At 44.1% G+C, this 140,293-nt stretch overlaps 2 protein-coding genes across 2 annotated transcripts; one reads left to right on the top strand and one right to left on the bottom strand.

Annotated features, from left to right (window-relative positions):
* Positions 1–46,864: 46,864 nt before the first annotated feature.
* Positions 46,865–86,771, top strand: NPHS1 (NPHS1 adhesion molecule, nephrin; the record flags this gene model as incomplete). The annotated part of the gene is made up of 31 exons (XM_081334368.1): positions 46,865–46,925; positions 47,969–48,172; positions 51,372–51,494; positions 53,382–53,513; positions 56,099–56,180; positions 56,768–56,871; positions 57,465–57,583; positions 60,131–60,302; positions 61,083–61,240; positions 61,465–61,606; positions 61,714–61,838; positions 64,257–64,343; positions 64,948–65,119; positions 69,126–69,255; positions 70,165–70,337; positions 70,803–70,943; positions 72,558–72,698; positions 73,359–73,474; positions 75,518–75,689; positions 75,898–76,054; positions 78,680–78,831; positions 78,912–79,023; positions 80,332–80,562; positions 80,938–80,945; positions 82,101–82,157; positions 82,978–83,100; positions 83,285–83,309; positions 83,543–83,633; positions 85,776–85,836; positions 85,925–86,067; positions 86,643–86,771. The coding sequence occupies 31 exons, from the start codon at positions 46,865–46,867 to the stop codon at positions 86,769–86,771; spliced, it is 3,843 nt and encodes a 1,280-aa protein (XP_081190494.1).
* A 3,451-nt stretch (positions 86,772–90,222) lies between these two features.
* On the bottom strand, positions 90,223–124,053 carry NFKBID (NFKB inhibitor delta; the record flags this gene model as incomplete). The annotated part of the gene is made up of 12 exons (XM_081334581.1): positions 124,006–124,053; positions 104,394–104,485; positions 103,732–103,765; positions 100,379–100,677; positions 97,506–97,711; positions 96,107–96,212; positions 94,908–95,054; positions 93,453–93,504; positions 92,194–92,339; positions 91,799–91,915; positions 90,388–90,552; positions 90,223–90,288 (listed from the first exon to the last, which is right to left on the bottom strand). The coding sequence occupies exons 1-12, from the start codon at positions 124,025–124,027 to the stop codon at positions 90,223–90,225; spliced, it is 1,452 nt and encodes a 483-aa protein (XP_081190707.1). The 5' UTR covers positions 124,028–124,053.
* Positions 124,054–140,293: the final 16,240 nt, after the last annotated feature.

Below are 140,293 nucleotides of genomic sequence, written 5' to 3'. Positions count from 1 at the left end.
TTATGTATGAAGTGAATTTATCCAGTAACTGCAATCTATTCCTGATCTCGGGGGATTTGAGAAAGGAGCATTCTGGGAGGAGAGACGTGATATCTAAGCCAGATATATTTAGGGCTTACCTAGAGCTTTAAAGTGGTTCAGAGCAGTTCATACACCTTATTCTAATCATCCTTGGGGAATACTACAAGTTTATACCCATATTACAGGCAAGGATGAGGAAAAATTGAGGCCGGGAACTCCATTCATATGTAGAACTACAGATGTGCTCTGGCGATGAAAGGATTCTATTATTATTCCTGGACTTGATCTGAGGTTGGACATTGGGGGTTGACCGCTCATTCCTGGTAAGCTGTATGAAATATTTTCTATAATGAAAATGCAGCGAAGCGAACAGTGGCTAGGAAAGGGTAGGAAGTCATACTTGTCTTTTTTAAAATGACGGTTACTCTTTTTTTGGCATTTCCTGTGCCTGGAATTTAAACAGAAAGCCTATCTAATGATCATATTTCTTCGTTCTTAAAATAGCCCTCTTCTGCTTTTTGCCTGCGCTAGAAGTATTCGCACATGCACGGATGCAAACCATGTGGGACGTTTTTCAGACCTTGCTTGGGTTGCAGTCTGAGAATGAATGGACCTACATCTGTTGAGGGTTTGCACTGGTTTGTGGGAACTTTTGCTTGGACAGGGGTCCTGTGTACGCGAAAGGGAGCAGGCGGTTCATTTGAGCCCCGGGGAGATGCTTTGCAAGGCCAGTCCTATTGCCTTCGTCCAAACTGACAACTTCCTTCAACAATTTCCTTCTTTGGGAAGGAAGGTTATTCCTTGCTGTCTGCTCCCCATTCCTATTTCATTACTCCCATAGTTGCTTTCCTGCTTAGGCAGAGCATAGTGTTTGGCATGCAAGAATGTGGCAAGTACAACTGGCATCCTGCATACATCGCTGATTACGAATTAGGTTCACACTGTGTCTGGGAGTGGATCTACCAGATTACCCCACCGATTACTTGCATTGCCGGAAATATAAAGGGGGGCTGTTTTAATGGCTAGGAAAATGGCAGAGTGTGCCAGCCGGGCTGTTGAGTGAATTTTCTTTTTCTTATCGGAAAGCCTTAAAGGATGTAGATAAACAGCAGAAAGTGGTTTGGGCGTTCGCTGGAGTGTTTTAGGCCCGGGCTGCCCCCACTTGTCCTCCCCTTTCTATTTTCAATACTTTTCTGTTTAACAGGACCAAATTGAGGCTGTCCCTCAGCTGACCTCTTTCCTGATTCCCGGGTGACATAGCTTTCTGAAACACTGAGCTGAAATGCCGTTGGGCTCCAGAGCCGCCCCCCCAACTTTTCTTACCATACGCCTTTCCCACTAGCATCTGTTCCCAATTATCTCTTGGAAGTGTGTGCAATAAGCAACTGGGTGTGTGTGTGAGTATGAGGCTGGTGTAGGAAGACTCTTCCCCCTCCAGCTTGTTAAAATAATTGCATTAAGTCCTGTGCACCTCAACTTTTTTGGGTCTCTTCAGCTTGGCCCCGGCAGACTTCCGTAGACTTTCAGATCCAGAGATGTCACCGTCTTGCATAAATGGGTCCCAGCTCTTTTATCTAGTCCATAATCATAATGACTGAGTCTTTAGTCCTCTGTTTCTCAACCTTGGCTACTTGAAGGTTTGTGTGTGTGTGGTCTTCAACTCCCAGAATTCCCCAGCCAGCACGGCCTTCCAAGTCCACATGTCTTCAAAGGGCCAAGCCAACTAGCCTCTCGGAATGCAGAGGAGTTTTTAGGTCCTCTTTGTTGGCAAATGCAGATGTGCTAGAAAGAGCCAGTTTGGTATAAAGGTTAAGGTGCTGGCCTAGAAACCAAGTGACTGTGAGTTCTAGTCTGTGAGTTCTAGTTCCCTTAGGCATGAAAGCCGGTTGGGTGACTTGAGTTAATCACCATAACATTGTGAGTTCTGCTCGCAGCTTAGGAATGAAAGCTGGCCAAGTGACTTTGGCCCAGTTGCTTTTTTCTCAGCTCAACCCACTTCTCAGAGTTGTTGTGGGGAAAAAGAGGAGGATAAAGGAGTACTATGTATGTTCACCACCTTGAGTTTCAATCGATCAGAAGAGACTTGGAAGGGACCTTGGAGGTCTTCTAGTCCAACCAACTGCTCAAGCCAGAGACCCTATACCACTCCGGACAAGTGGCCGTCTAGTCTCTTCTTAAAAACCTCCAATGACGGAGCTCCCACAACTTCTGAAGATAGGTGTTCCATTGGTTAATTGTCCTCACTGTTAGGAAGTTTCTCCTTAATTCCAGGTTGCTTCTCTCCTTGATTAGTTTCCATCCAGTGCTTCTTGTCCTGACTTCAGGAGCTTTGGAGGATAGATCGACCCCCTCCTCTTTGGGGCAGCCCCTGAAATACTGGAAGACTGCTATCATGTCTCCCCTAACCCTTCTTTTCTCTGGACTAAAGGTAAAGGTTCCCCCGCACATGCGTGCTAGTCATTTCCAACTCTAGGGGCCGGTGCTCATCTCCGTTTCAAAGCCGAAGAGCCAGCGCTTGTCCGAGGACGACTCCGTGGTCATGTGGCCGGCATGACTAGATACCAGAGGTGCACGGAACACTGTTACTTTCCCACCGTAGTGGTCCCTATTTTTCTACTTGCATTTGTACATGCTTTCGAACTGCTAGGTTGGCAGAAGCTGGGACGAGTAACAGGCACTCACTCTGTTACACTGCACTCGGGATTCGACCCGCCAAACTGCCAACCTTTCGATCGACAAACTCAGCGTCCTAACCCACTGAGCCACCACGTCCCACGTTCTCTGGACTAGCCAAACCCAATTCCTGCAACCGTTCTTCACTCAGTTTCCAGGACTTTTAGTTGCTCTTCTCTGCACTTCCCCCCCCCCAAAAAAAAGTCTCAACATCTTTTCTGCAATGTGGTGACCAAAACTGGATGCAGGTGTTCCAGGGGTGGCCTTACTAAGGTTTTATAAAGCAGTACTAATACTTCCCCAGTTGCAATGTATGGCTGTTAAAGTTGGACCATAAGAAAGGCTGAGCGCCAAAGAATTGAGGCCTTTGAACTATGGTGCTGGAGAAGACTCCTGCGAGTCCCTTGGACTGCAAGGGGATCAAACCGGTGAGCCCTAGAGGAGATCAAGCCTGATTGCTCTTTAGAAGGCCAGATCCTGAAGTTGAAACTCAAATACTTTGGCCACCTAATGAGAAGGAAGGACTCACTGGAGAAGAGCCTAATGCTGGGAAAGGTTGAGGGCAAGAGAAGAAGGGGACGACAGAGAATGAGGTGGCTGGATGGAGTCACTGAAGCAGTAGGCGTGAGCTTAAAGGGACTCCAGAAGATGGTAGAGGACAGGAACGTCGTCAATGGGGTTGCGATGGGTCGGACACGACTTAGCAACTAACAACAACAACAACTAATACTTCATGTGATTTTGATTCTTACAAAGTAATAAAGACAGGATAAAAAATAAATAAAATTTCTTCTTGCCCAGGGCCACTGGGAACCTGATGGCTGTGGAAATTAGTCCATGCCACAAGTCCTCTAAATAGATTGCAGATTGTTGATGGGAGGAAGAAATTTAAGGAGATTGCTACTTTGTTTTCCTATTGTGCGGTGGAGATTAAACTGATCAGGAATATTGGCTGAAAGCTTCAGCATCTTTACCTCTTAAATCACCCACATGTGTTAGTAAGCCTGCCTCTGACTGAGCAGTATTTACATACAAGCCATTGGCAGATGGCAGGTAAAGAAGGCCACACACCCCTGTAGGTCCTATATTTATAAATGTGTGTGTGTGTGTGTGTGTGTGTGTTTGTAAATGCAGGAATTTCTTTTTGTTACGTATGTAAGTAAAGAATCCAAAGTGAGCATTGCAGCTGGCTGGGGAGTGGCAGTAGTGAGGAAGCTTCAAGACATGAAACAAAACAGACACTAAAGATCCAGCCCAAGAGGATTTGAAAAGAATATTCTGAAGATTTACAGATTAAAGCATGTGTGCAGGAGAGAACCGGCATGTGTATTGAGCAGGCAGGGTTATACTCTGGCAGACCTAGCGGATAAATGACAGGCAAGGAATGAAATCCTGAATTCAAGCCTTTATTGAAGATGTTACCATATTTCTCAACTGGCAACTTCCAGATGTGAGGACTTCAATTCCCAGAATTCTTAGCAACAGCCAGACTGGTTGGTAAATTCCTTGAGTTGATACAAATGCATCTGGAAGTTATCAAGGTTGGGAAACATAGGGTTATAGTTTATATAAGTCGTCCTTGATTTACAACGGTTATGTCTTTATCAACTATTGGAAATTACAATGGCTCTGAAAAATGTGACTTATGACCAGTTCTCATATTTACAACCATCACAGTCATGTAAATAAACCCTGCAGTCATGTGACCAAAATTCAAGTGCTTTGCAACTAGCATGTTGCAGCATCTTAGGATCACATGATCGTCATTTGCAATCTTCCAACCAGCCAGCTTCCTACAAGCAATGGCGGAAGCCAGATTCACTTAATGATAATAGTTAAAGGTTGTAAAATCAGGCACAAATCACTTAATGACCACCTCAGCTAGTAAAAGAAGTTCTGGTCCCAATTTTGATAGTAAGTTAAGTTGACTCCCTGTACAAAAACAAACACCTGAAGGTTTACTTAGGAATATCTGTTTTATGTTGGCGTGGTTAGCTCAGAAAGCAGTGCTTCTGTTCTCTCAAACCTTTTGCTTCTTAGAAGTTCTGAAGTAGTTCTAGTAACATGTTGAGCAATATGCAGGCATACTAGCAACATGGTTTTCCTAGTTTCTAATATTGCTTCGACAGACAAGTGAAAATAAATGGTATATGAAAATAAACAAAAGATGTGATTTATAACAACAGCGCTTAAGTTTATATACCACTTCATACTGCTTTACAGTCTTCTCTAAGCGGTTTGCAGAGTCAGCATATTGCTCCCAACCATCTGGGTCCTCAGAAGGATGGATGGCTGAGTCAACCTTGAGCTGGTCAGGATCGAACTCCTGGCAGTGGGCAGAGTCATCCTGCAATACTGCATTCTAACCACTGCACCTCCACAGCTCCTATATTTGTAGACTTCTAGCAAAGAGGTAGGTAATATTTTGGTGGGAGGGCTGGTCTGGTCATTCTGATAGCATGTGGGAGGATGTGTTCACCAAATAGTGAACATCAGAAAATACCTATTCTCAGAAGGTAAAAAGATGGAGTTTCTCCCTATCACTTCTGCTACCCATTCAGGATGCTCCTGCAAACATTCATATATCCAATCTCCTAAGGCAAGGGAGGATATGCTAGGTGCTAAGATGTTGTCCATAAACACACCAATCCATCATGCTGTTTATTTCTGACTAGTATTTGAAGAAGTGACGTTAGGCATTTTTGTGCCCTAACTTTGTGATGGATGGCGGTTGAAAAATATAAACATCCAATTATGAAATACTCTTTCAGTACCTATTTTGCCACTCAGTCACTCCTTTCCAGGAATACAGGTAATCCTCGACGTATGACATTAAGCCTGGAATTATAGTTGTAAGTCATTATAGCTATAAGTCAAGGCATCACTTGATCGGACCCAGTTTTTTTGACATTTTTTGCAGCGTGGTCATTAAATAAATCAATTTCCCCAATGGGTAGGGTTTTTTGCCAGAAACAGAGAAAATGTAGGAAATGGGCAAATGTATGTATGTATGTATGTACGTGTATGGATGTATATACACACACACACACACAGGTTGCAGTTATATGGCAGAGTTGTTGTGCATGGCCAAAAAAGTGAGCCAGTTGTCAAGTGTCCAAAATGCAATCACATGACTGGATGGATGTGTGTGCAGCTATCCTAACTTTGAAAATAAGTCATGAGTAGCTTTTGGGGATCCGTTAGAGTTGGAAACGACTAGCATGCATGTGCGGGGGAACCTTTACCTTTACCTATAACTTGAGGGATTGGTCGTAAGTCAAGGATTACTTGTAATATAAACAAGAACACTTGGCTTCTGAATCTGCTTTGATAAAGAATAGAGTCTTCTATGGGTTCATACCCACCTAATTTTCCTGGCCACAGTATGGAAACAGATGTCCAGTATTTCACGGTTGGAAAAAAAATAAAATAAAAATTATATTTGCCTTTGTCTATTGAGCTTATTTTCAAGCCAAGCATCAGACTGACCTGTCATCTTTCCGTCTCTTTGTATTGTCTGCATGTTGCATTTATTTAAATCGGTGTTTCTCAAACTTGGACATTTTTTAAGATGTGTGGACTTCAGCGTCCAGGGATTCCCCAGCCAGCATGATGGCTGGGGAATTCTGGGAGTTGAAGTCCACACGTCTTAAAAGTTGCCAAGTTTGAGAAACGCTGATTTTAAGTGCCGCAGTACTCTGTAAGCCTGTCCTGCATTGCCTTTGGAGGCAGTGTGTGTTAATAAATGTATCTGTTTCCCCTGAAAAGAAAACCAGCCACAGACTCTCTAAACGAGTGATTCTATTCACACAATGCACTTCAGCAGGTCAGTTACTAATCTGGCAGCTGCATTTATGCACAATGTCAAGTTTAGTCTCGTAATAGATGTAGCTATATTCATAGTGACAGCCTGAGCTACGCATGCATCAATGTTCAGCTTCTGGAGAGGTAGCTGTGTGCATACTGTAGCTGTGTGCATCCAAGCAAGGTGTATTTGCAGGTGCCCATCCACCAAAGGGCATCAACTAAAGCCAGAAATGTAATCTCTATAAAGTCCCCAAAGGCAGGACCGAATCCAAATGAATGGCAATGCACCTGGGTACATATTGATATTTTAGCAAAGCGTGGCCCATTTTGCTTTCCCAAGGCTCTTTTGCTTTCAAGGGGAAGTCATTTGATTCCCTTCGCTTTTGATCTCTTGACTTGTGGCGAAGGTGCTGAGAAGCACAGCAGCTGTGCAAATCTCTGCTGTGGTTCCCCTTTAGCAGGGACAAAACTCTTGGCTTCTGCCTTGACTCACATCTAAAGAAACTCTTGAGTGTTACCCACCCCCTGCCTTTTTTTTTTAAAAAAAAACCCAACTAGGACCATAAAGGAAGATCTTGCACCTGGTCAATGGAGACAATTGGGACCTCCCTTCCCCAGATGCTGGGATTCTCAAACCTCCCCCAGAACTTTCTGCCTGTGGGACCAGCTCCCACCTCCCCATGTCTTTGATGTCCCAATTCCAGCACCCAGTCTGATGGCTGTAGCGGCTGTTGGATGGCAGCTGGGCTGCGGAGCATCAGCCTGAGTTCTGGTGGGAGAGCAGCCACATGTTGCCAAGGCTGGCTGGCAGCAGGATGCGGCTCACAGCCTCCTTTCCTCCTCCTCCTCTGACGGGTTGCAAAAGAGATGCTTTCAAACAAAGTTGGCAGGGAGGGTGGAGTCTGGGCCTTTTCATGCATCCCTTTCTGGTTTTGTCTCCTTTCCCTCCTTCCCCCCACACACTTCCCCCCTCCTGCATTCTCTCAATAGAGGCCCAGCAGGAAAGAGCAGGCTTGGGCCCAACCCCTGCCACGGGCTGGCCTGGGAATTCCAACAGCTTTTTCAGATGGCCTTTTTATTGCTGGGCTCCCTTCTTACCAAATGGTGTGACGAGAGCAGAACGGGGGTGCAGCAAGGGTGGGTGGTTTTGGGGATAGATTTATTATTATTATTTTTTGTCAGGATCAAGGTTGATGGGGACAGGGGTGGAAGAGAAATCCAAGTATAGTTCCACTAGGAACACTTGGACTTAACTCAGGCTGGTGCTGTGGCCTTTGCACCGACAGCCTGCCCTTGACAACCCCCCCCCCCAAATTTGGCTTCTCCAAATAACCATAGCGAGAAAGAGCGGAGGGAGGAACGGTCTGGGAAAAGGGAACAGCCTTTTTGCCTGTTCCCCTGGGGACCGAGATGAGTGTGTGTGGTCTGCAGAGGAGCGGCTCAGAATATTATTATGAATATGATTAATTATTTATTTCCCAGGGACTCGTCCTCCCCGCAAAGCCCGGAGGGGTTTACAAGCGAACAAGCAAAACTTCCAGAAATCAAGAGATTTACGATCCGGAGACAATTGTTCTCAACCACTCCCGTATTAACGAGTTGCTGTGTTTTTTCCCCAAAGGATGCATCAAACCCTGTCCAGCCAGCCGAGTGTGTTTTTTTTTAACATAGCTGCTTGATGGTTTTTTCAGATGGGAAAGTGAAAGGCTAGGCTGGACACAGCATGTGGTCATGTCTTTCTCTCTTGCCAATTCCATCTAGCCCAGAAACATACCTGAGGGGACTCATCTTAAGCTTAGATGCCATGGGATCTCTTTGCCGTTGAACCTAAGCTGGCTGTGGTTACCCAGGATAGGAATAGACACCCGTGCACGTGTGTTATATCAGGAATACGTATCCTGATGTCCTGGACATTAGTCCATCCCATGTGCATAATTGCGAGGGACTGTAGGGATTGTAGTCCCAAACATCTGGAGATGATCATGTTAATTAGCTTTCTATATACAATGAACTATATTTTTCAAAGCCATACGCTCAATAAATAAATTGGATTGGATCCTGCAATAAATGTTTTCAAAGTATCTCAATAATGGCGGACCTTTGGGGCTTGGCAGGTTAAACATTTGGAAAACGTCCAACTTGATTCTATTGGCGTGTTTTCCCCCTCCACCGCCCCCCCAAAAGAGAATTCTCTGTTTTCCCAACATCTGGGCCACCCAAACAGCTGCATTTGGTGGCAGTGCCAAGGGTGTCTGAAATAGAGGCCCAGGCCTTGCCTTTGGCCCTAGTGCCACCGCTGCTACTCAAAAGGACCACCTCATGCCATTGCCCCAAGCTGCATGAACCTTGGGGAATGGCACGATTGTCTCCAAGGCTTAGCGCTCCCCAGGATGTGCCCAGGGTGGGATTCAAATATGTGAACAACCAGTTCTCTGTGTGGATGCTGCTTCCAGAAGTCCATTCTGGGCTTGGGCAACAAAAAATTAGCTACTGGTTCTGCCGAAGTGGTGCGAACCGACTGAATCCCACCACTGGATGTCTCTTATAAGGTAGTTTCTCTTTTTGTGGACAGGCCCCTGTGTCCACCCCAGGGGCTTCTGGTTGCAACAAGGCCTTCGTTCTTGAAGCAGCTTCAGATAATGGTTTCCCATGACCTGCAGCCTCTGATTATTGCACATCACATAACCAGAAGTGATTTCTCGACATTTTTTTTGTAGTGGTCCTTAAGCAAACACCAAAGATTTGCTTAAGCAAATCAATTTTCTCCAATAGCCGCATTTTTGGCTAGAAACCAGAAGTAAACAGTGGAAGCTGGCAAAGAAACCATTGTAAATCATGGTCACGTGACCGCAGGGCACTGCAAATGACTGTAAAGCTGAGATGATTGCTAAGCAACCAAAATGGGATCACATGACCATGGGGTGGGATTTGTAGCCATCGTAACTTCAAAAACAGGTCATAAGTAGCTTTTATGGGTTCACTGTAACTTCAGATGGTCGCTAAGGAACCTGTTGTAAATTGAGGACTACCTGCATGTGATTGCATTTACTAATTTGGGAGATTCACACAACACGTTGAACCATCGCCTAACCAAATGGGATGATTTTTTTCCTATCTACTAAGCTAGAAACCAAAGCAAAGCACCTTAATGGAGATTAAAATAAATGAAGCTAAGCATGGTTAGGCTGTTGTGTGGACGCGGTGACAGTCTCTTCTTCATATCACGATAACTTGCTGGGTTAAGTTAAGTTAGACTGTTAGTGGTTGCCCTAACCTAGACCAGAGAGGTTTTGGGCTGTGGGGAGATACAAACTGAAATCTTGGCTATGTTCAGTCTGATGCTCAACTGCCATAGCATAAAAATGATGTTGCGGTCTGGGCTGAGCCTTCGTAAAAGTTATTCTGAGGTTTGAAGCCATGCTGAGCCCTGGCACATGTACAAATGATCTTCCTAAATTGGATTTGAAGCCTCTCTAGCCATCATTAACACACACAATCACTTAGTTTCTTTTTTAAAAAAACACGGTGCATTTTTTAAATTTTGTTTTTTTAATACATGCACAACTCTTTCAGAGCTCTTGAGGGACTGTGATGGATTCCCGCTTTAAGAGTCCAAAATGGAGAGACGGGCAGAAAGATGTGACCCAGAGAAAGGATGCCATCTTTTATGCCAATAGCCAAAAACTACATTTATTACTTAATAGAAAAATAGTTGTATCCGATTTGCTTAGCTTGCTGTGCATTCTCCTTGACTTACAACAGTGACTGCTCAAAGTTACAACCGCACTGAAAAAAGGCACTTATGACCATTTTTCACACTTGTGCCCATTGCAGCATCCCCATGATCATGTGATCAAAATTCAGACGCTGGGCAACTGACTCATATTTATGACGGTTGCAGTGTCCCGGGGTCATGTGATCCCCTTTGGTGACCTTCTAACCAGAAAATGGGAAGGCCAGATTCACTTAATAACTGTGTTACTAATTTAACTGCAGTCCTTCCCTTACAACTGTGGCAAGAAAAGTCGCAAAATGGGTCAGAATTTACTTAACAACAGTCTTGCTGAGCAACAGAAATTTGGGGCTCAGCTGTGGTCCTAAATCAAGGACTATCTGTATTGATGTCCCTGGTGATATTGTATGGGTGCCTCCCATCAGTACTGCAGCCAACAGACCAAGCAGTTCCCAGGTTCTCCTTAATAGACCCTAAGAGTTCCTGACCTATGTCTTACCTCCTGGGCAATGTTCACAATCTCATCAAAGCTGACACTACAGTTGTGTTTAACTGTTATAAGAAAACAGGAGCCCAGCTGGTTTTGCAAGGAAAGCTATCCAACGTTTTCAGAAAACAGCCCCATTTCTGCGTTAAGCTAATCTTGTTTGCTTTGCTTTGAGCCTGGAAATTCCAGCCCACCTTCTCTGACCTTTATCACTCGCCTCTCACTTCTCACAAGCCCCTGCAACCGCCTCCTTCCAGTAAATCAATTGTTTGAAGTTTGATAATCCCCCCCTCTTGATCTTCAGAATGTGTCGAAACATTTACAGTGGTGGAATTCTTCCTCTGCTTTCCTTCTGTTTTGATCAGAGGGAGCTGAAATCTGCTGCAGAGAAGATTCCCCCTAGTTGTCTTGTTGACCTTGAGAAAACTCAAGATAATAATTCCAAAAGGGCAATATTTTATATTGTTTTTTTTAAAAAAAGGCTGAATGTTTTTGGGCTTTATAAAAAGTCTCTGCGTCAGGCTCCATAGTTGAAAACGGAAAAGGAGGCGGGGTGTGTGTTTGTGTGTTTGATTTTGCAGCTTTTCTGCTGATTGCACTGTTGCGTGTAGTGAGAGAGATCCTAAGGCATCTTTTCTCCTTTGCCAAATCTTTGAAGCTGAAACTCTCTATACACTTATTAAAAAGATGCCCCCTTGAACAGAGTGTGAGAACCATTGCACTTCCACGGAAGCAAAGCTTGTCCCATCCGCTGCCCCCCCAGCAACCGCCTCCCATTTTTTTTAGACCAATTCAAAAGTAGGTGAATGTCAGCTATGAAGTGGAAGCAACGCAACGTAAAACCAGTGTAAGAGGTAATTATACACCGTGCATATATTTAGCAGGGAAGGCATGCAAAGTGACAGCATGAATAGGGGAATTCACACATTGCCAAATTAATATGCACAGCTTTCGCTTTTTAAGTGGTGTTGGAAGAGGCACAAGCAAATAATGACAGCGTCAATCATGGATTTGTAAGCTGACTGGTCTACATGTTCTTCATTTTGAAGAAGTAGGTCTTTGGCCTGGTAACTCATGAAATGTACGTGTCAGCAAGCAAGAACACAGCATGTGTGCCAGATAAAACTGTAGAGAACATCCAATTATATTCTGGAATGTTATCTAGTGATTGTCCAAATTTACTGGGTGGAATTACCATCATCATCATTTGTTATTGTTAATTGGTTGTAGTTGCACCATCTGTTTTCATGCTTTTATTCTGGATTTTTACTCTGCAATGTTAAATTGTTGATGGCGTATTTTTGATTATTGAAGATTATTGCAAAGTGGTTCTGAGATTGCATTTTGGCTAAGTACTAAAGATGAAGGAATGGAGAGGGAAAGGGGAGGGGAGGGAAGCAAGCAAGGAAGGGAGGGAGGGGCGAAGGGAAGGGAAGAGAGGGAGGGAGGAAGGAAGGAAGGAAGGAAGAGAAAGGGAGGGCAGAATGGAACATCAATTCTATCCTAAATTCCTGGTAATTTCAGCAGATTCTCCATATTTTGGTGTGAAAGTCAACATTTATTTTTCACAAGACAAAAAAAGCAATGTGGTATAGGTGTTCATCTGGAGTGCAATGAGCCGGTGATAATTTTGCCTTGCATGAGAACAAACCATTGGACAGTAACATTGTCCAAAGTTTGAACACTGGGCAGGGTGCAGGGAGATCACTGGATCAGATGATGTAGGGAACAAGTAAATGAGCTGATTAACAAATGGGTTCTCTGTGAATGGAGTGCAGGTGTTAAGTTGCCACTGCCCACCTTCACCTGCCTGTATTTGTGCCAGCTTTGTACAAAGCTCAGTGGAATTGTAGGGTGAGCTCATGGAAGGAAGCAGGTAGAGCTAAAGCAATAATTATCTCCGGTGGGATATAATCTTAGTGCCATGAATGAAGTTGAAGTTCTGGGCCGGACGGCAGCTGTAGAAGGAAGAGAAAAGCATGGGCAATGGAAAAATAAACAGCATGTTAACGAATTGCTAATTAAAGCTCAATTTTCCAGACAATAATAACTTGCGCATCTCATGGGATAGAAGATTTTCCATTGCAAAGGAGGGCACCATGCTTCTTGCTGGCATGTTGAACAGACTGGCTGCTCAAACACACACAACTACAGGATTGCTGGATGGGACTACAGGTGGTAGTCCTCAACGTATGACTGCAATTGAGCCCAAGATTTCTGCTGCTAAGCGGAACGTTTGTTAGATGAATTTTGCCCCATTTTGTAACCTTTCTTGTCACAATTGTTAAGTTAGTAAGATGGTTGTTAAGCGAATCTGGCTTCCCCATTGCCTTTGTTTGTCAAAAGGTCGCAAAAGGTGATCAAATGACCCTGGGACGCTGCGGCCGTCATAAGTATGAACTAGTTGCCAAGCGTCTGAATTTCGATCAGGTGACCATGGGGGTGCTACAGCGGTTGTAAGTGTGAAAAACGGTCATAAGTCACCTTTCTCCCCAGTGTTATTGTAACTTCAAAGAGTCACTAAACGAACAGTTTTAAGTTGAAGACTACTTCTAGTTTGGCCGTCAATACTTTCTAAATAGCCAAGCCCCTAGCTATGTAAAAATTTCAAGTGTCATTTGTTCATTCCTTTCTTTAATCTTTTAATTAGCAGGAATGTTGATTGAGTATTTGAAAAGGTATCAGGGAAGAGACGGGGAAGCTGGTCTAATTAAATGGGGATAAAGAACATACGAATGATAAGCTGTTTCAGTGACAGATGTATGTGTGTGTTAAATGGCTAAAAAGTGGTGAGGAACATTCATCAAAGAGGCTCCTGTGATTGAATGATCATAAATGATTTATGTTGTCAAATGTTTGACGTCTCCCATAGTTTCTGGTGTGGGTAAAGATCATTCCGCTCGTGTTGAGGGTTTAAACCACGGCGAGCAAATCTGCAGCAATGGCAAATAGCAAATGGTAAACTTCTGCCGCAACATGGCGATTTTTCTTTCTCAGCAGCAGGATTTTTGGTTAGTTTTGCCAAAATAAGTTTGGAATGGAAACGAGAGACAAATGGTTGTCAGCCTTCAGATTTCACAGAATCCCTCTCAGAAGTGTGAAAAAAAAAACAACCTCAGGGGAACGTGCCCACTTTACCTCAGGATTTTGGTGTGGTGCGATTTTTAACCATCTGGGGGTTGGTGAAAAATCTTCCTACGTCCATTCTCAGCCTTAAAACAAACAAACAAACCATATGTATATATGTACTTTATTTGTATAAAATAAAACCACACAGAAATGGTCTAAAAAGCATCTGGCCTTTTTCTGGGGCTTCTTTCTCCTGGGTTAGTTCCAGTGGTGGGATTCAAATATGTGAACAACCAGTTCTCTGTGTGGATGCCGCTTCCGGAAGTCCATTCAGGGCCTGGGCAACAAAAAATTAGCTATCGGTTCTGCTGAAGTGGTGCGAACTGGCTGAATCCTGCCAGTGGTTAGTTCCAGTCAGTCTTGGTAGGGGAAAGAGGTCAAGCCAGACCCTGTTGATGGTATGGTATGGGTTGTTGTTTTTACAAGGGCATCTTGGGTGGTGTGTGGTTCACATGCTGCCCAGAGACATCAGTGTGAGATGGATGGTTCTGTAAATCATTGGAAACCAATTAATCAATGAAACAAATAATCAATCCATGGCTTTCGCTGTTGAAGGAATGAGTGGTAACACTATAGACAGGGACTAGAGACTATTTATATCTTTCCAGTTGTTTTTCTGGCGGGGTGTTTGCATCAACTTGTAGCCCTCAACTTACAACAGCTTGTTTAGTGACCGTATGAAGTTACAAGGGCAATGAAAAGTGACCTTGTAACTTATGACCTTTTTTCACACTGATGACCGTTGTAGCATCCCCACGGTCACGTGATCAAAATTCAGATGCTTGGCAACTGACTCATATTTATGACGGTTGCGTTGTCCCTGGGTCATGTGATCCCCTTCTGAGACCTTCTAGCAAGCAAAGCCAATGGGGGAAAGCCAGATTCACTTAATGACTATGTTACTAACTTAACAATGGCAGTGATTCACTTGACAGCTGTGGCAGGAAAGCTCGTAAAATGGGGCAAAACAAATTTCTCACTCAGCAACAGAAATTTGGGGCTCAGTTGTGGTCGTAAGTCAAGGACTACCGGTAATACCATACGCAAGGCTGGCCAAGGCATTTGGTTGCCTGATAAAGTCTTGTGTGTTCCTCAACTGACCATCTGAGAAGATCAGTAGATCAAGACCAGGGCTGTGTCATCTCCCTCAGCCTGGCCTTTGCCTGAAGATTTGGCTTTGCAGTCTACGAAAGGTCCTCCGAACAAGGCATTGTGAGCAAAGTGGCACCACAATTTAAAATAGGAATTGGATAGCAATGACTGCTCCATCTTGGGTAGCTATCTCTTTTGGGCGACCCAGCTAGCTCGATAATGATCTTATCCAAGATGCAGTAAATCCCAAATTGGGCAAGGTATTGTGGAATATCGCACGCACACACACACACACACACACACACACACATCTCTATCAGGACTTTTCTAATGCTTCCCAACCTGCAATAAGAACAAGAAATAACCAATATAGCTGACCTACTGGGAGGACATTTTTAAAAGTGAGGAAAGGGCACAGATTGATGAGGTTAATTCAGTGTAGGGCACTCTGTTGCCAGATCCATTTCTGAAAGGATTGTTCAGGGGTAGAAAAAGTGACACTGATTTGGACATGCCATATATTTTATATGTCCCAGCATGCTTTCTGTTCATGCTTGGTGGAACCATTCTCTTGCATTTCCCCCACCCCCACCCCCGAATGTTTTCATGTGAAGAAGGCAAATTGCTTTCCAAAATTTCTTTTGAAGGTGGGGGATGGAATATGGTGCTTACATACTAAGCAGGTGGCTCAAGAGTGTGTGAGAATGTCCTGCTTTTTTTCCCCACAGCGGCCACATTTTCTTCCTAGGCTTCTGTTAGATCACAGAGGAAGAATCCTAAGGGATCTTTTTTCCTTTGGAGACTTTTTCTGATCACTAACCGTGAGCAACTCAGGAGGTTTAGAACAGCATCTCTCAACTTTGGCAACTTGAAGAGGTATGGATTTCCACTCCCAGAATTCCTCAGTCAGCAGTACTAGCTGTGGAATTGTGGGAGTTGAAGTCCATACCTCTTAAAGTTGCTGAAGTTGAGAAACACTGTTCTAGATTGTGGAAGATAGGGATCTTGAGGATGTGTTCTAATTCCTTAATGATGACTTTGCTCTGGGTCACATGACCGGAACATGGGAAGGATATGTAGGATGGAGTTGTGAGCATCATTCTGGGCGGTTGTCCAAGTGGATCCTCGGTAGGGATGCATTGAGAACATTTGGGCTGTGAAAAACCCTTAGTTTGTTCTGGCTCATTTTCCAATTCTGCTTTCTCCCTGCACACCACATTCTGTTTTATTCAGTCTGAAGAATTGTAGCCTTCTAATGGATAGGTGAGCCAACAGAGAAATGGACTGGCCTTGGGTCCTTCAATATCATTTCATTTCAAGTTTCAATTGAGTTAAGAAAAAAAAAGGAGAAGGAGGAGAAGAAGAATTATAGAAAGAGAAGCAGGAGGAAAAAAGGAGACGGAGAAGACAAGAAAGGAATACCCTAGGAGGAGAAGCAGAAGGAGGAGGAGGAGGAGGAGGAGGAGATATAAATGTTACGATAATGCAGAATATGAATTTTACCTCCCTTGCTTTAACCTTATTAATTATGTACAACCGAGGCATAATTACTGTCTCCTAACCAGTTCCAGGTTCTTAGATAATTCAATTAAATAAGATTACATGTTAAGAAAAAAAAGAAAATAAAAAAAGGAACCTGCTCGGTTTCAGATAAAGTAGGATCAAAAACACCGCTCAGAGAAAGAGGATAGAAATTCTCCATCCTTCTGAGAAGAATAGACAAAAGAATGCTTTTCTCAAAGAGAAAGAAACCCTTTGAGAAACCGTAGGGCACACACCAGGCTCCCCTTTTCTTCTCTCCTTTGCCCTGCTCCGGCATCCAGGTGGCTTATTCCTTCCTCGTCCACTTTGCTGGTGGCCTGCTCCCTCTGTCGAATGCCTCCATAGAAGGATGACAGACGGCGTGATGGACGGTGTGCCTGCCTGGTCCCTCCATCTGCTTCCCAGAACTGTCCTCGCTGTGGGGATGACAGGGAACAGGACTGCTCCAGATGGGATGTCCCCTCCATAGGCCTTGCAGCCATCGCTGCTGGTGACACATAGGGAGGGGTGGGTGGGGGAGAAGCAGGGAAAATTAAAAAGAAAAAGGAAATCCTGATTTTTGTCTGTGAATGGAGCTATCTTATCGGGGTTGGGTGGGAGGTGCCTTTCTGAAGAATAGAATAGAATAGAATAGAATAGAATAGAATAGAATAGAATAGAATAGAATAGAATAACAGAGTTGGAAGGGACCTCATAGGTCATCTAGTCCAACCCCGCCCCACCCAAGCAGGAGCCCCTACACCATTCCTGACAGATGACAGTCCAGTCTGTTCTTGAAAGCCTCCACTGATGAAGCTCCCACAACTTCTGAAGGCAATCTCTTCCATTGCTCGATTGTTCTCACTGTCAGAAAATTCCTCCTTATTTCTAGGTTGAATCTCTCTTTGATGAGTTTCCATCCGTTATTCCTTGTCTGGCCTTCGGGTGCTTTGGAAAATAGGTTGAAACCCCCACCCCACCCCACCTTGTCTCCGTGACAGCCCCTCAAATATTGTAGAGGGTTGAAGTCAAGAATCGGAATAGGGGACTGATTGGTGTTTGGGCAAGAATTTTCAGGATGATTCTCCTTCTGTGGTGGAAGGACGACAAAAGAAAAGTAGAGAAAGTTTCTGACATGCCCGTGAAAGGCCGCTCCACCCTGTGACGGATGACTCTCCAGCCGAATCAGCCCTAGCTGTGGGGCTCTAAGAGTGAGCCGGGATGATTTTTTATCTCTTTCCCCAACTTTCCTTTTCTTTTCAATTTACAACCCAACCTTTTGGTTCAAGTGGGCCCCGAGGGCAGCTTTGCAATCATCTTTACGGTTATTGTTATAGCTGCACATAATGCGGCGCAGGACGCTGTGGGATACAAAAGTGACAGGCGCTTGCTTATGGTTTACCATCCGGAGAGAAGGCAAGACCTCCCCCCCTCCGACACTCACACCCAATCAAGACCAGCAGAGGGGAAGGACTGTCTATCATAAAATGATGTAAAAATGATGGTAATATATTGCCAGCTGTTAAAAACGAGGAGGGCTAGGAGAAAAATAGATATTGCACAATGGACCGAGCAAGAATCACAGCAAAGGTGGCCTGGCAGAGTTCTAGTCCTCATGACACTTTTGCTGTGCCCCAGCCAGCAGGCTCCTTCTCTGCAGGAAACTTCATCATTTCTTCTTTGCCTGGTGTTTTCAAGGGTTCAGAATTTGCATGCCTCGGTTGAGAAACACTGGCCTGATGATTAACGAACTGGACTAGAAACCAGGAAGTGGTGAGCTCCAATCCTTTCTTAGGCATGGAAACTGGCCGGGTGAGTCTGGCCAGTCAGTCCAGACCACCTCGCAGGGTTGTTTTTGGGAAAATACAAAGCGGGAGCTACCTAAGGTTGTACAAAGTAAAGTTGGGATAATAATAAAATAAATACACTAAGTTACTTCAGACGTCTGTCATGAGACTGATAGTTTGTTGTCCATAACATGTTTAACCAGCACTCTTACAAACCTAGTGGTTGTGTTCACACAATGTGCTACACTTGGTTAATTTTAACCGTAGGGTTTTTTTAAAAATTGTATGTATGTTGGCCATGCAATTAGCTTAAAGTATCATGTCTGGTTCAACCGAGAAAATGGAGCACCGCAGGTTAAAGGTATTAAGGCAGAAATATTTCAATAACTGAGTTTCATACAAAAAATGACATTCAATATGCTCTGAAGAATCTGTGGACTCTTCTTGTTTAAACTAAAATCAGGTGATGGCATAAAACATGAAATTAAATCTTATCTCTTGCACCCTTTTTTCCATTAAAAAACCTCCTCCTTAACCAAAATTTCTGTTTCCCCCTGAAATTACAATTTATTTCACTAAGGAATCTTGGAATACACTTAGAATTTGAGGACAAAATTTAACCATGTACTTGCTACCTTGCTTTCATTCTGTGGTTTTGATATGGTAACTTGACAATTCCACTATGTTTTTCAATTTTAAGAATATGCCAAATCCAATTTGTCAAACCTGAGTATTTTTTTAAGATTTATATTAAAATGTGTAGGTATTTTGCTGCCCAATGCAAAATTTGCTTGTAGCTTTGTGGAACATTTATTTTTTGCAAACAGTTCTTTCTAGTATAACAAACGTTACATTATTTTCATGAATATATGCATTTCTGTACCGATCTTTTCCTATTAAACTTTTCAAGTAATTCTTGGCAATCTGCATTGCAATGTTTGGAAAAGTATGAATTTCAAATGATAGCTAAGTTTTGATTCATGTATTTGTTAAAAAAATGGGAAATTAACTTTGCATTCAAATGCAAACTCCTCTGGCCTTTGTATAAATTGACTACTAATCCTGATGCTGAGTGGTGCTGATCCAAAGAGGAGTGTTTGATAGGATAAGTGCAGGAGAAACAAGGTCCAATTCACTTTTCTTTCTTTCTTTCTTTCTCTCTCTCTCTCTCTCTCTCTCTCTTTCCCTCCCTCCCTCCCTCCCTCCCTTTCTTTCTCTTTCTTTCTTTCTTTCTTTCTTTCTTTCTTTCTTTCTTTCTTTCTTTCTTTCTTTCTTTCTTTCTTTCTTTCTTTCTTTCTCTCTCTCTCCCTCCCTCCCTCCCTCTCTCCCTTTCTTTCTTTCTTTCTTTCTTTCTTTCTTTCTTTCTTTCTTTCTTTCTTTCTTTCTTTCTTTCTTTCTCTCTCTCTCTCTCTCTCTCTTTCTTTCTTTCTTTCTTTCTTTCTTTCTTTCTTTCTTTCTTTCTTTCTTTCTTTCTTTCTTTCTTTCTTTCTTTCTTTCTTTCCTCTCTCCCCCCTCTCTCCTTCTCTCCCTTTCTCTCTCTCTCTTTTTCTTCCCTTCTCTTCCTTCCCTCCAGTTTTGGACTGCAGCCCTACATCAGCCAGGGAGGGTGCTGCATTAACTGGGACAGCTTGAGAGAAGGTGAGCTTTGAAGATACTTTACGTTCTAGAAGATGCACAGCTGGAAAATAAAAGCAGAGGAAAGTGGGCAAGCAAAAAAGAGGGGAAGCTTGGTTGGCAGTTTTGCAATATTTTAAAGGAATGTCTGAAAGAAAGGAAAGAAATAGCTTTTCTTTATTTAGGACAGTTCGCCATTTATGGCTAGGGATGTACGTTACTAAGCACATACAGCATTTTTGAACGGTTGCTGTGTGTAGGGGGGGCGCTCCCCAAAATGGGTAGGTGCAGGATGAAGAAGTTGTCAGGATCAACGCAAAAGCAGAACTGGGTTTTAGTTGAGTTTTAATTAAATTCAACCATATGGACGAAGAAAGTGAACGTGACGAACCCTCGTAGATTTAATCTCCACTCCTCCTTTTTAAAAGCTGCAATTTGATGGTACGTTTTGAGTGTTATAAGAAAGCTTTTGTAGTCCCCATGGCCTCAGATTGAGAAAGCCTGATTGAAACTACAGAAAGGTTTAGAAATCATAAGTATGGATCTGCTTTGTTTTTGATTGATGTCAGCTTTAGTCAAGGACAGGGAGGCAGCCCATGGTTGATCTTTGGTGGGTTTGCAATAGATAGTCAAGGATATCTAATTCTCAAGTACATAGCAACAGCAGAAAAACCACGAGTGGTGCCTCCCTTTACTGCAACAATGGAAACTCGTGATCATCAGAAATGGACTTTTAGTTGCTCTCATCAGCATGAGCTCCTGGTATATATAAAAAAAACTCAACATGTGATTTGAGAATTCTCTAATCATATGTTCTTTTGCACCAGAGCTCTTTGAAAGATTGAGAGGAGGGGGATGAAGAGGAAGACAACAAGGGATGCATTTTGGAGGCACAGTCAGAGATTAATGGAATGTCCTTGGAACTGCTCCAAGTTATTAGCAGGGATAGCATGAGATGAATCTTTTTCCAAGCAGTTACAAGGAGTTGAGCCTGACTTGATGTCACTTAACTAAATAACCATCTCCCAAAAGTTGCTATTTTACTAATGACTGACTGGATCAAAAAATAAAAAGTAAATCACTGAAATCTGAAGAATGATCCTTTCTGGGACAAGGGAGTTATCTTGAGGGACAGGCTTTTCCAGCATGGGTGCTTTTCAGATGTGGAATTCAACGGACAAAATTCCCTAGTTGGCAACTGCTGAGGATTCGGGGAACTGAAATTCACATATCTAGAGGACACCAAATTGGGGAAGATGTAGTAGAATATGCCCAAGGGTGATGGAAGAGTAGAAGGGACTGGGATTGTAAACTAGGTTGCTGAGACCCAAGAGAGAAAATATTACTGAACTACTACGAAATATTTGTGCAAAATAAGTTATGAAAATTCTTGATGCTCGTGAGGGAAGGGAAAAAAATCAGTTGGCGTCAAATAGAGAAGAATTAAAGATGCATTATAGGGTGTGTTGATTATGGATAGAATACGTTTCAGGAAAGGAAGGAAAGAAAGAAAAAAAGAAAGAAAGAAAGAAAGAAAGAAAGAAAGAAAGAAAGAAAGAAAGACACAGTATTATTGTATTATTGACTCTTATTTATCTCTCTCTTTCATTGTCATCTATAGAACTGTTCTGAAGATAAAATGGATTGTAAGACACTCCTGCCACCATAAGGAGGCATGCATATTTAATAACGTTTAATAGCTAATGAGCAAAGGGAGGTTATGGAAATTCAAACAAAGAATAATATATAGTGGTGGAAGGAAAAATATTTGTTTACTTTCCCCTCCATTACATCCTTCATGTTTCAAATGATTCTCCCCTTGACTTTTGTAATATTTTTTAAAAATTAGACCTCTAGTCAATATTTCCTCCAGGATTTAAGACAGTGTCCTAAAGTTTCCCCTTTTTAACCCTTTGGTGAAAAACAAAGCACTCTTCTCCCTAAAGGACTGAGTCCAGGGATTGAGATCAGAGCGAAACTCACATGTTGCCATCAGGGCATTTCCATTGGTTTAGAATGGTTTATAAAGTAATATTCAACATATGCTTTTTAAAGAATTGTGTAGAATGAGGGTTATAAGCTAGAGCAGGCTTTCCTTTATGCATTGTGATAAGACTGCAACCGAAAGCCCATCTTTTTCACATCAGTTGAAGATTGAGGAATCTTGCTCTGGCCTCCATTGCCTCTCATTCTTCACATCTGCACACATAACCTTGACCTGATTGAATCTTTGTTTCTTTCAGGTGCTTATGCTCTACTTGTTCAGAATAGCCTATACCTTAGGGATGTTCTTTTCCTTGCTCAGGAGACTGTGAAGCAAAAGAAGACTGGGGCTTCCTTAAGGAGAAGAATTGTGTTTTCAATTTTTCCCCAGCCTCTTTTGGAATGCATCTGTTAAAAAAAAAAACCCTTTGCGTTTCTGCAGATATGCACACTGTTTGCATTTTACGCCTGAAACTTTATTTGCTTCCTGCGCCCAAATGTTAGAGGAGAGCTGGACTCCTCTGGAATATTGATTTTGGTCAGGCTCAAATCCTCATCACCCAAGTGGCAGCATTCACACAACACATGGAACCCGATTTTCAAATAAACTCATGTTTGGGTTTGCATAATACACTGAGCAACAAACAAGTCAACTATGCTCAATGTGCTGGGCAAACATGCTAACTTGGACAAGGGTGGAGAAGGAAACCACTGGCTCTGAATGTTAAATAGCAGCTTTATAATTAGAAATGCAGGTTATCTGAGACCTGGTAAAATATAGCTTTGGGTGTTGCTAGCCTGGGAACCTGTAATGCTGACTGGGAGAAGCTGTAAATTGCCCGAAGGAGGTTCCAGATTCCATTCACTGGCATATATGAACTTGAGATTAGGGAGGAGAGAGGAGTAAAATGCAAATGTAAAATCAAGCTGGTCCCTGGTGACTTCACAGGCCCATCATCCCGTTTTGTTGCCAATATAGGTAGTCCTCAGCTTACAACCATTCATTTAGCGACTATCTGAAGTTGCAACGATGCTGAAAAAGTGGCTTATGACCAGTACTTGCACGTAAAACATATTGCAGCATCTCCACGGCCACATGATCAAAACTTGGGCACGTACATAGGCAGGTATTTACGACATGGAGTTATGTGGTCACCATTTACGATCTTCCCAGCTGATTTCCGATAAGCAAAGTCAATGGGATAAGCCAGATTGGCTTAATTACGGTGTGTGATTCACTTAACAACTCCAGTGGTTTGCTTAACAGCTGTGGCAAAAAAATATTGAAAAATCAGACGTAATTCATTTAACAACCACCTTGCTTCAAATTCTGTTCCCAACTGTGATTGCAAATCAAGGACTACCTGTAGTATGGATGTGGTTTTCCCTTTGTTTTCTTTCAGGTTTTTTTTTACCCCCCCCCCCCCCCTTTTCAATTTCTCAATCCAGCCTGCTGTCCTGACATTTTTTCCATGGTTTCCCATTCAAGCAGTAACCTGGTCCAACCTTGTTTAGCTCTTTTCCAGATCAGTCAAGGTTCCGAGTGTTACTAGCCACTGGCAACTAAAATCCCCTTTGAGGTGAGCTGGCCTCTTAATGGTCAAGTCAACACATCAATATAGTTTTCTGTATGGTTCAATGATTCATTACTGTCTTGTCACAGAATGTGGTTTTGAGTTCCCAGTCTTGCTTACAGCACTGCCAGAGTGGATCCCGCTTCGCTTTTTGAGGCAGCATAATCTATTAATAGGAGATTCAAACTGTGGTGAGCCCAAAGCAGAATCGTAGCCATCATTTTGTGCAAAACGAGTTGATGTTTTTAAACACAAATGCTAGGCCTGGCTGCATCATGACATCTCTAGGGAAGTAAAGTTGCCGTCTCACATCTGCGAGCAGATGCATATTTTCTCACATGTAAATTTAAGTATGTTCAAAGAAGCTTATTCCCAGGTAAAGTGTGAATGTCGAATGAGTTAATCAATGCAGAATAACTGACGCTATCTCCTAATTCCACATGTACAGCTCCGGATGCAAATGAGCGTCCCAAGTGATTTTTGCTTGTACATTTGCCTCCACTGGGCAGGACAGAAATATTACTGGATGGTTCAGCCAGATCCTCTTTCCAAATCCTAGGGATAAAGGGGTGAATTCACAGCAGGTAGGTTTAAATCCATGACCTTTCCTCTTGAAACACAGCTCTCCCTAAGTGAAGGCAGAATGCACCAGCTGTTGAGTTGTACTGTACAGCGCTTTTGATTAGGTCATTAAAACAAAACGAAACGAAACGAAACAAAACAAAACTGAGGCATAGTTTTGATAGCTTTAAAAATTGACTATGGATCATTCCTTTTATCTGATGGGACTCTGCAGAGATTCATCCTGGTCCAATAGGTATTTCTGAAATCAGTTTGGATTATGCACTGATTTGACTATTCTCGAAGACTTTATAGCATGGATCAGTCTTTCTTTCTTTCTTTCTTTCTTTCTTTCTTTCTTTCTTTCTTTCTTTCTTTCTTTCTTTCTTTCTTTCTTTTCTTTCTTTCTTTTTCTTTCTTTCCTTCCTTCCTTCCTTCCTTCCTTCCTTCCTTCCTTCCTTCCTTCCTTCCTTCCTTCCTTCCTTCCTTTCTTCCTTCTTTCTTTCTTTCCTTCCTTCCTTTCTCTCTCTCTCTCTCTCTCTCTCCTTCCTTCCTTCCTTCCTTCCTTCCTTCCTTCCTTCCTTCCTTCCTTCCTTCCTTCCTTCCTCTCTCTCTCCCTCCCCCCTTTCTTTCTTTCTTTCTTTCTTTCTTTCTTTCTTTCTTTCTTTCTTTCTTTCTTTCTTTCTTTCTTTCTTTCTTTCTCTCTCTCTCTCTCTCTCTCTCTCTCTCTCTCTCTCTCTCTCTCTCTCTCTCTCTCTCTCTCTCCAAAAAGGAGGAAAAATAAGGGCAGTTTTTCGCTATTTCTATTTCTCTAACAGTATTTGAGAGCCATTTTCTTCCACACGCAAGCCCTCCTCCGTTTTCTCTCCAAATCTCTGGCAGTTGGTTTAATCTATAACCAAGTATGGGGCCTTCCCTTCGGGCTTTGTGTATCTCTACTCAGGCGGGAGGGTGCACCTTTCTCCATGGAGACCCACTTCCCCCCCCTGGAGGTCAGGGACCCATATTGTCGCCCTGTGTTTTGCTTCATTAAATCTTTATCGGAGTTCATTAAAAGTGTGGTTTGGACATTCCTGCGTAGTCTATTAATCCTGCCTGATGCTCTTCCCCTCCCCCGCTCTCCCAGTGGCCCCCACTGTGGGCACAAAAGAACCATCTGTTTCTGCCGTGTTTATTCCCTCCTGACATGCCGGCAGGGCAGGGGGAAGCAATGGCAGCCTGCCCCCCCACCCCCACCCCTTCCCCTTGGTCTCCATCAGACTCTACCTCTTTGGGAAAGCCGGCTTTCGTTCACTGGGATCATCCCTGCATGGGAAAAATAATAATAATAATCAGAAACGGTATGCAGGAATGTGCCCACCTGCCTGGCCTTTTCCATTTTGCTTCTCCGGTTCCAACCCCTTGTTTCTCCATCCAGTCAGAAGCTTAGGGTTATAGCTACAGCGACCGACCAAATATATATATATTTTTAATCCCATTTATATCCCGCCCTTCTCCGAAGACTCAGGGCAGCTTACAATCTAAGCACAATCAAATCTAAGCACAAATTTTCCTGGAAAAAAAGAAAGGACTTATCTGAAAAAAGGGATAAATATGAAAGAAGTTCGTAAGGATTTTTTTTTTAAAAAAATAACTTCATAGTCCTTGACGGAAACTTATTTATTAAGCGCCTGATCAAAGTTACAATGGTACTGAAAAAAGTGGTTAATAACCAGGTCCTCACACTTACAACCACCGCAGGATCCCCAAGGTCACGTGATCAAAGTTCGGGCATTTGGCATTTAACTAGGACGTGTATTTATGGTGGATGCAGCATCCCCAAGTCATGTGCCACCTTCCCAGCTGGCGTCCCCACAAGCAAAATCCATGGGGGAAGCTGGGTTTGTTTAACAACTATGTGATTCGCTTAACAACGGTGGCAAAAAAGGTCATAAAATTGGGTACAAGTCACTTAACGACTGCCTTGCTTAGCAATAGGAATTCTGGTCCCCACTGAGGCTGTTAGTCAAGGGCTACCTATATAACATGTACATTTATTTGCAAAGCAAAATTCAAGAGCAAAACCCGCCCAATAAATAATTCAATTAAATAAATCCAAAGTAATGGATTACTTTGAAAGAAAGGGCTGACCTTTGTTATAAGGGGATGGGGGTGGTCACTATAACCATAGCCATCCTCTTCATTCCCACACTTTTAGATGTGTTTGTGCTTTGCCGGTTTGAGGGAGTGCACCACTTTGGAGATGAATTCTCTTGACCTGCTAAACTTGGTTCATGTTAAAACACAGTTTTTGTGGCTCAGCAGTCAGCTTCCAAATGCTCACTTGGTGAACTTGTGGCTTATTACTATCATTATTATATTTTCACCCCACCTTTTTACATATAGCTGCCTTTTTAGGCCTCTTCTTTTCATTTCTTTTTTAATACCTTCCTCTTCTGCCTCCTCTTTTCCCCTCAACAACCACCCTACGAGGTGGACTGGACTGAGAGAGAGGGAGTGGGCCTAAGTCCTCCAGTCAGATTTGATGCCCAAGGAAGTTGCAGAAATCACAATCTCCTGGTTTCTAGCCAGCACCTTCAGCACTACGCAAAATGATCTCAGTTTAATGGGCTATTGAAAACCAGAAAATCAGCTAATTTGATAATGTGGAAATGCATGTTGTGTGAATGCACCTGTTGTCCTGTTATTGGTACAGGTGACCTCTGTCAAAGGCACAGTGGTCTGGGTAGCTTGATAAAGCAATTTGTTAGGTCTTCTATAGAAAATATTTTATTTTAATGCCCTCTTTTGAAGCTAGCTTTTTAAATTTTGTTTTGTTTTACTCCCTTATTCTGCCTAGAAAAAGCATTAAATGTCGCCATCCTGTTATAATATTGTGATTTAAAACTGGCTTCTATTTTACACATGCTGTCAAGAAATCACAGTTACATAAATATTGCTTTGATTCTATTCCAGTAAATTACTTCCCACTGAAATCAATGAGGCTTAAATTAAGTCATGATTGCCTTAGTTTCAGCGAGATCTTAGTTCAGCTGACATAGTTTGGATCTGACTTGAGGTAAATAAAAACAAAAATGCAATTTGTATTAGTATCATTATTAGATTCTTTCCCCCTGTTCTGGTTTGTTTCAACTGCATCATTTCTACTCTTTTGTATGCATTGACAAGATGGTGGGATTACCTTCTTGAGGATGTACATAAAAATAAGAGAGTGACTTTTTGGGGGGCATGAGGAAAAACACTTAAATCACATGGGGGGGTTGAAAAATGGGCAAGGAACATGGGTGAAGATTCTTTTCTCTTTACGTGGTGCCTGCAAACTGGATCTGGAATTCGGGAAACCCAGAACAATGCAGTGATTACGGTGTCAGATAAAGAATAGGGAAACATGGGTTCAAATCTTGCCCCCAGCCATGGAAGCTCAGTAAATAACTTTGGGCCAGCCTTCTCTCTCAGCTCATCCTACATCACAAGGTTCTGAGGAAAAAATGGAAGAGAAAGTGCTGTGTATACAGGTAGTCCTCAACTTATGACTGCAATGAAGTGTGCCCATTGCTGTTGTAAGTTGTGATGGTCATAAAGTGGGTCACCCACATGGCCAACATGATTTTCTGATGTTTTGTCAACGATCATCAAGTAGACATAGCAGTTGTTCAGTGAACTAATTGCTCGCTATCAGCTGCTTTTGCCAAAAACCAGAAGGTTTTTGTCAAAATGCCGTAAAACATGTCACTGTGACTGTGGGATGCTGGAGACAGCTGTAAATACAGCTAGTCCTCAAACTTACAACCACAGGTGAGCCCAAAATTTATGTTGTTAAGTGAGGAATGTGTTAAGTGAGTTTTGCCCCATTTTGTGACTTTTCATGCCACATTTCTTAAGCGAATCACTGTAGTTGTTAAATTAGTAACACGGATGTTAAGTGAATCTGGTTTCTCCATTGTCAGAAGGTCACAAAAGAGGATCAGATGACCCTGGGACACTGCGACCGTTATAAATATGACTCAGTTGTCAGGCATCCAAATATAAATCACCTGACCATGGGGCAGCTGCAATGGTCATAAGTCTGAAAAATGGCCATAAGTCACTATTTTCAGTGCCATTCTAATTTTGAATGGTCACTAAATGATCTGTTGTAAGTCAAGGACTTACATATACATCAAAACTGAACAGAATCAACATGATCAGGCCCACCGTGAATGATTTTAGAGGGCAGCTATAGTTGGTTAGTAGAACATTCGTTCTAAGAGCCATAATACAAGTTTTGCCCTTGCTGTCTCCCCTCAAAACAGCGGGATACCTCTTACGAGTCTCAGGGATCCCCTATTTCTCTCCCCTCTCCCCAAAGCTTTAGGAGAGATGCAAAAATCCTTCCTGAAACGGTTGTAGTTTTAATGTGACAGAAGGAGAAACGATTAAATATATCCATATGCAGTTAATTTAATTCTAATTAAATTTAAATGAAAAGAAATCAAATTAGATCCTTACCCAGGCCCTTCAGCGCCAATCAAAAGTGGGTCTTTGCACTGAGCCATATGCAGCAAATTGTGCAAGCTCAGCTCTTGTGCTTTCAAACCGTAGTTTAGGGCTTAGCATAAACTGCACACTCAGAAGGCAGTGGATTGTTCAACAAACCGTGCTTTAACATGTTGTGGGAATCCAATGGTAATCTTGAGCCTGACATCCTTGCTTGTGTCTCTTCAATGTAAAATCAGAGCTGGCTGGTTTTTAATAATCTGACTTTGTCCCATTTCTTATTTTCACATCCTTATATTCATTTCAGCCTGCTTTAAGATAGCATTTTTTTTTAACCCAAACTGTGCCTAACGTAATGCAGATTGGGTATGCCCCCATATACAGATAGTCCTTGACTTTGGACCACAACAAAGCAACAGAGCAACAAAGATGATTAGGGGGCTGGAGGTGAAAACATATGAAGAACGGTTGCAGGAATTGGATATGTCTAGCTTAATGAAAAGAAGGACCTGGGTGACATGATAAAAGTGTTCCAATATTTGAGGGGCTTCCACAAAGAAGAGGGGGGGTCAACTTATTTTCCAAAGCACCAGAAGGCAGGGAAATTAATCAAGGAGACAAACAAACTTAAGGAGAAATTAAGGAGAAATTTCCTGACAGTGAGAACAATTAACCAGTGGAACAACCTGCCTCCAGAATGCTCCATCACTGGAGGTTTTTAAGAAGAGATTGGACAGTCATTTGTCTGAGATGGGGCAGGGTCTATTGCTTGAGCCAGGGGTTGGACTAGAAGACCTCCAAGCTGCATTCCAACTTTTTTATTCTGGTTACAGTTGTGTCCAATGGCTTCTGTTGCTAAGCAAGACCTTTGTTAAGTGAGTTTTGCCCCGTTTTATGACTTTTCTTGCCAACTTGTTAACTAAATCACTGCAGCGGTTAAGTTAGTATGACGGTTGTTAAGTGAATCTGGCTTCCCCATTGACTTTGCTTGTCAGAAGGCTGCAAAAGGATACTGAAGCCATCATAAATAGGAGTCAGTTGCCAAGTGTCTGAATTTTGGTCACGTAGCCATGGGGATGCTGCAACGGGCATAAGTGTGAAAAACCATCACAAGTCTCTTTTTACAGTGCTGTTGTAACTTCGAACAGTCACTAAACACACTAACGGTAGAAAGAGGAACCAATTCTTTGGTTTTGTTTCGTTTTGCCATGAACCATGCAAAATGGCATGGGGAATCTTAACCAACATTGTGGCTTGTGTTTTGCCATGAACCATGCAAAATGGCATGGGGAATCTTAACCAACATTGTGGCTTGTGTTTTGCCATGAACCATGCAAAATGGCATGGGGAATCTTAACCAACATTGTGGCTTGTGGTTTCCTCCTTGTCCCATAGCCCCGAGAGGTAGAAGGCTTTGCAAAACATGGCCAGTGGCTTTCTTGAGCTACAAGTCCTTTTGCAGAGCCAACATTTTTGGCACGGTGTCTCTCGCCTCTTTGGCTGCAGACAGGAGGGAAACGCCGCAGGGCTCCTTCAGTCATTCATTGACTGTGTCCTGAATCCAGGAAGTCTTTAATGCTGATCTTAGGGAATAGCTAATCTCCTAGAACTGACTGAAAGTAAAAGACAACACATTTTATTGCTCCTTACATAAGCCTGGCTCTTTGGAAAGATTTTTTTCCCCCTGGCTCAAATAACACCACCATTCCTCCTCGGGAGAGAAGGGGGAGAAAAACGGGCTCAGCCTTGAATTGTGGGACTTCTAAGCTCATCTAGGGATTATCTAGGGTTAGGGTTTCTCAAAGTCAGCAACTTTAAGATGGGTGGACTCTTTAACTTCCAGAATTCTCCAGCATGCTGACTACGGAATTCTGGGAGTTGGAATCCAGTCGGTCTTATAATTGCTGGCTTTGAGAAATTCTGATCTAGACCTTCAGGCACTGTTGATTCATATAGTGTTGGCTGTCACCATGTTTCTCAGCGGTGGCAATTTTAAGATGTATAGACTTCAACTCCCAGAATTCCCCAGCCAGCATGCTGGCTAGGAGATTGTGGGAGTCAGAGTCCACAAATCTTAAACTTGCCAAGATTAAGAAACACTGGGCCAGATGAAAACATTGTTATCTATATTCATCCATCAGCTGTAGCATAAAGGAAAAACATTCTGAAATGTGGCCTTTAGTCAAAACATTTGTCTGTTCCTCAATAGAGAAATCAAGCCCAGATGCAGCTGATCACTCAATGTGAGAAATTGTAATGCAAGCTTTGCTGAGATGGGTAATGAGTTCAAAAGTACAGCAGCTTTCCATCCACTAAAAGGTAAGGAAAGAATCTGGAAAAAAGGAAGGAATGAAATCTGACTCTACCTCAGATTCATATCTATGCATTATTTCTCCTCCTCCTTTGCCACTATTGCTGCATTTTCTTTTGGCCTAAGCACTCAGGACAATCTGTATGGAGTTTCTTGCTCCCAGCTCCCACATTCCTAGCAGTAGTTTCAAAACAGTCATTGAGGTTGATTATTGCTTTCAAAAGAAACATGTGATCCATTTTATAGCTCAGAATAGAGTTAGTCCTTTATACGTGAAAACAAGTACAGTCTTTGCATGGACGCCAAAAAACTAAAAATAACATTCAAAGAACGTAGTTGAAAAGACGGATACGAGAATAGTACCACCACCAACAAACTAAATTAATTCAGAAGAAATCTAATTTTCCTCAGTGTTCTAGATTAGGTATGTCCACCAGATGTTCTAGATTATGGATCCCATCGACCCTAGCCAGAGCAGAGAGTGAGAGCTATAGACCAACGTATCTGAAAATGGTTGAAGTTTTCTTTATTGGTGATCCACTTTGGCAGGTTTAGTTCACAGATCTCTTTTTGTTTTAACCATGGTTCACTGAGCAAGTCACAATGGGCTGGTTCATCTATGCTTCTCATTCATTTTCATGTGATCCATTTTATAGCTCAGAATAGAGTTAGTCCTTTATACTTGAAAACAAGTGCAGTCTTTGGATGGACGCCAAAAAAACTAAAAATAACATTCAAAGAACGTAGTTGAAAAGACGGATACGAGAATAGTACCACCACCAACTTACTAAATTAATTCAGAAGAAATCTAATTTTCCTCAGTTGTTCTAGATTAGGTATGTCCACCAGATGTTCTAGATTATGGATCCCATCGACCCTAGTTTTCTTTATTGGTGATCCACTTTGGCAGGTTTAGTTCACAGATCTCTTTTTGTTTTAACCATGGTTCACTGAGCAAGTCACAATGGGCTGGTTCATCTATGCTTCTCATTCATTTTCATGGTGTAATTGTAGATAACCATGGTGTACTTAATAACTTCTCCCTAAAGCTTTTCTTAACAGGAGGACAGAAACTTCTACCTGCCCCAATGTTTTTCAAGTACTTAGTGCAGTTATTTCAATTGACTTCAATTCCCACAATTCTTAGCCAGCTCAGAATCTGTTAGGTTCATTGCTTGTTAGCAAGCCTACATACCACTGGGAATAATCCTGCTGCTTTGAGAATGTACAATTAGCAACTTTCCATAACACTCCAGATTAACCTCAGGAGTATTGTGAGAAATTAAGAGGGCAGTGAGACTCAGCCTTCTATTGCATGTCAGGTAAGGCTGGGAAAGTGGGCAATTAAAGGGAATCTCTATGTAGATCAGGAGTGTCCAACCTGCGGTCCATGGGTTGCATGCAGCCCTGGACAATTAGTAATGCAGCCCCACAAAATCATATACTTTTAACATTACATATACATATACATTATGCATTATACATTATACATATACAGACACAAAGTACAGTACATTATATATATTTATATGCTGCTCAAGACAATTCCTCTTCACTCAATGCAGCCCAGACAAGTCCAAGGATTGGACGTGCCTCATATAGGTAGTAGAAGGAAACTCAGATGCTTTTGGGAGCTCGAGAATCCTGCAAGCCATTTTGAGACTCAGTACTCAGGGAGAGCTGAAACAAATTGATTCAGATCACCATTTGGGATACTACACAGGTTGTCCTTGGTTCGAAGTTATGACAGATGGCCCCCAAAGGTAATTAGAACCTGGTTCCAAACAGCTGCCCCCTACCTCCTGCGGCCATACAGTTGCATGTCAGGCCCTTGGCAACCAGCCTGCACTTACGGTCATTTGCAGCTTTCTGTGGTCACATAACTTGCATTTTATGACATTTTTTTGCCAAAACCCAGCATTTACTTCTGGGTTTTGGCAAAAGCAGCCCATAGCGAATAATAGGTTTGCTTTGTGAACCATGGGTTGATTTTATGACTACTGCAAAAAAGAAAGAAAGAAAGATAATTAAACTGAGTCTGGGCACATGATGACCCACTTTATGTCCCTCATGACTTATCATAAATCATAGTCATAAATCAAGGACATAAATCAAGTGTATTTTTTTCCCTTTGGAAGTAGTCTGTGCGATAGAATTCCACCCTTCCTGAAAGCTTATCTGCTTTGTCTGGATTGAAGGGGACCCTGAGTGGAAAGACCTCATCTTCAAAGATACTGTATGTCCCTGTATTATTGCTGAAAAGATATGCCTGGCTGGAATCTTAAAGGGTCCTTATTAAAAGCAGGTCCAGGAATGCGAGGATGAAATCTTGAGGAGTTCTGGCCTTAATTAACTGTGGGATGAGAAATTTGAGGGTCATATGAAACCCCTTAGAGCCTTTGTTTGGTCTCCCAGAGCATCTCCTAACTTGCTGCCCACTATTTTTTTTTGGTTTGGTGTGTGTGGGTTATTGTTTCGCACAAGCTGCTCTGTTCATATTGTCGCTGCAGATTTCTCGTAAGCTTCACACTTACTTATTCCCCAATGGGAAAAAAAACTTGTTCCCAGTCCAACAGGAAGAGCACAATGGAGATCATGTGTGCGTGGGAAGGCCGATCATTTGCTCCTGTAGTCCCATCTTGGCCAAGATCCCAGCAAATTTGAGACTGGAACCCTTTTGCTGTTTTTGCCCCAATCTTGGCAGATGCAAACTGTTGGCCCAGTTTTTGCCAAGGGTTGCTGAGTAGTGGGTATGTTCTTCCCCGGCTAATCCTGTTATCTCATTAAGAGCCCTTTAATGGACAAACTCCCCTTCCATTAATTTGAAAAGGAGAAGAAGAACAGGAGCAGTGTGTGCAAAGAAGAAAGGACAATGTTAAATCAACATAGACTGAAGCATTGTTTGAAGGGCCTGTTGGTGAGGGAGGGAGCGTGGGTAGCGAGTGGTGATGGTGGAAAGGATCAGCGGAACAAATGCAAAACTCAGCAACTGAACTTTCAGCATTTGGGGAACCCTGATAGGAAAGTTGCATATGTTTTTTGTGTGTATTTGAAACACCCTCAAACAATTAGCACCCTGTTCCTGAGATAAGGATTTATGGGTATGTGACCGCAGTTCAGCTATTGATCTGGTTTCCCTTTAAGGCAAAACAGATGTTTTATTGCTGCTTTCTAGATGTGGCTTTGACTATTGAAGGGAGAGAAATGGACCTCAGTCCTCTGGCTGCAACCTTAGCAGAATGTGATCTCCTGGTGCAAGGATGTGCTGCTGGCTGCCTTCACTGTGATGCCCATCTGTGACTGAGTGGGATTTTCACACAGTCAGAAGCTTTAAACTGGCAAGGCTTTAAACCTTTCTCTCTTTGCGGATTAGACCCTCAGCGGCTTGCAAGGGCATATGCCACTCCATTATGCTCAGCGGTGCACACACACACACAGCTGCCAGCAGGTTGGGCAGCCTGTTGCTTGCTACCCTCTGCCGGGTGGTGCCTGGCACAGTGCAACATCAACTGTGCAAGCAAAAGACTGGGAGGATAGTGGGTGCTGGACTCTAAATACACAACGCTTGGAAGTCCTGATCCTCTTCAAATCCACATAGCACCCGTGATCCAAAGGATGGAGTTGACTGGCTATTGCCCTTCAAGTGAGAAAGGTGTCTATTAAAGAAGGGACCTTGGAGGTCATCTAGTCTAACTCCCTGCACAAGCAGGAGAGTCTGTATCATTTCAGAGAAATTGTTCTCCAGAAGGAGAATAAAATATTTTTGTGGCCGGAGACAGGAGGCGCCTCTGTATTTTAAAATTCAGCTTCTACCAGTTTGCAGAGATTGCACTGATATGGTGATGCATGTGGAAGAATAGATTTGCAAATGTAGGTCCTTTGCTGAGTTGGGGGTTGGAGGTGGAGACTGGGGGAGATTTAAGTAAAAGGATCACCTAAATCGGATTGGAGAGTTAAGACTCCCAGACTGTATTTACAACCCATATTTGAGTCAGTTAGGTCATTCAGATATATAACAACTGATTTTGTATTGCATATAGTTCATTTTAAAATCACACTTGGAATACTGCATCCACTTCTGGTCACCATGACAGAAAAAAGATATTGAGATTCTAGAATGAATGCAGAGAAGAGCAACAAAGATGATTAGGTGACTAATCATATGAATATTGCTTACAGGAACTGTCTAGTCCAGGGGTGTCAAACTGCTGGCCCATGGTTGGATGCATCATAGTGAAACTGCACCCACCCCATTGCTCGCAATGGCAAAAAAGTCGGGATATGTCGTGACATGTCCCATGACATTGCGAGTTTGACACCGCTGGTCTAGTCTAATGAAGAGAAAGACTGGGTGACATAATAGCAGTCCTCCAATATTTGAGGGACAAACACGAGGAAGTCAACAATTTTCCAAAGCACCTGAAGGCAGGACAAGAAGCAATGGATGGAAACTAATCAAAGAGAGATCCAATCTAGAACTAAGAAAAAATTTCCTGACAGTCAGAACAATTAATCGGAAGAATGGCCTGTCTTCAGAAATTGTGGGTGCTCCATCATTGGAGGTTTTTAAGAAGAGATTGGACAGCTGTTTGTCAAACATGGTTAGGGTTAGGGTACCATGAACTCAGAGAGCAAAATGGACATCACCAACCAACTCAGAATACTTGGGTATGGTTAGGAGGGCACTAACCTTTCTAAGCTGCCCTATCTATGCTTCCTGGTAAAATACATGGGAAAATCCCATTGGAGGAAAATTCTACTTAGGGTTAGGGTTACATCACCATGAATTCAGAGAGCAGAATGGACATTGCCAACAAACTCGGAATACTGGGGTATGGTTAGGAAGGCACTGACCTTTCTAGCCTGCCATTGTTCTTATTACATCTCCTTCCCTCAAATTTATTACTGTATGTGGAGCCCCCCCCTTCTGCGACCCCATAGAAATACAAATCCTTCAAGTTGCACAGTGCTCTGTTGTTTCACTGTGAACATCTCACTGAAAAAATAGATTAAGCTCAGGATGTGCAATTTTCTGGCTGGTTTGGGTGAATGTATAAGGGCTTGGTTCCCAAATTCACCATAATATTTTTCAGGAAGAAGCTGGAAAAGAGGAGAATTTACCATGGCTCTAGCTCATGAGCAGAGTGGGTTCAAATCAAAGGCTAGCCCAGAGATGGGCATATGTTCTAGGGCAGTATTTCTCAACTGTAGCAACTTTAAGATGTGTGGAGTTCAACTCCTCAAATTCCCCAGCCAGCCTTTCACAAGGGTGTTAGTCCACACATTTTAAAGTTGCCAAAATTGAGAATCACTGTTCTAAGGGATTGGGGAAAGTGTGTTTTCCCTCTGGTTGAATCCATATGGCATGCTTAACCTGGTTACTGAATTAACCTATTTTCTGAGTTCATATACTAAATCAAGTTATGAGCTAACCAACTGGGTTTGATTTGCAAGGCATACTAAGCCATCCCAAATAATAATAATAATAATAATAATAATAATAATAATAATAATAATAATAATAATAATAATAATAATAATAATAATAATAATAATAATAATAATAATAAAAAATATCCAAGCAGGATTAGGACTAGCCAAAATTGGTAAGACTAAGGGACTCAATTAAATGTGTTGTATAAATACAACTTCTCTCTTTTTTCTCTCCCAGACTCCCTGGGTGGTTCTCAGAACAAAGATGAGAGGCAAACTGTTTAGAAATAGAAGTAGAAGAAATATAGGAGTGCAGAAATAATCACCCATTAATTCTGTGAAGAAACACCTGCTGTGGTATAAGTTTTGTTTCATTGCATCCACTCAAGAAAATGAACAAATAATCTGGATTTTTCCATCAAACGTTTTCTTCTTGAATGACAGGAAGGAGCAATTTCTGGTCTACAATCACATCTCTGTAAATCTCTATGTGTGGTGTCTATGTGTGTGTGTGTTTTGTGTTAAGCAGAACGCAGCTTACCAACCATGACAATGGCTCCCTTGAGGTTAATAAACTGCTGAGTTTTGGTGCTTGGTGGGACTGCAAGAACTGTAACAGGGGATGAGGAGTAATTTTCAAGCATCTGGCAGACCACAAAACACAATTAAAAACATGGGTGTGCCTTGCTGGGTCAGAAATCTTTCAGGTCTGCTCCACTCTGACCAAAAAGAAACAAAACAAAAAACAAGCCAGCATAGCGGAATGTTGGGATCACCAAGATGATATTCATGGGTCCATCTGTGGACCTCATTTACCACCACTGACTAAGAAATTGAAAAACACTCATCCCTCTCTTAGGATGGGAATACTGCTTCAGTTTCTCTGTTGAGCTACTTTCCTTTCGGCCTCTTAGAAACGGGAGCCTTCTAGGCCTTGTCATGTCCATCAGATGGCTTTTGATCTGTCCACAACATACACTCAGGAATCCAAATGTGCTTAGCAGCCATAGTGTGTCAGCCCTTCAAGATAGACCAGATTAGGAAACCGATGCCCTGCAGCTCAAGATTATTTTTATTGCACTTCAATTTATATACCACTCCACTGTGTTTTACAGCCCTCTCTAAGCAGTTTACAAAGTCAACATATTGCCCCCAACAATCTGGGTCCTCATTTTACCGACCTTGGAAGGATGGAATGCTGAGTCAACCTTGAGCTGGTCAGGATCGAACTGCTGAACTGCAGTCAGTCAGTAGAAGTAGCCTACAGTATTGCATTCTAACCACTGTGCCACCATGGCTCTTAGTAAAGTTAAAGTAAAGCTTTAGTAACAGAATCTTGCAAGTCTGAATGTGTTTCCCCTTCCCTTCTTTTATCATTGTGAGAACTAGGGGGGAGGCTTGTCTGAGATGTTCACTGTACTCATATTACATTTTCAGCCTGGGCTTAGAGCCCTCTGATCTGTCCCTCAAGGCCATTCCCTCTGCCCTCTACCTATTCTGGATTGACCAATCCATCTTCCAATTTCTACTCACTTCTAGAGATTACCTGTTCAGCTGCTCCAACCAAAAATTCCAAGGAGGCTCTCATCTAGTTAGGAATCTGAATTGCAAATTTGATCAAAGGCTGATCTGTGATGGACAGGGTGTCCAAAAAAATAAATAAACAAAGAAGGCCTCTGAGATCATGTGATTGAAGCCCACCTAGACTATTTTTATGGCTGGGGCTTCCCTCATGGGTAGCAAAAAAAAAATATGGTGCAAGGAGGGGTGACTTTTAGAACTGGGTTTAATGACTGTGTTAATAGAATAGAATAGAATAGAATAGAATAGAATAGAATAGAATAGAATAGAATAGAATAGAATAGAATAGAATAGAATAGAATAGAATAGAATAGAGCTGGAGGTCTTCTAGTTCAGCCTCTGCTCAAGCAGGAGAACCTATATTGTCTCAGACAGGTAGATGTCCAGTCTCTTCTTAAAAATCTCCAGTGATGGAGCACCCATGATTTCTGGGGATAAGCTCTTCCACTGGTTGTTTGTACTCACTGTCAGGAAGTTTCTCCTTAGTTCCAGGTTGCTTCTCTCTTTGGTCAGTTTCTCATCCTTCCGTTTGTTGCTTTGGTGAACAACCTGGCTCCCTCTGCCTTGTGGCAGCCCCTCAGATACTGGAACGCTGCTATCATGTCTCCCCTATTTCTTCTTTTCCTTAGACTAGCCAGACCCAAATCCTGTAGCCGTTCTTCCTATGTTTTAGTCTCCAGGCCCCTGATCATCTTAGTTGCTGTTCTTTGATCCCCCCCCCCAAACTCTCAACATCTTTTTGTGGTATGGTGACCAAAATTGGCTGCAGTATTCTTGGTGTGGTCTTACTAGGGCTTTATAAAGCGGTAATATTACCTCTCGTGGTCTTGATTCTATGCCTCTGTTTATACAACCCAGGATTTTGTTAGCTTTTTTGGTTGCTGCTGCACACTGCTGGCTCATAGACAAGTGATCATCCACTAGGACTCCAATCCATTGTCTGGATTTGCATGATGCCCTGAAACATAAACTAGCCAAAAGATTTGGTTCATAGAACACACTCAATAAACCCATCAAGGTGAAAACAAATTGAGCTTGCCATGGGGGTGAATGTAGCTGCTGGTGCATTAATTGCCAGTGCAACTTTGGTGCAAGGCAGGTAACATTTGGGAAGCTGGGGGGTGGGGTGGGGGGGTGGTCACACAGATCTCACACACACTTTGGGGAAAGCCAATGAGACCATGGAAAGCCATGGTGGGTGAGATTAAATGATGTGCTTGAGCAGAGCTCGGGATTTTCTGACATTGTTTTCCCCCCTGGATTTCAGGACAGGATGGGGTTCTGGTTTTTTCTTTTTTCTTTTAACGTCCTCTTTCTCTGCAACGATAACCATCAGTAGCTTGGAAAGCTGTTTAGCTCCTATTTGCTAAATATCCATGGGTACACCCCTTCAATTTCTCCCATAAGATCTGCAAAGGACTGTTGTTTCATTGCACATATCAGAGGCTGGAGTATACCGTGGCCCTTTGCTTGAGAGACTGGAGTGGGCATAACGCTTTCCCCTTTGCCTGACACTGAGGATGCCTCTGGGTTCTTGCAATAATAGTTTAGAGCTCTCCTACCGCCCTTTCACATCACAATGACGGACAATTTGCCAGAGCTGAATACAGATCTAGCTTGCAAGCCAGCTAGAACAGAGTGGAATGGCTGATGCACTCTAAGGGCTATTAGAACATGACATCTAGCCAGCTCTTCTCCTGTGTAAGATTCACGTGTGTTACTAGATCATTTCTTTTTTAGCACAGGCTTGGGTTGGGAGCTGGCAGCCCACAAGCCTCTTTGTGGCTGTTGGGGTTCCATTTAAGCACCCTGCCCAGCAACCCTGCTCTGGTTTGGCTTGAAATAAAGTCTCAGACCAGCGGGAGCCATTCTGCGAACAGAACGATAGCCTTGAGTGTCATGATTATTTTAATTCTTTTCTCTTTGATCGTATTTTGAACGATTGAATGCCACCCACAGTCCAAATGAATAGGGGCGGCTTATAAATATGGTTAAATAACAAACCAATAAATAGCTAGCAGGCAAGCAGCCAGCCTGGGAGAAAAATGGCCTTCCGAATTCTATTTTCACAGCATGGATGGAAGACGTGTGCATATATACACACACAGATGCACGCATATCACCCTACATAAAGAGAGAGGCCGAGTTCACATGAGCAATGGTGAACCTATGACACGCATGCCAAATATGACACACTACATTTTGGGTGACACTCTAGTTAGCATTTACCAATACCCAACTGTTCTCAAAAGCACACACCTCTGTTCTCATGTGCAATAATGGGGTGTGCTCTAACCACAGAGCCTCTGAAAATCACATAAGGACATGCTTTTGCTGGTTTTTGGAGGCTGCAGAAGAGCATTCTCTGAACCCACTGGAGAACGAAGGCCTTGTGCGAGCTGGAGCACCTTGGTTATGCTGCAAGGGCCTTTCAATAGGAAAGAACATTGCCCAAAAGTAAATGGGGTGTTGTAGATCCTGGGGAGGGAGCACAATGGCTCAGCAGTTAAAGACACTGGACTTGTCAGCTGGAGAGATGAAAGTCCAGGTTCAAGACCCAAGTTTGGTGCAACGGGGTGAGCTCCCATTCCTTGCCCTAGCAGATCTCCACCTAGCAGTCTGAAAGCATCCACATGCAAGTAGATAAATAGGTACCACTTCAGTGGGAAGATAACAGTGTTCCATGGGCTTCTGGTGTCATGCTGACCACAGAAATTGTCTTCGGACAACGCTAGCTCCCTCAGCCAAGAAACGGAGATGAGCACCGTGCCCTAGAGTTGGAACATGACTGACAGGGAAACTTTTACCTTAGATTAGGGGTGTCAAACTGCTGGCCTGCGGGCCAGATGGGTCATGGCAAAACCACGCCCACCCCATTGCTGGCAATGGAAAAAAAGTCGCCATACATCGCGACATGTCACGTGACATTGCAAGTTTGACACCCCTGTTTTAGATCCTGGGGAGACCAGGGCTATGGGGGCTGTTGCCTTCTTCCCCAAGGCTTGTGTGCCTTGGAGAACAGACTGAGGCAACTTTTTTGAATAGCAGTGGTGGCACTAAGGCTGAATAGAAGGCATAGGCTAGGCCTCTACCTCAGACCCAGCCTTGGAGCTGATGTTCAGGAATGCCTAGATAGGGGGAGACAGATAACTGTTTCTTTTGTATCTGTCTCTCTGTGTGTTGTGTGTACAACATGCCAGCAGAGTCAAATCAGGCATTATCAGAATTTTTGACACACCGAGCCCAAAAGGTTTGCCCTCGCTATTCTACACCATCATGTAAATTATTTGTTTTTCTGGATGAACATGCATGCTGGTGATAGGTTTGTTGGAGTAGGATTTTCGAGACTCACTTTCAACCTCATTCTCAGCCATCAAAGTTTACTTGGTGACTTTGGGTCAATCATTTTCACTTGACCCAGCGTAACTCACAGGTTTGTTGTGAGAAAAATGGAAGGGACCTTATAGGTAGTCCTCGCTTAAGGACCATTCATTTAACAATGGTTCAAAGTTACAACAGCACTGAAAAAAGTGACTTATGACTGGTCCTTACCTTCACAACTGTTTCTGCATCCACATAGTCACATGATCCTGATTTGGGCTCTCGGCAACTGGCTAGTAATTATGACAGTTGTTGTGTCCTGTGGTATGTGATCACCATCTGCAGTCTTCACAGTCAGCTTCCATCAAGCAAAGTTAATGGGGAAGCCGACAGGAAGTCACAACTTCCAGCCACATGCTGTCTCGTTTAACAGCCATGGCTGAGAGAGACGAGCCGTTCAAAAATCAGAAAAAAAACCCAAAACAGACAAGGTTTTAAAATCAGAAATGGTCATGTAATGCCTCACTTAATGATTGCACCACTTGACGAATTCTGCTGATAACCATGATGAAGATACACAAGATCTCTAGCCTAGTCAAAAGGGGATGAAACATCTCTAAAGTGTAGATAATGAGATAAAGTTTGGAAATATCACAGGCAGATGCCTCCCTAATTCACTAAATTATAAAGAAGGGGGAGGAGATATAGCACATTCAGACTTGCGGAAGTATTTTCGGCCTTCCTGTGGAATTGATTTCCTGGTCTGGTCCACTTAAAGAGGCTGAGACACAGGCACTTCAGGATATGTCCTCTGAGAACAGAGTGAAAGACCTGGAGATGTTCAGTCTGGAAGAAAGAAAGCTTTGGCGAGACATGCAAGCTGTATTCAGACACAGAAAGAGAAGCTACAGACCAGAGTATTTTGATGTGCTTCACAGATGCACCATTTGTACCACCTTATGAGTAGTTCAGGTACCGGTATTTGTTTGGCTGAGAACATGTCCTGGGGTTGAATCTACTGTTGGAGGCCACCCGCCAAGATTAATGTACCTTCAGCGGGGTGCTAAATCTGTTGTATCTGGAGATACTTGGCTGAGTACTCCAAGATGACAAGCCAAAGGCAATGCTGCTACTTGTGTCCTCCAGGTCTAGAATGAAAGGTAGGAAGAGTGGGAGGATGGCCCTCCATATTAATGAGATGCACTGCAGGATGACCTGGTGCTCTTGCTGTTTCCTGCAATCCATCCAGATCTCTCTTATGCGTGTGATTATGTCTGTGCTGCAATGCAGATCGCTTGCACTGGTTGTGAAGCAGGCCCACATCTTGTAGCACAAAAACTGATTGTGCAGGCACTCTGCATCAGCGTGCGTCAAAGGACGGCAACGGACATGGGTGAAACGACTGTTTAAAAGTTGCTGCAGGTTCTGCCGAGGAAAAAAAAAAGGAGGATTTGTTCTCAGCCGGTGGGTTAATTATTGCAAATTCTAGATCAAAGCATCTTGTCTTTCCCCCCCACTTTGCATTGAGATGAGTGGTGAGAAGACCTTGGAAAGAGATTCATAGCTGCCTTCGTCGTTTCAGTGTTGACAACATTGGCAGAACCGGCGTTGCCCCTAAGCAGTCACAGTTTTCACTTTGCCCCTAGTGAGAGATACTTTTCTAGATTCCCCTTCCTGGTGCCTAGAGTGTGTGATGCTGCTGCCCTCTGCTGTCTACAACCTGCTTGCCTTGCGGACTCTGTGTTTGTGTGTGTTTGTGTTTGTGTGTGTGTGTGTGTGTGTGTGTGTGTTTCCTGACAGCTTCACTAAGTATTAATTAACACAAAGAGGTCCTTCTCTCTCTCTCTCTCTCTCTCTCTCTCTCTCTCTCTCTCTCTCTCTCTCTCTCTCTCTCTCTCTCTCTCTCTCTCTCTCTCTCTCTCTCTCTCTCTCTCTCTCTCTCTCTCTCTCTCTTGCAAGTTCTGCTATCATCTCCCATTTTGCAAATCTGAGGACATTCCTTTCAGTCTTACTTATCAGAGATAACAATCAGACTGAAAAACAGCCACAAAAGAGCTTTGGTTGATTCAGAGGGTTTTAAAGATTAACATACAATTGAGACCTTTTTTCCCCCCCTAGGGACAAAAATAAAAAATAAAAAATAAAAAAAATCACAGACCTTTGTTTTTGTACACAGTACCTGCAGTGAGGTTATTGCACTGCGTGCACAAAGATGGAAATATTTGGCATGACCCACAATGGAGGAATGTGAAGGTGATAGAATTTGCTGAAGTGGCTAAATTGACTTGTTTATTTACCGAAAAGACAATATCCATTGTTATTGCTGGCTGGAAACCCCTTATGGACTTTTAGTGTGAAACAGAAAAAAAAATGAACTTATGATTTATGGTTTTGACGACTAGATAGGATAGATTATAGAAAGAAGAGTGTTATGTTATAAGCATAAAGTAAGGGGAAAATATATAATTGTACTTATAACTACTAGGTATGTAGAAGATTGGAAATCACTTTCTATCTTTTCTTCTTTTTTCTCTTCTTGAACTTTTAGCTTTTTCTTTTATTTCACTTTCTTACTTTATATGGTTGGTATTAGTTTCTATCTCTCTTTTAAAAACAGCTTTAAATATATATTATATAGAAAGATAGATGATAGCTATACACACACAGAGATATATGCACAAAATCTCTCTCTCTCTCCTTTCTCAATAAGGAGAGGGAGTTTGTATATATATGACCAGGAATTTTTATTGCAGTAAAGGTTCACCAAAGAAAAGCAGCAATTGCTTTGTGGGAAAATAACTATGTGATTAGGTGCATATATCATGCTTAGTCATGATCTGCTAGACCTTGGCTTCCTAATTACTTCACAATTATCTAGTTTTATGCATCATGCTGAGCTTATCACTAGGCTTGGTCAAACCTAGATAGAGCATCTTATCATTTACTGAGATTTTCATTTGTTTATATCCCTTTTATCGTTTATTTTTTTGGGCATGGAAAAACTGGGAAATGGTGTCTTCATATGTTGATGATTTAATTCTGAATGCAAAGCAAATGGGTAAGCCTTGTTTTGCAGAACTGATCATCCCAATTTGAAATGTCCAAGGATATTCAAAAGAAAACAAAATTAAAAATAATGGTCATGGTGGTGATGCAGAAGGAAGAGGAGGAGGAGGAGATGCAAGTAAAAAGAGCTGGTTGACAATTATTCTAGGTTGAAGAGCTGTGATAAATTCAACAGCTCCAGCCAAGACAAAGTTTCTATCAGGGTGTAGGTGGATCTCTTATTTTTTTTAAAATTTCCTTACAGCCTTGGAAGGCCTAGAAGTGGGCAGATCATACAGCACAGTTATGTGGAGGAGGGACAGGCGTGGAATGCCAGCCATCTCACTGACTTGGCAGTCCCACTTCTGGAGGAGAGACTGTGAACAATCATTTGCGGCATCTAACACACTGAAGAAGGTAAGAATGAGGGAAGGCTGGGATGGTGCTTCCAAAGAACCTCAAAAGGAGAAACAGAACTCTCTTCAAATCTCTGAAGACAGCTACATAAAAAGCCAGTGCTAGTTTTATTGGGCCTAAGTTAACAGAAGTTGACTTGAGCTGGAGAAACTTCTCAATGGTGGGGGAGATACCAACCTTTCCCCTGCTAGAATCTTTAAGCTGAAACAGAAGCCAGGATGGGGATGTTCTACCACTACATTTCTTGCAGCAAGTAATCTTTCTCTGTCCTGCACTCCCCTTGATGTATCAGTTTAGGCACCCTAGCTTTGCAGTAGCTTCATTCTTCCATGCTTTCTATGGAGTCTTCTTCACCTGGAAAGACTATGAAGAAACAAAGTTGAGGTCTAAGATGGGTCAGGAAGGTTGGACTCAGGCCCATGACAGATCCATGCTCAAAAAATAGATTCCTGCTTAAATATCCATTATGTATAGAAATCTCCCCTGTTCATAAGATTCCAGATGGCCATTCTTGGAAAATTGGAGAAAGACAAAAAAAAATTCCCCAATTTCTTTCCTACTTTACCTGCTCTCCAGATGTGTTTGCCTAGTTATGAAGAATTTTCAGCCGACACGGCCAAATTTCTGGGGGCTGTAGGGCAAGCCCTTGAAAGGCACAAGTTTGGGGAAGGCTAGAGTATAGTGGTGGCTCAGTGGGTTAGGTGGCTCAGTGGGTTAGGACGCTGAGCTTGTCGATCAGAAGGTCAGCAGTTTGGCGGGTCAAATCCTGAGTGCCGCTTAACAGAGTGATTGCCTGTTACTCGTCCCAGCTTCTGCCAATCTAGCAGTTCGAAAGCACGTAAAAATGCAAGTAGAAAAATAGGGACCACTACGGTGGGAAGGTAACAGTGCTCCGTGCGCCTTTGGCGTCTAGTCATGCCGGCCACATGACCACGGAGACGTCCTCGGACAAGCGCTGGCTCTTTGGCTTTGAAACGGAGATGAGCACCGGCCCCAAGAGTTGGAAATGACTAGCACTCATGTGCGGGGGAACCTTTACCTTTACCTAGAGTATATTATATATTATGATTTTCAGCTGATATTTTCCTTTTTAAAATTGTGTGTAGTCTTTCTTCTCCTCTGAACTGTAACTCTAGTTCTGTCCGCTGAATCAGAGGCTGTGTTGTCATGCAACACACTTAACCAGGTCAGCTACAAACCTTGCAGAGGCATTCTTTTCCTCCCTAGCTTGGGGCTAAATGAAAGCCTACTGCACAGTTTTAAATATGGAGAGTTCAAGGGCAATTGTAGACAGAGCTGCGTTTTTTCTTTCTCATCAGCTTGCCTTCTGCTTCTGGTAAAGAATTATCCAGAGGAAACTAGCAGACGAAGTGTTTACCCCTCCTCCCAGAATAAAAATAAATAATAATCTAATGCACAGTTTTAAATAAATGTAATAACCTGAAGTTAGCTCCATTGTGCTCGGTAGGGCTTATTTTTTTTTTAGTGCTTTTGACACTGCAGCTTGACTACCCCAAGTCTCTGTGGATGAGACAGCTGTTTAAGACTCAAGAGCAGAGTGGGGGAAAAAAAGCTGACAATACAGTTCTTAAAACAGGGTAAAGATTCATTTGCTCTTCACTCTGGACAACGTGAACTTATAATAGATTCTAACCTTCTGCATTCCTTCTGGTTTACACCCTTCCCACTGCTCAGTGCGCTTGTCATTTCTGAAAGAAACAAAGGAATAATTTGAGAATCACAGCCCAATGCTCTCCAGAAGCCTGTAGTAGAAGTGTCTGCCAATTTATTCAGATTTAATCAGGTGCTTTTAATGAGAAAGAAAGACAGACAGACAGATAGACTCACTCTGGGAAGCCTATTTGCTTGCAATCTTGGATGTACCTGATCTTATTATTAATAACAATTACATCAAAAATAAGAGTGGTGCAGAACGCCATTGTTCGGAGTGATTTCTGTGGGATAATTACAACACAGAGGTATTTCCCCCACTCAGAAAGTGTTTTTTATACAACAAACTCAGCTAGGTTACTTAAAGACTCAGCAGCTTCATTCACAGGAGACTGAGATTGGTGTTAACTTTGAGGATCTCTCTGTGTCTTTCTCTGTATCTCATGTATCAAGTGAAATCCAGTTAATTGGTTCTTCTATATATTGCACATATCTTGAAAAGTATCTTCTGTGAACACAGAAGATGCTAACCGCTTTCGTGTCCACCATTTGCTCGGTCAACTGTTTGCAGGATTGTAACATCTGGCACTCCTGGTTTCTTAACTTCCAGAGCATCAGCAAGTGGGAATGGCATATTGTGGCTTGCTTGTACCCCTGATTCTTGGCTTTATCCTGGATGTGAACAAAGGTGAGAACATTCAGCAAAAAGAACCCAGCAGAAGGATGAGATGCTATTCTATGTTTTGGACCCAACAAGAGACATATAGGAAGCATTTATTCCCCCTTATATATAAATGTACAGATGTGACAAATACATGCAGTTAGTTTATTCTGTGATATTTTCAGGTGGTTTGCTTCACCTTCTTCCTAGGGCTGAGAGAGAGGGACTGGCCCAAGGTCACCCAGTTGGCCTTGTGCCTAATGTGGAAGTAGAAGTCACAGTGTCCCACTTAATCTAGTCCTGTGGTGGCGAATCTATGGCACGCGTGCCACAGGTGGCACGCAGAGCCCTCTCTGTGGGCACGCGTGCCATCACCCCAGTCCTAGGCCTTCAGCTGGGTTTTATAAAATCTTTTTGCTTTAGGCCCCTGCGGCCGTGTGCAAAAAAAAGGTTCAATCAATCAATCAATCAATTTCAACTTCTCACGGGAAAAAAAAATCTCGCAAAGTTGAAATTGATTGATTGAACTTTTTAGTCCCACCCAGTCTTCCATTACTACCGCAGCCACGCCCACCCAGTGGGCCACGCCCACCCAGTGGGCCACGCCCACCTGGCACCCGACGATACATAAGTGGGTTTTGGGTTGCAGTTTGGGCACTCGGTCTCCAAAAGTTTCACCACCACTGATCTAGTCCATTTCCTTTAATCATAACATCAAACTGGCTATCACTGTGAGTCCCTATGGCAGATAATATTATTTCAAATGATAAGCAAAGGAGCAAAATGTAAATCTGCATTGGGCAAGTGTGTCTGCCTATCTGCGATTTTTTTTTAATCTTTCTCCCGCAGATCAGATAGTAGCAGGTAGAAGTGTGAGATAGTTGTCAGACCAAAGGGATAATTTTTGACTGTAGGTTTTTCCCTGTCTTCCAATTTCCTCCTTCTTTCTCTCTAAGCAGACTGTCAGCTTTTCCAAATTAGACAGTCTTACACAGTTTGTGTTGAGCTTGGAACAGAACTGGCTGACTTTGAATGAGCAGCCGATTCATCCACGTTTTGGGCCTTGGTAGGTTTCCAAGCAGAGATGCTTCAGCAGGATTTCCATCTGGAGCCAGAGAACATCACCATTTTCGAAGGGGAGACAGCTCTGCTGGAGTGTGAGGTGGAGAACCCCTCTGGCATTGTGCAATGGGTGAAGGACGGGCTTTTACTGGGCCCCAACTGGAGCATCCCTCCGTTCCCCCGTTACAGCATGATGGGTGAGGCTAGCAAAGGTGAGATCTTTGGAGAAATACAAACTGGTTTCAAAGAAAAGTTCCAGCTAAGCTGGAAAGGTCCTGGTGCTGGAGACTGGACACCCAGACTGGGACAATGTTGAATTTTTAGGCTAAACCAGATTGGAATCACAATCAGATGCTCTACTTGTACTTTATTATATATCTACATTGAGAGGATCTTGAAAGTTGGAAACTACAAATCTCCCCGGCCACCCCCCCACTCCCCCCCCAATCTCCTTTACCACTAGGAAGGGTTCTTTTGTTTATTTTTATTTTTTGTATTTCTAAAATTATTAGTTCATATTAGTTCATTTCGACCCCAAACCACCCTAGTGATACCCTCGATGTGATGTCCTGTTGCCTGGAGGCGGTTCGGGCCTGGATGGGGAGGAACAGACTTCAGCTCAACCCTGACAAGACTGAGTGGCTGTGCATTCCGGTATCCCGGGACATTCAAAATATTCCATCTCTCCTTATGGGGGGTGAGTCCTTACCCCCCATGGATAGGGCTCGCAACTTGGGAGTCCTCCTAGATTCACGGCTTACTCTGGAAGACCATATAGTAGCCGTGACTAGGGGGGCTTTCGCCCAGGTTCGCCTGGTGCGCCAGTTGCGGCCCTATCTGGACTGGGATGCCCTGTGTACGGTCACTCATGCGCTCGTGACCTCTCGCCTGGACTACTGCAACGCTCTTTACATGGGGCTTCCCTTGAAGACCACTCGGAGGCTCCAACTGGTACAGAATGCGGCCGCGAGAGTTGTCTTGGGAGTTTCCCGGTACTCCCATGTTACACCTGTGCTCCGCGAGCTACATTGGTTACCAGTTGTATTCCGGGTGAGATTCAAGGTTTTGGTTATGATCTTCAAGTCCTTACATGGCATGGGTCCGGGGTACCTCGAGGACCACCTGCTGCCGGCATCAACTCCCCTCCGCCCTGTGCGTTCCCACAGAGAGGGCCTCCTCAGGGTGCCTCCGGTCAGGGAATGTCGACTGGTGGCCCCCAGGGGGAGGGCCTTCTCTGTGGGCGCTCCGGCGTTATGGAACCAACTGCCGGTTGAGCTCCGGATGGCATCGGACCTTTGCTCCTTCCGGCGCAGGCTGAAGACCCACTTATTTGAACTAGCTGGTCTGGCCTGATGAGGAACGTTAGGGTTTTTAATGGGTCTTTTATTGTTATTGTATTTTTTAACTGGGCACTTGTTTAATTCCTTTTTAATTTTTGTATTTGTTATTTATATATGCCCTGTTCACCGCCCTGAGTCCTTCGGGAGAAGGGCGGTATACAAATTTAATAAAAGTAAAGTAATATACAATACAAAACTATGAAAGGAAGGGAAAGTGAAAAGGGAAGGGAAAAGTGCAGGGCAAAGGGAATAAAGAAAGAAAAGGCGATGACTTCCAACTTCTTTTTGTGCAGTAGAATAAGGTAATAGTATCAAACCTCAACTTGTTACTTTTATGTAATAATATATACTAGCCATTTCTATAACAACAAACCTATCTAATTGGCAAAATCCAAATTAAAGTTTCATTTTCTTTCCCCCTCAAGCACAAAGTCCAAAAGTGATTTCCAAGCGGAAACAAAGTTAATTGTGTCCTTGTGTCAGAGCAGTCAATTTGGTCATTTCTGCTGACTCCATCAACTTTTGCAGCCATTCATCCTTTGTGGAAATTGAAGTGTCCTTCCATTTTTGTGCCTAAAGCAATTACCACTAGGGAGAGTTCTTTCTGTGTCTCTTTTATTTTTATTTTTTATTTAACATTCGTCGAGCAAAAATTACAAATCTGAGCAAGTAAAATAACAAAATTAAAATGTGACAGGGGTGATAGGTGCGTTTGCACCTGTGCACGTTCCCTTAAGGATCTCTTAAATATGGAGTCAAGTCCAGGGAAGTTAAGTCAGAATTAAAACTGAAAGTTAATGGCTGAGACAACTGAATCAGGTATTCCAGACTTTGACAACTCTGTTACAATTGAATTTAGAGCGGTTTACATTAAGTTTTAAGTGGCTGTTCGCATGCGTTGCATTACGATTAAAGGTTAAAAAAAAGTCATTTACAGGTAAAGCATTACTATGTACAATAGTGCTATTGCCCCACCCAATATTCAATTGTGGGCTGTGCTGTCCCTTATCTGACCATTACCTTAGCAGTCAGTCTCCCAATATCTTCCCTACGTGCCATCCATCACCAACAGAGTCTGTTTTCAGCTACATTGATGACCTTTTATGATTTGAGGGGGGGGGGCTGTTGTAACTTTTTATATTTTGTGTTTTGTGTTTCCTTTTTCTAAAAGTTCACTTTAGTATACATTTTTATTTATTTTAAACTTGTGAACCTTTGAGCATGGGTCATATGGGATACACTTGACAGATTTTTACTTGACTAGTGTGCACAACCCTAATCCTGGAGGCCATTTGCGACCTATCGAAAGCTTTGCTGCACTCCTCAGAGTCCTCTTAATCATTGCTTAATTGGGCCACCAACTACGGCAGCAGTTATGAGTAACTAAGTTCTGGGGGGGTGCACCCCAATGCAATTAATCAAGGCAACCTAAAAAAGAGCCCTATTCTGACATTGTGCTTACGGGCCACACGAAAGTTCTTCTTTCTCTAAGCAACATGCAAACCATTGGGGGATCCTCAGATTATACTAGACAAGAATGATAACGCCATTCAGAAGTGCTGTTCTCAAGTCATACTAGGTTGGCTTTGATCGAGCAGTCAGAGCCATCTTCCTGACTTTCTTGACTTTCCCTGCAGAGAGCCCTGGCTTGAAGGTTTTTGTACCGCAATCTTTGCCCAGTCACACATTACTTTGGTGAAAAGAACTTCATAGAAGACAGATGGGGGAGTGAGTAAAGGTTGGGAAGACTTTCCTAAGCTTTACTCAGAAGTTATGAACTCTGGAAAATAATTGGTCGATTTGCTTTCGAGCTGAGAAAATGAGTCCCAGTAATGCAATCCATTATTTTACAGACATGACTAATGTTCTTAGGCCCCATACCTCCCATTTTAGATATGTTTTACCACATTTACTTCATAGTAAGATGAGTTAGAAGGATGATGACCTGTTGTGATTGGAAAGGAACCTGCCCCAAACCTGAGTGGGCAGAATTATGCTATGGTGTAACTCATGAGTAGAACTAATATGAACTAAAGGCACCTACCTTTTTGCTTGCATCCTGTTGCTTTAGGGATATATAACCTGCAAGTAATAAACAGCCAATTGGAAGATGATGCCTTGTATGAATGCCAGGTTGGACCCACAGAGAAAAGCACTGGCATAATTTCCCGTAGAGTGCAACTGTCAGTGCTTGGTAAGTATAGCTGGAGTCACACTGCATTAGGAAGATCTCTAGAATTCAACTCTGATTATACGAATCAGTGTTAATTTGAGAGATAAAGAGAGAGCACAATAATTTCTACTCAGAACAATGTGCTTAACCAGATCAGTTACAAATCTAGTGGAGTGCATTGCACTACCGTGTTTCTCCGAAAATAAGACCGGGTCTTATTTTTTTTTTGCCTCCAAAAGAGGCACCAGGTCTTATTTTCAGGGGATGTCTTACCTCCTACACCGACAGCCCCGCCCAGCAAGTCAACTCCTTCTGGGGCCGAAGGAGCAGCTTCATTCTGCAGCTGAATTTCACCGTCAGGCCTTTCCAGAAGGCCTCTGCAGCCGAGTACTGAGCTATGGATTCAATCCATAGCTCAGTTTTCAACTGCAGAGGTCTTCAGGAAAGGACTGTGACTGAGAAATGCAGACTTGGCTGTAGAAGATGTTGCAGAAGAAGAGCTGGGCCAGTGAGGAGAGGCCTGGCTGCAAGGTAAGTGGATGCTTGATTTTTAAGTGTGTGCCTCACCCCAAAACTAGGGCTTATTTTGGGGGGTAGGCCTTACTTTTAGGGTAACATGATACATACTATGCTTGGTTCATTTTAACTTAGATTAGTTTTTTTGTGTTGTGCAAGACATTTGGTTAATTTATGGATCATTCAATGTCATGAGAAGCCAAGATATTGGTTAATTCAATGAGTGGATATGTCTGTCCAGCAATCAGAGGGCAATCAGAGGGCATCTAAGGAGCTTTGATGTCCTTGCTCTCCTATTTCAATTAGCATTACAGTGTCCTCTTCCAGGATTCAACAGAAATCAGTTCAGTACAATGGACAGTTCAATATATCACCTTCTCCTTCTCAATCTCCTCCAGAAAATATTCAAATCTTCTGCATCATTAATTGGAAGGATATTTTTAGATGAGCAAAGGATGTGAAGCTGAGAAGCTCTACTCAGAATGAGCAATCAATAGTCTGCAGGCAAACTTTTTTTTTATTGCCTAGAGTCCAGTAGGATGACATCACACACCCATTTTGGGTAGGAGACAAATAAAGTAGACGTGAAGTTTCTGATGGGCTTCACACACGTATCCACATTACGCTCACCTACTCTTTAGGTGGAACAAATCCAAACGTTAGCTCATTGTTGTGCCTTTGCTGCCAAAAGGAGTGATTTAAAATGTGCAACTGCAACTGCCAAAAGATTGCGTGTCTCTGCTTTAATATAATCTAACCTAACCTAATTTAACCTTTATTCACTCTTCTGTGTTTCTACATGAATGTGATTTTGTAGGAATGCCCACAGAAATTGGGCAGAAAACCTTTTTTTCCCCCCAATCCAATCCTGCTAGAAATTCACAAGATACGCTAGAAAAGTTCAAGTTTCAAAGATACCATACAGGGAGACTACAGCTTGCAACTGTTCATTTAGAAACTGTTCAAAGTTACAATGCCCCCTGGGGAAAAAAATGACTTATGAGCTGTGTTTGCACTTATAACAGGCGTACCATCCCCATGGTCATGTGATCAAATTTTAAGTGCCTGTATTTATGACAGATACAGCATCCCAGGGTTAGGGTTAAATTCACCGTTCCTAACCTTCCTGGCCAGTTACCAACAAGCAAAGTCAACTGGGGGAAGCCAGATTTGCGTACTGACTGCATGATTTACTTAACAAGCGCAGCGATTCATTTAACAACCGTGGCAAAAAGGTGGTGCAATTGGGTATGACTTACTGAACTGCCACCTTACTTAGCAATGGAAATTCCCGTCCCATTTATGATCATAAGTCAAGGACTACCTGTACCACAAAAAAACCAACAGATTTTTTAAATAATCAATCCTTCACTTTGCTTTATTTCCTTGCAGTTCCCCCCAAAAGGCCACTCTTTGTAGAGTACGAGGCTAACAGCATGGTGACTTGGATTGCTGGCACCGAATACACCCTGCACTGCCAAGTGAAGGATGCTCGACCACCAGCTAAGATCACTTTTTGCAAAGGTGAGCCTATAGCTTGAGCATCCCAGCGACCATTTCTCTTACCTCGCCTTGCTTTTTTTTTTTTGAATTCATGTCAGCAGCTATATAAATTCTTTCATAGCCAGTAGGAATTGCAGATCTTGCAGAAGTTACCAAGCATCAGTAAATTTTTCATGGGCTTTTTGTGCAAAACACAAGGGAACCTGCTGTGTCGGTGTGGGGTGAGAAGTTCAAGACAGATACAGCAATTCATAGTTACTTGGCAGAAATTGCTACTGGGGAAAGTCATGCTGCAAGCCGTCATTTGTGGATTCAAAGCCTGAGGTAACAATTTGCCACCAATGAACAAACTGGAGATCTAATTCCACTGAATGTTGACACGGGATCCTCTTAATGTTTTCCTTAGACATCGCTGTATCTTGTACATATTAGCAGAACACAAGCAGAAGATGCTTCATTCTGAGAAGCCAGGAGCTAAACAGCCCCTGGAAACGACTTTGCAAAACAATGCAACCCCTTGCTTCTAACAGAAATTGGGTTGATTCTCCGACTTCCTCTTTCATCAGTTCCAGTTGATGGATGCTAGAATAGAATAGAATAGAATAGAATAGAATAGAATAGAATAGAATAGAATAGAATAGAATAGAATAGAATAGAATAGAATAGAATAGAATAGAATAGAGGAATGGAATGGAATAGAATAGAACAGAACAGAACAGAACAGAACAGAACAGAACAGAATAGAATAGAATAGAATAGAATAAGCTGGAAGGGGCCTTGGAGATCTGCTAGTCCAGCCCCCTGCTCATGCAGGAGACCCTATACCATTCCAGACAGGTGGCTGTCCAGTCTCCTTTAAAATCTCCAGTGATGAAGTGCCCACAACCTCTGAAGAAGGCAAGCTGTTCCACTGGTTAATTGTCCTCACGGTTAGGAAGTTTCTCATTAATTCCAAGTTGCTTCTCTCCTTGATTAGTTTCCATTAATTGTTTCTTGTCTTGCCTTCTGGTGCTTTGGAAAATAAGTTAACTCCCTCTTCTTTGTGGCAGCCCCTCAAATACTGGAATACTGCTATCATGTCGCCCCTAGTTCTTCTTTTCTCTAGACTAGCCAAACCCAAATCCAGCAGCCATTCTTCATATATTTTAGTCTCCAGGCCTTTGATTATCTTAATTGCTCTTCTCTGAACTTTTTCCAAAGCCTCAACATCTTTTTTGTCGTGCGCTGACCAAAATTGGTTGCAGTATTCCAGGTATGGTCTCACTAAGGTTTTATAAAGTAGTACTAATACTTCGCGTGATCTTGATTCTATGCCTCTGTTTATACAACCCAGGACTGTATTAGCTTTTTTGGCTGCTGCCAGCAGGACCAGGCCAGCTACTGGAAGCATTGAAAGAAACCTCTGACTGTTTCAATAATTTGGAGCTGCCTGTTGAGGCTCTGAGACAACATAAATTATCTTATTGAGGCAAATGCATTGCCTTTGTGCCCCTATGAAGAGACTTGCATTGCCTTTACCATGGAAAATGCTGCACCAAGATGAATCAAAGCTGTCTTGTACAGGCCAAATAAACAGAGGCAAAGAAGGATTACAAGGCACAAGACATCTCACAAAGCCACAGAGGCAATTTACCCATGGCTGTCTTTCCAATTTTAGCTAACTCCATCTACAAATATTTCCACCCTCTTCTCTTTCACTCATATTCTCTGGCTCACTTCATCTAATATGTGGATTATATTAAAATGAGGTTGGATTACTTGTGGCTCAACATCTTCAGAGAAATAATTGAACACTAGATGAAGTAAAACCCAGTGTATCACTAGATGTGTTAATTATGAAGATACAGTTTAGATATTTTGGACATCAAATGAGTCATTGGGGAAGACTCTGATCTTGGAAAAATCAAAGGCAATTGATAAAAGAGACTAATAGAAAAACAAGGTGAGTATTTCTGATGATGCAACAGGTGCTTACAAGGACTCAAAGAAACAATAGCTAATTCTGGAGAAATTATGTCCATCAGGTCACAAAAAGTTGGAAGTGACTGGGTGATTATACAACAAAGTGTTGTGGGAACTCAATCATTGTCTTCGTTATAGTAACATTGAACATCATGTGAAGCCAAAACATTTAATTGGGGATTGCACATTACATGAATGTAACAATTCTGTTTTCTAAGTTTGATATTTAATATGTTACTTGGTTTCTCTATCCTTATTTAAAACTGACAATAGATGTTTCTATGTAGAATGTTCAAACCTTCTTTTTGAATTCCTTCTTTACAGATGAAATGACCAATCAGGAAATGGCCTGAATGACCATCATATCAGCTTCCTAAGAATTATAGGAGTTACTTTAGAACAGGGGTCTTCAAACTTGGCCCTTTTATGACTTGTGGACTTCAACTCCCAGAATTCCTGAGCCAGCATGGGGCTGAGGAATTCTGGAAGTTGAAGTCCACAAGTCATAAAAGGGCCAAGTTTGAAGACCTCTGCTCTAAAACATCTGGAGGGCACCAGGCTAACAGAAGCTGTAGTCACACTTCTGTAGCCATTAATGTGTGCAATCTGGAGTCTTATTATCTATTTTCCTTTTTTTAATACAGCTGACAAAGAACTGGCAGATGTGACATCTACTATCCAACCTGGCTCTTCAGCCAAACTCTTCAGCACTGAGGCCATGCTGAGGTAACAGGGTCCCAAGGAGATTACAGTTCTTAGTTTTTCTAACCTGATTGGTGATATTTCAGGTTTTTAAGAGCCAGAAGACATAAACCTGTACCGCATGCTTGCTGTGACAGGTCTTCATCAAGGCAATGCCTCATCCCCAATTGAAGTTTTTGCAAAATGGAAATAAGATGTTTAAAGGAAAGGGTTGTCTGAAAAGTCCTAGTCAGAACACACCAGTTCAGATCTTCTCTTGCCATACTAATGTTGAAAGGCTCCCTCGTGAGAAGTTGTAGAGTTGCAAAGTTGTAGGATTGTAAAGGAAAGCAAAGGAGATAAAAGATGAGGCCATTGGTGGTTTAGCTCATTTCAACTCAGTCCAGGTAGTGAGAAACCTGGGAAGAAGCATTACAAATCATTCAAAATGTTTCTGCTTTAATTTACCCACTATAAAAGAGGCCGGGAAATTCCAAAACCAGTTACCAAGATTCTGTATTTGCCTCTAATCTAACACTAAAGACCCTTTACTGAAATCTCTGTAGGTTCTTGATCTTTCCCAGCTTCATGGGCTTGACACCCCACAACTATTTTTTTATGTTTTCTTCCAGGTTCACCCCTCAGAGTTCAGACAACAAGGAACTGCTGACCTGCAGAGCTGCTAACATAGTGACTTTAATACCAGTCATTGTCAGCTTCACGATGAACATCCTGTGTAAGTTGTTTGGAATGCTTTGTCAGGCATTTTCCCAGGATTAAGGAAGTGTCATCAAAATAACAGCACAAGTGCTCAAGGCAACTCTTATTACAGTGTTAATAAAAAAACAACAACACAAAAGGAAGTGGGCTGGGGAGAGAAAAAGGAGAAGAAGGAGGAGGAGGAGGAGGAGGAGGAGGAGGAGGAGGAGGAGGAGGAGGAGGAGGATGGAAGGAGGAGACGGAAAGGAGAGAAATCACCCAGAGTATATGTAATGAAGAAAGGGATGGGAACCAGGAATGCCATCTAAGAAAACTAAATGGATAAGATCAACCAAGGGCATCACTGAGATAATGAATGGGTTTTTGAGACCTCTCTTAAAAGAAGCCGGCTGGGGAATTCTGGGAGTTGAAGTTCACATGTCTTAAATTTGCCAAGGTTGAGAAACACTGTTCTAATGGATGAAAGGTTCCTCATCCTTGGAATACAGACGAAGTTACAAGGCGCTGCACACATCAGGGCAAGATGCTAAGAACTTCCACAAGTTTAGCGCAAACTCCCCATGTCTAAACTGTTTTCAGCAGTGGCTCTTTTTTTTCCTTTTTTGATAGTCCCACCTCAGCTGCCTGTAATCAAGGGCTACACTGGAGCTGTTGTAAAAAACAAGGAACTGAAACTGTCTTGCATTTCTCCAAGTGGGAATCCTCTTGCTACGTTGCAGTGGCTGAAGGTGAGCAGAAGCAGTTTAATGAAGTATTTAAGTTTCGGATTAATGGGGTGCTATGTGAATAAAACCCTCAGCTCAGAATTCTGGACTGGAACCCAGTAAAGTGGGGGCAGGGAATAATAAGGACAGACATGCCTCCCCTCCCCTTGTTGCAAGAATTTTGCTTTGTTGTGTTCACATCAAAATTAGAATATTTTAATTTAACGGGTGCAATTAAATTTATCTAATGTAGTTAAATTCCTTAGTGTGTGGCTAGATTTGCATAAAATACTTAACCTGGCTGTTGAGTTAACCAGTATGGTTATTGTCTTGCAGCAATGGCATTCAGAGCTAGGATGAATCACCTACCTATATAACTAGTCTACAAATGGTTTAAATTGTTGCCCATTGTTTTCATAAGGCTTCTTTTGTAATGCCTCCAATTTACCGGGTTTTTTTTGACTCGAGGACTGAGTGCGTAAAATGTGTTTAACGTGTTTCATTGCCTTAGCAAGTCCATTTTGTGCATTTGCATGTTGAATCCTACTAAGTTCATACTGTACATTTCTCTGGGTTCTCCCATTGTGCCAAACACGATCCAATAATAAAACTAATCTTAGCCTATTGTGAGAATGCAGCTGCGGCTAAGTCTTTAATTGATTCACTTAAATATGTCTTACAAACCTAGTTATTTGGGGCACATTTCCTCTGTTGGGAAATTCACCCAAGGGGGGATAATTCAAGAGGAGGGGCATATGCGGCTTGCTTTAGTTTAGTCGTTAAATGCCAGTATGGATAGTCCTTCACTCCTAACTGGCTGCTTAGTGAATGTTCATTTATGCCCCACCCCCAAAAAGGGATTTATGATCCAGATTTGAAGTTTCTGACATCCAGCCCACCCCCCCACTCCAGCAGTCAGGGCACCTAATTTGGGCACTCCACAGCTGACCTGCCTTTATGGCTGTTTTCAGTGTCCTGTGATCCCGTGACTGCAACTGATGATATTTCTTCTGGAAACTGACATTTTTCTTGGGGGAAAAAATGTCCCATAGTGAACAAGGGTTCAGCTTATGACCAGGGTGGTTGCGGCATTCAGTTAAAGACTGCTGCAAAAAGGGCTGTAAAATCGATACGGTCCCATGATGACCTGCAATGACTTATGGCTGAAATTGCGGGATCAGTTACAGTAGTAAGTTTATTTATTTATTTAATTTAATTTAATTTATATACCGCCCTTCTCCCGAAGGACTCAGGGCGGTGTACAGGGCAATAAATACCAAAAGTACAAAATACAAAAATTAAAAACAAATTAAACAATTGTGCCCAAATACAATAAATTAATTAAAAACAGTAATTAAAACCCCAAACCCATCAGACCAGGCCGGCTTGTTCAAATAAATAAGTTTTTAGATCACGTCGGAAGGAGCGAAGGTAAGGAGCCATCCGGAGCTCAACCGGTAAACGGTTCCAAAGGTCTGGCGCGCCCACAGAGAATGCCCTCCCCCTGGGGGCCATCAGTCGGCATTCTCTGACCGGTGGCACCCTGAGGAGGCCCTCTCTGTGGGAGTGCAATGGGTGGAGAGAAGTTGACGCCGGCCGCAGGTGCTCCCCTAGGTACTCCGGACCCATGCCATGTAGGGCTTTATAGGTCATCACCAGCACCTTGAATCTCACCCGGTGGGCAACTGGAAGCCAATGCAGCTCACGGAGCAGAGGTGTAACATGGGAGTATCGGGAGACCCCCAACACAACTCGCGCGGCTGCATTCTGCACCAGTTGAAGCCTCCGAGTGGTCCTCAAGGGCAGCCCCATGTAGAGAGCATTGCAGTAGTCTAACCGAGAGGTCACGAGCGCATGAGTGACTGTACGCAAGGCATCCCGGTACAGATTGATGACAACCTGTAATGCTTCTAAAAGAGAAAGAGGCGAGCATCTTTTAGTGGAGAGAAAACATCCTTGTGGAGGAAGGACAAGCAAAGAAAGCAAGGTACTGATGGCTTTGAATGGACATTGTGGACGGTGTTTGATGGACCAGTAGCTAAGATCCACCCTGTGCCAGGAAACCATTGCTGCCAACGCCTGCTGATCCCTCCTTTGCTTCATCACTGTCTTGCTACTTCATCTGCCTTTTCTCTGCACATAGACAGAGTTACAAGGGAGGGGAAGGAATAATGGCTTTCACTTTCCTTGCCTTCTCCTTCTGTAGAGTGTTGCATTTACATATCATTAAAGAAAGAGGGAATGCTACTTTGCTTAACATTTCCATGTGTAAATGTACAGAGATAAATGAATGTAAATAGAAGTCAACATATCTCCCTGTCATGGGGAAAAAACAAACAAACCCCAATGACTGTCTCAGTTTGCTGACCATGTATAAGCTACCGTACATTGGTAGCTTGGACTGGATAGTTCTTCAAACAGAGGATGCTTTCATACTATTAATGGGCCCTTGCAAAGTAGGACCGACAAATCCTAATGTGTTATTTCTAGGCTCTTTGATTGGCCCGCCCCTGTCCTTGAGGCTTCAGATTCCTTGTTGGGCATCTGAGCTGATGGTCTTTTGCCTTTCAGAATGATGAAGTCATCTCTAGGAATTGGGAGACAAATGATGCCAACCAATTATCCCAAAGTTCCCTGAGCCTGAAAATCACACCAGATGACAACATGGCTGTAGTGAGCTGTCAGGCCCTGAACCAAGTTTTATCTTTGCCTTTGCAGTCCAGCATTGTTCTGAAAGTGACCTGTGAGTGTAAACCAGTTTCTTTAGCAATGCAGTTCCTTCTTCTCCCTATGCCTGTATCTAAGGCTTCTTCCCCAATTTATAACTGATGTCTGCTTGTCTTCTTCAATGTTTTGTTTCTGCATAGATCAGGTGGTTCCTCGACGCATTAGGCAGTCTTATAACTGTGGTTGTTCAAACAAGGAGATAGATATACTCTAAAGATGTGCCCCAGCAGTCATTTTAAAAGCAACAGCTTTGCTCTTTTTGTAGGGGAGAAAGATATACTTGGCATTGTGAAAAGGTCCATCCTGTGATGTGGGAGAGAGTTGGGGTGTCAACATCCAGCTCAAGAATCCAAATAAAACTCCAGGTTCAATCCGTTTCCGAAAATCTGATTGCTTATTGAATACATGGCATGGTAATGTCGAAGCAAAACTAACTCTGAGGTTCCCAGACACCAGTTCATAGAATTAAACAATAATTTCTCCAGCCAAACTCCCACTCTCTCACGTAGTCCATGTAAACAATTTCACTTTGTTCTGGGAACCATCTGCTTCCTCGCCACACCTTCTGCAGTGTCCTTGGAAAGGTTTCAGGCTCTTCATCTTCAGCGGAATTGTAGAGGTTTCATTTCTCCATCTAACCCATTCTAAAGCAACACCTCTCCCCCCCCTTATTCTAATGGCAAGTTGAAACCAAGAGACATGCAGCTGCCCAAGTTTCATTCTTAACATGGGGTTTCTCTCTCATAACAACCGATTGTTTTCTTCTTTCTCTCCTTCCCATATTTCTGAATGGTAGTTCCTCCAGAGCAGGTGAAAATCATAGGCTCCAGCAGCACTGAAGAAAACCAAGAGATCTTCCTGACCTGTTCCACTTCCACAAGCAATCCACCTGTGATGCTACGTTGGTGGCTGGGATGGAGGGAGCTCAATGCTACTGAAACTGCCATTTCAGAGGTAGGTAATATCAAAAGTCTGAAGGTCCACGAGGCAGGTGGAGTGATTCCCTTGGTAGATCTGACTCACCTGGAGGCCAATTTTTTTTCTAGAAAACTTGGGATGGTTCAAGGACAGTGTTGGCTGGAAATGAGGCCCTCAAACAGCAGAATGGCTACATAGATACCTTTTTCTCCTTCTTGGCAAATAATAATCACTGAGTAAACTTTGCCTTCCTCTTGCAGGCAGAGTTTGGAGGAATGGTCACTGTGTCCAATCTGACATACATAGCATATCGAGAGGACAATGGTCTGCCCCTGATCTGTGAGGCCTTCAACGAAGCCATCATGTACACCAAGAGTGCTTCTGTTACTCTCAGAGTAACATGTAAGGATGAGGGTGGGAATATACAAGAACCAGCAGGGTTATGTTGTGTTTTAAGCCTCCCTTTGTCCTGCTAATTGTTTTTTCTTCCTATTTTTTTTTTACTCCAGACCCACCTCAGAACATCTGGCTTAATGTGCCTCCACCGGAGACATATTTTCGAGCTGGCACTGAAATCAAACTCATTTGTTTTGCCAGTGGTGGGAACCCTTTGCCCCATCTTGAGTGGTACAAGGTACAAAAGCACTTTAACCTCCTCTTCTCCTTGGTGGTCCATGAGACCACTGTAAGGGTCCTCAGTGAAGATACCCCAGTTCCTTTCCCTCTATCTTAACCTCTTGGTATCTGCACTAAGGATTCCTTGCATATATAAGGCCCTCTCTATAATTTCAGACAAGCTACCAAGTCTTGCTAGATTTTGGCATTCTTACTTAAAACCTTCCAAGATTTCAACTGAGGATAGCAGAATCTCATGCAGTTAGTTTGATTTACAAGATTCTAGTCTTTCAGTCTGGTTATAGAACATGTCAAATGCATACTTTGGCTCAGCTCTGTCTCCAAAATCCATCCATATAAGTTACACCAGGGGTCCCCAACCCCCAGTCTGTGGACCAGTACCGGGCTGTGGCATGCCAGCAACAGGTCCGCACAAACAAGCAAACCCCCATCCACAGGATGCAGGCAGCACACAAAACCACGCACCCTCTGTTTCATGGAAAAACCTCTCTCCATGGAACCAGTCCCTGGTGCCCAAAAGGTTGGGGACCTCTGAGCTATATCATCCCCACTGCCAAAAGAACCTACTTCTCTTTCCTGGAAAAAAAACAACCAACTACCTTTGCCTGGTGTGATCCTCTCTGATTTTCAGGTTGCATACTACTCAGCCACTGCTTTTTGTAAGCCATGGTTTATAGTTTATGCCAGTGTTTTTCAGACTTGGCAACTTTAAGATACAGTATGTGGACTTCAACTCCCAGAATTCCCCAGCCAGCATTCTGGAGTTGACATCCACACGTCAAAGTTGCCAAGTTTGAAAAAGCACCAGTTTAGACCAATGAGCAATGAGCTTCTCCGGCTCATTTAACAAGTCATGCTTGAAGCAAACCAAGGCTTAAAGTGATGTTTGTGTGCTGTTCCATTCCAGAGTTGATTGGGTAATCCATCTCCTGTAAAGTACTCCAGATCAGACCTAGAATGACAATTATTGACCCACTTTTTACATTTCAGGTCAGCTCTAATCAGTCTAAGGCAAAGCAGTGTGCCCGATTTGAAAAAGGGCCAGGAGTGAAAGTTGCAGATTTTCCTTTGCCTGGAGCTTATTTCCTATTATCACCTCCTCCTGCAGGCATTTTTCTTTGAGACAGACTTAGATAAAAAAAAATCTAGCAGAAGAAAATACAGGTAGTCCTCAACTTACAATCACAATTGGAACTGGAACTTTGTTAAGTGACTCATTTCTGATTTTATGATCTTTTTTATCATGGTCATTAAGCGAATCCAGATTCCTCCATTGACTTTTCTTGTCGGAAGCCCCCTGGGAAAGTCATAAATGTTGTTCACATGACATTGGAATACTGCAACTGTTTTTTTTTAAATAAATATTTTATTAATTTTCTATTTTTACAAACAAGGGCTTAACAGACAACGTGTTAAATGGGTCCATTACTAATTCCATGGCACATATAAGCTTCTTCAGACTAAATCCAATATGATACCATCCAATACCTCCTCTCTTCTGGTAATAAAAATAGAGGAAGAATTATTTGATGATCCAAATCCACTGACTTGGAAAGTTAGTTGGAAAAGGAAGAAAGCTAGAGTAAGACTGAAAAAAAAAAACTTTGACCTATTAGAGGGGATATTATATTAAATTAGATGTTCGAATATGGTTGAGAATAGATCGCTAGAAATAGAAATATTATTTTGATTAGATAAGATTGGTAATCAGAATATCATATTTTGGCATGAAAAGGGAAATAAGAAAATGCTAAGAAGTTTGAATAAGGGAAGCTTTTGGTCGCCAAAATATAACTTGTTTGGAAACTAAAAAATGATTGGGTTATTTTGAATATGGATGGGAAACTAAAAATGAAAAAAAAAGAAGCAAAAATAGGATACCGACTGACTTAATGGATATTGAGTGCAAAATGTAATTAAGATACGTTTTGGTTAGAAAAGATATTTTAAACTGACATCATGGATACTATTAGAAAACTGTAATGAATACTGATATTCAACTGTATCTCTTAATAACAATAAAAGTTGTATTTGCTTAATGGGGGAATGCTGCAACTCTTGTAAATGCATACCAATTGCCAGTTTGATCATGTGACCATGGTGACGCTGTATTGGTCATAAGTCTGAGGTGCAGTCGTAAGTGACCTTTTTTCAGCATCATTTTGAACAGTTGCTAAAGAGCCATAGTTATGGACTACCTGTAAACTACAGGCAGAGAAAGGGTTCTGTAACTATCGGGTCAGCCCTTCTCAACCTTCTACAATCTAAGCTTTATCCATCATTTACACCTGGCTTGATTTAGCATCAGGGTTAAAGGTGCAGCCCACCGGTCTACTTTCTCTGGAGGTAATGCTTGCATTAGCATCGACAAACGAATTCAGTTTTCCTAAAACAAGCTTATTTTCATATTTTGCAGGTAACGTGCACGCTTGCTGGAGGAATTCGAGTACAGCTGCAGCAATCTCATCAGACTGGCCTTTCAAAGCGTTGCTCGGGCAAGCAAGTGTGTGAAAAATCCAGGGTTACACATAGCCAGGGCTGGAGACGAAATATGGCTTTGAAGGAGACCCCTGTATTCTGATTGGTTGTCTGCTAGTGGAGGGGGGGGGGAAGGGGAGACAATGTCAGTGCTCCTCCTTGTTAAGAAACCCCCTTTGATTGTTTCTTGTGACACCCCTCCCCCCATACATTTAATTTCTTTTGTTGCCTCCAATCATGCCAAATTTGAATTTGAGCGCAGCTTTCTCAGACTATCGATGGCCTTCCAGTTCTGTTACTGAGATTCTCATAATTCCACTGTCCAAAACAATTTGGGTTATGCACAGTAACTTCAATAAATGTATTCTGAACCAGAGCTCTTAAATACTCAGCTCCTGGGAAATGATGTGACGTGGTACAGGATACATTGAGGAATCTCCCTCTCATCCTTGTCCAGGCAGTAGAGTTTTTCCTTCTTCCTTTCCCCCGCCCCAGAGTTGGTTTATTCGATCTGAGCCTACCTGAGAGTCAGGTTAAGAGTGTCTTAACTGTTACCTTTCCACTCTGCTTACTGTAAAATGCATTGCACCTTTCCACTCTGCTTACTATAATATGCCTTGTTTCCACAGGACATCAAGTTAGTAAGGGAAGGAACATCTTTAGCCTCATCCGGGAATATTATTTCCAAGGAGTTGGTCTTGACTACTACTCCCAGTGACAACATGGCAACCTACCGTTGCAATGCCCTGGGTCCTGCCAGGACTCCTGCACTCACTGCATATACCAGTTTGCTGGTCCAGTGTAAGTTAAAACTCAGCATACAGTGTGCGCATGCACAAACACACACACACACACACACTTACAGAAAGGGAAGTGATAAGAGAGTGAGTGGAGGGATGGAGAGAGAGAGAGAGAGAGAGAGAGAGAGAGAAAGAAAGAAAGAAAGAAAAAGATGGATGGACAGATAGGTACGGAATTCTTAGTGCTCTTTGAGATTGGCTGTTTGCCGTAACATCATCAGTGTGAGGGTATGTAGGGTTTGCTGGCTGGGGAATTCTGGGAGTTGAAGTCCATTGTTGTTGTTGTTGTTGTTAGCTGCGAAGTCGTGTCCGACCCATCGCGACCCTATGGACAACATTCCTCCAGGCCTTTCTGTCCTCTACCATCTTCTGGAGTCCATTTAAGCTCACGCCTACTGCTTCAGTGACTCCATCCAGCCACCTCATTCTCTGTCGTCCCCTTCTTCTATTGCCCTCGATCTTTCCCAGCATTAGGCTTTTCTCCAGTGAGTCCTTCCTTCTCATTAGGTGGCCAAAGTATTTGAGTTTTAGCTTCAGGATCTGGCCTTCTAAAGAGCAGTCAGGATTGATCTCCTCTAGGACTGACCGGTTTGATCACCTTGCAGTCCAAGGGACTCGCAGGAGTCTTCTCCAGCACCATAGTTCAAAGGCCTCAATTCTTTGGCGCTCAGCCTTTCTTATGGTCCAACTTTCACTGCCATACATTGCAACTGGGAAGACCATAGCCTTGACTATACGCACTTTTGTTGACAGGGTGATGTCTCTGCTTTTTAGTGTGCTGTCTAGATTTGTCATGGCTTTCTTCCCCAGGAGCAAGCGTCTTTTAATTTCTTGGCTACAGTCCCCATCTGCAGTGATCTTGGAGCCCAGGAAAATAAAATCTGTCACTACCTCCATTTCTTCCCCATCTATTTGCCAGGAATTAAGAGGGCCAGATGCCATGATCTTGGTTTTCTTAATGTTAAGTTTCAACCCAAGTTTTGCACTCTCCTTCTTCACCCGCAACAAGAGGCTCTTTAGTTCTTCTTCACTTTCTGCCATTAGAGTGGTATCATCTGCGTATCTTAGGTTGTTGATATTTCTTCCGGCAATCTTAATTCCAACTTTTGATTCATCTAGCCCTGCCTTTCTCATGATGTGCTCTGCATATAAGTTAAATAGGCAGGGCGACAGTATACAGCCTTGCCGGACTCCTTTCCCAATTTTGAACCAATCAGTGGTTCCGTGTCCAGTTCTCACTGTTGCTTCTTGGCCCGCATATAGGTTTCTCAAGAGACAAATAAGATGGTCTGGTACTCCCATCTCTTTAAGAACTTGCCACAGTTTGTTATGATCCACACAATCAAAGGCTTTAGCATAGTCAATGAAGCAGAAGTAGATGTTTTTCTGGAACTCCCTAGCTTTCTCCATGATCCAGCGTATGTTGGCAATTTGATCTCTAGTTCCTCTGCCTCTTCGAAATCCTGCCTGTACTTCTGGTAGTTCTCGATCCACATACTGCTGAAGTCTAGCTTGTAGGATTTTAAGCATGACTTTACTAGCATGAGAAATGAGTGCAATGGTGCGATAGTTTGAACATTCTTTGGCACTGCCTTTCTTTGGAATTGGAATGTAAACTGATCTTTTCCAATCCTGTGGCCACTGTTGAGTTTTCCAAATTTGCTGGCAAATTGAGTGTAGCACTTTTACTGCACTGTCTTTTAAGATTTTGAATAGCTCAGCTGGAATACTGTCACCTCCACTAGCTTTGTTGTTGCTCAGCTTTTCTAAGGCCCACTTCACTTCACATTCTAGGATGTCTGGCTCGAGGTCAGTGACCACCTCATTGTGATTATCAGGGACATTAAGCTCATTCTTGTATAGTTCTTCTGTGTAATTTTGCCACCTCTTCTTAATCTCTTCTGCCTCTGTTAGGTCCCTGCCATTTTGGTTCTTTATCATGCCCATTTTTGCATTAAACGTTCCCTTCATCTCTCCAATTTTCTTGAAAAGATCTCTGGTCCTCCCTATTCTATTGTTTTCTTCTATTTCTTTGCACTGTTCATTTAAGAAGGCATTCTTATCTCTTCTAGCTATTCTCTGGAATTCTGCATTCAATTGGGCATATCTATGTTTTTCTCCCTTGCCTTTCGCTTCCCTCCTTTCCTTAGCTATTTGCAAAGCTTCCTCAGACAGCCATTTTGCTTTCTTGCATTTCTTTTTCTTTGGGATGGTTTTGGTTGCTACCTGTTGTACAATGTCGCGAACCTCTGTCCATAGTTCTTCAGGCACTCTGTCTATCAGATCTAATTCCTTAAATCTATTTGTCACCTCTACTGTATATTCAACAGGGATATGATTTAATTCATACCTGAGTGGCCTAGTGCTTTTCCCTACTTTCTTCAGTTTAAGCTTAAACTTTGCAAGGAGAAGCTCATGGTCTGAGCCACAGTCAGCTCCTGGTCTTGTTTTTACTGACTGTATAGAGCTTCTCCATCTTTGGCTGCAGAGCATATAGTCAATCTGATTTCTGTGATGACCGTCTGGTGATGTCCATGTGTAGAGCCGTCTCTTGGGTTGTTGGAAAAGAGTGTTTGCTATGACCATCGTATTCTCTTGACAAAATTCTATCAGCCTGTGCCCTGCTTCATTTTGTACTCCAAGGCCAAACTTGCCTGTTATTCCGGTTATCTTTTGGCTTCCTACTTTAGCATTCCAATCCCCCATGATGATAAGGACATCATTTTTTGGTGTTAGTTCTATAAGGTGCTGTAGGGCTTCATAGAACCGGTCAATTTCATCCTCTTCAGCACTGGTGGTTGGGGCATAGACTTGGACTACTGTGATATTGAATGGTTTGCCTTGGATTCGAACTGAGATCATTCTGTCATTTTGAGGATTGTATCCCAGTATTGATTTTCCTACTCTTTTATTGACTATGAAGGCTACTCCATTTCTTCTGAGGGATTCTTGCCCGCAGTAGTATACCTGGTGGTCATCTGAATTAAATTCACCCATTCCTGTCCATTTTAGTTCGCTGATACCTAAGATGTCGATGTTCAGTCTTGTCATCTCTTGTTTGACCACGTCCAGCTTTCCTTGATTCATGGATCTTACATTCCAGGTTCCTATGGAGAAAAAATCTTTACAGCATCGGACTTTCCTTTCACCACCAGACACATCCACAGCTGAGCGTCCTTTCGGCTTTGGCCCAGTCGCTTCATTCTTTCTGGCGCTACTAGTACTAGCCCTCTGCTCTTCCCCAGTAGCATATTGGACGCCTTCCGACCTGAGGGGCTCATCTTCCAGCGTCATATCGTTTTGCCTTTTGGTACTGTCCATAGGGTTTTCATGGCAAAGATACTGGAGTGGTTTGCCATTTCCTTCTCCAGTGGATCACGTTTTGTCAGAACTCTCAGCTATGACCTGTCCGTCTTGGGTGGCCCTGCACGGCATAGCTCATAGCTTCATTGAATTACGCAAGCCACTTCGCCACAACAAGGCAGTAATCCATGAAGGGGTGAAGTCCATACATCTTTTAAAGTAGCCAAGGTTGAAATACCCTGCACTAGACAAAATTGTAGTTTGTAGTTCAATGTGTCAAGAAAACACATCAGGAGATGCAGATCCATGGTGAGTTCAGAAGAAGTGGGCTGCTGTGCACTGAAAACTAGCATGTTATGGAGAAAACTAAACGAGGGAATCGTTCTTCCTCCATGCTATCTAATAATAAAGGAGAATATTTGTAGCCCAGGGTTGAAATGAGCTACGCTAGCACTGATGATGTTACCTAGTTTGGGTAATGAAACATTTGCAAGAAAACAACCAAGCTCAGAGAACACCAAGGATCCCTCCATGCAATTTTTCACATACAAAATATCAATCAGTTGAAATAAGGTAAGCAAGCAGTATTGCATTTTCTCCCCAAGAGTTGTGCGGTGCGCTGTAAGTGGAAAAATAGGAGCTGAATGTGAAACTGATGAGTAAGGAGTGACAATGAGAATTTGAAATACTCTTTCTTTCCATAGTCCCGCCTCTGCATGCAACCATTATAGTGACAGTTGAAAAGGTGAGACGTGGCCAATCGGTGACGCTGACCTGCAAATCGGGCAGCAGCAACCCTCCTGCTCATCTCACTTGGCTCAAAGATGGAAAAAGGTGTGTAACTCTTCCAGTGACCGCCTTCTTCAAGTTTCACGGAGGGTTGTCTGATTTTCTTTGTAGGTTTTGCCTCTTTCTGCCAAGACTGCCTTAAATAACAATAACACTTAGACTCATATACTGCTTCACAGTGCTTTATAGCACTCTCTAAGCAGTTTACAGAGTCAGCCTATTGCCCCCAACGATCTGGGTCCTCGTTTTACTGACCTCGGAAGGATGGAAGGCTGAGTCAACCTTGAGCCGGTGAGAATCAAACTCCTGGCAGTGGGCAGAGTTGGAATCAAACTCCTGGCAGTTGTATCTTGACTTTCTTGACCATACCCTGTGGACACCCTTGGTTGCATCAAATCAAAAATCTGTCCTATCGTATTAAGCTTGGTTTTAGAGGGAAAGCTTTTGCCTCCTCTCCAGATTAAGATTTGAGGACCCCCTCAGATATGCCAGATGCTGGCTGCATACTGTGGACCCAATTTGGGTCATGTATCTTCCCACAATGTCATCAGAACAACAAATCCAAGAAGGAGAAGGAGATCGTCTTTGCTGCAAATAATTGATACGGAAACATTCTTCAGCTGTCACTTTCTATTTCCACCATTGTTCCTCAGTCCTGACCCATCAGGCTTCTGACTTCCCCAGGCTTAGGCTGTAATGTCAACATAAGAGCTGGGCAGCTGAATCAGTCCCAAACTTCATCCACTCCTGCTTTCTGCTTCTGACAGCAGCGTGATACAGGCCTGTCAGAAAACTTGCAAGTGAGGCTATAAAGGCATCAGGTCTTGTCTCTTGCTTATCCCCTGCAGCTGAGCTATGTCAGTAGATTGTCTCTGAATATAGAGGTTCATCTTTTGACTCTGTCAGAAACTTTTAAGTTTGGCTGCGATAATCTTCGTGCGTTCTCACCTTCAGGCTGGATGGCCTTAATTTAGGGCAAAAGAAAGCAGAATATGGAGGTTTCTCCACTTCAGAAAGGGTGACTCTGGTGGTGTCATCTGCAGATCATGGGAAAAGGGTGGAATGCTATGCCTACAGCTCCGTTCTCTCGGAAGGTGTGAATACCTTCTACCAGCTTACGGTCCTATGTAAGTATGGAAACGTCCCTTCACTACTGTTTATTTGTTGTTGGAAGTTCAGCTCTGAAAACAAAGCTTTTTGTTCAGTTGATTTGTTCAGCTGGAACAGAACGCAGCAGTGCAGGCAGTAATGTGCAGTCCCAGAACAGCACATGTTACACCTCTGCTCTCCTGCATCTGTTGCCAGTTTGTTTCTGGGTCCAATCCAAAGTGCTGGTTTTAACCTTTAAAGCTCTCTGGGGCATGGAAGCGGGCTATCTGAGGGCACGTCTCCAGGCTTACATCAGCCCACTCCATTAGATCTGGCAGACAAAGCACGCTGCATGCTAGGGACTTAAGGAAGAGTCTTCTCTGCCATAGTGCCTGCCTTATGCAACATTCTTCCCCTCCGAGATTAGGTTAGCTCCATCCCTTTTGACATTTAAGCATCCATGGGTTGGCTTCCAAAAGGCTGCCTTCATTTCTTTCATACAGTTCCTCCAGAGTTCTCCCCTGAGCAGACCCACCTAGTGAAAGCCGTGGAGCATGGGTCTTCCCAGTTGCCTCTTTTGGTTTCTGCCAGTCCTCCTGAGATTACCTATCGCTGGAGTTTCCTTGGAGAGATGATCTTAACAGGTGGGTCTCACTTCTTAGGATGAAATCCAAAGAACTTGGGTAAGGTAAGAGTCGATGTACCTGCTGCACTTTATAAAATAATTTACTCTCCCATTTCCTATAGCTCTTTGCTTTTTAAAAACGTGCATGCTAATTGCCAAGCTGCGTTTAATGTCCTATCTACTTGGACTTTCTGGGAGACCACGGAGGGAGAAGGAGACAATGGGAACAGGAACAAATGAGAAGAATAAGCTTTTAGTTCTGTTTATGACAACCTTAGGGACATGGTGGCTCAGTGGGTTAGGACGCTGAGCTTGTCGATCAGAAGGTCGGCAGTTCGGCGGGTCGAATCCCGAGTGCCGTGTAACAGAGTGAGCGCCTGTTACTCGTCCCAGCTTCTGCCAACCTAGCAGTTCGAAAGCACATAAAAATGCAAGTAGAAAAATAGGGACCACTATGGTGGGAAGGTAACAGCGTTCCGTGCGCCTTTGGTGTCTAGTCATGCCGGCCACATGACCACGGAGATGTCCTCGGACAAGCGCTGGCTCTTCGGCTTTGAAACGGAGATGAGCACCGGCCCCTAGAGTTGGAAACGACTAGCACGCATGTGCGGGGGAACCTTTACCTTTACCTTTGACAACCTTGATTTAGTTCCAGCAGGGACTGAAGATGAAAGGTTTGTCTCAAACATTTTGAAAGGATTGGAAGGAAAAGAAAAAGAATCAGGTGTAAGGGTGGAGCCATTAAAAAAGAGCTAGTGGGCCTTGAGTGGTGGAGAGGAAGAAGAAAAGAGATCTGCAGAGATAAATCAAGATGTGAAGGTAGAATATGCAGGAGGAACTAAGATAATAGAATAGGACTGCCTTTGGGACACAACTCAAAAAAACCAGGCTGGGCTAGGGGAAACAACCAGACAGGATAGGGAAAAAATCCAAATTTGATTTAATATAATTTGTATGTTACACTAATTTGATGCAAGTGTACTGTTCTTGTATTTAACATTAGCTCTTTCTGGTAGCCAACATTTGGAGACCTGATGGGGTCTTGAGGTGTCAATTTAGTGTATCTTTGCCATAAAGCACTGTAAACGTATTCAATGACAGGTTTCTTACTCTTAGATTTTCTTTATCTTGTCCCTCCATGTGTCAAAGTTCTTCATATTTACTGAAACAAAACAATGGAGACTAGCAGCACGCAAGCTATGCAGGACCCTGAACTTTAGAACCCACGGTAGGGGAATCCCTCCTTTGTGTGAGAGATCAGAATAGATCTGGAAGAGACCTTAGAGGTCTTCTAGTCTAGCCCCCTGCTCAGGTAGGAGACCCCCATATCATTTCAGACAGGTGAGTGGCAAGTCTTTTCTTAAAAACCTCCAATGATGAAGCACCTACAACCTCTGTAGGCCAGCTGTTCCACTGGTTATTTGTTCTCACTGTTAGGGAGTTTCTCCTTCACTGCAGGGTGGAATTAAGAATTAGGATGGGAGCAAACCTGATGCAGAAGGAACATTTGAACATCGAATCCCTGATCACGGTTGGCTTGACCCATGAAATCCCTTCCCCCCTCTTCGCCTTGGTGCTCCAAGTGCTTGTTTCTTGGTGGAGCTTGACTTGTGATGGATTGTCTCTGTCCTAGAGGGTTCCCCCCGGTACCACTTGCGGGATGGTGGATCTCTGGAGATCTGGAATGTGACTCGAGCTGATGCCGGCCAATACAGGATCCACTGTGAGAATGCAGAAGGACAAAATGAAACAACCATCACTCTAGACGTGCACTGTAAGTTAATAGATTTGGAGGAATACAGTATATGCCCTGACATCACTCATCTATATAGACTCAACAAAGAAAGGTTTGGTTTAATCCATCCTTTCCCAAGCTGGTTTCATCCAGATGTGTCGGGCCAACTTACATCAGGCCAGCCGTGGCTAGTGGCCATGGAATATGGGAATTTTGCCCCAATGTTTCTTGAAGGACTCAGATTGAAGAAGGATGGCATTCTTTTTGCATGTCCTACTCAATTTTATTTTTTATAGTTTCTTCAAAACTGCTCTATGTAACCAATTGGCTTGTATTTTTGTGTTATGAGGATTCTTGCACTGGGCAGGAGGTTGGACTAGAAGTTATCCTTGTTCCTTCCAACTCTAGCAAGCCATGATTTAGCAACATCCCATTTTGAGGCCAATGCTAGCTCACCCTCTTTCTCCCTACAGATTTCTCAGGCAGAGGTTTGATATGTGTGACTTTGCTAAGTGAACACAACTAAACGTGCTTATTTTATCTGCATAATACATTAAGCATTATAGGCACACAGACACCTCCAGCCAAAGTTAAAATTAATGGAGAGCTTAGCAGGTTGTAGAAATGCAGCTGTCAAATCGTTAACGCAGCTCGAATAGACAACTGTGTGAACCGAGTTATGCTTTTTTCTACAAACAGATGCACCATCCATCCGCAGCATTGCAGATCCAACGTATGTGGACCTGGGGGACACGGCTGAAATTGTGTGCCAGGCTGATGCCAACCCCATACCAAATTTCCAGTGGAGGTGGTTGGTAAGGTTATAAGTCAAGAGAAAGCAGGGCAAGACGTGGCATTGATTTTGTATGCTAACTCTATAGTGGAGCCAGCAGGAGAATTTTTCTTACTCCAATTAAACGGGTGTGATGTGGCCATACCAAGTGAGATGACCTTTTTTCCCCAACCTCCATTACAACTTGATGGCTGATAATGGTTCTGTAATGGCCACTGACAACTAAAAAATCACTTCCTTTAAAGGTGTTTGTAATGCAGCTCCTAACAATCAGCCATATTGCATGGACTGGGTAAGCCGGACATAAAAAAAAGCATAAGAATGAGTTTTGCGTTTAACTGGCTGGCAGGAATCTTGCATTACTCCCAGATTATGAGGCTGGTTTACAGGAGCGGGTGCTTCTTTAGAGACTGACATTATGTGGTTTGCTCCACTTTACTCAATGTAAAAAAGTAAAGGTAAAGGTTCCCCCGCACTTGCGTGCTAGTCGTTTCCAACTCTAGGGGCCGGTGCTCATCTCCGTTTCAAAGCCGAAGAGCCAGCGCTTGTCCGAGGATGTCTCCGTGGTCATGTGGCCAGCATGACTAGATGCCAAAGGTGCAGAGAACGCTGTTACCTTCCCACCATAGTGCATTTTTGCATTTTTATGTGCTTTCGAACTGCTAGGTTGGCAGAAGCTGGGACGAATAACAGGCGCTCGCTCTGTTACACGGCACTCGGGATTCGACCCGCCAAACTGCCGACCTTCTGATCGACAAGCTCAGTGTCCTAACCCACTGAGCCACCGTGTCCCTTTTACTTTACTCAATACATAACAGTAAATAAGGGCTGGGGAATTTCTTTTTTTGTCAGCCCAAGAGGTTCTTCGGATAATCTTCCAGGGTCCTGTGCCAGTGGTAAGTGGTGCCAAGGACAGGCATATTGCAAGACGAAAGCCACACATATACAGGCAAATGTGAGACATGTTCCTCTCAGAAGCCAGTGGGCTGGATCGAAGGATGTGAAGGGAGGAAATTGCGAGAAAGATTTCTTAATTCAACCTAGAATTAAGGAGAAACTTCCTAACAGTGAGGACAATTAACCAGTGGAAAAGCTTGCCTCCAGAAATCGTGGGCGCTCCATCCCTGGAGGTTTTTAAGAAGAGACTGGACAGTCACTTGTCTGAGATGGTATAGGTTCTCCGGCACTGAAAAATGTATCTTATGACCAGTCCTCACACTTATGATGGTCACAGCATCCCCATGGTCACTTGATCAAAATTTGACACTTGTCAACCAGCATGTATTGATGATGGGTTGCAGCATCCCAGGGTCGTGTGATCACCATAGGGGATCTTCCCAATCGGCTTCCGATAAGAAAAGTCAAGAGGGGAAGTCGGATTCCCTTAACTGCTGCAATGAGTTGCTTAACAACCATGGTGAAAAAAAATCATAACATTGGGCGTGTCTCACTTAATAACCACCTCGCTTAGCAATGGACATTCTGGTCCCAATTGTGGTCCTAAGTCAAGGACTGCCTGTACATTAGCATGTTCTTTGAAACAGGCCATCACTTTAAGTCTCACCTGCTTTACTGCTTTAGACGTAATGCCTTATGTGAATGCAGCTCCTAGTACAGGGGTCTTCAAACCTGGCCCTTTTATGACTTGTGGACTTCAACTCCCAGAATTCCTCAGCCAGGCATGCTGGCTGAGGAATTCTGGGAGTTGAAGTCCAGAAGTCATAAAAGGGCCAGGTTTGAAGATCCCCGTACTATTATATGTTGCACTGGTGGTTAGGTATGCTGTGTGTTTGCGTTTGGTGGATTGTAGTAGGTATCCCTAAGGTGCTTTTTCCCTGAGGCAACTTTTCACAAAGCTTCTTGGATGAGAAGTGAAATGTCTTTAGAAAAAAACAAGAAAGTCCAGTTGCCTCATGAAAAAAGCATTCTTTGGGATAACTATGACCGGAATGACTGAGAATCTCCAGAGACATTGTAGTAGGTAAATAATGCCTACACAAAGAGTCTCCAGCTGCTGGTTGTCTGGCTTAATACAATCTTCCTGTTATTCTGGAATCTTATGCAGGGTGATTTGGAGTGCAGCCTGGAAGATTTGGGCCTTGAACTATTGTCTGAAGGATTGGTGGGTGCCCTGCGGGTGCAGGGAGCCCAGCGAACACATGCTGGACTATATGAGTGTCAAGTAGATAATGGTATCTCCCCAGCAGCCAAGAGCAGTGCTCGTTTGATTGTGCGATGTAAGTATTACACTAGTCAACCTTTAATATGTCCTAGACTTAAAGACTCCTTTAAAATCCAATGTTTTACTTGTCATAATTGCCTGTCACCCACCCCTGGCGTGTTTCTCTGAGCCCCTTGATGTCATCCCTTTTTTTGCTTTGCTTTTCAGCCAGTTGCTTACAAATGCAACACAACTTTTAACCACACATGTCTCTTCCGCTCTAGACCCACCAGAAATCATCAAGGGCCCTGGGCAGAGGAAAGTGGCAGCTTCGGGTGATGGAAGAAGCCACGCTGTGCTTCAGTGCAGTGCTCAGGGTGTGCCCGGGGTGCTCTTCAGCTGGGCCAAGAATGGGGTCTCCCTCGATCTCCAAAGCCCCAGGTGAGATTCCCCATCAGGATGTGAAGTAGTAAAATAATAAAGATGTCCTTCAGTTGAGTTTAACTCTTAAGAATTTCATGGACACAACCCTACAGGTTGGTTATGACCACAGTTGGGACTAGGACAGTGATGGTGAACCTTTTAGAGACCGAGTGCCCCAAAACTGCCCTGTCCCCTGCTGGGCCACCTATTGCCTCCATGGCCTGCCACAGATTAATCAGGCAGCCCTGCAGTGCCATGGCAGCCACACCCTCCACCCGCGCCCCGCAGCATCATCTGTGCGTGATGGGGCATGAGGGCGGAGTCTTGTCCACTCTGCCAGGCTGCCATGTTTTTGGCTGCACTGCTCCATGTGGGCCATGCCCGGGGGCGACTCTATGGGGGGCCTACTGGTGAGGAGGGGGCTATGAGGGGAGGCAGGGCTGGGGCAACGGTGCACGTGCCCACAGAGAGGGTCTGAGTGCCGCCTCTGACACACGTGCCAAAGGTTCACCACCACTGGACTACAGTTTCCATTGCTAAGCAATAGCAATAGCACTTAAACTTATATACCGCTTCACAGTGCTTTACAGCCCTCTCTAAGCAGTTTACAGTGTCAGCCTATTGACCTCAACAATCTGGGTCCTCATTTTACCGACCTTGGAAGGATGGGGTCAACCTTGAGCCGGTGAGAATCCAACTGCCAAACTGCAGTCAGCCAGCAGTCAGCAGAAGTAACCTGCAGTACTGCACTCTAATCACTGTGCCGCCACAGCGCAAGTGGTTTTTAAGTGAGACATGCCCAGTTGTATGATCTTTTGTTGTTGTTGTTGTTAAATGATTCACTGCAGTTGTTGAATGAATCATACAATCACTAGAGAATCTGGCTTCCCCCGATTCTCTGCTTGTCGGAAGGCCACAAATGGCAATCATGTGAACCAAGGACATTGCATCCATTGTGAGTACATCTGGTTGCCAAGTGTCTAAATTTTAATCATGTGACCATGGGGATACTGCCATGGTTGTAAGTGTGAGGACTGGATGCAAGTCACTTTTTTCCAGTTGCATTGCAGCTTTGAACGGTCGCTAAATGAAGGGTTATAAATTGAGCACTGCCTCTATGTAAATAGTTCTTCCAGTTCAGGCATGGTGCTCGGCTTTCCCTCCAAGTCCTGAGCAAGCCTGACCCTGCTTAGTTTCTGAGCCTGAGCAACGTTGCTGAAGTGCTACTACCTGTTGAGATCATTAGCTTCTAAGCCAGGGGTAGGCAACCTTGGCTCTTTTATGACTCATGGACTTCAGCTGCCAGAATTCTTGATCCAGCATGGCTCAGCTTGGAAACCTCTCCCTTTCCCCTCAGCATGGCTGGCTCAGGAATTCTGGGAGTTGAAGTCCACGAGTCATAAAAGAGCCAAGGTTGCCTACCCCTGCTCTAAGCAGTGAATTTTATTCTGGTCAACCTGTAGCACTTGGATTCTGAAGTCTTATCTCCTGGTCCCTTATCAGCTTCATTCTGGTTACTACCTATAAGCAGTGGTGGGATTCAGCCAGTTCACACTAGTTCGGCACAACCGGTAGCTAATTTTTTGTTGCCCAGGCCCAGAACGGACTTCTGGAAGTGGCATCCACACAGAGAACCGGTTGTTCACATATTTGAATCCCACCGGTTCCCAGAAGGCTCTGCAGGGGACAGAACATGGAAGATCAAATATATTGCAATATCACAACGCAAACCACATAACTTATGTACTTGCATCTGACATCGGGACACAACTGTGAAAGCTTGCTGTGATGCATGTCTTATCATTTTTTGGGTCATGATGGTTTGCATGAAATATCTGTGTTATGGCCCAATTCATTTTTAATTAAGTTTCCCCAAGTCAAATATGGTTGGATTTCAGTTAGGCTACAAGGGCAGGAATTTATACACAAGTAAGCAACCCTGTAAATCTTTGGTGCTTCTCCTGTCTCTCTCCATCAAATTAAGTTTCCCTGCCTTGGAAAAAGGGCAGTGGAAGTTCGCCGTTGCTTATAGAGACATTCCCAAAGATTTGCACTCAGCTTGCAAAGGCTTAACTCCTTTTTGGGCAAATGGGGTGGGGGCGGATTAAGCATCTCACAGGAGTTGAATGCTTACAATATTCTGTTCAGTTCTATTTTGAATGAAATTTGCAACTTGAAAGTTGTTCCAGCGTGGCTGGGGTCCAACCTAAGCCAGCCGAAGTTTGATAATCAGTTTGGCATTCATATGGATTCACTTTAGTTCCAGTGGAATTGGGGAAATGTTACAAATGCATTTTTATCTGCAAGAGAAGAATGGGAAAAGGAATGAATCAGTATGGTGAATTTGCTGTATTTAAATCTCAGAAATCACACATAAGAATAGATATGATACTGAAAAGATTCGTTTGCTTTCCCCCAATCTTCCTCTGCTCTCCTCTCCTCTGCTCTCCTCTCCTCTCCCTTCCCCTCCTCTCCCCTTCCCCCCTCCCCTCCTCTCCCCTCCCCCCCTCCCCTCCTCTCCTCCCCTCCCCCCCCCGCTTTCTCTTGTCTTTCAGTTTGTCTGCAATTTCATTTGTCAAATATTTAAGGAAGACTGAACTGCATCACTTTTATGACGTAATTCATGATATTATCTTTCCCCAGGTATAGTGTGGTCACAAGCTATGAGGATTCTTTACACACCAGCACTTTAACCATTGCCAATGTCAGCGCAATGCTTGACTATGCCATCTTCACCTGCACAGCCAACAATGACCTGGGCACAGATGCTCTTGATATTCAGCTACTTAGCACCAGTAAGGAGCAGCTATCCAGTGAAGTTGAAAGTCAAAAATTCCTTGTACCTTTTGAATTAACTTTGATTCTTTCTTGCCAGGTCGTCCTGACCCACCAACGGGGTTCAAGGTTATCAGTGTAGCTCATAATTGGTTGGCTTTGGAATGGACCCCAGGTTTTGATGGAGGGCTCCAGCAAAGCTTTCGTGTCAGGTAGGGCTCATGGAGATAAAAGTCCCATCTATCAACACAAGGAAAGATGATTTAAATCAGTGTAGCTCTCATGGTCCCATATACGAATTCTTGGGAACTGCTATCACTTGGTTGAATTGCTGTTCTTAGGAACTCTGAAAAGTGTCAGGCCCAAAAACAAGAATGACACTTGACAGCAATAGCAATAGTGTTTAGACATATGTACTTCATAGTGCTTTACAGGGCTTTCCAAGAGGTTTACAAAGTCAACATATTGCCCCCAACAATCTGAGTCCTCATTTTATCGACCTTGGAAGGATGGAAGGCCTAGTCAACCTTGAGCTAGTCAGGATTGAACTCCTGTCTGTGGGCAGAGGTAGCCTGTAATACTGCACTCTAACTGCCCTACCATGGCACGGTATTCCAGACCGAAATCTTTATAGTTTCCACACCTATAGACAGAATCTTGCCAGACTAAGCACTCTGCTATCTGCATCTACCATATACTCTGTGAACTGTTAGGGAGGCACTGTCTTCATTCTCTTTCTTACACACAAAACATCGGACTGAATGGTCTCTTATTCCTCTACAATGCATCCCCTCCCCTCTGGGAATCCAGTCTACTGTATTCCATTACACTCATCAACTTTAAGAAGTATAGACTTGAATTTTTCAGAATTCTGGGAACTGAAGTCCATATACCTTAAAGATGCTGAGGTTGAGAAACACTGTCCTAGTGCACAAGCCTTGCTCTATATTATGGGTGAAATAAGTATATTCATATAATAACTCTGGAATGATTCCCCCCCCCAACAAGATTTGTGTGATCCCACCCTTGTACCATTCCAGAAGTCATTGAAGGTCTGGTTGTTTCCCCAGGCCCTTAGGGGCAGGTTGACCATGAAACCCCTTTCTATTTTGTTCTATTTTGTGTTGATCTGTTTTGGTTTAGCTTTGGTATCTTGTTCTTCTTGTCCATCCATCGTATGCATATTTTTCAGTTGTAACGCTACCCAGTTTTGCTTCTACATTGGATGGCCTATACATTAAATATATACCGAAACACTGAAATGTCCTTGCCTTCAAGTGACGCACGTAGACTAAACATTTAGGCGAAACCACTAGGGAAAAACAGTTAGAAAAAGAGACAATGTCAGTGCAGAAACAGATGGAATTTATTAATTTGAATAATCCACATTCAGAAATTACCCATGCTTCCAAGATAGACATGGATTAGGCAGTGTGGGCCTGATGCCCCTTCATGTCACACACATTATGTGCTTAATTTGTTCTCCTCAGTCGCTTTTATCTCCACTTCCTTTCATTCAGATATCATTGGCCCGAGGCTCCCAGCTTTCTGTACGTGGATGTCTTTCCACCGCAATCTCCAACTTTTACGCTGACTGGCCTGCAGCCAAACACCCCCTATAATGTCTCTGTCAATGCACGCAATGCTCTTGGAGAGAGCGATTTTGCAGATGGGGGTGCAGGGCTGAGCATCACCACAGAAGGTAAGGGACTTCGAGGTAATCCAGAGAAGAAGCACAACAATGAATACTAGTTCTCTCTTGATTGCAAGTTTATATTGACAGAATCTTGCAAATCTGAAAAAAACAACAACCCGAGGGAGGGCCCCTTTTGAAACGCTTCCCACACCCTCCCTCCTCCTGCAGGTTTCGACATCTTTTGCATGATGTCTGATCTGTAGCTCTTCTTCCTGGCTTCCAAGGTCATCCACACATACCATTACAGGAACAAGAGCAGGGCGCAGCAGAGGAGCATGAGGGCATAGCTGCATTTTAAGGAGCAAAAAGGCAGTAATTCTATAAGTAGACGTAGTGCTGGACATGGACCATAGAGATCCGGTTCTGAAGTTCAATTGGATCGAATACTTTATTTGACCGAGTGTCATTAGTCCATTCTCATCCGCATAAGCTCCCTGGGTGACTTGGAACCAGTTTGTCCCTCTCAGCCCAACTCACCTCACAGGGTGGTTGTTGTGGGGAAAATAGGAGAAAGAAAGAGCCAGTTTGGTCTAGCGGTTAAGGATCCAAGCTAGAAAGCAGGAGACAGTGAGTTCTAGTCCCGTCTTAGCCATGAAAACCAGCTGGGTGACCTTGGGCAAGTCACACACTCTCTCAAACTCAGTTCATTTCACCTCACAGGATTGTCGTTTTGGGAAAAATAGGAGGATTATGTGTTGCAGGTTACAAACAAAAAACAGATATGTTCGCTGCCTTGAGTTGTTTATAAAAAATAATAATAAAGGTGGAATATAAATAAATTAATTTTAAAAAAACCAAGAACCCATGTGGTGTAAAGGTGAATGGGGAAACGTAGCTCTAGTTTACACTCAGTCATGGAAACTCATTGAGTAACCTGGCCCGTGGGCCAGGTGAAATCTGAACTAAGAATGAGAAAACGTAGCTCTAGTTTACACTCAGTCATGGAAACTCATTGAGTAACTTGGTCTATGGGCCAGGTGAAATCTGGACTAAGAGTGGGGAAACGTAGCTCTAGTTTACACTCAGTCATGGAAACTCATTGAGTAACCTGGTCCATGGGACAGGTGAAATCTGAACTAAGAATGAGAAAACGTAGCTCAAGTTTACATTCAGTCATGGAAACTCATTGAGTAACTTGGTCTATGGGCCAGGTGAAATCTGGACTAAGAGTGGGGAAACGTAGCTCTAGTTTGGTCCATGGGCCAATCACCCCTTCTCAGCTCAACTTACTCCATGGGGTTACAGTATTCCTGTAGGAAAAAGCAGGAGGGAGCAGCACACAGTCACACTGAGGAGATGGCTACATATGTTTTCACAATACTGAAAGGTTCGTGGGGAAAAAAAATCCACATTGTTCAAGTAATTGGTCAATGTTCCAGGCACTTTCTGTTCATTTCCCCTAAAGGCACAGGATTCTGCTTATGCTTTCTGAGCCTTCTTATAGGGAAGTTAAAAAAAGGGAAGCAAAACTAAAAAAAATGCACCAAGAAACATGGCACTTTTGGCCCAATCCCTTTCTCAGGCAATTTGTCAGCTATATGCTGCTCTTAGAATTTGAATAATACACTTGTAATTTTCCATATTTCTTTCCAGAGAGAATAGAAACCCCAGTTGAGAAGGATCCAGAGATTCCCCTCTCATTTGAACCAGGTGATCTCGTTAAACCCTGATTTTTTACGATAAATATGGCCATGGTACCTCAGTTAAGCTAGCCACTATTTTTTATTAGGGAGACTTAGGAGCCACTGATGCTTCTTTCAGTGCTGTGATTACTTGGTTTTGTATTGTCAAAAATAAAATATGTCAAAGCTGTCCACGCTACTCCATTTGATCCGCTGGGGACATTACTTATGGATGCCCACAATATTTGTGAGTGATACAATGAGGAATTGAGGTTTAAATTTAAGTTAATTTTGTGTACAGGCTCTACACAAGTGGAATCCTGGAAGTTGGACCAGATCAATGATGGTGAACCTTTTAGAGACCAAGCGCCCAAACTGCAACCCAAAACCCACTTATATATTGTCGGGTGCCAAGTGGGCGTGGCCCATTGGGTGGGTGTGGCTGCGGTGGTAACGGCAGACTGGGTGGGACTAAAAAGTTCAATCAATCAATTCCAACTTTGCGAGATCTTTTTTTCCCCCGTGAGAAGTTGAAATTGATTGAACCTTTTTTTTTTGCACACGGTGGCAGAGGCCTAAAGTGAAAAGGTTTTATAAAACCCAGCTGAAGGTCTAGGATTGGGCCGACAGCGGGCGTGCCCACAGTGAGGGCTCTGCGTGCCACCTGTGGCACCCGTGCCATAGGTTCGCCACCACAGGACTAGATGATCTCCAAGGTCTCTTTCCATTGGCAATTCTACGCCAATAAGGAGCTGATCCTGGGTTCTTTCCTGATTTGGGACAAAAATGATAAGGGGGAGAAAGCTCATTCTATCGACTTTCACTTTTTAAAATCTTTCTTCCCCTAGAAAGGTCCGTGTTGCCCCTTCCCCTTGTTGTGCTCCTCGGTGGTCTAGGAGGGTTTCTGCTAGTTTCCAACTTGTTTTTGCTTGGCTGCTTAATCTTCAGAAAGAGCACTCTGGCTCCCACAGGTAAGCATATAGATCATAACTTATAAATGGGTCACTGGTCGGGGGGAAATTCCAATAATCTGCTCTGCTTTTTCTGTCTTGCCATAACTGTCTCACCATAAAAACGGTCATTCTAGGTAGATAAAGAAATCCTTTCATTTCTTCTGTTCGATATAATTTCTTTTGCTTGTTTTTCTCCTAACAGGAGATGGGGTTGAAAGACCAACCAGGTGAGCCTAACTGGGCGAGAGGGCAAGACCCATGTGATTTAAGTTGGTAACTTGGGCCTGCTCTCTTTTCTCTTTCTTTTTCATATTGATGCATCTAATGTTTTGACGGAGTTGAATAATTTGAAAAGCTGACGTTGTCAGTCATGGCGAGATGGGGGCAATTTCCTTGGGAACTGAGAAACACTTCGTAAATTCATCACTGTACTATAACCCACTGTGGCGGTTAATTGCAGGGGGAAGGTGAGATTTGGGAACAGCTACACGATGAGCAAATGGCTGAAAGCTGGTGGGCAACCGGCACAGCTGGAGGGGTGCAGTTCAGAGGTAAGTGCATCTATCTGGTCATGGGGACTGTGGGTGCAACATCTGGGTGACACAGTGGTTGCCAAGCAAGGAGATAGGGCAACAAATGGTTTGTATGTTAAGCAGCAGGAAATGCAATACTATTTTCAGAATGCACAGGAATTGGATACAGGTAGTCCTCAATCTACAACTATTTGTTTAGTGATCATTTAAAGTTACAGCAGCACTGAAAAAAGGGACTTATGACCAGTCCTTGCACTTACAACCAACACGGCATCCATCCAGTCGTACGATCAAAATTTGGGTGCTAGGCATCTGGCACGATTGCCATTTGCAACTTCTCAGCCAGCTTCCAACAAGCAAGATCAGGGGAGGAAGCCTGATTCTCTTAATGACTAGGAGATTCACTTAATAACTGCAGTGATCTGCTTGACAAGGTGGCAAAAAAATTGTAAAATTGGGCACGATTCATTCAGCCTTGTTTAGCAATGGAAATTTTGGTCCCAACTGCGATCCTAAGTTGAGAACTAGCTGTGGGATGGTGGTGGTGGTGGAAGCACAAAACTTACTTAGTAGAGGGGGAAAAAAATTCCTCTCTCTTTTTTTATTCCCCAAAGTTTTTTTTTTTGAAACTTGCTTTTTCCTCCCAAGGAAACTTAAGTCAAAGCAGCTGGTTTCACTCACTGCTTCCTCCATTCAATATCAAGATTGCATCCTTTGGAAATAAGGGTACATTTTGCAGTGCCTTTGGATTCTGTCCATCTCTTAGAGACCCACCGTTCTCTCCAGTATCAGTAAATCCAATTTCAGCAATAGAGAGAAATTATGTCAGCTGGAGAAGATTAGTCGAACTGACTCACTTAGGCTCCATCATAATGCAACTTAAGAATGTATTGTACTTTGGGAGAGTGGGTGGGATTGGGGGTTGCTAGGAAGCAAGGAAACTTGGGGAAAGTATAGGGAAGTCCCCAGGAGCACTTTAGAGAATCTTTCTGCCTCTGTCTGGAAAACTTTATGCAGCTCTGCTTCTGTTTCTTATTAGCAGAAAAGGCTATGAGGGTTTGGTCTAATGAGAAGTCCTTTTTCAAAAAACAGAAGGCATAATCCTGACATTTTGAGAGAATCAGCCTATTTGAAAGGATCTTATTTGTCAATCCTTGTTAGAAAAAAAAAAGAGTTTCTCTAGCACTGTGGTGGCGAACCTATGGCACGCGTACCACAGGTGGCACACAAAGCCCTCCCTGTGGGCACCTGCGCCGTCGCTCCAGTCCTAGGCCTTCAGCTGGGGTTTCTTAAAACCTTTTCGCTTTAGGCCTCCGCTGCCGTGTGCAAAAAAAAAGATTCAATCAATCAATCAATTTCAACTTCTCACAGGGAAAAAAAAAGATCTCGTAAAGTTGGAATTGAATGACTGATTTTTTTAGTCCCACCCAGTCTGCCATTACCACCGCAGCCACGCCCACCCAATGGGCCACGCCCACCCTGCACCCAACGATACATAAGTGGGTTTTGGGTTGCAGTTTGGGCACTCGGCTCTAAAAGTATTGCCATCACTGCTCTAGCAGAAGGCGAAGGGCTGGAAATTGTAACTAAACTCTCCTGGAAGAGATGGTGGGCAGACTTAAGATATACACACGATGGATGGATGGATGGATGGATGGATGGATGGATGGATGGATGGGTGGGTGGGTGGATACCATGAATAGGAGGCCCTTCCAAGGCCTGGGGAAAAATGTTTTTAAAAGATTACTTAAAGATGGGGGTTGTAAATGTCCTTGGGGGGAGATACTGTTCCAAAGAGTAGGAGCAGTGATGGAGAAGGCTTACCTCCTAGGTCCTTAGATAATACTGCCTAATCAACAGGATCCAGGACAAACTGTCAGAAGGCATGTAGTATGCTAGTACTAAAAGAGACAGACAAACCCTCAAAAACCTAATCCCGGTGCTATATAAGACTTTATAAATAATAACTAGTGTATTGAATTGCATCCAGAAGCTGACTGGTAATCAGTGCAGACCATATACGATATTACATAGGCATAGGGACACTTCTCCATTACTGCTCATATTGCCACATTCTGGACTAGAGGTAGTTTTTGAATGGTCTCCAAGGCCAGATTTGTTTTCCTTGCTCCTGACATAGTTGGTTGGCTCTCTCTCCAGGGCAGTTCTACCAAGACATCAGCCACTCTCTCTACAGCCACCAGAGACACTAGTGTTACAGGTATGTAGGAGCTGATGTATTTTCCCCCTCCTCTCTGTTGCAATCCTAATTCCTGTTGCCTGAAGGAGAACTTTGGTTTTCTTTGCAGACCCCAACATCTCACTCCCTTGGATTGGCTCTCAAGAGCTCCATGAATATGAGGAGGTAGGAGGTCCTAGGAGACTGGAAGAAATGGGACCACTCTATGATGAATGGAACTCCAACCATGAACCATGGATCAATGAATATGCAGTGAGTAGCTGGAGAGGGAGGTGATGTCTCAGACAGTCCTGTTGTGTTGCCAGTCAAGGGTACAGTAGGTTGCTTTATCAAGGAGGTTTTGTTGATGGATACTTCAATGGAAGTATTTAATCAGTGGAACAACTTGCCTCCAGAAATTGTGAATGATCCAACACTGGAAGTTTTTAAGAAGAGACTGGACAACCGTTTGTCTGAAATGGTATAGGGTTTCCTGCCTGAGCAGAGGGTTGGACCAGAAGAACTCCAAGGTCCCTTCCAACTATTCTGTTCTGTCATTCTATTCTATTCTATTCTATTCTGTTCTGTTCTGTTCTGTTCTACTCTATTCCATCCCATCCCATCCCACCCCACCCCACCCCACCCTCTATCTCAGGGGTCTTCAAACTTGACCCTTTTATGACTTGTGGACTTCAGCTCCCAGAATTTCTCAGCCAGCATGTCTGGCTGAGGAATTCTAGGAGTTGAAGTCCACAAGTCATAAAAGGGCCAAGTTTAAAGACCCCTGCTCTATCTTAATGCTTCAAAAATGACATGGAATCTTACCAGATCTTATTCCTTGTGTTTAGCAGGTCTACCAAGGGATTGGAAGATGGCCAGCTGCCTCCACAAAGACAGCACAGATCTATGACTCAGTGGCAAACTATCTGCCCCTGGATACAGAGCTGCCTTTTGAGCAACAAGGGGAACTAGTCTAAGTAACCTGCTTTGTGTTTCTCTGACCCACCATCTAAGATTGTGTTGTCTCCTGGTAACTCTCAGCTCCTTCATTTTATGCTGTCTTCCGTAACAGTGTAGAGAAGCCAAATCCAGGTGTGCAGTCTTTGGATGGGTTCACACAATATAACTAAGCCTGGATTAGCAAGACACAATTGCTGAGGGTGCAAAATAAATAAATAAATAAATGGTGTACTCAATCTACAAAAGATAACGTGACAGCTTTGTTTTGACTGCTGACCCAGTGGTCGGATCCTTACAAATCAAGTGTGGAATGTTTGGCAAAACAGCCAAGAGAATGCTTGCCATTCTCCTTTTCCCCTATTGGAATCCGATGCCTTGGGCTCTCCCCAGCTGTTACTTTGCGTGGCTAATTGAACTGTTCTAATCTCAGTTGGGTTTAATAAAAACTGTAACTTTAAGAATTGCTACCTAGGCTTGAGGTTGTCCCCCCCCCTCCCCAACCTTCCTCTTGCTTAGTTTGTGTGTGTTGTCTTTTGTAGCTAAACCTCAGGGCAAGGAGTTTTCCACCACTCAGCTGCTTGCAGTGTCTTTTGGCTAAAAAGCTAGGTTCAAAATGCAAGAAATCCATAAAATATAAATAAGCCCAAGGCAGACCACACATGGCTCGCTGGGGATGGAAAGGATACCATGAACCAGAGTCAAGTGAAGAGTGTAAAAAAAAGGTTTATTACACTTCTGCTCCAATAGTTTATGCTCCACTGTAAAGCCAGCTCGATTTTTCCTCTGGTCAAGTTATCTACCCTTGCAAGTTTTCATCATGTCGAATGCAGAGGGATGCATATGAGCATAGCAGACCCCAAACAGACCAGGGGAAAAGCATAGACATTTATTCCTAGCCATGACAAGGTTAAAAACTGATGAAGCAGGCATTTGAAACCTGCCCCGTGGGAATCCCCTCTACGGGCAGAGTTTGCAATACAACAGCATTTCATCCCTCGCCCTCCCCCTCTGTCAGAGGCCTATGGGTGAAAATACCTCGTCTGCTTTGCATTTGTGGGTGATGGTTACACAGTAGACCAGGGGTAGGCAACCTTGGCTCTTTTATGACTCATGGACTTCAACTCCCAGAATTCCTGAGTCAACATAGCTGTCTCAGGAATTCTGGGAATTGAAGTCCATGAGTCATAAAAGAGCCGAGGTTGCCTACCCCTGCAGTAGACTTAAGCTGGCTACTAAATGGACCCACATTGTGAGTTTGCATTGAGCCGGGTTCCTACGGTATATTTTAGGTGTAAAGAACTAACCCCAGGTAAAAACTAACCAAGCGCTGTATGTTTCCAAACACAGGTAGTCCTCGACTTACAACAGTTTGTTTAGTCACCGTTCCAAGTTACAACGGCCCTGAAAAATGTGACTTATGACCGTTTTTCATAGCTACGACCTTTGCAGCATCCCCAACGATCCTGTGATCAAAATTGAGATGCTTTTCCAGTGCCATTGTAACTTTAAATGGTCGCTAAATGAATGATTATAAGCCAAGGACCTACTTGTAATTCCTACCAGATACTTGGAGAACAGGAAGGGAGTTGGGGATTGGAGAAGAGCACGAAGGAAAAAGGGGAATGGTTTTTCTCACTTTGTGGAGATACAGCTTTCCGAAATGGAAGGAAGCTAACGCAGTCTCAGAGAAGAGTCCAAGACTGCTTCTTTGGCCCATGTAGGGTTTCAAAGCAAGCCAGAGATCTGGCTACAGCTGTCTGGACACAGATGCTGTGAGAGGGTGCAATGCAGGCCAAAGCCTAAATCATAATCACAAAAAAAAAATAACACAAAGATATCCTGGCAGTTCTGAACACACCCATATTCCTTGAGAGACCTTAGGACAGGGGTCCCCAACCTTGGCGACTTTAAGACCTGTGGACTTCAACTCCTAGAATTCCCCAGCCAGCCATGCTGGCTGGGGAATTCTGGGAGTTGAAGTCCACAGGTCTTAAAGTTACCAAGGTTGGGGACCTCTGCCTTAGGATGCTCTTTTGCCAAGGATGGCAGTGCAACTGCCTTTGCTCGCCTCTGGCTAATTTGAGGCATAATTAATAGCAGCGCCAGCACTTTCCTCTGTAAGAGGAGTTTTCTGCCTTAAAAGGCTAACTTGTCATTAACACCAACTTAATAACGATGATATCCCCATCCCTGGGAGAAATCCTGGGAATTTCAATTTGCTGGGCTGGCCAAGACTTCTATTAGAAGTCCCAAGCCTGCTCACAAAATAATGCTTCCTTGGATTCTCCACGTTACATGAATCTGGACTGAATCCAATTTCATTTTGAATGAAATGCATTTGGTAATACATTCTGCAAACACCTATGTTCTGAAAAGACATTTTCCCAGTAGTCATTTAGATGGTGACATATTTGAGTAATTCTTAAGAAACCCCACAAAGCCCCTCTTAGGGGTCCATTGTTGAACTGGGTTCAATGGGGTTAGTCTAAAATAGATTCTGTCTTACTGAGGAGTAAGGCTAATTAAATACAATGGGGATTCCCCCCCCTTGAGTACTGGTATATAGGATTGCATTGTTGTTTTTGCCTTAAGTCAGGGGTCTTCAAACTTGGCCCTTTTATGACTTATGGACTTCCTCCCTGGCTGAGGAATTCTGGGAGTTGAAGTCCTGAAGTCATAAAAGGGCCAAGTTTGAAGACCCCTGACTTAAGTGATGACTCAAGCTGGGCTCCTGCTATATGATCCAATATAATCAATGAACCAATGTGGTTCAAGTAAAAAAAGTTCAGAGGTTCAACAAACCAATATGATTCAGGAATAATAACAATAATAAAGATTCAAGTGTTCTATGAACCAATATGGTTCGAGTTAAAATCCATTTCACAGAAATGATTAAAGTGTAGTGGATAAGGAATATGGAGGGTTCCCAATTGCACGAAATGTCAAGAGGACCAAGTGAGGGAGGTAGTTGGATGCAAAAATTCAAATCAACTTTTCCTTCAAATATGCGGTGATGGATTCCAACCTGGAATGACCTAGAGGGTGCCAGGTTGGAGAAGATGGACTTATAAGCTCAGATCCTCACTCTTGCTGATGATATGGAACCTCATGGGATTATGTGGTGTGGGCTTGCATCTGGGATGCCACCAGCTTGTGGTAGAAGCCATGATGATGGCAGAAATAAACCCAGCTTCTCCATCAATGGTTTGTGGTTACAGTGGGTCATCTCTGCAACTGACCCATGGCACCAGCATCTACTAAGTGAAGATGCTTTTTTTGTGTAAAGCTTCAAGGTTCAGCTTGGTGTCCTAATCCTTATCCAATAACTTAATTAAATATAGCAAACAGAAGACAACAGATTCCTTTGGGGTGGGGAGAACAGAAAGGAGAAGAAAGAAACAAAGACATTCATGCTTCCTCACTCTTCAAGGTGGAGAAAGAGAAAGGTTGGTCTATCCAGGATGGCTGTCAGGTGAAGGATGGGGGACAGACCAACCCAGGGCCTGAGCGACGGCTTCGTAGCAAAAGACGCAGCTAGAGAGTAGAGACAAGAGTTTGTCAAAAGCTGCACATTGCTCTTCGGACTTTTGCCCATCCCCAGCCCTACCTGGATCACTCCAAAGCCCAACTCACCTGCTCGGCTGCTGGTCCTGAAGTCAATAGGTGAACTGGCTGCTCATTTTCTGGGTTCCGGGCACTGGGATCGGCCCAGTGATCTAGTAAGAGGCGGACAATCTGCTCTTGATAGGGATGGCCATGTAGACCTGCAGCCATGTGAAGAGCTGTGTTCCCATGGGCCTGAGGATAGAGAAAGCCCTTGATCCTAAGGCAGTGCTCAGCTTATCATCTCCTGAACAAGAGAGGCAGATCAGGCAAGGCAAACACTAGGAAGGCACAGGCCAAGAGGCTTGGGTGAGGATCCTGAATCTGCATACTACACCTTCTTTAGGTGGAAAAACTCCCATCCCAGTCTCAATTCCATATACAAAATTAACACTATGGCTCTTAAGGTACAGCAAGATGAGAAATTCATTCATGCATCTCCAATATGACTGCCAAGCCACCCACGCAGTTCTCATCTGTTTGACTTCTGCACCACATGTTGTTGATATAGGCTTTCCCCCCCCTTGCAGCTGAGCAGGCAAATGGTTTTAAAAGGAGAAGTACCTTGTCCCAGACACTATGCCTCAGCAGTCATGCTCTCTCTCTCTCTCTCTCCCTCCCTCCCTCCTCTCTGTGCATTTTCCCCCCAAATCAAATGCCTTCCAGATATTCTTTACCTGCTGCTTCCAAGATCTGCAGCATTGACACGGGCTAACTGTAAGCAAGGGTGGCCGTCAATTTGCAAAGTTTAGCATCCATTAAAAGTTACAAGGACACTGAAAAAAAGGGACTTACAACTGGTCCTTGCACTTATGATGGTCACGGCATCCCGATGGTCACATGATGAACGTTCGGCTGCTTAGCAACCGGCATGTGTTTACAAGGGTTACATGTCCCGGGATCATGTGTGTGACCCTCCCCAGCCAGCTTCCAACAAGCGAAGTTAATGAGAGAAGCCGGATTTGTTTAACAACTACATGACTGATTTAACAACCATGGCAGAAAAGGTTATAAAGCTGGGTGCAACTCACTGAACAACTGCCTTGCTCAGTGGCAGAAATTCTGGTCCCAGTTGTGGCTGTAAATTGAGGGCTTCCTGCAGTCCAAGGCACAGGTTGGAAGCTGTCAGAAAATGCACACCACCTTCTCTGTGCCCAGCCCTGGGGGCAATGCTTGTGAATAGCAATAGCACTTAGACTTATATACCACTTCACAGTGCTTTACAGCCCTCTCTAAATGGTTTACGGAGTCAACACATTGTCCCCAACAATCTGGGTCCTCATTTTACTGACCTCGGAAGGATGGAAGGCTGAGTCAAACTTGAGCCCATCAGGATCGAACTGCAGTCAGCTGGCAGTTAGCAGAATTAGCCTGCAGTACCGCATTCTAACCACTGTGCCACCACAGCTCCTGGGGGAATGGGGGACTCTTAGTCGCATACCTTAATGTTTACAAAGTTCTGACGTTCTTGTCCAGGTAGTTTGAGGAGGAACTGGACCAAAGGCAGGTTTGCAGCCTGGACAGCCAAATGCAGGATGGTTTTACTGCTCTTCAAGTCCTAACCAAACGGAAAACAAAGATCAGACATCCAGGCAGTGGTGGGTTTAGGTAATTCTCCAGTTTGGTCTAAGTGGGTTCCTTCTTTAGAGGGCACTGTGTATTACTTCCAAATGGGAAAAGTCAAATCTGTTGCACTGATGTCCACCTTCTGATGGAGGGCCTGGTCTTTTGCCTTCCCACCTCCCTTGTGGTGCTATAACAGCCAGACAAGACACTCTTCCTGGAGTGTCCTACTTCAACATGACACAAAACCTTGATATAGCACTGCCCGCCTACCTGGCTCTTGTAATCAGCTCCAAGTTGCAAAAGCCGCTGAATGCAGAGCAGTAAGTTCTGCAAGTGATGTTGGGATGAGGGCTCCATGTTTTGTGTCTGGAAGGCAGCGTTGTGAGCAACGACGGCACAGTGCAAAGGAGTGAGACCTGTACAAATACCGCAGAAAAGGAATCAGACAGCGCGCCTGCATTTTGTGTGTGTGTCTTTGAGTGAGTGTTGACTCCTGATATGTTGATTGACACCTAGTCCCTGCAGTTTTCTTGGCAAGATATTGGAAGAGGTCTGCCACTGTCTTCTTCCTAGTGCTGGAAGAGCGGGACTGGCTCAAGGTCATGTAACTGTTCAATTCACGGTCTCCGGGGTGATGGGCCTAAAGTCCCCTAGCTGGTTACCATGCCTAAGAGGAGACTAGAACTCGCAATCTCCTGATTATTGGCCCAAAGTCACCCAGCTGGCTTTCATCCCTAAGGTGGAACTAGAAGGCATGTTCTGCTGGTTCTTATCCTTTTACCTTAACCACTACACCAACATGGCTCTTAAACATACTCCAGCAGAAAATGGTTTTGATAAAAAAATCAAAAGCTTTTATCATCTTGATGTAACGGTTGGTTCCCAGAGAGCTACGAATTCTGGAAACCATTATGTAGACAGCCAATTGCAAGCAGTGGGTTAGGACACTGAGCTTGTCGATCAGAAGGTTGGCAGTTTGGCGGGTCGAATCCCAAGTGCCGCGTAACAGACTGAGTGCCTGTTACTCGTCCCAGCTTCTGCCAACCTAGCAGTTCGAAAGCATGTAAAAATGCAAGTAGAAAAATAGGGACCACTACGGTGGGAAGGTAACAGCATTCCGTGCGCCTTTGGCGTCTAGTCATGCTGGCCACATGACCACGGAGACGTCCTCGGACAAGCGCTGGCTCTTCGGCTTTGAAACGGAGATGAGCACCGGCCCCTAGAGTCGGAAACGACTAGCACGCATGTGCAGGGGAACCTTTACCTTTACCTATAATATTATCAGTGAAGAGAGCTGCATCCTGACTAGATCAGAGGAAGATTGTTAGAAGGAAAATTAGAAAGCTCTCTGCCCTGCCATCCAAGGGAAAAAAATGGCCCTAAACATGAAATGGTTCAGTGGCTGGAAGTTTTGTAACCCTGACTTCTTCTCAATGAATCTTGCTAAAGGGAAAAAAAATAGTATGAATCATACTTGGGGAAAAAAATCGCTTTTGGTTCTGGCAGTTGCCAAAGAACCTGACACTTACCTTCAAAATTTCTGGCTTCCACATTGACAAGAGCACCAGTCATCATGACAGCCTAGAAAAGAAGCCGGAGGTGGGGGAAATAATAAAGCTGATGTGTGTTTTGGAAAAGATTCGTTTGAGTCATGAGATTTTCCATGCTGGCTCAGGATATCTAGGAAATATAGCTCCAGTATACCAGGAGGGCCTGGAGGTTGTGCTACTATGCAAAGCTTTGATGGGGTGACTCACTTGGAAAGAGATTCAACCCAATCACCATGTCAAAACAGATAAACAAAGTCAAGCAGGATGGTATTTTTACTAGCCAGATTAGAACCACCGCCCTGCCAGTTTACGGGTCGTCCTTGACTTATAACTATATGTTTAGTGAGCAGAAGTCATAACAGCACTGGTGTTGTGACTCAGGGTCAGCCTGTGGGTTCGGCACCCGGCTCAGATGTATCGGATGACTCAGATGAGGGGGAGGAGGTGTGTGTGGGTGACGAACCGGCTGATGATGGCTTGCAGGCTTGGCAGAGCTCCCAGCCGGGGACCTCCTCTCAGCTGCGTGAGCCCGATAGTGCGGAGGATGATGACCCACAGCTGGCCCTGTTCAAGGACGCCCGACGCAGGAGGCAGTCGAGCAGGACTAAGCAGAAAAAGGCTGCGGGTCTCCTCGGGAGGAGGCACAGGGAGACCACGCCCTGAGCTCTCAATAAAAGGAGTGTTTGGGGAGGGGCTGGTTGCTGAAAGCAACCCTTCTGCTTGAGGATTCAAGTTCCGGAGTTTTGGTTTCTTGTTTTGTTAATTGACTATTAAATCTTGGCAAACGCTTTTCAGCCTTGGACGCTCTCCAGTCTCTTCTTTCTGAATAGGGGTTTGCCTTATTACAAGGCCAGAAGAGGGCTGGTTCAGAACAACTGGAAAAAAATGACTTATGACCAGTCCTTGCATTTATGACCATTGCAGCATCCACAGTCACATGATCAAAATTTAAGTGCTTGGCAACCAACATATATTTATGGTTGCAATGCCCCAGGGTCATGTGATTGCCATTCGTGGCTTTCCCAGCCGGTTTCCAACAAGCAAACTCAACAGAGGAGCTGGATTTGCTTAATGGCCAATCATTCACTTAACAAAGGCAATGGATTTGCTTAACAACCATGGTAAAAAAAAGGTTGTACAATTGGGCATGACCCACTTAACAACCACCTTGCTTAACAATGCAAATTCTGGTCCCAATTGTCATAATTCGAAGGCTACTGCATCTCTTTTGCTGGTTTATCAGTGGCTTTCTAAGCATATCCCCAAACTACATGTCTCAAAGCAAAGCAGGTGGATTAACAGACTAATACCCCTTCAGTGCTTCTCTGATGCTTTGCTCGGAGCACTGAGATAGCTAGTTTTGTCTCCACTAAAGAGGTTACCGTGCCTACTTTGTACAAGGCTATTTTAGTGGGGAAAATAGGCCAGTCTCACCTCAATGACACTGGGCAGCCCGTAGGTGGCGCCAAGATGCAGCACCGTCTGCCCCTTTTGGTCCATGGCATTGACATCTGCTCCCAGCAAAACCAGATCCTTCACGATCTTAGGTTGATTGGCTGCAGCGGCCACTAATAATGGAGTCTGGACAGAAAGAAAAAATAACAATAATTGAACGGAAGAAGCTTCTTGGATGAGAAGCGAAACATTTTCAAAGAAAAAGCACCCGGATGGCTGAGAATCTCCACAGACAACTGAACTGAAGCTAAACTTGACTTGAGGGCACGGCCTAAACAGGTGGTCCATGTAAGGCAGTCCACCTAAATGGCAGCTCATTATAGGGGTAGGAATGGATGGAAGGAATAATGTGTCAATGTAAGTTTTCGTAGCTCAGTATCACAGTGTTTCTCAACCTGAAGATGTATGGACTTCAACTCCACAAATTCAGTTTCCCCTAGATCCCCATCAAATCAACTCCCCCCAAATCAATTGTCCGTAGGTGACTGGAGAATTCTGAAAATTGAAGTCTACACATCTTCAAGCTGCCGAAGTAGAAAAACACCGACTGCTAGCTTGTAGAGCTGATAGTTTGAAGGGAACCCTAGGCGCAGTGTTATTTGGGAGGGATGACCATTGCTTCTGGCTTTGATCTGCCTATCCTAGATCTGCCTGATCTGCCTATCTTAGATCCAAAACTGTGAATGTTGTAAGAAAAAAATGTATACACACAACTTTAATGTTTGCATGTAGCTTCCAAGTGGCATTTCTTTTACATCGTAAACTCAGCTTCTTGAAGGACAGCTGCTGATGCTTTCCCGTTCCAGTATAACATGGAACAGCAGATCACACAAGATAAGCCACAGGGGTGACGGGAAGAGACTTCTTCCAAGAAACAACCACCCAAGAAACCTTTAGCAATATCTGTGCAAGGAGAGAACCTCCAGCTAATTCAGGGACCAGGGGTTTCTAAACTTGGCAGCTTTAAGACTTGTGGACTTCAACTCCCAGAATTCCCCAGCCAGCATGGGAACTTTAAGACTTGTGGACTTCAACTCCCAGAATTCCCCAGCCAGCATGGAAAATTTAAGATTTGTGGATTTCCAACTGCCAGATTCCCCCAGCCAGCCATGGAAGTTGAAGTCCACAAGTCTTAAAAGTTGCCAAGTTTGAAGACCCTTGTCCTAGAATGAACTTACCTTCCCCAGGTGTTCTTTGACATCCAATTGTCCACAGTCTCGGAGCACTTCAGCTGCAGCATAGGACAATGGGCGGAGTCCTTGAGCAACAAAGAGATGGAGCAACCTGGAAAAGAAAGGCTCAGAATGATCAAATGTCTATCATATTTTTGGATAGCCACTTCCCAGGCCAACATCCTTACCTCACTTTTTTTTTAAAAGTACTCTGACTTCAGAAAGTTGGTGAGTTTACAACTTGCACCGAGAATTCTCCCTCCCCACGCATGCCCCAACGTTTTAGCATCTTGTATTCTCTCATTTGCAAACTCGCTGGCTGCATGTCTTATTTTATAATTTGAATTTTGAAGGGTTGCCAAGTTTCAGTCTCTTTCCAGATAAAGAATCGTAGAAAGGAAAAACAAGGTCACTCTTGAATTCGTAAAGCCAACTCTGCAGGCGAGGACATTGCTTACCTGATTGTAGCTTTCTCAGGTACAGTAAGATATCTACTACATTTTTTATTTATAGTATCATAATCAGTTCCTTGTGCAACACATATAGCGGTATCCAAAGGTGAGGGAAGCAAGGATGATTTGCAAAGATAGAAAGCTATAGATTATAATGAATGGTGTTGGAATAATTAGATTTAGCTATCTATCTTCTTCTTTGTTCTCTCATGTCATTAACTGACACAGTTTTGCTGCTCCTTATGCCAGTGTTTCTTAACCGTGACAACTTGAAGATGGGTGGCCTTCAACTCCCAGAATTCCCCACACAGCATGACGTCTACCCATCTTCAAGTTGTCATGATTGAGAAATACTGACTTTTGTCTTTTCTGTGTGAGTATAACATCGTGTACCTGAAATGGAATAGCGTGAGGGATATGATGATCCATTGTTAGGGATTAGCACAGAGATATGAATACATATGCCAAGGAATTACCACAGAGACATCTACAAAGATTTAACATGTAAATATACAAACTGTAAACCTACTGGTTGCCTTTGTTTTTTTGCCCATACTTTATTGACCACCCAATTGCCATGTTTTTTTTCTTATCTGATTCACTCTAAGTGGCAAGAAAATGACACAGCTGCCACCGTTTAATCCTGTTTTACGCTGCAACCATGGATGTTTTCCCAGTGTGAGGCATTCCAGATGCGATACATCTATCTAACACTTGGTATTTCTAGCCGGTGTGATCTTTGGTTTTCCAAGCTGGAAATTACAGGCCTCACCTAACTGAAAAGCACCAGGCTGGCAATAGATCCCAGTCCCTTTCCCAGTTGGTTCCTATGTAGCCTGCTTGTTATCTGCTTCCCAAAATCTTTCCTTTTTTTTCATCTTTTCATATGACCATCCCAAACAAGAAGACAGAATGCCTTTCTCAGTGGGATGGTGCCACAGTTGTACACTTACGTGTCGCCATCTTCATCCTGCTGTAAAAGGTGAGATAGATCTATATTCTGGATCTGTGCCCGAGCTTGTGTCAGTTCCCCTGGATCTACATCCACAGATAAGTCTGCATAACAACCAGGAAGGAGGAAAGAAGCATTGTTTTGTTCCTGTCCCAGCCAGGAGTTCGCTGAGCTTGGATAAAGATGGACAGCTTCAGTGGCAACCTTCTGGGTGGAAATAAAAAAAAAGGTAAACAGGTATTGGAGTGAAGCTGTTCTAAAGATGGGTGGTTCTCCCTTCTCTATCTCTGCCCGTGATCCTTGCTAACCTTTTATGCCTAAGGCAGGATTAGAACTCACAAATGAGGGCAAATATATATGTCCCAGGATAATGTTGCAGGATCCAATCTGGGTTGGTCACCGGGACCAGAGGTTTGCTCTTCCTAGCTTTTGGACTCGTGCTTTTTAGCATTAGACCTAGATTGGATTCTGCAGATTGGATCCTGAAGGATTAGAACCCACAGGCCCCTGGTTTGTAGGCCAGCACCTTAACTACGATGCCAACCTGGCTCTTTAGATGGGTGGTTCTCCCTTCCCTACTTCTGCCCATGATCCCTGATAACCGTTCTGTCTTTACCAAATGATGGCCCAAGGTTACTGAGATCCTCCACACAAAATAGCTACATGTAATGAATATAATAAGGATGCAATCTCCCATCACTCTCGCTCATTGTAAGAAACAATTGTGCTTGGGGTTGTAGTTGTAGGTGAAATTTCTCCAAAGAGCTCTTCAGTAACGAGACCCAGGCACTATCTTGCATGGAAGCACAAATTGTTTATTATGGTACTGAAAACATCTGAGGCTAAAGTGGGTGAAGATGCAACTCTTCTATGTAAAGGTAAAGGTTACCCCGCATGTGCATGCTAGTCGTTTCCAACTCTAGGGGCTGGTGCTCATCTCCGTTTCAAAGCCGAAGAGCCAGCGCTTGTCCGAGGACGTCTCCGTGGTCATGTGGCCGGCATGACTAGACACCATAGGCGCACGGAACGCTGTTACCTTCCCACCATAATGGTCCCTATTTTTCTAGTTGCATTTTTACGTGCTTTCAAACTGCTAGGTTGGCAGAAACTGGGACGAGTAACAGGCGCTCACTCTGTTACGCGGCACTCGGGATTCGACCCGCCAAACTGCCAACCTTCTGATCGACTAGCTCAGCATCCTAACCCACTGAGCCACCGCATCCCAACTCTTCTATATAGTAATGCAAATTAGAGTACACCTCTGCTTGGATACAGCAAAGTAACTGATTGGACATCATTGAGCTATGACTAGCTATAGCAGCATCTTCTATGCCAGTGGGGTTAGGCACAGGCTGGTTTCTATGGAATGATGGGGTGGAGCCTCCAGAGCAGTGATATATTGAGAAAGGGTTCCATGAAGTTGCTTTCTGTAGAGTTACAGTCGGAATGGGACAACTTGCTGCTGCCAACTCTCCCCAGCTGTCTTGCCCTGGCTGACTCACCCTGGTCAACTCAATGCAGCCAACTCGCTATGGTATAATTCAACATGGGATAACTCAAGACAGGGACAAGTGAATTACAGTGGGTTTTGTCTTGCTTTAGGTTTGAACCTTTAACCTAAAGCAAGACAAGGCCCTCTGCAATTCATTTGTCCCTCTCTTGAATTGTCCTGCATTGAATTGCCCTGTGGCAAGTTGCCCCAAGTTGGCCATGGCAAATTGAGTTGGCCAGGACAAGTTGGCCGCAGCAAGTTGTCCTAGACCAGGGGGAGGCAACCTTGGCTCTTTTATGACTCGTGGACTTCAACTCCCAGAATTCCTGAGCCAGACATGCTGAGGGGAAAAGGAGAGATTTCCAAGCTGAGCCGTGCTGGCTCAGGAATTCTGGGAGCTGAAGTCCACGAGTCATAAAAGAGCCAAGGTTGCCTACCCCTGTCCTAGACCCAGTTACCATCATGGGTCTTGTCTTAAACTGGCCTTAGATACCAGATCCTATGCCTGCAGCTAATATCTTCTGGAACTGCTATCTTCATGGAATGCCTTTTTGTTCTCTCAGTGTATCTTCGCCCGACCTTCGCTCCTTCCGACGGGATCTTAAGACCTACTTGTTTGAACAAGCCGGCCTGGCCTGATGGGTTTTGGGTTTTATTATTGCTTTTAACGTATTTTAACTTATTGTTTTAAGGTATTGGGCACTTTGTTTAATATTTTCTTAATTTTTGTATCCTTGTATTAGTATTTATTGCCCTGTTCACCGCCCTGAGTCCTTCGGGAGAAGGGCGGTATACAAATAAAATTATTATTATTATTATTATTATTATTATTATTATTATTATTATTATTATTATTATTATTATTATTATTATTATTATTATCTTCTAGTCTTATCAGCCTCTCTTTGCCTTCTAAATATTTCGCGACTGATTCCATAGGCTTTATTTTTTTTTCCTCGCAAGTTGCCGGGTGGGTATTGAGGAAAGGGAATGGATGCTTTGCTCGGTTTTACTTGTCCAAACCAGCACCATATTTTCTCCTACGTACGGTAGCTCAACTCATCTGGATAGCATCTGGATAGGGAAAGTGAGCCCAGACTTATCTACTTCGAAAATACATCTAGGCATTTTTTTTCTTTTTTCTTTTTTTTTTAAAATAACATACTGCTTTCTCATTGTCTTTTCCAAAGAAAAGATGTGAATTGCACTTTGGAGAGGCTCCTGGCATGCTTTGAAGAGTTCACATCTGCACGCAATTCTCAGGATTCCCTTTTGAGAAGCAAGTGGCTTTTAGCAGCCAGCTTGAGACAGTAGTATGGATCCACTGCTAAATATACCTCAGGGAGCTAATTCTATCCCACTTCCATCTCTGCTCATCTCACCTCGTAATTTACTGCTGATGTTATCTTGGAAGTATACACTTCCTCGGGACCTCCAGGACCTACGGTTCCATAAATATTGGTTTCCAAGGGAGGGCAGGGGCTCATCACATCATACTGGCTCCCCTGAGGCTGGAGATGGAAATCGTTGCCAGGGTCCACACACGGGTAGTGAAAATCTGGAGAGAAAGCTCCTTGGCTGGAGGCATCTGGTTGCCAGGCAGGAAAGGCAGCAGCTGGATACTGAGCAGATGTAGTCTGTCCTAGAGTAGAAACCCCTTTTTCTATTGTTCCATGGGGCTCTAAGAAAAGAGATTTGGGAACGTTCCCATCAGTGAATAAAGTTGATTTCTTCGGAGAAGCAGAAAATGCTTAGATCACTGTACTCAGGTCTACATTTATGACGTTAGTAACCTGCTGGAACTCTCTTAAGTGTGAAAAATGGCCATACTTGGCTAGCTGGCTAAGTATCTTTCTCCTGTGTATATTTAATCTGGACACATCTAGTGTCATTATTGTTTTCAGTTTTTTCAATTGTAATATATTTTTTGAATTGTCAGCCGCCCAGAGTCTTTGACTAAGATGGGCAGCTATAGAATTTGAATACCTACATAAATAAAGTCTTAAGTCTACCTTACAGGGCTGTGGCAAGGTAAAAATGTGATAGGGAAAAGCCTCTTTGGGTCAATTTGCACCCTTGAAGGAAATGCTAGTAAATATATGATAGTTAATCAATAATCCAAAGTAAAGACCTAATGAAACTTTGAATAATGAACCTATTTGAATAATGAACCTTGCCCCGTAAACGAGTAATACAGGATAATCCCTGTATTTTTATTTATTTAATTTATTTATTTAATCCCTGTATAGTTTTATTGGGATTTTAAACAAGAAATATAAAAACTAATAGAAGAAACTAATATTTAGAAGGAAGGAAAGAAGGAAGGAAAAACAAAGCCAGAAGTGCAGGAAAAAAGTATAACTTCTGATTTTCTTTTACAGCAGTTATAAGTAGAAATTAACTTCTTACTTGATGGTTACAGCACGGCTTTCACTTTTCCTATAATCTATTTTTTAATCATCCAAACCATATATCAAAAGTTCATTTTTCCCCCGTTTCATGCACAAGGTCTATAACAGTTTTCCAGTCAGCGTTAGACTTAGTGTTTTTTCTTTGATCGAAGATGTCAATTTGGCCAATGACCTCAGTGTGTTTGATAGACAAGCGCAGGATTTACAAACATGAGGCTGAGATAGCTTTCTCCAATAAAGGATAATTCGTTTAACATTCAGAACTGTGGTAACCACCAGAGACGATCTTGTTATTGTCTTCCAACTGAAAAATCCCCCCTAGCAAAGCATCCATCTCCACTTTTGAAGTTAGACGTGGCAACATCTGCCTAGGGCCCTTAACAGTCTAACCAGATCTTAAAAGGGTAGAACTTGGTCCTTAGTTCTCTCTGAGTTTGGTTGTTTTCTTGCAGATGTTTCATTACCCAAACAAGATAACATTATCAGGGCTAGCAATGCAAAAACAACCAAGCTGGACCCCCTCATTTCAAGCCTGAGCTACAAATATTCTCCTTTTATCCTCCATTCTCTACCTCTGCCCATGATCCCTGCTAACCTTTTATGCCTAAAGTAGGATTAGAACTCCCCTGGTTTTTAGCCCAGCACCTTAACCACTCCCAAAGGTGCTTTTTCAGGAGGCAACTGGATTTTCTTGTTTTTCTTTGAAGATGTTTCACTTCTCATCCAAGAAACTTCTTCAGCTCTGACCGGATGGTGGGAAATGGAAGGATTTATATTCCTTGCAGACAGCTGGTCATTTGCATTCTTTTAGAGAGTCGTTGAGGCTGCTTGGAGGTTTACCTGCGTCCTCGGGGTCACCTGAGCAGTGCAAATGTGCGTGCAGCCTTCTTGGCTGCAGGATGTTTTCTGCCTTGGGTCCCTTCACAGTTGAAGACAGGTGCAGGCTGTTGGGGATGAGTTTGTGTTGTCTGCATCTCAAACTGAAGCACAAATGGTTCCTGTAGTCTGCAATGTTTTCTGGAAATCCGTTCATACTCCTGCACCATTCAAAGGGTGTTCATCCCAAACTGCATAGCTAAATGTCTATGGAGATTCTCAATCATCCAGGTCATGGTTATCCCAAAGGTGCTTTTTCAAGAGGCAAAAACACCTTTGGGGCAAGCATGACCTGGATGACTGAGAATCTCCATAGACATCTTAACCACTCTACCAAACTGAGATCCCCAGTCAGTATGAGGATTATGAAAAATTCTGGCAGTTGAAGGGCACCCAAGCTGGAGAGTGTCCACGTTCAGCAAGCCTTGCTGAAACAATATCCTAACCTTACTGTTTTGTCCTAAAGTGGACGAGAAAACTAGACTGACTTGGAATACATTCCAAGAATGTAGTTTCTTAAACAGGGGAAAGTACAGGTAGTCCTTGACTCAAACCACAACTGAGCCCCAAATTTCTGTGGCTAAGCGGGTTTTGCCCCATTTCATGGCTTTTCTGCCACGATTGTGAAGCAAATCACTCCCATTGTTAAGTGAATCATGCAGTCGTTATGTGAATCTGTGTTCCCTGATTGACTTTGCTTGTAGAAAGCTAGCTGGGAAGGTCACAAAAAGGGATCATATGGCCCTGGGACAATGCAACTGTCATAAATCCTTGCTGGTTGCCAAGCTCCCGTATTTTGATCAAATGACCATGGGGATGCTGCAACAGTCATTAGTGTGAAAAACCAGTCATAAGTCACTTTTTTCCGTGCCACTGTAACTTTGAATGGTCACTGAACAAATGGCTGTAAGTTGAGGATTACCTGTAGTGACAATGCAGCTTTGAGAATTGGGCAATAATTCTGTAACAGTTAAGAACCCAGAAATTGATTAGATAGATTAAATATATCGAGACTGAGAGATAAAAGATAGATAAAGAGTTAAATCTCAAACTGCTTGGAAGTTTATTAAGTGACCTAAGCCCCAAACAAATGATTCTTGCTGCAATCTAAGTGGAAAGCCTTAAGTACCTCAAATGCTTTCCATAATCTGTTAACCTCCAGATGCACTGGAAAATCTCTGCTCTGTTGTAAGATGCCAGCTGGAGGGTACCATGTTTAGAAAAGCTGATGGAAAGCTAAATTCACAAGAGCATTTGTGACAGAGATAAAGCCAGTGCTTTTTTTGTAAAAGAAAAAGGTGCCGGAACTCACACATGTCATACAACCCACCTTGCCTACCCTACAAGGTTCCATCCAAAAAAGGTGCCGGAACTCCATTCTGAGCGTTCTATGAGAAAAAAAGCCCTGGATAAAGCAATTACATTCCCAGATGTCTGAGTCTACTCACCTGGCCAGCTGGCTTCTAAAGCTCCTGGAGGGATCTGAAATGGGAATAGAAAAAAGAAAGAGAAAGTAATGAATCTGAGAAAGGCAATAAGACCAGGTTGGATCAACCATCTCTGATCAAATGCATTTGAGGAACAAGAAGAATGAAGGCCCAAATAGATCACAAAGATTCCACAAAGAACCTAGAAAGAAACTGAATTGTGTCGGTGAAGACTCTCAGGCAAAGGTGTCTGATGGGGGAATGGGACAACTCACCGCGGCCAACTTGCCATGGCCAACTCATCGTGGTCAACTTGCCATGGCCAATTTGCTACAATCAACTCGCCCATAGGACAATTCACCACAGGACAACCTGCTGCGGGACAATTCAACAATTCAATTGAATTATTTAAAAGAGTTAAACATTATTTTAATTTTTGTCATTCGTATTTCATTTTGGCGCCCTTTCTTTAATGATTGTATTCCACTTTTTCTTTGATATTCGTGTTACTCGTGTCCTGTGGTGAGTTGGCCATGGTGAGTTGGCAGGCAATGTTGTCTGAAGGCTGAATCAAAATCCGACCGGCTGCCATGATTCAACCTTCAAACCACCTTGTGCTGCAGAGAAGGGTGTGGCTCTCCACATGTATAAGGGTGTCCAGCTCGATTCAGCAGGTGACTCACCAGGGGTCCAGTGCTGTGGCTTAGGGCAGCTTGTTGTTGTCGTCGTTGCTCCAGCAACTTCCGCACAGTCTGAGGGGGTGGCCCTTTGCAGCCTGTAAGTAGACAGAGAGAATCAGAGTATTAGAAATGGGGTATGTGTGGGCAATCATCCATAATCTTCCCTTGAGATATATAGTCTTCTGGGCAACTGCCCCAATATCGGTCTGTCCAGTGGTGGGATTCAGCCAATTTGCACCACTTCGGCACAACCGGTAGCTAATTTTTTGTTGCCCAGGCCCAGAATGGACTTCTGGAAGCGGCATCCGCACAGAGAACCGATTGTTCACATATCTGAATCCCACCACTGAGTCTATCTGTTTGGGAGTAGTCTTAGGGTGAAGTTTTCCTACAAACAAACGTCTATGGAGATTCTCAGTCATCCCGGTCACGATTGTCCCATAGGTGCTTTTTCAAGAGACAACCGAACTTCCTTGTTTTTTCTTTGAAGACGTTTCGCTTCTCATCCAAGAAGCTTCTTCAGCTCAGACCTACAAACAAACGTGCGGAAAGGCTTGATACTCTTCTTCGCTCTTCAAGAAGTTTGGAAAAGAAGCTTCTCTCCACAGCGGTACAACTCGACTTACAACTTTCATTTAGTGACTGTTCGAAGTTACAACGGCACTGAAAAAGTACATCTTGTACTTTGATAATAAAGGTTCATTCGTTCATTATGACCATTTTTTCACACTTACGATCGTTGCAGCATCTCCATTCGGATGCTTGGCAACTGACTCATACTTATGACGGTTGCTGTGTCCCGTGTTGACCTTTTGACAAGCCAAGTCAACGGGGAAGCCAGATCCACTTAGTAACCTTGTTATTAACTTAACAACTGTAGTGATTCAGTTGTAGCGCCTTAACCATTACTTTTATTGAAAATGTTAACAACCCTAGTAAGAACTAATACAAACCAAAATAGAATGTATCTTTTGTCAAATAAAAGAAAAAGCTAAGGTTACAGAGAGAAAAATGTAGAAGAAAATTTGAGAAAAAGTAAAAAAAAATACAAAGAAGAGGCTTGCAATCTTCTTCCCAGCAGTTATAGGTACAATCATGTTTTAACCTTTCTCTAAAGTTACATCATAGCGCTCGTCTTTCTATAATCTATAATCTCATCTGTAATGTATCCTGTTTAATCATCAAAACTATAAATTGTGAGTTCACATTTTTTCTTTCTTACATAAACAACCCATAAGGGGTTTTCAATAGCTGATCAAAGTTATCTTTTCGCTAATCAAACCAGTCCATGTAGCCATTTCAGCAAGTTCTGTCATCCTCACCAACCATTCCTCTCTTGCAGCTATTGCCAAATTGTTTCCATCTTCGTGCATACCATAACCTTGCTTGCAGGTATCACATTTAAAAACAGTATTCCACATCTCTTTTCTAGCTGTTTCGATCCCAGGAGGAAAAGTTATGGTTTCAATTGAATGTTAATCTTTAAAATCCTCTGAATCACTCTATGTGTTTAAGCCTTCAGCAAAAGATGCTTTAAGACTTCCGTGCTTCCAGCCCTTGAAAAATGGTATCATCAGCATGTTTGAGGCTGCTGAGGTCGCTCCTAGCAATTTAAATTCCGTTCCGATTGCTTTTATTCCAACCTTTCTCATGATATATTCTGCAGATTAGTAAAAACAAGCAGCGTGACCATGTACAATGTTAGGTATGCTCCATTCCCAATTTAGAACCATTTAATTGTTCCAATATTCTGTTCTATTTCTTCCTGGTTCTTTGTACCAATTCTTCAATAGACAGATTAGATAGCCTGATACTCCTATGTTTTTGAGGGCTGTACACCATTCACTGTGGTGTTGTACACAATCAAAAGCCTTAATACAGTCAATGAAGCATGAAAATAATTTTTGGATTTTTTTTGTCCTTTCCATTAGCCATCAAATGATAGCAATATGATTTTAATTGCCCCAACCACTTGGCAATCCATGTGTATAGCTGGTGATTCTCCTTCCAAATATTGTTTGAACGTTTCATATGCTGCCCATTTCTTACACCCCACTTAATATTGCCATGCACACAATGTTTCTCCAAAAGGAGAGAACACGAAGGGGCAATCCTACCGGATATAGGACTCAATTCCATTTGAGGTTAATGACATTAAGGGAATTAACATGGATGCATTTGTTTGCCCAGGCAGAACCTGAGATATTAGAAGTTTAATTCCTTCTTGGCTTGTCTGAACTGCTAACTGCATTTCAAGAAAGTTGATACTGGTGCTCTTGGGTGCTTCTTTGATGTGCAAAGAACATTTTTCCTACATCTTACTTTGCAAACAGCACTTTCTAGAGGGAGCTTGGATCCATATGGAGAGAAGATACAGTTAACAGGAAAAGAGGTAATGGTTATTTGGCTTCTTCACTCTCTCCTGTCAGAGGTAGCATCAAGGATGGGCTTTAGCTAACAGAATAACAAAGTTGGAAGGGACCTTGGAGGTCTTCTAGTCCAACCCCCTACCCAGGCAGGAAACCCTATACCAGGGGTAGGCAACCTCGGCTCTTTTATGACTCATGGACTTCAATTCCCAGAATTCCTCAGTCAGCTATGTTGACTGAGGAATTCTGGGAGTTGACGTCCATGAGTCATAAAAGAGCCGAGGTTGCCTACCCCTGCCCTATACCATTTCAGACAAATGGCTGTCCAATCTCTTAAAAGCCTCCAGCGTTGGAGCATCCACCACTTCTGGAGGCAAGTTGTTCCACTGATAGGAAATTTCTCCTTAGTTCTTAGGTTGGTTCTTTCCTTGATTAGTTTTCATCCCTTGCTTCTTCTACTGACTTCCGGTGCTTTGAAAAACAGGTTGACACCCCCCCCCACACACACTTCTTTGTGGCAGCCACTTATATACTGGAACACTGCTATCAGGTTAATTTTAATTTTAATTTAATTTAATAATATTTATATACCGCCCTTCTCCCTGAGGACTCAGGGCGGTTCACAGGGCAAAAGTCAAATACAAAGTACAAACATTAAAAAAAGATTAAATAATTGCCCAAATTAAAACAATTAATACAATAATAAAACCCCAAAACTAAAATTAAGGATACAAAAAAATAAAAACCCCACCAATCCCCATCAGGCTAGGCCGGCTTGTACAAACAAAAACGTCTTAAGATCGCGACGAAAGGAGCGAAGATCGGGCGCCATCCGGAGCTCTACCGGCAACTGATTCCACAGCTCCGGAGCGCCCACAGAGAAGGATCTCCCCCTGGGCGCCACCAATCGACATTCTCTGATCGGAGGCACCCTGAGGAGGCCCTCTCTGTGGGAACGCACAGGGCGCAGGGAGCTTGATGCCGGCAGCAGATGTTCCCTAAGGTACTCCGGCCCCATGCCATGAAGGGCTTTGAACACCATTACCAGTACCTTGAATCTCACCCGGAAGGCAACTGGCAACCAATGCAGCTCACGGAGCAAAGGTGTAACGTGGGAGTATCGGGAGACTCCCAGCACAACTCTCGCGGCTGCATTCTGTACCAGTTGGAGCTTCCGGGTGGTCCTCAAGGGCAGCCCCATGTAGAGAGCGTTGCAGTAGTCCAGACGAGAGGCCACGAGCGCATGAGTGACCGTGCATAAATCAACCCGGCTAAGATAGGGCCGCAACTGGCGCACCAGGCGAACCTGGGCGAAAGCCCCCCTAGTCACAGCTCCTATATGGTCTTCCAAGGTGAGCCGTGAATCTAGGAGGACTCCCAAGTTGCGAGCCCTATCTACGGGGGGTAATAGTTCACCCCCCATAGCAAGAGGTGGAATGTCCGAATAGACCCGGGATGAAGGTATGCAAAGCCACTCAGTCTTGTCGGGGTTGAGTTGAAGTCTGTTCCTCCCCATCCAGACCCGAACCGCCTCCAGGCAACGGGACATCACGTTGAGGGCATCACTGGGGTGGCTTGGGGTCGAAAAGAAAAGTTGGGTATCATCCGCGTACTGATGATACCCAACTCCAAAACCACGAATGATCTCACCCAGCGGTTTCATGTAGATGTTGAACAGGAGAGGCGAGAGGACCGACCCCTGAGGAACTCCACAAACGAGAGACCTCGCGGTCGACCTCTGCCCTCCTGCCAACACCGACTGCGAACGTCCCTGGAGATAGGAGGAGAACCACTGTAAAACTGTGCCTCCCACTCCCAATCCCCTGAGACGCCGCAGCAAGATACCATGGTCGATGGTATCGAAAGCCGCCGAGAGGTCTAATAGGACTAGAACAGAGGAATATCCCCTGTCCCGAGCCCTCCAGAGATCATTCACCAGCGCGACCAATGCCGTCTCCGTGCTGTGCCCGGGCCTGAAACCCGATTGGTACGGGTCTAGATAATCCGCTTCATCCAGGACCAGAGGGAGCTGATGCGCCACCACCCTCTCAACAACCTTCGCAAGAAAGCGAAGGTTGGAGACAGGACGAAAGTTGTTCAATACAGCTGGGTCCAAGGCAGGCTTCTTGAGGAGAGGCCTCACCACCGCCTCTTTCAAGACGGCGGGGAAGCTACCCTCACCCAAAGAAGCCGATATAACTGCCTGGAACCAGCTGCGTGTCCTCTCCCGGGCTGCATAGACCAGCCAGGAAGGGCACGGGTCCAGTAAACATGTGGTGGTGCTCAGCCTCCCCATGATCCTGTCCACTTCCTCCGGAGTCACAGAATCAAACTCATCCCAGGTGGTATCGACAAGACCGCCCGTGTCCTGATCGCCAGACTCTGCCCAGTCAGAGTCCAGACCGGTCCGAATCCGAGCGATTTTGTCCGACAGATGCTGGTTAAACTCCTCGGCACGACCCTGCAAGGGATCCTCCCTCACCTCCTGATTTAGGAGGGAGCGAGTCACCCTGAACAGGGCGGCCGGGCGATTATCTGCGGACGCGATAAGGGTGGCGAAGTGGTTAGACCTCGCCTCCCTTATCGCAGCGAGATAAGACCTAATGTGGGCTCTTAGTCGCAATCGGTCGGATTCGGATTGGCTGGATCTCCAACCGCTCTCTAGGCCCCGTCTCCGACGCTTCATCTCCCGGAGCTCCGCAGAAAACCATGGAGCTCGACGGGATCTGCACCGGGTCAGGGGCCGCAGGGGTACAACTCGGTCAAGAGCCTCAGTGGCCGTCCTTTCCCAGGCTTCCACTAAGGCATCTGCCGAGCTGTGAGCAAGGGAGGCAGGTGGGGACCCCAGCGCCGCCTGGAACCTCTGGGGATCCATTAAGCGTCTGGGGCGGTACCATTTAATTGGTTCCATACACCCACGGCGGGGGGTGGCAAAACGGAAGACCAGGCGCAGGAGATGATGATCGGTCCATGACAGGGGCATAATAATTGGAGAGCCCCCACCAAGATCATCTAACCACCGTCCAGATAAGAAAACTAAGTCAAGGGTGTGGCCTCCCTCATGAGTCGGTCCCAAAATTACTTGCGTCAGGTCCATGGCCGTCATGGAAGCCATGAACTCCCGAGCCAACTCAGATGATCCTCCCAGCGATGGTAGATTGAAGTCCCCCAAAACTATAAGTTTCGGGAACTCAATCACCAGCCCAAAGAGGACATCGAGCAGCTCAGGCAGGGCTGCTGCTGCGTGACTAGGCGAAAGGTACACCAGCAGCAAGCCCAACTGCGCACCAGGGCCGCATCTCAGAAAGAGAGACTCACACCCGACTATCTGGGGAATGGTGGCCTCCCGCGGACATAAGGTCTCCCTCATAACAACAGCCACACCCCCACCCCTACCCTGAGCCCGAGGCCGGTGCAGCACCCGGAAACCTGGTGGGCAAAGGTCAACCAGAGGAATCCCGCCCTCTGGGCCCAACCAAGTCTCCGTGATGCAAGCCAGGTCCGCCTGCTCACCCTCGACCAAATCACGGACGAGAGGAGCCTTATTAGAGACAGACCTGGCATTCAAATACACCAGCCGGAGCTCAGGAGGCTGCACACCCTCACTCCCGGGACCTTGGGAAAGAGCCAGAGGGTCGGAGTGCCCCACCGCTTGTAACCAGCGGAGAGGCCTTCCCTGAGATCGATACGGCCCTCTGCTCCTACATCTGCTGCCATTCCCTGATGTCGTGGGGATAGGTCGCCCCACGACCAGCCCTGGAGCCCCGGAGGTAACCGACCCCCGCTCCTCCCCCCTGCGATCTGCATCGGCCCTAGCCAGAACAGAGGTTGTTGGATCGCCCCCCTTATCCAAACAACCAAAAGAACCCTCCCGCCTCCCTAACCCCCTAAAAAATTTAGACAGAAAAATAATCAGGGGCCTCTTATTAGGTCCACGTCGGAGGCCCCTACCCGTGCCCAGCCAACTCTCAGGGTCCCAATAAATGGGCCCTTCCTTGAGGTTATAATCGGCTAGAGAGGCGGGTCGCACCCAGGAAGGGGGAGCACCCCTGAGGGCGAACAAATCCGTGGAAGAATATTTAAAGGAAGGCATAAAAAGCAGTCCGGATCGCAGGCAGTCCATAGATAATAGTCCATGAGGAGGATCTGTTCAGAGGATAGATAGGTGTCCCAGACCTCCGTCCAGCCGCTGCCACTCAGCTGGATAAACCCCCCGGACAGGCCTACCACCGTCCTCTCACGACGGCCGCAGAGCCAATTCTCAGGGGGATGGTAGTCTGGAACAACCGCTCTGGGTATAGCATGCCCCATAGAGCTCTCACCTCTAGGGGCAGCAGATGTAAGTTCAAGCCATCCTCTCACGATGGTTAATACCCAGAGTTCTCTGAATCCTTTGGGGGTATAGTGTGAAGGGCAATGCACAGTCAATTGTAAAGGCAGCAATAAAACCAGATAACAAACCATCATAATCAAGTCTGCTAACCGCCAAGTCCCCCCATTGTTCCGCCATTCCCAGAGGTAGTGATTGACCACCACTCCATGGGCCCTCAGTTCATAATTATTAGGGCCTTCCAGACTGTGGTCGACAAAAATTGACTCCCCCAGGTCCATTAAGTTCCCCGGAGCTCCCTCGAAATCCCAAGACATCGACCAGATCACAACAAGTGTATTGGGGAGCGCCGGTCTTCCAGGGTCCTTCGGAAAGACCCAGGTCCACAAGGCTCCACTGGGCTCCACCGGGGTCCCCCGGCTAGCCCAGGAACCTTCGGGGCCATCAGGAACAATGGGGGTGCCAACCCATCTGGGACATGTAGAACCAATCGGGGAACCGGCGAGCCGGCCATAGCGCCATCGCTGAGTCATCGGAGCCGCTGCCGCTGGGCCGCTATAGACGCTATGGACGCCGCCGCCGCCATCACCGTTACCACCGGAACGCCGCCAAAGCCGCAAACAGTCCGGGGAAAGCCACCGCCACCGCCGATGGAGAACGAGCTCAAAAGGCCCAGGCGGTAGCGGGACAAACGGTCCGGCAGAAGCAGGCCAAACCACAGCAGTTGATGAAGAAATGGCCCGAAAACGGCCCGAAAACAACGCCGCCGCCGCCACCGTCGTCGTCGCCATTAAGATGAAACAAAAGCGGTTACCCCTACTCATTCTTTTCATTAAACTAAAGGTAAAGGTAAAGGTAAAGGTAAAGGTTCCCCCGCACATGTGTGCTAGTCGTTTCCGACTCTAGGGGCCAGTGCTCATCTCCATTTCAAAGCCGAAGAGCCAGCACTTGTCCGAGGACGTCTCCGTGGTCATGTGGCCAGCATGACTGGACGCCAAAGGCGCACGGAACGCTGTTACCTTCCCACCGTAGTGGTCCCTATTTTTCTACTTGCATTTTTACGTGCTTTCGAACTGCTAGGTGGGCAGAAGCTGGGATGAGTAACAGGCGCTCACTCTGCTACGCGGCACTCGGGATTCGACCCGCCAAACTGCCGACCTTCTGATCGACAAGCTCAGCGTCCTAACCCACTGAGCCACTGTGTCCCTTTACATTAAACTAGACATACCCAATTCCTGCAACCATTCTTTCTATGTTTTAGCCTCCAGTCCCCTAATTATCTTTGTTACTCTTCTCTGCACTCTTTCTAGGGTCTCAACAACTTTGTTATAACGGGGTGACCAAAACTGGATGCAGTATTCCTAGGTTGGTTATTTGTGGTCAAGCAAAGCAATCTCTTTTTTTCTCTTTATGATGAGGGCTATACAGGTAGTCACAGAAGCAGAGGAAACGGGCAGCGGAAAAAGACCTAGTGGTCCATCGGATCTGCCCTTTCAGTTTTTGTTTCTTGTTGCTAAACATCCTACTGTAATTTTAATCACGTGACCAGTGGGAGGCTGCAATGGTGGTAAACGTGAAAAACAGTGGTAAGTCCCTTTTTTCCCCAGTGCCATTGTAACTTTGAACGGTCACTAAGCGAATTGTTGCAAGTTGAGGACTCCTTGTATTTGGTCTTTGGATGCCAATCTTGGAATTGCATTCAGAGTAGTGGACAAGACCAGGGCAAAGAAAGAAAAAAAGACAGTGGGATTTTATGTGCAGCTAATTTGAAAGCATATTAAATGAGTCAGATCCAGTAATGGTGATATTAAATTTATCTCTATGCGCTTAACCGTTCATTCCATATTAAATCCTAATTTCTCCATTATTAATTCCATCTTCATGATTTTATCATTGCCCTCTGGTGTCCCGTGATAAATTGCAGTCTGGCAGCTGGGGACATCTCTGAGGTTTACCGGAGATGCAGGACCTCAAAATGTGTACTTTGGATTGTGAGAGAAGATTTAGGATAGTGTTTTTGAAACACTGCTGGCTGGGGAACTCTGGGAGTTGATGTCCACACAATTTAAAGCTGCCACGTTTGAAAAAAAAACAACACACCAATTTAGGGTGACGGTCAACAGAAGGGGGACTTCTGAATGAGCAGGACTGACTTACCCTATTTTGAAGGGAATGAATAATAGGTTTGAGTGTAGGGTGCAGAATCCATGGCTTACAGGCCATAGTGGGCCACCTGCCTGGGCGCTTTCTAGCAAATTTTCAAAGCCTCCTCCCAAAATGTAGGCAGGCAGAAACCTTACAGTCCTTTCGTTTGCATCTCTGGAGTGTTGAGATTTTTAAACAGTCAAGCAGTTGCTTTCGATCTTGCGTTCTTGCAATGCCTTACAGCATAATTTGAAACACCATCAACCCTCCCAGAAACCCTGAGATCTGGATACCACCCTCTTTGCAAAGCCTGGTGCGGCCTTTGAGCTGATAGGAGTCCTAAACGTTTTTCACTATTTCAAGCAGAGATCTTTCTACATCCAGTTTCTTCACTTCATCGTTTCCTACTGTCCCAAGACTGGGGTTTCGACATGGCTTGGGATTCATATTTATGTAGAGTTTGTCTGCCTGTTTATGGCGATTTATGGTATCTTTAAAACAGGAGCTTTAAGGACAATTCCAGCAGCAGAAGAGAAATGGTGGGGAACTCCAAGACATATCTGCAAGAACAAGCTGGGTCTCTCAGCCCCAAGCAATCCGCTCCACCTTGAAACTCTCGACTGATACCTCTTTGAGGCCCTTGCACACACTGACAAAAACAGCTGGTTTCCGCTTCTCAGACCTGCACCTGATTCTGCACCTGGAGGGTTCACCTTCTCTAAAAGCCCATAGGTGTCTCTTCTGAACGTGATCTTATCAGGTCTTTCTGAAGAGCCCTGGATCCACCATGCAAATGGCCAGGCTAAGAATAGGTAAAGCAGCAGCACCCTTCAGAAGACATCTCGGATCAAGTCGTAAAAGCCATGAAAAGTCCTGAACCAGCATTTATCCTCCCACCCCCACCCCCAGTTCAGATTTTTCCCTGCCCTTGTCAGACTTCAATTCTGTTGGCAGAGAAGAAAAATCACCTTACTCTTCATTCTGCTCATGAATCATGGTTGCCTTTGGTCTCATCCTCTGTAATGTTCCATCTCAGCACACACACACACACACACACACACACACACACACACACACACACACACACGATGTTTTCCAAAGCAGGTGATAACAATCCCCCCTCCTCCCTCTTTGTTTTTCCTAAAAGCAGACCAGTGCACGAATAGGGAAAGGAGGGCAGATCAAGAATAGCGAACCAGCTCACAGGACAATGCTGTGGTTGCCTGGCTGCCTTAGCTAAATAACCCGGCAGACAGGGCATTGCTTCCGTGATGGAAGACATGACATCGCCTGGAGGAAGTGAGGTGGAAGAGAGACGTTCAGCCGTCGTCAGGCTTATCTCTCCACTTAAACAAACATTTCCGAAGCCACAACTTCAGGTTATTTCCGACTGCATGTGTTATGTAAGTCATTTCAAGAGTCAAGCAGAAGGAAAGAGTATCACCTACTCAGCCAGATCCCCATACTAGCAAGGGGCTTGATGTAATGGGCAGAAGGAATAACCCTGAGGAACAGAAAGTAGTGCCCCAAGCAAGACAATGGTCAGATCAAAGAAATAGAAGTCCAGAGCAGAAATGTAGTTTAAGGGGCTGCCACAAAGATGGGGGGGGGGGGTGTCAATCTATTTTCCAAAGCACCTGAAGGCAGGACAAGGAGCCATGGATGGAAACTCATCAAGGAGAGAAACAACCTAGAACTAAGGAACTAAGGCTCTTTGTTTCCTTCCCTTCAAAAAGCAAAGATGAGAAGGAAGCCAGGGCAGTGGATGACCCCCAACTTGCATTCAGTTTTGATCACCACAATATAAAAACGACCTAGAACTAAGGAGAAACCTCCTGACAGTGAGAACAATTAATCAGTGGAACGACTTGCCTCCAGAGGTTGTGGGTGCTCCAACACTGGAGATTTTTTAAGAAGAGATTGGATAACCGTTTGTCTGAAATGGCATCGGATTTCCTGCTTGAGCAAGGCGCTGGACAAGAAGACCTCCAAGGTCCCTTCCAACTCTGTTATTCTGTTAAAAAGTGTCTCAGACATGACCATCTTTAGATCTCATGAGGTTAAAGGGAGAGAGGGGGAAACGCATTCAGACTTGTGATATTCTGTTACTATAGCCTTCTAATAAAAGTCTTCGCTTGCATGTCTTTGCTTTCCAGGTTTAATTGGTCTGACCCTTATATCCATTCCATGACGACCTGTGGCCTCAACAGGGCATGCATCCTTTGGTTTAAATGCAAAGCCAGGCCCAATGGCAACTGGGATCTTTCCATCTTTAGCTGCTCAAAGGGCAGGGAAGAGGAAATTGGTTGAGATAGCAGGGGGAGAGAAGGGGGAGCTAGGGAAACAACAGCTGTAAATGTTATAAATGAATAGACAGACAAGCAGAAAAGGATGAAGTGGCAATAAAAAGAGGCAGTGCTGCTACATTCCCCCTTGCTTTGACAGGAGAAGGAGAAGGAGAAGGAGAAGGAGAAGGAGAAGGAGAAGGAGAAGGGAATGTAAAGATAACTTTGGAAGAGAACAATTGCTAAGGGAAGTGAAACAAGAACTTGGTTCTGGGAAAATGGAAAGCATGAAAAAGACAACTCAAAATAGTCTTCCTCTTTGGTATAAGACAGACATGTCAAACACAAGGCCCGGGGGCCGGATGCAGCCCGCGAAATGGTTTCATGTGGCCCGCGAAGCCATCCTGGAAACAGTGAGGGAACGGCCCCCACTGCCTTGGCCCTGGCCCAGAGACCCTCCTTCTGCCAGAGACCCTCAGATCTGTCCCACTCCTGCCCAGGCCCCCATAGGCACCCTTGATGCGAACCATGTAGAGCTGGCCACGCCCACCCAGTAGGCCATACACACTCTAGCCACGCCCACCCAGTAGGCCACGCCCACCCTGGCCATACCCACCCGGCCCCCTGAGGGCAACCGCAATGCTGATGCGGCCCTCAATGAAATTGAGTTTGACACCCCTGGTATAAGATGAAGAAACACTGACAGGCTTTCAAGGTTCTCCTATTATTTCCCAGAATTCCTGGAGTCTTTGTGATGTCTGTTTCCTGACCAGGTCTACCAAAAAAATTAAAATAAAGTAAAATAAAATCCTTAGAATAACATCCCCCCCACCTTGGCACCTTCCTGGGGCACTGAGGCTTCACCTCTCAGAACGGGCAACATTTTCAGGCACAGTTCCTGCAATGTTTGCTTGAAATCTTAGAGAGCCACTCCTGGTGGTTGCAAGCCAACAAACTTTGATCATAATTAGATTTGTTCATAAGATGGTATACACGGTATGACCTTGGGGAGGGAGCAACCTGCATTAAAATCCCCCTTGATCATTATTAGTGTGAAAGCAAGCCTAGATGAACAGGCATCTAATAATCGCTTAGCCATTGGCGTCTTAAGACATGTGCCTCTCTACACAGCTGTAACTTTCACATCCTTGACAGTGACCCTTTTTTCACTAAACCTGTCTGCAAATTTCACACAGAGAAGACCCAGTATATCTCCGCCCCCCCCAACACACCCCTAACCTACCAACACAGAAGAATGTAACAGGTTTCATTAGGCATTTCATTTCTTTGGTATACTCCTAGTTCCCTTCATGGATTACTGCCTTGTCGTGGCGAAGGGGCTTGCGTAATTCAATGAAGCTATGAGCTGTGCCGTGCAGGGCCACCCAAGACGGACAGGTCATAGCAGAGAGTTCTGACAAAACGTGATCCACTTGAGAAGGAAATGGCAACCCACTCCAGTATCTTTGCCACGAAAACCCCATGGACAGCACCAAAAGGCAAAGATAGTAGAGGACAGGAAGGCCTGGAGGAACGTTCTCCATGGGGTTGCGATGGGTCGGACACGACTTCGCAGCTGACAACAACAAAGTTCCCTTAAAAAGCCAAGAAGCTGGCATACAACCCAGAATTAGTACCTAGAAAATGACATTACAGGCAGACCTTGTTTTACAACCGTTCTTTTAGTAACCACTTAAAGTTACAACGGCATTGAAAAAAGTGATATAACTGTTTTTCACACTTAACGATCGCAGCAGCATCCCCATGGTCATGCGATCAAAATTCAGACGCTTGGCAACTGACTCATATTTATGACAGTAGCAACATCCAGCAGGGTCATGTGATCACCTTTTGCGACTTTCTGATAAGCAAAAGTCCATGGGGAAGCCAGATTCATTTCACAACCGTGTTACTAACTTAACAACTACAGCAATTTGCTTAACAAGTCTGGCAAGAAATGTCATAAAATGGGCCAAATTCACTTAACTGTCTCACTTAGCAATGTGCATTTTGGGGTCAATTGTGGTTGCAAGTCAAGGAATACTTGTACTCACAAACATAGGTGCAATATAGAAACAAATGTTAAAACCGCTTCAAACTGGAGTTGAAGGAATACCCTTTTGCAGTATTTCTCAACCTTGGAAACTTGAAGACGTGTGGACTTCAACTCCCAGAATTCCTCAGCTAGCTTTGCTTCTGGGAGTTGAAGTCCACCACCTCATCAAGCTGTCAAGGTTGAGAAACACTGCCCTTTGGGATTTTCCCTTGTCTGTATAAAACAAACTGTTGGGCCAGGAGAACATTTTATCCTCCTTGCAAGCAGAAAATCATCCTTGCAGAAGGATTTCAGCATTAGGGTCCTCCAACCTGCAGATCAACATGTTTACCCCCCTCCCCATTTCTTTAATCCACGTCTTTTTTTGTTTTTTTTTTGCGAGGCCCCATCCTTCCTACATCCTAGGCTGCATCTTACCCTTTCTGGAGATCGCTGCAAGCTGGGAACCATTGAGGGATAAATAAATAGCCAAATGGCAAGAAATCAAAGTGACATCTGAGCTAGAGTTACATTCCCGGTAATAACTTGCTGTAAATCATGCTGGGTGTGGAGGGCCATCATTCTTTTTCACTAATGTATTCTGTGTGATACTGGAATTTGGAGTCATGAAGGAAATGGATTGGAAAGGTGGGGACAGATGCTCAGGAATATTTCATACAGGTGAGGATGAACATGGACGGGATGGCAAGTCTTCTGCAGAACCAGCCTTATGGACCCAGGGTTGTAGGAAAGCCTTAGTTGGTGCTTTACAGGTAGTCCTTGACTTACAACAATTCATTTAGTGACTGTTCAAAGTTATGACCATTTTTCACACTTATGACTATTGCAGCATCCCCATGGCCATGTGGTCAAAATTCAAACCTTTGGTAACTGACTCATATTTCTGATGGTTGCAGTATCCCAGGGTCATGTGATCCTCTTTTATGACCTTCTGGCAAAGCCAAGTCAATAGGGAAGCCAGATTCACTTAACAAACAACCATGTTGCTCACTTAACAACTGCAGAGATTCACTTAAGAACTGTGGCAAGAAAGATTGTAAAATGGGGGGAAATTTACTTAACAAAATGTTTCTGCTTAGCAACATAAATTTTAGTCTCCGTTGTGGCCATTAAGTCGAGGACTACCTGCCCCTTTCTTGCATCATTGGATTTGCTTCGTTCCCCCCCCCTTTTTTTTCTTGCAAGGGGGAAAGTTCAACCACAATTCCATGATTTTTATCGTTCTTACAAGGCATCCTTCAAACCGTGCCCAGGCTCCAATGTCTGACTCTGCTCAAAAGCTAAATGTTCGCCAGGGATTTTAGGAATCTGGTCTGTTGGAATTCTAAATTGGGGAGGGGAGGGGAGGGGGGACCCCTGGCCCTGCTAGCTGAGAATGATGGGGATGGTAGTCCAATTCACCAGGAAGACACCTGGAGGGAGAGGGCTGCATCCGAAAGACATTTGTTTGGTTCTGTTTTCAGCAGGGGGTTAAAGTCTTTCAGTTTGAAAGAGCCGCAGAAGCCAGAGGACTTTTTAATGCTGTAAATGTCACGAGGGTAAGTAAAAATAAAGCAGTCCTGAGGCTCCTAAAAGACCAGATCATTTTAAGACTCCTTAAAGCAGTGTTTTTCAACCCTGGCAGCTTGAAGATGTACGGACTTCAAGTCCCAGAATTCCCCAGCCAACATATTAAAGGACATCCCTCCTATGCTGGCTGGGGAATTTTGGGAGCTGAAGTCCACACATATTTGAGCTGCCAAGTTTGAGAACGTTGCCTAAAGGCTTATTTCCAATGTCCTTTAATTTTCTCTCCATTTTTTTTTTGCTCAATAAAGTCAAGGGACAAATAAAGGGTTACAAAAATCACAAATGTTTTCACCCCTTTTGGGACGCTAATTTAACTGATGAGCTTTGCTGCCTGGGATGAAAAGCAGCCACCTCTGTGATCATTTCAAGTGCTGGGCCACACTTTCCATGGGTAGAGCTCGAGGCAACTGTCCTCATTATCCTCTAAGGCACCCTAGAAAATCAGTCAGTTATAGCTATATATTTTATACATATAAAAAAGGCTGTTATAATTTTACAGAGGGTGCTTTGTTGCTCATGGAAAAACAGGTTAGAAACATTTTAGCTAAATAACAGGGATGGCTCAGTGAAGATGCTCCTTGTTCAGAGACAGAGTAGCTAAGTGGATAGTCCTTGACTTACAACCGCTTCTTTAGTGGCCATTTGAAGTTACAACAGAACGGAAAAAGTGACTTATGGCTGCTCTTTGTACTTACGACCCCTGCAGCATCCACACCACCAGGTGATCCTAATCCAGGCACTTGGCCAAAGGAATGTACTTACAACGGTTGTGCTTGTGGTATCTCAGGGTTATGCGATCACCCTTTGTGACCATCTCAGCCGGCTTCCAACAAGCAAAGTCAATGGGGGATGCCGGCTTCACTTAGCGACTGTGTGGTTCACTTAACAACCATGGCAAGACAGGTTGCAAAAAGGGGGCCCGGCTCACTTAAGCAACTGCCTCGCTTAGTAAGGGATGTTCTGCTCCCAATTAGGGTCCTAAGCATAGGACTACCCGGTTCTGTGCAGTAATTGACAGGTCCTGGAATCCACTTGATTGAATCAAGAAGGATCGACTGAGCCCAGCTCGACAGGCCCTTGGCTTTGTCAGCCAAGAACGAACCTTTCTCTAGTTTCATACTTCCGGAGGAGATCAAAGAGGATCTCCTAAGACAGAGGTCCCCAACCTTTTGGACACCAGGGACCGGTTCCGTGGAGAGGTTTTTCCGTAGATCAGAGGGGTTGGGGGTGGTTTTGTGTGCTGCCTGCATCCCGTGGATGTGTGGCCCGGTTGCTGGCATGCCACGGCCCGGTACGGGTCCATGGATCGAGGGTTGGGGACCCTTGTCCTAAGACATTGTCTCAATAGACCTCACAGCTGTAATGTATTGGGCCTTTCACTTGAACTGTCTGTGTAACAGTGGCTGACTGCCCAGACATGCAGTCTTCAGGACGATCATTGGTTGGCTCTGGGGCGGGAATAGGTTCCTTTAAACCTATTGGCCGCCGCCTAGTGGCCAACCGTATAAGTAGCTGCTTTGAAGTCTCTGTTCTCAGTTCTGTTCCTGTGACTACAATAAAGCAATGTTCATTCTTGAACCCTCCCGGCTAGCCTCCTGCTTTCAAGAAACCCACTACACAACAACAGCTGTCACAGGGACCATCCCATTGGGAGATGCGCTCCTTCCAGTATTTGACGAACACTTCTGGAAGTAGAAGTGGAGAAGCATCTCCGCCCTTGAGCCGATTTCATGAAAGAGCATCGCAAGTGTGTTAATCTTCCTGGGGTGGGGTGGTGGAAGGAGGCAGAGTCTGAACATCACAGCACATCAAATTAGATCTCCTAAAAGAGGATTCAGTCACTTAAGGAGGATAAGACAAGCTGAGCTCAGGACGTACAATCCCTCCCAGCTGGCGGAGGGGTTAAGTTAGACGAGTCTTATAAAACCAACCGTAGTTTGCAGGAAGCGCCTGGTGCTTCCCCCCCACTTCCCCTCCCCAACCCCCCTCCTCCCCCCCCCCCGCCCAAGGTTAGGAATCACACGGAAATCACCGGCCGGCTGTCCGCAAGCCGCACTGCAAAGCCCCTCGCGTGGGCCGCGACAACCGTCCCCGGAGATCCAGGGTTGCCCCTAAGAGCAACTCGGGGCATTCCTGGGCAAGCCGTCGGGTGGGGATTCCGGTTAGCCAGCAAGGCGTAACCGCCAGGGAAACGCCGGTTGGCTCCGTGCCTTGGCCTCTCGTCCGACACGGAGGGTGCACATGGCGCACCCCCCCAACACACAACACACACCCACACACACACACACACACCCCTCGACAGCCCTCTGAGACGCGAGCCAGACCAAGCGTGGCCCGCCCACGCCGCGCGTAGCAGGGAATCCCCAACGACGCGTCACTGGGAAACCCCCTCGGACATTTCCTTGCTTGAGGGGAGCTTTGCCAAACTTTGGACCTCGCCAGAGTTAGGATCTTGGGGGGGTGGGGGTGGGGTGGGAAAGGGTGTAGGGGGTGGGGTGAGGATAACCCTCTCCTTTTGCCCCCCCCCAGCCCTTCCCAATCACTGGTTCCCCCTAGAGGTCTCTGAAGGTTCTCAGTCATCCAGATCGTGGTTGTCTGAAAGGTATTTTTTTTCAAAAGGGGAAAAAAAACTTTCAAAAGGTTTTTTTTTTCTTTTTCCAAGGGGAGAAAAACATACTCCACCTTCGAATGAACCTCGGGACAATCTCTGCTTTCACCTCACCTCCTCCACACTCCCCCCCCCCCCAGGTTCGCGGGTCCTTTTTCTGTATCTCGTCCTGTCCTAAAAGTTGCCAACTGATGAAGAAATAAAAGAGGAAATGCTCCTGTGGCTGAGAGGGTCTTTTCTGACGATACTAGCAACCCTTATAGCTAGATTCCCGGGTGGGTGGGTGGGTGGGTGGGGGTGGCGGTGTTTTCCATTAGCAGTGGGCTAATGCCTCCTTAAGTAACACCAGCTGCCTGCAATTAGTGCAGGTTCGAGTCCCACCAGGCTCAAGGTTGACTCAGTCTTCCATCCTTCCGAGGTAGGTAAAATGAGGACCCAGATTGTTGGGGGCAATTAAGCTGACTTTGTAATAATGCCGCTTGGGGTGTGTGTGTGTGTGTGAAAGCCCTAATAAGCAGGCATATACATAGAATGAAGGCTATTGCTAAGCTTGTAAGCCGCCCTGAGTCTTCGGAGAAGGGCGGGATATAAATGTAATAAAAATAAATAAATAAATAAAAAGTTAAATTCTAGCCTTAGGAACCAAGGGGTGAGATACGGAGAATGGGTTATTACTAACGAAAAGAAAAGTCAATTTGCTCAGTTTCCTGACTTCTACTGAGACAAATTAAGTGTCCCCTCCCTACATGAGCTCTGCAGAGGCACTAGGAAAAGAAGGGGATAAATTAATAACTTCTGTTTTAAGATGGGATGGGGAAACAACAACAAGCATATAAATATGATTAATCATAATTTGAGCCTGCTTTGCTTCAGGCTCCAATCAAAAACTGGGCAGCTATGACCAACTAATCATTTTAGGCAATGATCACTGTGCACTGAGGAGAGCATTTACATTTTTGAGCATAGAAGTGTTCTCTCATGGCATTTTAAAAAATTCTGTAGCAGCATGACATTAAAAAAAAAGGCTGGATTTAAATAACCATTTCTCTTGCTTCTGATTTCTGGAGAGCAGTGGGCTGTGGCTCCCAAATTATTTCTTTGATCCTTTGGGGCTGACAAGTGCACTGGGCACAGCAATTAATGATGGGCATTGGGATGAGTGCATGTTGGGAGGCGTGCAGATGACTAGAATCCAAGCTAAGCAACAGCTGGCAGTGGAGGGAAAAAAAAACTACGTTCCTGTTGCCCAAAGCAAAAATCAATGAACCTCTCTGCAGATTGGAGAACTCTATTGCCAGCGTGGTTTTTTTTTTTTGGCCCACTGTTTTGATCTTAAACAAAATTCTCATTTGCAGGAGGGTAGCCTATTCAAGCTGCAACGTTCAATGCACTTATGGATAAGTAAACCCAACGAACAGAACGGGTCTGGCTCCAGAGTATTATTATATATGTCTGACACTGTGCAGTAGAGTTTCACTATCTCCAGGTCTGAGAGAGGAAAAAAAACCCCTTTTCACCAGATGATTAATATTTGATAGGCTGATATTAAAGGCAGAGGAGTGAATCCATTATAAAGAGATTTCAGCCCTGGATGAAATTCTTTTAGACCCATCTTTGGAGGACAGGAGTCGCTCTGGGAAAAATAAGATTGGAATATCATATAAAACCCCAAAGGCATTTGACCAAGATGGATGTTTAGCAACTCTCTTCTCTGCTCTCCATCACAATTTGGTGAAAGCATTCCGTGGGAGACTTCTTGTAATCTGCCTGTAGACCAGGATCCACTTAGTCTAGTAGTGCAATGTTTTTCAAACCTGGCAACTTTTAAAGTGCGAGGACTTCAACTCCCAGAATTCTCCAACCAGCATATTGCCTGGGGAATTTTGGGAGCTGAAGTCTGCACATCTTAAAAGTTGCCAAGTTTGAAAAACACCGCACTAGTGATTCAAACCCCAAATGCTCACGTTAATGACTTTTTCTTCTACCAACAGGTCCAAAGTTGAGCTAAAAGGACTCTTGGCTGAGACTAGACAAATCTGCTTGTATTGCAGCTGCACCCAGACAGAAACACCACCAGGAAACAAAACAACTACATAACTACAGAGAGAACTTTGGCTGCAGCTCAAAAGGAGACTGAATTTTTTCTCTGCTCCATTCTAGCGGAGAGTCAGACATTTCCATCTCTTAGGAGAGCCAACTGTTGCATACACATCCAGCAAGGCACTTTGGGGAGAACGAAAATATTTTGCCTACCTTTCTGAAATCTCATTCCCATCTCTAGCCCTCGCGGGGCTGCAGAGTTGTTGCTGTTCTCCGCCACCTTCCTCCACGGCGTCTTAGTGTGCTGTTCTGACAAAAGCACGCTTGAATTTTATCAGGAGGAAGCCGAGCGGTCGTTTATACCAGAGAGAGGAAGTACTTGTACAACCCTTTGGGAAGACCCACGCCCCTCCCACTAGTAGTAAGCTGCTTGGAACCGTAGCCTGCGGGGCAGGTGAATCACCAAAGTGTCTGGCGCAGATGCAATACTGTGGATGGGTCGGCGGGGAATTAAAAGTCCAGCTTCCAGAATTTCAAAATAAGTTGTTTCATTTCAGTTTGTAATTTTGAGGTTAGTAATGTCAAGGTTTATACTCTTGACAAGTATCTCACCGGTATGGATTCTACTGGTTGGAGGTGATGCGATTAGTTATAACATAACTGGAGGACACTGGCTGGAGGCAGAAGTAGTAGCGGTGATAAATCATGATTAAAGCAGGAGATCTGCTTCTCCTTGTAGGGATGCTATGCCAGAGCGACTCTCTTGCTTCCAAATTGCTCTACTAAATATTTCCCAATGCACAGAGATCTTCAACCATCTTCTAACGTAACAGTTTTCAAACTTTTTTTTTTCTCCCATGGGGAAAATAAACGTAAGGCCTCGTGGGATTCCTCTCTTCCAAACGACTTTGCTGGATATTTTGTTCACAAGCCCAGGAGATTTTAAACCATCTTCCCGTTCAACAGCTTTCCCACGTTTTTCCTCCTGGGAGGAAATAAAGTGGGGAGTTACTTTAGACTCCTTTCCAAAAGGCCCAGTTGGATATTCTGTTTGCGTGGACAAGGTGTTCTGAGCTTTGTTCTACTTCAATAGCTGTGAAACGTTCTTCCACAGTGGGGAAAATAAATCAAAGGTCTTGTTGGAGTATTCAATCAGCTTCTTTGCTGTTCCATAAATGAATAGAAAAAAAAGAAATCCTACATGGTGGGAATAATACCCTATGCTAAAACAATGGCTGGGTCCCACAGCTTTTTCTTATATTAAGAATGGCTGGGAGATTCACTAGAGTCTAGCCCAGGGATTGGCAACCTTGACTCTTTTATGACTCGTGGTCTTCAACTCCCAGAATTCCTGAGTCAGCCATGCTGAGGGGAAAGGGAGAGGTTTCCATGCTGAGCCATGCTGGCTCAGGAATTCTGGGAGTTGAAGTCCACGAGTCATAAAAAAGCCAAGGTTGCCTACCCCTGGAGCTAATTCTTTATGTTCAGAGTACAGATAGTCCTCGACTTACAAGCATTCATTTAGTGACCATTCAAAGTTACAACAGCACTGTAAAAAGTGACCTATGCTCATTTTTCATACTTTTGACCATTGCAGTATCTCCATGGTCACATGATCAAAATTCAGATGCTTGGCAACTGGCCCGTATTTATGACAGTTGCTTATGATCAATTTTTGCAACCTTCTGGCAAGCCAGGTCAATGGGGGAAGCCAGATTCAATTAACAACCCTGTTACTAACTTAGCAACTGCAGCAATTGACTTAAAAACTGTGGCAAGAAAGGTCGTAAAATAGGGCAAAACTCGCTTAACAACTGAACAATGGAAATTTTGGGCTCAGTTGTGGTCATACATTGAGGACTACCTGTGCTTATAAAGAGAATGCCTACGGAGAAGCAATTCAAAAACAGTCGTTGAAAGAAAAATCTTCATCAGGATCCAGTCCAAGCTGGGAATAAACAAACACGGAGACTGCTTTAGAAAGAAGGTTGCAGTTTATTGAAGAGGAGAGCCAGACAGAAGCGTGGCTCTGGGGAAGCTGACCACATGTAGTAGGGAGTGGTGGGTTTTTATACCTTCTTGAGCTTTTGTTTGGAGTTGTTCCTGTGGCATGAAATTTGACCTGAGCCTGAGTGTGCCTTTCTGGTATTCTGATGGTGGTGAGTTAATCCTTCGGGAATAGGGCGATATAGAAATTTAATTAAATATAAATATAAAATATTATGTCCCAAAAGTCATATCCTGCTTCCCTGGGGCTATGGCTGATGACTGTTGGATTTTTTTGGGGGTGTGTGAGGGATTGTTGATTCTAGAGATCTTTGTCTCTCTAATCCAAGCTTCCTGACTCCAATCTTTCTGACAAGATTATCACATCTGCATTTCTGCAGACCTGCTTTCTGTTTGGGGCAGAGAGACTTGGGGGGGGGGGTAGCCCTGCCTTTAAGATCCTTTGGGGAAATAATATTCTGCCTTTTAATATTCCCAATAATATTTCTTTCTCCGGGGGGTGGGGGTTACTTCCCACACAGCATATGGGATCCTGGTTAATTTGTTAGCTCAGGGCTTTTCAACCTTTTCACCCATTGTACCACTTTTAGGATATGGCAACATCCGAGTACCACCAGTCGCCTAGCAAGGTGTCAAAAACTTAGTGACCAAAAAAACAACAAAGGAAAAAAGTGATGAGGTGCAAGTAGTCCTCGACTTACATCAGTTCACTTAGTGACTGTTCGAAGTTACAATAGCGTTGAAAAAAGTGCCCCCCAAGCCACAGCCGAGCAAGACACCTGCTTGCCCGCCCGGCGGCGCTCTTCCTCCTGCCCGAGGTTTTCATTGTTGTGAGCATTTCTGTTGAGGATTGGCAGCGGGGGTGGGGTGGGGAGGGTGTTTGGTTTTTATTTCCCCCCCCTTTGCTGGGTGTTTGCAGCAGGTTTTGGTTACTTCACATGACCCTGAGACACTGTGGCTGTCATAAATATGAATCAGTTGCCAAGCATCTGAATGTAAATCACAAGACCCTGGAGATGCTGCAACGGTCCAGCTGATCGGTGCTTCTTCTGTGCTCAGAAGCACCAGGATCAGCGCCAAGCTCCAGCTGGAGCCTGGCGCTGATCCTGGTGCTTCCGCTGAGCCCTGACAGTCCTGCAGCTCCAGTCGTCTCTCGCTCAGGCTTGTGCGGTGCTGCCACCGGTTCAGCTCATTCCCCTCCCCGGCTACCACTTTTTTAGGATGGTCGCATACCACCTGCCAGGTGCTAATGTACCACAGGTGGTACCCGTACCACTGGTTGAAAAGCCCTGTGTTAGATTATGACTGGGAAGATTAAGATTCAAGTCCAGCCTCAGCTATGAAAGTTGGCTGTTTATCTCTCGTAGCTCCCGAAGTGATTACTTTGGGGAAAAAGTAGACAAGGGGGCGTTGTGTACATCTCTCTGTTCTCCTGGAGGAAAAACAGTCTAACAAATTAATCCGTGACCCTTTAGCAAGCTGTCTGCTCCTGGATGTGAAGCTGCCTTTGGAGCAACAAGGAGAACAAACCCGAGCAAAGTTATAGGACACAAAGCAACTCTTGCTAAATTAACTCTAGGCTCTCTCTTTGAATGTCTGTATTTCTTAATATTCTGGGACTAAATCGGTTGGCAGATATTTTGACAAAGTGTAAAGTCTACAGATGGATTCGTGAAAGGGTTGACAAAAGACATTTGCTGAGCTCGTACAGCATGTAATCTCAACAAAGAGAAACTGTGATGGCTTATCAGAAGGCCTTAGTTTAGTCATGCTTTGATGATGGCTGAAATATCAGAACACACTCAAATGATAAATCCCTCAACCCCGTTTTAGCCTAGCCTGGCATGTAGTAGAAACCCAGCCTAATGTATTCCCTTTTAATAATGTTTATTTCCTCCTCTCGAGCAGAGATATCAGGTAGAAACTTAGAGCTGTTTTTATGAAACGGATTTTCTTCTCAGGAAACAGAAGATCAAGAACAAATGAAACACAGACGTTTCCAACTATTCTGTACCATTTAATGTTACTCCTAATGGAACCACTCTAATCTTATTTTAGGCTGCAAGAGCTGAGCTGCAAAAGTTTAGATGTGCAGTGGGGAAGGTTAAGTGATATTTGCTGTCCTCTGCCAATCTAGACAAGACTGAGTGGCTGTGCATTCCGGCATCCCGGGACATTCAAAATGTTCCATCTCTTTCTATGGGGGGTGAGCTCTTACCCCCCGTGGATAGGGCTCGCAACTTGGGAGTCCTCCTAGATTCACGGCTTACCCTGGAAGATCATATAGTGGCCGTGACTAGGGGGGCTTTCGCCCAGGTTCGCCTGGTGCGCCAGTTGCGGCCCTATCTGAACCGGGATGCCCTGTGTACGGTCACTCATGCGCTCGTGACCTCTCGCCTTGACTACTGTAATGCTCTCTACATGGGGCTTCCCTTGAAGACCACTCGGAGGCTCCAACTGGTACAGAATGCGGCCGCGAGAGTTGTCTTGGGAGTTTCCCGGTACTCCCATGTTACACCTTTGCTCCGCGAGCTGCATTGGTTACCAGTTGTCTTTCGGGTGAGGTTCAAGGTGTTGGTTACGATCTTTAAGTCCCTACATGGCATGGGTCCGGGATACCTCAGGGACCACCTGCTGCCGGCATCGATTCCCCTCCGCCCTGTGCGTTCCCACAGAGAGGGCCTCCTCAGGGTGCCGCCAGTCAGGGAATGCCGACTGGTGGCCCCCAGGGGGAGGGCCTTCTCTGTGGGCGCTCCGGCATTATGGAACCAACTGCCGGTGGAGCTCCGGATGGCACCAGACCTTCGAACTTTCCGTCGGGGCCTGAAGACCCACCTGTTTGAAATAGCTGGTCTGGCCTGATGGGGGATTATGGGTTTTTAATTGTTTTTAAATTTGTATTACTGTTTTAATTGGGCATGGGTTTAATCTTTTTTAATTTTTGTATTGTCTTTTTTATATATGCCCTGTGAACCGCCCTGAGTCCCTACCAAGGAGAAGGGCGGTATATAAATCAAATAAAACTAAAACTAAACTAAACTTTGTAGCCTTGACCAAATTTTGGTACCCTTACTTATTTGTGGGAGCACCTCTGGACCTGACAAAGGCCTCACTGGGAGGGTGGCCAACATCCTTGGGAATATTCAACTTCCCTGAATGGATGCTTATGACTGGACAATATTAGGAAAGCCTTCCAAAGTCCTCTGGTGAGGAGGAGGAGAAGGGAGGAAGAAATTGTGACTCCAAGATTAGGACCCAGGGGAGGCTAAAGAATCTCAGCCACCTGTTGTGGATGACCTGGAGGTAGAAGCAGGTGAAGAAGGAACAGGTGTTAGGATCTGAGCCTCCCTGGGCTTAAGGAAAGATAGCTGTAAGGCTCAAGGAACTACATCACAGCAAGTGGCCCCCACAGAAAGAGTTAGCAGGAGTAGAATTCCATTAGCAGTTTGAGCTGAGCTTTTCCAACTTTGCAAAACTTTGTGTTGGTCACCAGTACCAGAGATTTAATTTTCCGAGCTTTTGAACTCATGCTGGAGCCCGCCTCAGGGAACTTTTCTCTCCTGGAATACGTGCGTTGGGCTCTTTGGTGAGTCGTATTGATGTGGTGTCTTCCTATTGGTTGACTGGTGTGTTGATGGCCGGTGATTGGCTGTTGTTTCCTTGTGCTGCCAAGCCCTCAGCTCCTAAGCACTGATATGCTGGTGGTATATCAGTCAAATCTTGTTGACTGACAAGGGCCCCGTTTCCCAGGCTTCAATCATTACCGTGGCTATCTTTGTACCTGCTCGGCCAACAATCTTAGTAGCTGCAAAATTGAATGTATGCCCTTGTTCATTGCGATGTGCAAAATCTTCCAACTTTTCTCATTCTTTTTACCTTGAAGGAACCCTTGAAATAGTTTTCAATTCTTAGGGAAGCCTTGCAAAAAATGTATTTGCAGTTCATGGTACTTCAGTAAGTTGCAGATGTAATAATTCAGTAATAATTGCCGGTGTTCTTTTGATTAGCAAATATTTCATATTTTTATTTCTCTGTGGATCGATTTGTTTATTAACCTATCTTTAACCTATTCTTTTTTGAAGAATACCAAAGCATTTCTACCATGGTGAGCACTAGCATTGTGTGGTGCATGAAGATTAAATACTGATGGTGGGGGACTTTTATTTGAAGATTTTTTTTTGAAGACGTGGGCAGGTTTTGATGAACTTTTTTTTCTCAGAGACTTCCTGCCCACAGATATAGACTGGATCCTACTAAGAAAGATTTTGGGGTCCCTGTCACTCAGAAATATACTTGGTAGGTAAAATTGTGTTGAATGGGGAATATTTCTTCCAACAATAAAAACATCAAATTGGCAGTGTACAGGTCGTCCATGTCTTATAGTTCATTTAGTGACTGAAAAAAGTGACTGATGTCCTTTTCTCACCCTTATGATGGATGCAGCGTCCCCATGGCCACGTGACCCAAATTCTGACACTTGGCAACTGACTCGTATTTATGACGGTTGCAGTGTCCCGGGGTCATGTGATCCCCTTTTGTGACTTTCTGACAAGCAAAGTCAGTGGGGAAGCCAGATTCTCTTAACACTTAACAACAACCATGTTGCTAACTTAACAACTGCAGTGATTCACTTAACAATGGTGGCAAGAAAGGTCATAAAATGGGGCAAAATTCACTTAACAACTGTCTTGTTTAGCAACAGAAATTTTGGGGTCAATTGTGGTCATAAGTTGAGGACTTACCTGTATGTATCTTTATTTCCCCCCCCACCCACCCTTTGCATTGAATATCTTCACAAATGATTGGAAAACTAAATGGCGTCTGAATCTGGCAGATCTCGAAATCCAGTTAGCATTTTAAGGTCAACCAGGTGGAGATAAAAGCCGCCATCATCGTATTAATGGCTTCTGTGGAAATGAAAGCTTTGCTTAATCCAGCATTCACCTTTGCCACATATGAGGGTCCACCAAAAATGTTTTTAAGGCTTTCTAATGCGTTGCTTCTTACAAGGAACAGCGTTCTCTTTTATCTGCCCTGGAGAACAGCTTAGCAAATGTCACAACTGGAGACTGAAAAAAGCAGTCATTAAACACCCCCCCCCCAAAAAAAAAGACTGCAGGAATATTCTGGGGGCAGTCACAATGAATAAATGCTACAAAGCACAGTCTTGAAGTTGGCACTCAGTGAAGTTAGCGGGAGCTGACAGACCCATGCCCACAATGGGGCAAGAACATTTATTTACAGTATTTGTTTTTTTAAAAAAATCCTGCCTTTATTGTTTAAAAATAACTCAGGGCAGCAAATGTATCTAATACTTGTTTCTCCTCCTATTTTCCCCACAACGACAACCCTATGAGGTGGGTTGGGGAGGGAGAGGGAGAGGCAGAAGGGGGGAGAGAGAGAGAGAGAGAGAAAGAAAGAGAAAGAAAGAGAGGGAGAGGGAGAAGGAGAGAGAGAGAGAGAGAAGGAGAGAGAGAAAGAAAGAGAGAGAAAGAGAAAGAGGGAAAGAAAGAGAAAGAGATAAGGAGAGAAAGAGACAGAGAAAGAGAGAGAAAGAGAGAGAAAGAGAGAAAGAAAGAGAAACGGAGGGAGGGAGGGAAAGAGAGAGAGAGATTGGCTCAAAGTCTATGTACTTGTGGGAGGACTAGAACTCGGAATCTCCCAGTTTCTAGCACAGCATCTTCCCCGCTACCAGCTCTCAGTGTGGAAATGAATTTACATTACACTAGCAATTTCCTCAGTCTCCCATCTAAGTTTTAACCAGGCCTGACCCTGCTTAGCTTGGGCCACAAAAAACAGCAAGGACCTGCTTGACTTTAAGGAAAAAACCAAAACCCTAACCCCCAAAGAATAAAGCAATGCTCAATACTGCCACCCTGTGGACATGGCTGTGAACTTCTAACACAGTTCCAAATCAGTAGATATTAATGTTCTGCCAGATTCTTCTCTGCAGTATTTCAAAGAGGCTTCTGTTTTTCTGCCTTACTCTCAGCGTGTTTGAAAATTTCTATGAGATTTCTCCTGGGGGTGCTTCTGAGCATCGCTGCAGGAAGGTATGGAAAGATGTTATTGATGCTGGCATGGCTGCCTTCTGTTACCCGCTACGATAGTGCAAGTAGTCCTCAACATATGACTGCAATTGAGTCCAAAATTTCTGTTGCTCAGCAAGACATTGTTGAGTGAGTTTTGCCCCATTTTACAACCTTGTTTGCCGGAGTTGTTAAGTGAAGCACTGCGGTTGTTGGGTTACTAACAGCTAACTAAATGCATCTGGCTTCCCCATCGACTTTGTTTGTCAGAAGGACACAAAATGTGATCACAGGACCCCCCCGGGACATCGCAACTGTCATAAATATGAACCACTTGCCAAGCGGCTGAATTTTGACCACATGACCACGGGGATGCTGCAGTGGCCATAAGTGTGAAAAATGGTCATCACTCCCCTTTTTTCAGGGCTGTTGTAACTTGGAACGGTCAGTAAATGAACGGTTGTAAGCCGAGAACTACTTGCGCCAGGGTTTCTCAATCAAAGTTTCACGAGAGAACACTAGCACTTACCTGGGAGATCATGGTTTATTTTTAGAAGCTCAGAAATCAAACAAAAGCCCTCCAAACTCCAACGATGGGTTGGCCTGCTGGAACACGCACAGACCCTGGGTGTGTGTGTGTGTGTGTGTGTGTGTGTGTGAAGATTGTGTGTGGGCATTATTATTATTTATTAAATTGATATCGGGTTCAGAATACTTTATTTGGCCAAGGGTGATTAGACGCATAAGGAATAGGCCTCTAGTCCAAAAGCTCTCAGTGTACATGCAAAGCAACAGTGGAACAACTTGCCTCCAGAAGTTGTGGGTGCTCAAACAACTGGAAGCTTTTAACAAGAGATTGGATAATCATTTGTCTGAAATAGTATAGGGTCTCCTGCTTGAGCAGGGGGTTGGACTAGATGACCTCCAAGGTCCCTTCCAGCTCGATTCTGATTGATTGAAAGATAAGCTGTCCTAGTACAATTGCAACCTCCCGATGACTAAAGGGCTTTGATTATTTGAAAGCTAAGCCTGAAGCATCGCTGCCATGTCTTCTCTTATCTACACTGATTCCTTTCTTTTATGTCTGGTGTTCCCGATCCTACTAGAAACGGACTTCAGCAGGGGGTTGGACTAGAAGACCTCCAAGGTCCCTTCCGAACCTGTTATTCTAAGTAGTTTTGATTTCCATTATTGTCATCATCCCAATAAGGGGAGGTTTTTTTTGTTTTTTTTTAAAGAAGATAATACAGAAGATAAACAATATACAATATTATTCTATTCTAAATCCAGAAGAGTAAGGGACGCGGTGGCTCAGTGGGTTAAGACGCTGAGCTTGTCGATCAGAAGGTCGGGAGTTTGGCGGGTCGAATCCCCAGTGCCGCGTAACAGAGTGAGCACCTGTTACTCGTCCCAGCTTCTGCCAACCTAGCAGTTCGAAAGCACGTAAAAATGCAAGTAGAAAAATAGGGACCACTACGGTGGGAAGGTAACAGCGCTCCGTGCGCTTTTGGCATCTAGTCATGCCAGCCACATGACCACGGAGACGTCCTCGGACAAGCGCTGGCTCTTCGGCTTTGAAACGGAGATGAGCACCGGCCCCTAGAGTCGGAAACGACTAGCACTCATGTGTGGGGGAACCTTTACCTTTAACCTTAAATCCAGAAGAAGTATAGTATCTTTTCTTAGAGATAAAAAGAAGACAACACGTGCTGCCATCTCACTGTCAAGCATATGCAAGCAGGGGAGGAGGAGAGGAAGGAGGAGTAGCAGATGGCGAGGGAGCAGGCATGAGAGAGAAGCTGCTGGGATCCTTGTGCCAAGCCTTTCCTCGCTGGCACTGCCCACTTTTCTGCAGATGCAGCAGCCTGGGGGACTCCGTCTCAGGAGATACGAAGCTGGCCCGGCCCGGGTAACAGTGGCAGCAGGAGCCACCCACACAAGGGCTTGTTGGGGAAAGGAGACGGGAGAAAAGGGAAAGTTTCATTCTTTATTTTTAGTTTAAGAACACCGTTAATGCATGTTTACAGGTCTACAGGTGAAGCGAATATAATAATTGTGCAACTTCTGACCTACATTTGAACGTGAATATGCAGGGGTTCCCTGGGGCCTGAAAACTGGCCTAGTCCTCCGAAGCTGTCCTGGGAAGCCTTGAAGGCTACTGACAGGCTATACAGGTATCTGGGGTGTGTGTGTGTATGTAGTGATACATGCATGCGAACATCCTCATGCGAATACTGCAGCTTCTATGTCTCGAAGGTGCTTTTTCAAAAGGCAACTGGACGACATTTTTTTCCCCCCTCGAGGAAAGCAAGCGTGTCGCTTCTCATACCAGAAGCTTCATCAGTTTTGACTGGATGGTGGAGGGAACGGAAGGATTGTATTTCTTTGCAGTCAGCTGGTCGTTAGCACTCTCTCTGAGAGCGATTGAGGCCGCTTGGGGGTTCATCTGTGCCCTCAGGGTCACCTGAATCAGAGTGCAAATGGGTCTGGAATTGTCAAGCGCCAGGGCAGGCAACCTTGGCTCTTTTATGACTCATGGACTTCAACTCCCAGAATTCCTGAGCCAGCCATGCTGAGGGGAAAGGGAGAGGTTTCCAAGCTGAGCCATGCTGGCTCAGGAATTCTGGGAGTTGAAGTCCACGAGTCATGAGGGGGCCATAGTTCCCCCATGCTGGCTCAGGAATTCTGGGAGTTGAAGTCCACGAGTCATAAAAGAGCCAAGGTTGCCTACCCCTGCGCCAGGGAAATCAGGAGATCCAGGCAATTCAAATGGGCATAAAGATTTATGGCAAACTTAAGCACTGTACAAGAATCCGAACTACTAATGGCCCAAGCAAATTGGCGGTAGATAAGAGTAGAAGGAATTCAAGGTGGGCTGGACATGGATCTCTTGTGGGCACGAAGAGACTCATGACTGATGATGCGTTTGACCCCCCTCCCTTAGACTCAGCTTGGTCATCTCCTACAGGAGGTGCTGAAAGAGCTGCGCTGTAGACAGGAGATAGGTGGTGTTGTATTCCTTTCCCCTCTGTTGAGGGAGGGCAGTTCAATTCCAATGTGACTTACACGCTTGCATTGGCAGTCCCAATGCGGATCCTTGCCGTTTGTGACCAACGCTACTGTAACGAGCTTTCCCCTAGCCACACCATGTATCCACCTCCTCGCTCACTATGTAGAGTACAAAAGCACCACGCTCCATCTGCATACAGTTGTTTCTCTGGAGCATTTTGTTCCTTTGAAATAAAGGAAATGTTTCCAGCCAATGAACTGAGGACTTGCAGAGGGGAAAAAGGAAGGATTTGTCTTCATGGGATTCCTATGAATACATATAGCATTGATTAAAGTGATGACACATTCAGCACTATAGTGAAAGCACGCTCTGCTTTCAATTTCTAATAAACAATATCATTTGGACTCCCCCCCCCCCGCCTGGCAATAACAACTGGGCTGGGTGAAGGTATATATTCAAATTTACAAGCGGGCCTCCGCCTTTACTAAGAAACCAATGACCTAAGCCATTGTGTTTCATGCTCATTAATTTCCCTTTTTTCATTTCCTTTCCTTTCTCTCATCTCCGCGAGGTGGATGCCTATATTAAAGCTGAGCAAAATGTCACAAATGTGCGAAGTTTCTTTAGAACAGGGGTCTTCAAACTCGGCCCTTTTATGACTCATGGACTTCAACTCCCAGAATTCCTCAGCCAGGCACACTGGCTGAGGAATTCTGGGAGTTGAAGTCCATGAGTCATAAAAGGGCCGAGTTTGAAGACCCCTGCTTTAGAACCATGGAAATACAGGACTCAGACAAAGGGGAAATATTTTGGTATGTAGATCCAAGCCAGTCTTAAAAAGAAAAAAAGACTTATGGTTAGGTGTGGTTTGTTACATCTAACTTTCAAGGACAGGGACAATGTTTGATCCTCCAATGAGTATCCTTAATCCCCAAACACAATTAGCTTTTCCATGTAAATGTGTAGATTGAAACCTCTTGGAGCAGTGTTTCTTGACCTCAGCAACTTTAAAAATATGTGGACTTCAGCTCCCAGAATTCCCCAGCCATAGCGGCTAGGGGATTCTGGGAGTTGAAGTCCACGCAGCTTAAAGTTGCTGAGGTTACGAAAGACTGCCTTAGAGACTAGAAAAGTGCTACTTACACTATTTCTAAAACTTGCTATTAATGCATTAAGAATTTATCATGCTGTTGAGCGTATGGTAAAGAAAAAAGGACTTGTCTTCTCCATTTCTTGGAAAGCTGGGACTTTTCCTACCCATTATTTTGCACGAGGGAAAGTAACTTCTGAAGTGTTGCATTATCATATCAAGAAAGACAGAACAATCCCCAGTGACAGCCGTGGTGAATTAATCACTCTTGTTTTCTTGAACAATTTTGGATTTCCACATAACCATCTGAGACTTTACTACTGTTTTTCGTGACCTTTAAATGAAAATATTCTTTAGAACTACCACACATACAAAGCTTTAGGTCCCAAGGAGATGTAAATACTGTGCCATCTTTCCCATACGTAAAGGCACGTATGAACACATGTGCAGCTTGTCGCCAAAAGATTCGGATCATGGAAAGCATGCCATGAAACCTGTAATACTTAAAGAGTTTGAGGTTGTCTTTTTATATTTTTCTTTGCTCTATTCCAGAGTTTTTCTTCCTTCCCCCTAAATTGTTTTCTCCCCTATCCCCTAATTCCCCCATCTCCTAAATCTCCAACTCCAATTTTAATATGACTGGTTGCTTTTCTATTATTATTATTACAATAAAAGCCCCATGTCTTTAATTAGAAAATTTCCCTCTAGAAATTGTCCTAATCCCGTATGAAGAAAATCATATATTCTGTGTCACGTGCAAAACATGAAATGGAACTTTGGGTTGACTCACCATCTTGAATTATTATATGCTCCCCACTGCCTTAGTTGTCTCTGATTGCAGTGAAGTAGAATCTAGTGAATTTCTTTAGAAGCTTTTATGGGAATATCTGCTAGTAAGGATCCCTTAGTTGTTGACTCGTCTCAGCTGCAGTACCTAGCAAGGAATGGGGACAAAATCATCACTGACATAGTTATTAGGCCTTGCAAACAGGACATGGGGTGCTGTTAAAGGACTGTATCTGAGCCTCTTTATTATAGGATTTCTTTTGTACAACTCAAAGCATTGTACATAGTGCTCCTGCTCCCTGTTTTTTCATTGTGCAGTGGATTGGGTTGAGGGAAAGTGGCTGGCACAAAGTCCCCCAGCCAACTTTCATAACTATGTGAGGACTAGAATTCACAATCTCCCGGTTTTTAGGTCGGTACCTTCATCATCAAACGAGATCTCACGCCCCAATTAAAGATGAGGGGTGAGATGGAGGCAATCTGGAAACATAACTGAGGCAAATGGTGGCCAAGGTCTGTTTGTGTTATGATGAGGTTCAGAGGGGGAAAAGGCTCCTTGTGAATGGAAGTAGCCTCTTCACTTGTGAAGAGTGGCTTTTGGATCAAACAAAGCCTGCACAGAAGCTTTTTGATAGCACAGGATTTCTCAACGTTGGCCACTGGAAAATACGTGGACTTCCACTCCCAGAAGTTCCTGATAGCACAGGGGTTCCCAACCTTGGCCACTGGAAGATATGTGGACTCCAACTCAATTCCCCAGAGCTGGCTGGGGAATTCTGGGAGTGGAAGTCCACATATCTTCCAGTGGCCAAGGTTGGGAAATCCTGTGCTAGCGAAAAGTTGAGCATCCAGTTGAAGTAGATTAGATTCGTTTCTCGGTGGGAGGGAGAAGACACGTCTGCCAGAGCAAAGTACCTCATTGAGACAGAGGGCAGACAGTCTGCACAGCTCTTCCAAACAATATTCTTGGATTCCTGATGGATTTCTCTAGAACATGGATGCACAACATTTTTTTTCTGGGCTGAGAGCCATATTTGGCCTTGGCGAAGAGGGCCAGAGAAAACCTGCCCTCCAAAAAAGTAGTGAGCGAGACAAGGACAAAAGCTAAGACTTGGATCAGTTTCATTTCAATAATGTTGGCAGTTAATTGAAATTAAATATATGAACCTGATCCTTCTCTGGTCATGCCCTGAAGAATTTTTCTCCACTGTCACGTTCGACATTTCAATTTGGTAACAAGTGTGGGAGATCTCTGGTGGCCACATTCAAAATGTTGAGGACCACCGTTGGTTGAAGGTTGAAGAAGACTCCTGCCACTGTCTTCTCTCTTGGCAAGGGTGGAAAACAGCCGTGCTGTTATATATGCCGGGGAATTGTGAGCTTCATGCCATTTTAATTAACCATAATTGTCTCTGCATATGTATGCCCTGAGGTGTTTGCAGAAAACCCAAATTGATAGCAGTGCTAACTTCTACTCAGTTTTGGAAAGCTGAATTGGCTACTGCTTCCATCTGGGCTGTGTGGCTCTGACTGTTCACGCTGGCTCTGATTCTCCTCTATATATGGTTTTAACAATGGCCAATTGGACAGACTCAGGCTTTTTAATGGATGTCCATACTGTGAGGCAGGTTGTGGTGTTATCTCACGAGGTGGAGGTTGAATATGATGAGAGCACCGCGAATGGGAAGTATTTCATTATTCCAGTGATGCATTTTTATAGACCGGATAAGGTTGAGATTACTTAACTTGGTTCTGAGAAAATGTGATTAGCCTTAGAAGAGCATGCATTTTCGTAAGGAGGAACAGCAGTAGAGTTTCTCTCCTTGCCTCACACAGCAAAGTGCCCTGGATTATCATTGCCTGCTGTGCAAACAGCTTTGGACGGAGTGACTGTCCCCTAACTACATCAGCCAAATTTTATGCGAGGGATAATTATAGCACAGGCTGAAAACAGAGGGAAGTGATGTGTCAGTGGCGAGATGAATAGGAAATGGGAGTGGTGAGTGCATCTGGTGGTCTCTCACATTGTGATTGTGGGGGCACAGAGCGGGAGGTGGGGGTGGAGGAGAATGACGCAATGTCAAATGTAGGAAGGGCCGCACAGTCACCAAAGTGTTGCAAAGAGGTTGGGCAGAGGGAACATGAAAGCAGGAACGGTTCTATTCGATTTGGAAACAGAAACTTGCTAGTCATTTTTTTCTTTCACCTCTTTGACCTCCCAAATTCGGGGAAGAAATGATTCTTTCTTTTTTTTTTTTTTGCTTCAGTGAGTCTTGCTCTCGGTGTAGAATGGATCATCAGAGTGGACTTTCCTGGCCTCCAGATTCTTTGAAGCAGAGAAGTGAACAGATCCTTCCCACTGCTGCCTTGCACCCAAAGAGGTGCAATCCAAGTGATGTAACTTCCACGCAGTGAATTGGCCCATAAAGCTCCTCCAGTTTGTATCTACTCTAAGGTAGCTTGCTTGGGTTTAAAATGAGATGACTAACAGAATAGCAGAGTTGGAAGGGACCATGGAGGTCTTCTGGTCCAACCTCCTGCTTAAGCAGGAAACCCTATACCATTTCAGAGAAATGGCTGACCAATCTCTTCTTGAAAGCCTCCAGTGATGGGGCAAGCCATTCCACTGGTTAATTGTTCTCGTTGTCAGGAAATTTCTCCTTAATTTCTCCTTAAGGTTGCTTCTCTCCTTGATTGGTTTCCATCCATTGCTTCTTGTCTTGCTGTTTGGCCCCCCCTCACCTTTGTAGCAGCCCCTCAGACATTGGAACACTGCTATCATCTCTCCCCTGGTCCTTCTTTTCACTAGATTCTTTTCTGCATTCTTTCCAGAGTCTCAACATCTATTTTAAAATATGGTGGTCAAAATTGGATGCTGTATTCTAAGTGTGGTCTAACTGTCTGGGGCTGGTCAGTTTAACTGAAGTTTCAAGTTGGCCTGAGCAGTAAACTTCGCCTGTTTACTCCAACTTCTGTGAACCATTTCATGGATAATGTGTGAGCAGCACTCTAGAGGGTCTGCTGAGATAAATTCGTTCACCCTCTTTTGCACTCTTATTGATTGCGACTCTCTTACAGTTTATGTTACTGGACTGTTTGAATTTCTGATTTGTTTTTCCCCCCTCTAACCAGTGAACTACATATTGTATCTGGCCCAGGAGTGGCTGCTCTTAATTAATCCAGCTCCAGATCTCATCACAGATACTTTGGAAAAAATAAAAATAAAATCCTTCGTTTAGAATCTCTGGACCAAAACTTTAGTTCTGCCCTATAGAAATAAGATGGTGCAGTTATCCAAGACAGTCCTGGACTGCTAATACATCTTCTTTATTCACAGGAAGAGCTGCCAGTTGTAACAGAAATAAAATCAGCTTGCCTTGCTTCTTTGCCTTCTCCACCAACTTAAAAAAACTCACAAAGCAGAAGGCAAACCCCTTTGCAGCACAGAAAAAAAATACCACAACTTTATTTTATTTATTTATTTATAATGAGACTTGTATGCCGCCCTATCTCCCGAAGGACTCAGGGCGGCTAACAATAATAAAATACAAATGAATACAAATATTTAAAAAATTAAAT

Source organism: Vipera berus, assembly GCF_964194415.1.
Source record: "Vipera berus genome assembly, chromosome: 9".
Lineage (NCBI taxonomy): Eukaryota > Metazoa > Chordata > Lepidosauria > Squamata > Viperidae > Vipera > Vipera berus.
Note: the sequence above shows the minus strand (reverse complement) of the source record. Positions and strands in the feature narration are given on the sequence as shown.